The sequence below is a fragment of the Capricornis sumatraensis genome, chromosome 2, assembly GCF_032405125.1.
Source record: "Capricornis sumatraensis isolate serow.1 chromosome 2, serow.2, whole genome shotgun sequence".
Lineage (NCBI taxonomy): Eukaryota > Metazoa > Chordata > Mammalia > Artiodactyla > Bovidae > Capricornis > Capricornis sumatraensis.
In genome coordinates this window covers 121,458,920-121,581,600 of record NC_091070.1, presented here as the reverse complement: position 1 = coordinate 121,581,600, position 122,681 = coordinate 121,458,920, and the positions used below count along the sequence as shown (strand labels likewise).

The 122,681-nt window shown below is 40.8% G+C and overlaps 3 protein-coding genes, 1 non-coding gene and 1 pseudogene across 19 annotated transcripts in view; all 5 read left to right on the top strand.

The window, feature by feature from the left end:
* The first annotated feature begins 8,730 nt into the window (after nucleotides 1–8,730).
* RPRD2 (regulation of nuclear pre-mRNA domain containing 2) lies at nucleotides 8,731–97,253 on the top strand. Of its 10 annotated transcripts, none has more exons than XM_068964512.1 (12): nucleotides 8,731–8,935; nucleotides 48,426–48,555; nucleotides 67,356–67,456; nucleotides 68,307–68,384; nucleotides 69,656–69,708; nucleotides 70,251–70,377; nucleotides 71,831–72,006; nucleotides 86,954–87,236; nucleotides 88,649–88,909; nucleotides 90,917–91,117; nucleotides 94,486–94,905; nucleotides 95,808–95,977. In XM_068964512.1, the coding sequence occupies exons 1-12, from the start codon at nucleotides 8,731–8,733 to the stop codon at nucleotides 95,894–95,896; spliced, it is 2,124 nt and encodes a 707-aa protein (XP_068820613.1). In that variant the 3' UTR covers nucleotides 95,897–95,977. The 10 variants fall into 10 exon arrangements, with proteins under 10 accessions (XP_068820613.1, XP_068820610.1, XP_068820606.1 ...); XM_068964509.1 differs by having other exon boundaries at nucleotides 94,486–95,667; XM_068964505.1 differs by having other exon boundaries at nucleotides 94,486–97,253.
* LOC138073531 (protein-L-histidine N-pros-methyltransferase pseudogene) lies at nucleotides 44,229–46,273 on the top strand (annotated as a pseudogene).
* On the top strand, nucleotides 83,709–83,838 carry LOC138074759 (small Cajal body-specific RNA 24). The gene has a single exon (XR_011144571.1). It is a non-coding gene; the product is annotated as a small Cajal body-specific RNA 24 (non-coding RNA).
* An 8,802-nt stretch (nucleotides 97,254–106,055) lies between the features above and the next one.
* On the top strand, nucleotides 106,056–117,874 carry TARS2 (threonyl-tRNA synthetase 2, mitochondrial). 5 transcript variants are annotated; one of them, XM_068962633.1, is made up of 18 exons: nucleotides 106,056–106,163; nucleotides 106,492–106,688; nucleotides 107,012–107,135; nucleotides 107,782–107,906; nucleotides 108,694–108,811; nucleotides 108,929–108,993; nucleotides 109,238–109,316; nucleotides 110,498–110,644; nucleotides 110,835–110,933; nucleotides 111,452–111,669; nucleotides 112,128–112,290; nucleotides 112,510–112,647; nucleotides 112,827–112,904; nucleotides 115,047–115,147; nucleotides 115,348–115,449; nucleotides 115,628–115,700; nucleotides 116,213–116,327; nucleotides 117,432–117,874. In XM_068962633.1, the coding sequence occupies exons 1-18, from the start codon at nucleotides 106,098–106,100 to the stop codon at nucleotides 117,578–117,580; spliced, it is 2,157 nt and encodes a 718-aa protein (XP_068818734.1). In that variant the 5' UTR covers nucleotides 106,056–106,097; the 3' UTR covers nucleotides 117,581–117,874. The 5 variants fall into 5 exon arrangements, 4 of the variants coding, with proteins under 4 accessions (XP_068818734.1, XP_068818724.1, XP_068818743.1 ...); XM_068962623.1 differs by having other exon boundaries at nucleotides 109,238–109,385; XR_011144187.1 differs by lacking the exons at nucleotides 116,213–116,327; nucleotides 117,432–117,874 and having other exon boundaries at nucleotides 109,238–109,385; nucleotides 115,352–115,449; nucleotides 115,628–115,699.
* A 488-nt stretch (nucleotides 117,875–118,362) lies between these two features.
* ECM1 (extracellular matrix protein 1) overlaps nucleotides 118,363–122,681 on the top strand; it is a 5,345-nt gene continuing 1,026 nt past the window's right edge. Inside the window, exons 1-9 of one of the 3 annotated variants that reach the window (XM_068966598.1) lie at nucleotides 118,364–118,545; nucleotides 119,653–119,715; nucleotides 119,796–119,897; nucleotides 120,003–120,080; nucleotides 120,168–120,248; nucleotides 120,791–120,805; nucleotides 120,957–121,279; nucleotides 121,547–121,921; nucleotides 122,406–122,626. In XM_068966598.1, coding sequence (XP_068822699.1) covers nucleotides 118,476–118,545; nucleotides 119,653–119,715; nucleotides 119,796–119,897; nucleotides 120,003–120,080; nucleotides 120,168–120,248; nucleotides 120,791–120,805; nucleotides 120,957–121,279; nucleotides 121,547–121,921; nucleotides 122,406–122,626 — 1,328 coding nt within the window. In that variant the 5' untranslated portion in view covers nucleotides 118,364–118,475. Of the gene's footprint in view, nucleotides 118,546–119,652; nucleotides 119,716–119,795; nucleotides 119,898–120,002; nucleotides 120,081–120,167; nucleotides 120,249–120,790; nucleotides 120,806–120,956; nucleotides 121,280–121,546; nucleotides 121,922–122,405; nucleotides 122,627–122,681 lie in introns of all 3 variants that reach the window. The other 2 variants (XM_068966596.1, XM_068966597.1) reach the window with 2 other exon arrangements.

Sequence of the window (122,681 nt, the reverse complement as noted above, 5' to 3'; positions counted from 1 at the left end):
TCACATGGGTGAATATATGAGAATGTGTGTTGTGAGTGAAATGGACACAGAGGGAGAGTCCAAGGATGATGTTATAGGTCAGTTTGTAAAATCAAATAGGATTTGAGAATTTAACCTATTTCTTCTCTTTACTAATTAAAAAAAGAAAAATCCTTTTCTAAAAGACAGTGTGTAGTTTCTTTACCCCCCTAAGAATCTGACAAGATGCAGTTCTATTAAGCACTTAATGTTTTGGGGAGTATTTAGGTCAGAATAAGTGTCCAAAGAAATCCAAATTCTTAGCATAAATATCCTTCTATTTCATGTTGCCTGTTGAGGACATACTGAGAATGGATTGTACACAGGAGCCATTAGAGCTCCTTCCTGCTAACTGAAGTTTACTAAGCAATAGTATCAGGGAATGAATGCTTGACCAGAAGTTAAAACAGTCTATGATATCAAATTAACCCTTTTAAAAAGTTATGTGGGGACTGCCCTGGCAGTCCAGTGGTTAAGACTCTGTGTTCCCAATGTAAAGGATGTGGGTTTGATCCTTGGTCAGGGAACTAAGATCCCACATGCCCTACATCACAGCAAAAAATAAGTTTAAAAAGTTACATGTTTTAGGTCCTAGTTGGAGTTTAAGGCAGTATTAGAGAGTACTAGGATAAAAAAGGTGGAAAGAGACAAAGGACTGCAAAAGACCTAAAGGAAAAGCGACAACCTCCCTTTTAGAGATGAACCGTAACGCAGACAGATGAGATCAGTAATTCCTAGAGCAGGAAGAAATCTTATAAAAGAAGCCTATGTCTGTGAGACTTAGCAGCTAGAGAACTGAACTCATTTTTTATATTTCTTGATGCAAGCAAATCCAGGAGAAAACATTAGAAATAAGTGCTTTTGCTTTTATTATAATTATTACAATAATATGTATAAATAATTTATATACAGCTTCAAAAATGTATTGTTTGCCGAAGAACTAAAAGGAGTTTTATGTTCTTTATAAACTACCCATAATGAGACTTAATCCTTGTCTTGAGTAAGTGTTTTTAAACTCCCTGTGTCTCAGGATGTTTGTTTTTTCGGTTTTCCTGATCCTATATTGAGCACTGCTCAGTAAGCATTATCTCTTTTATCAGAACAGATTTATGAGGAAAGTAGATCTTACAGGTGAGAAATCTGAGGCTTAGAGTAAGTAATTTGCTCCAAGGTTATGGCTAGGAAGTGATAGAGTTTAATTTGAACCCAGATTTCACTAGAACCCAAACTTAGTCCCTACATACGCTATGTCATTTGTGAAATAGGTGTTAAGAACAGATGTGATCTTTTCCGATGAATGCTGATCTCAGAATAGTTCCTATCTTGGGATGCTGTCACCACTTAAAATACCTTGTGGACTCTAGTAATTCCTTTCATAATCTGTTTGAATATATATCTTTATAGTTAATGGTAGTTATTTGTCCTCTGTAGACTTCTAGTAAGAATTTTAAAAGTCATTTGGAATTTGTTAAGGAGAATTAAGTGATATGGTCAAGATAGATAATAACTTTCATTGTTTAAAAATGCAAATATAAAGTAATTGATTTTTCCTCCCTGTACGTGGCTTACCTTGGTGAATTTCCAGAAATATCTTGAACAATGGCAGTATCATTGTCATATGCCAATAATTATTTTGGGGTAAGAATTTTGTCATAACTTTACACTGACTCATTGGAAAAGACCCTGATGATGGGAAAGATTGAAGACAGAAGGAGAAAAGGGTGACAGAGGATTAGATAGTTGGATTGCATCACCTATTCAATGGATATGAACTTGGACAAACTCCAAGAAATGGTGAGGGACAGGGAAGCTTGATGTGCATTAGTCCATGGGGGTCATGAAGAGTTGGACACGACTTGGCGACTGACCACCACCACCACTATTTAGCAATTAGGGTGCTTTTGCATGTTACTCAATGCAATATTACTGCAGGAAAGTATAAAATAATTTTATTCAGAGCAGAAAATGCTACTGTTCAAAAGAGAAATTCAGTTGGAATGATCAAGGAAGTTTACATGAAGCAATTCAAGATAGTTCTTGAAAGATAGGTGGAATTTTGGTAATAGAAGAGGCCATTTTAGGCAGAATTTATAAATAGAAAATTACAGATACATTTAAGAAAAAAACAGTTTGGAGCCCAAAGAACCACGGAGGAAAGGTATTTGAGAAAATACTGGGGAGATGGATTGGAACCATTGTGAATGGTCTTCAAAGCTAGAGCATTTATTTAACTTGGTAGATTGTTATCTGCAATATAGAAACAAGTTTTTTGCTTGTGATTGAGTAGAGGAAAACTAGGACATTATATACTGGTAATGTATATAAGTTGAAGAGACTAGGAAGCTGATCATGATGCTGTTGACATAGTTGATTAGAATGGTGATGATAACTAGGTAGGAGGCAAGGGGATGGAAAGAAGGGAATTTATGCAAGAAATTTTTATAAGTCTATAGGATTTGATAACTAGGTGAAAGTGAAAGTTGCTCAGTCTTGTCTTTGCAACCCCATGGACTATATAGTCCATGGAATTCTCCAGGCCAGAATACTGCGGTGGGTAGCCTTTCCCTTCTCTGGGGGATTGTCCCAACCCAGGTCTCCCGCATTGCGGACGGATTCTTTACTGGCTGACCCACAAGAGAAGCCCAAGAACACTGGCGTGGGTAGCCTACCCCTTCTCCAGGGGATCTTCCCAACCCAGGAATCAAACTGGGGTCTCCTGCATTGCAGGCAGACTCTTTACCAACTGAGCTATGAGGGAAGCCCTTGGAACACGTAAAATCAAAGGTAACTAGGATACCAAAGATAACCAGGATAACTTTGTAAGTGAATGCAGGTGATAAATTTAACCTTTGAGAATGAGCAGAAAGATGAGAAGGGCTAAAAATGGAATGTTGGCAATCACAAGTTATAAAAACTAGCAATGGGCAGAAAAAGGAGCCATTTATTTAGTGGGATCTGATTAAAAACTATAATAGAAGTAAAGGGAAAGAATTTTAAGACAGATTTAAATATAATAATAGCTGACATCAACATCATCCTCAAGCCTTACTAAGCCAGGCAGCACTGCTTTGAACACTACATGCATTAGCTTGTTTAATAATTATAGCACCACAGATAGGTAAAGAAATTTACCTTTGGCCACTGGCAAGTAAATTGCCACTGACAGTGGCAGAGTCTGAATTTGAGCAGTCTGGTTCTATGTGTCTTACTCTAAACCATTACAGTATTTAACAGAAAAGTTAAGGATTGAGACTGTAAACGGTGCACTGGAATTGGGAATTAACAGATCTTCACTCTTTTTTAAAAGTGTGCTTCCTCAGCACATATTTCACTGAGAAAAGAAAGCAATTGAGAATTTCTGCACATTCTCAATAAATCTATCAACCTACCAGAATTTCTACCTAGATCCTCTACCTTCCTGTTACAAGAAAGGAACTGTCTATGGACTTAACATTTAATCTATTCTCTCCCACTTACTCAAGGAAATCAATTCAGCAATTGTCCCATCTCTATAGTGTATCAGCCATAGCATCTGAGAATAGGTACATTATTTCCCATCTTAGAAAAAAAGAAATGACCTGTGAGCCCACATTTCCCTCCAGCTTCAGCTCCATTACTCTGCTCCCACTTTATTTCTTGAAAGAGTTGTCTATATATGATAATGCCACTTCTCCCATTCTTTCCAGAGCTCTCTCCAGTCACTTCCTGGAAACAGCCTTTGTCAAGCCTACCAATTACTAGTGTGTTTCCTAGATTCAATGATTATCTCAGTTCTCACGCAACCTATGCAGCAACATCTGACACAATTACTCCCTCCTTAACAGATTTTCATGACATGGCTTTCAGAATACTACTTTCTGGGTTCTCCTTCACTGGTCATTGCTTTTCTATCTCCTTCAGAACTTGCTTCTGATTGGCCAGTCCTTGGACTTTTATTAATACTTATGCTCACTCAATTTCTGGGCAACTTTAAGATCATCTCTATACTGGCAATTCTTAAATTGATGTTTCCTACCAAGACTTCTTTTATGAACTTGAGGGAATGAAAGTTTTAGACACTGCAGTGCTTTGTGACTTTCCAAAGCTGAACTCTACCTGACAAAATCTTACCCTTTATTTTAATTTCTCTCATTTTCCTGGCTATGACACAAGAAGCAATGACTGAGTTCATGGAAGATACAAAAGATGTATGCAAAATCAGTGCTACAAAACTATGAGGAACAGATGGCTGTGACTGGAGAACTTTTTCTCTCTCAAATGACCTATTTTGAAGTCGGTGGCTTACTGACTGTGAAGTAGCAGGCTTCCTAAGAAACAGCGAAGGAAGCACCTACACAGTTACTACTGTCAGGAGTGTTATGTTTGATTCTTTGTGCTTCTGTGCATGATTTGGACTCTGAGAAGCAAATAAAAATTGTTTATATTGTATTATTCAATTCTACAAAAGTTATTTAACTCATCACTAACTATGTCAATTCTGAGAAGAAAAACTGTCAATATTTGAGTCTCTAGCAGTTAGCAATTTTCTCACGTCGAATGAAAGTTCACTAAAATTTTTTAAGAAATTAATTTTTCAATTATTTTACTTTTACTGGAAAATAAGTTTTGAATGATTTTTTAAAAAACTGATTACATTGCTATATGTATTTATATATATTGGTAATTTACATATGTAGTGTAATGAATTAAAACATAAAATAAATAATATTAAAGTTTACTCAGTAAATAATTATAAAATTGTTATACATTACTAGGTTTAAATTTTTTTCATTTAAAACAATTTATTTTTTTTGGCTGCTCTGGGTCTTTGTTGCTGTGCTCAGGCTTTCTCTAGCTGTGTGTGCCTAGGGGGCTACTTTCTAGTTGTGGTCCAAGGGCTTCTCATTGTAGTGGCTTCTCTTGTTGCAGAGCACTGGCTGTAGAGCTCCAGCTTAGTCGTTGTAGTACAGTGGCTTTGTTGCCCCTTGGCATGTGGAATTCTCCCTGATTAGGGATTGAACCCATGTCATTGCATTGGCAGACAGATTATTAACCACTGGACCACCAGCGAAGTCCAAAAAATTTTAATTTGTAACTTAAAGATTTTAGTCATCCTTAATTCTGCATTGAATACAAAGTTCATTCTTATTCTTGTATAAAGAACAGATATATAGACAGTACATAAACAGATATACAGTATATCTATGGCATTAACATTTCATGGGGGCTGGGGGAATAGGAACAAATATCTAAGAAAAATCTTTAGGATCAACAGTTATGGGAAAAAAGCTGAGAAACACCGTTGTAGTTGCTCAGGTCTAAAACCTTGGTGCCATATTTGCCTCTTTTTTTTCTTTTTCTTTTCATATTCCCCTTAAATTCATGAGCAATCCTCTCTGGACTCTACCTTCAAACTATATCTAGGATCTGACATCACTTCTCTCTCTCTCTTTTTTTTTTTATTGCCACCCTAGTAGAAGCCACCATCATTTCCTTGTCTGGATTACTGCAATAGTCTCCTTAACTGGTTACTCTGAAGTCTATTTTCAACATAGCAACCAATGTAATCTTTTAAAAAGAATGCTATGTAACTTTCTTGTTGAAAACTGCTCTGCTTAAAAGTGTTTCAAATCCCAAAGTTAAAAGCAAAAGTTCTTAGAATGGACTTCCAGGCCACATGAATTCTCTCTCTTCACCTCTCAGATCTCATATTTTACTATTTGTCCCCTCTTCTTTAGTCAAACTGGCCTCCTTGTTCTTCCTCTAATATTTCAAGACATTTGTGTTTTAGGTCCTTTGCACTAGCTGTTCCTTCTGCCAGCATGCTTTTTTCTCTTCCCTCCCCCATATTTGCTTGGTTACCTTGCGCTTAACATTCAGATCAAATTATCACTTCCTTCCAAAAGCCGTCCTTGATCGCCAAACCACCATTCCATTAAGGATCACACACACACACACACACACGGTACCCTCTCTCTCTCTCTCTCTCTCACACACACACAGTACCCTCTCTCTCTCACACACACACACAGTACCCTCTCTCTCTCTCACACACACACACACACACACACACGGTACCCTCTCTCACACACACACAGTACCCTCTCTCTCACACACACACACACACACACTACCGTCTGTCTCACACACACACAGTACCCTCTCTCTCTCTCACACACATACACACAGTACCCTCTCTCTCTCACACACACACACTACTGTCTCTCTCTCACACACACACACACAGTACCCTCTCTCTCTCTCTCACACACACACACACACACACACGGTACCCTCTCACACACACACACAGTATCCTCTCACACACACACACACACGGTACCCTCTCTCTCTCTCTCTCTCTCACACACACACAGTACCCTCTCTCTCTCACACACACACACAGTACCCTCTCTCTCTCTCACACACACACACACACACACACACGGTACCCTCTCTCACACACACACAGTACCCTCTCTCTCACACACACACACACACACTACCGTCTGTCTCACACACACACAGTACCCTCTCTCTCTCTCACACACATACACACAGTACCCTCTCTCTCTCACACACACACACTACTGTCTCTCTCTCACACACACACACACAGTACCCTCTCTCTCTCTCTCACACACACACACACACACACACGGTACCCTCTCACACACACACACAGTATCCTCTCACACACACACACACACAGTACCCTCTCTCATGCACACACACACACACACACACTACCGTCTGTCTCTCTCACACACACACACACGGTACCCTCTCTCATGCACACACACACACACACACACTACCGTCTGTCTCTCTCACACACACACACACACGGTACCCTCTCACACACACACACACACACACAAACACACACACAGTACCTTCTCTCTCTTACCCTGTGTAGATAGAACTTATTGGTGGTGATTTAGTCGCTAAGTCGTGTCCGACTCTTGCGACCCCATGGACTGTAGTCCACCAGGCCCCTCTGTCCATGGGATTCTCCAGTCAAGAATACTGGAGTGAGTTGCCATTTCCTTCTCCAGGGATCTTCCTGACCCGGGAATCGATCCAGGAATCGAACCCCGGTCTCCTGCATTGCAGAACTTATTATTCCTTGATATTTGTATGGTCTCCTGCCAAGAAACCCCAGAGGAAAGGGATTTTTGTCTGTTTTGCTCTGTTACCGCCCCACATCTAGAACTGTACTTGGCACAAGACACTCAACAACTTTTTGTTGGATTAACACATATGAAATGTGAGCTTGACAAAACAGGTAAATGTGAGTCTACTGTGGAGAGGTGAAAGAATTAAAATACAGTAATTGTATGTGCTTAGTGTAACACAGAAGCCTCCAAATCTATCCAGAAGTTTTACATAGGCAGATGCTATGGCCTGGTTAATTTAGGTTGCTCTAATCAATTTAATAGATTTCTAAGGGTCTTGTAAACTATAATGTATTATGCAATTGCGAGACTGTATCATAATTGGCGAAGGTGAATCACATCTTGCTTTTTATTGTTTCCTTGTCTCGAAAATTCTACAGGGGAAATTTTCGTTTCACGTCATTTACTTCCTCTTCCTATATTCCAAAAAGTCAAGAAGCTGTGAATGGTATCGTCCAAGGGGAGTGTAAAAAATTGTTTGGTCTGGGAGTCTGCGTAGTGAATGGCTTGCCGGAGCTGGCGCATGCGCACCCTCTGAGGCACTGCAAGATGGCTGCCATCTACTTTGTCGCGCGTCAGTGTCCCGAGGAGTTAGCAGCGGCGCCGGCAGCGGCAGCTGCAAGTGCCAGAAAATAAGTGGCTGCTGAACGGTGGGAGTTTCTCGGTCCTGTGGTGTGAGCTGGACAGCTCCAAGAGAGACACCTCGCTAGGAAGCAAAACGCGGGGTGGAGCGGTGAAGCCCCTCCCCCCAACCTCTCTTTAGTCCGAGCAACTCCCTCGCCCTTCCCTCCCCGTTTTTCCTCCCAACCCGCTACACGCTGGCCTGTCGCGCAGGCGCACAATTCATCGAAGCGCCTCCTTAGCCCTTGGGGCTTGTGGGCTTCTGCGCGCGCTTCTTCGTCTTCTCCCTTGATTGGCCAGATTGCCCCGCCATCACGCCTCCCTCTGCTTTCTAGGTTGAGAAGGAAGCAGAGGGGCGGGTCCAAGCAGCGCGTGCGCGATACTGTTGCTGTCCCTTTGCTGCTATTGCGTTGCAAAAAAATTCCTGACTAGGTAGCCTTGGGCTTTTCTGTGGACCTAAAGGAGAGAGAAAGATTTCTGCAACTGAAGGGGCAGTCGGGTACTATTTACTTTAAGATATTAACGCCCACTCTTAGAGGAGTGTTGGGGAAGGGCCTTAAACGTTGAGAGCCGAAGAGTATAAAACCATTTAATTTCCGGGCCAGACGTTTAGAAAGGCTTTGCAGGAGCTGTTTTGTGCGTAATTCTTCGTGATTGCTGACTGGTTTAAACACAATCCCTTGAACAATTCTGATAAACCTTCGAAACCCGCAGCCCCTCTTTGCAGCGTGTAGGAGCCGCCAGCGTGCCCAGCACCTGGTCCTCCTGTCCTACCTCCAGAAGAGCCTAGCGCGTGCACCGTCCCCACCCCCTGGCCTCCCTCCCCACCTGCGGCTTTCACGCACTCGCAGTGATTGTTTTGCCCGCTCCCGCCGCCGTCGCCGTCGCCGCCGCGGCCGCCAGAGGAGCAGCAGCGCTTGTGCAAACCGGGAAGATGGCGGCCGGCGGCGGCGGAGGCGGCGGTAAGGCCTCCTCCTCGTCGGCCTCTTCGGCAGGGGCTCTGGAGTCCTCGTTGGATCGAAAATTCCAGTCGGTAACTAACACCATGGAATCTATTCAAGGCTTGTCGTCTTGGTGTATAGAGAACAAGAAACACCACACTACTATCGTCTACCATTGGATGAAGTGGCTCCGGAGATGTGAGTGTTGGGGGTGGCCAGGGAAGGGAAGACTGGGGAATGGAAGGAAATACTGCTCGAAACGTTTAGGGTTTCCCTGTGGAGCCGCTGCATTCGGTTGGGGTTGTTCAGATTAGAGCTTCAACCCAAGTGTTGCCAAACGCAGACTTATTTCTAGCCAGGATTGTCTGAACTGTAGGAGGTTCATCATTTCTTGGATTTTATAGCCACTGACTTGGCGTGACCTTGGGCCGTTGGGCCCAATTCTGTAGAGATTTATATGTTATTTCAGAGCCTTGTGAGGTGGTGGTGTATTTACTGAACGTTCACAGAAATTGTCGCGTCCGTTTATTTCTAATAGGCCTTGATGTGTTAATGATTTCTCGTACTGCTATGGTTAAGCAGTAGTAAATGCACCTACTTCGCGGGAATGTGTTGGACAATTCTATTTTCCACTGACCTAAAACTTGTGATGTGTAGAAAGAAGAACCTTACCTAGATGAAGAGGTAACGTGAGCGCCACATAGAGCTCAGGCGACCGACCACCTGAGAGGTTTTCCTCGACCTGTGTTTGCTGCAGTAAAATACAGGCTTCTTGATACTCACCAGAAACAACCGTAGTCCGTATTGCCATTAATACCTTAAAATGGAAAACATATCCGTCTACTTTTCAGTCAGTTCAGATAACGTTTTTAAAGAATAGAAATTGGTTTCTTAGGTAACCAAAACAAGGAATCAGAAGTGTGGTTTTTGAATATATACTACTCCCCCCCTCACCCCTAGTTGCTTTTTTGTCTACTTCGCTGAATTTATTTCCCTTTGCTGCTTTACTGCGGAAAAGAATATTAAATTGTCAGGAAGCGTGGATTGTTGGCAGATTTCAAATCTTTAGGACGAAGGAAGTGTGGAGAAGTCATTGTTGCTTCCTACTCAGAAGAGATGGTTGACTAAATCCCCGTGTATCTCTGAATTTTATGTTTGTTGTTACCTCTTGTCTATGGCTGTCACCAGTGAAGCCCATCCTCCAGTTGTTGTTATTATTCCACTTTTGCTACTCCCTCTGTAGTGTTTTGATATGTGTTTAGTTTTTTAGGGAACGGATGGAAAAAACTTGCAAAATCATAGAACTCAAAACTTCAGACTATTTGTGTATAGTTATTGTTGGGAGAGACGTTTTGTGAGATTACCTGTATTTACCAATAGCAGATCAAAGTTACCTTCTTTCCAAGAGGTAAAATTAGAAAATACAATTTCAAGTACTCACTATCAAAGACTCACATGATAAGTATCTACTATGTGCCCAGGCCTTTTGTCATTTACAGTTTATCTAGTATCTTATTCTACCTTAAACTAACCCTAAGTAGATTTTTTAATCATTGATTTACCGATGGGGAAACTAAGGCTCAGAAATACTAAGGAAGCTGCTAAGCTTATGGTGGAGTTGGGATTTGACTCCACCATATCAGATGACAGTGGTCACATTTAATTTCGTAGAATAATGTTTTCATGCTTTTTCTTTAATGTATTTGGTCTACCAGTGGCAGCAAGCCGTGCTTGAGGACATATTGTTCTTAAACATATTTTTCTTTCTGTTTTAAAACGTTTTCCTACCTTTGGGCTCTGGTGCTTTAACTATTTGCTTACCTGATTTGCAAGGATAAGTTGGTCTCTATCCCTGCCTGTGGGATTGCATATGACAATTACAGTACGTCTTTTCTAGTCAGCGATGTTGAGATACACTGGAGCCAGAATTTTTCTGCCTCTACTTTTTACATTGTGCCTGAGCTTATTTCCCTTGCTGGTATTTTAAGAGTGAAAAAGAATGGTTGCTCTAGGAAGACAATACTTTGTTTGAAGTGCATTATATATAGTTTGGGTCGCTAAATGCTTTTGCTTTCTATAAACCTGATTTTTTTTCCCCTGGTGAAATGGGCTTCACTTTCTAAAATGGTTAAGGGTAATTTGTAGTTGTTTTGTGTTTACATTAGTGAATGTCATCTGTCTTATTGTAAATAAAACCTTTTGAGAGAAATATTTGGGAGAGTAGTGTTATATTTTGGAGTTTGGCTTCTAAATCAACTTTAGGAAAATTTGTGCAATGGATAGATGTCTTTGGATTCACAGCCTTTCTGTCCATTTTCCTGATGCCACTTTCGCTTGTCTTTCTTTTGGGATTTGTTCTTTAGTAATTTATATTTAGACCTCAGCATGAATTTAAGTAACTGTATAACTCTTCGTGAGATATTTTCATTTAATCTTTTATTTCATAATGTATATTAAGAGACTTTAGTTCACTTTAAAGGAAATAATTTTGGGAGTTCTTGGTGGCCTCGTGGTTAGGATTCTGGGCTTTCTCTGCCATGACTCAGGTTCAGTCCTCAGTTGGGGAACTGAGATCCTGAAAGCCACGCGGTATGGCAAAAAAATAAATAGAAATAAAGAAAATAATTTATTAGAAAAGGCAAGTAGTCTTCCTGAAGACACACTCCCTGGTGGGTTTTACCAAGTTTATTCAGGCTTGTTTTAATTTGTTTGACCCTTCCACTGCTATCATTTTCCAAAAGTGATCTTTCTGTATCATGAACCCATGTCATTTCTGTGCTTTAAAACCCTCCAGTGACATTCCACTGCAACAGGCTTAAAAGTTAAACTTCTTTTACTACAGGTAAAAAGGTCTACACATTCTTACACTATCTGCCCTGCCTGCTGCTTCTCAGGCTTCCTCCGTTGCTGTCTTCTCATCATTTTAGATCTAAACTCAGATATTACTTCCTCAGAAAGGTCTTCCATAATGATCTTATTTTAAGTGGTTTCAGTTGAATTCTATCATATCACTTTATTTTTCATTTTATGAAATTATGTTATTGATTTATTGTATGTTTGCTGTCTGTGTTATTTCACCAGAGCTATGTCTTCTTTGCTGCTGTATCCCAAGCAACTAGAACAGTGTTGGGCACACAATAAGTAATCAATAGATATTTACCAATATAATTTTGTGAAATAGTTAATCAAGAACTTGAATGGTTTTAATTTCTGTTTAACAGAAGGCCACATTGATAATTTAGTAAAAGAAATAATAGATATGGTTGTTTACAGTTTCAAAATGTGGCTCTTGGATAGGCTTGATGTACAGTACGACTGTTGTCATTTCTATATTTCATTCATCCCTCCCATTTTTTTTTCATCCCTCCCATTTTTAATGTAAAATGGAAATCAATATGGAAAAGTAGAAAAATACAGACTTTAGATATAGGTTCAAATCGTAATTCCATCAGTTAATAAATAACGTGGGTGATTCTATGCATAGTGCTTAAGTTGTGAGCCCCAATTTCTGATTTGTGAGTAGAGAGAATTCTCTCTCATAGGCTTGTTGTCTAGATTTAAGAAGATAATGCATGTATTTTAGTATACGTCCTAGCATATAGAAATATGTTCAGATTATTTATGATGATGACAGCAATGATGTAGTTAATCTTAAGGTCCTGACTATTTGAAATAATTAGTGTTTTGGGAATGGTGCTGAAAACTGTATACCTAGTTGGGGCAGATAATTTGAGCCAGCCTTTCTGTAGTAAATTAGCAAGTTCTCTAAAGAAGTAGTAGGAAAAAATAGAATATGTTGTGTTCATGATATCTCCACGATGTTTTGCTTCCAACCATTGAATGGGTTGCTCTATTTTAGGTGTGTGAGAATTTAAGTGAGTTTTTGAAGAAAAGGGGGATATAGGAGAATAGAATCATTTGTAGAAAAGAAAATTCTGTTAAGATTTCCTTTTAGCTGTTTTTGATACGAACTTTAAATGTGAACAAAATTAGAAAAGTAATGACATCTCCCCCCCACTGATCACCCCACTTCAATAGTTACCCTTTTCAGGGCCGGTCTTTTTTCTCCTATCCCCTTTACTTCCTCCCCCTCCCATTTGAAACAAATCTCAGTACAATCCGGTATTTTGTCCGCAACAGAAACTGTCATATAAACATGGACTGGGAAAACCTTTTTTCTTCATACAGGATTAATTTGTTGCAGAGAATTTGCAAAGTGCAATTACTAGTTTTGGTGTATGGCAATGGTTTCTCAAATCCTTGGGTGAACCATGAAGATGGTAGTTTTCTAGCTCACTTTTATCAAGTGCTTATTATGTGCCAGGTACTGCTCCAAGCATTTTACATTAATTCATTCAGTCATAATTCTTTGAAGTACGTATTATTATGATTCCCATTTTACAGATGGGAAAACAGAGGCACTGAGAGGTTGAGTAGCTTGCCCAAAGTTAGAGAGCTAATAAGTGATGGATCCAGGATTCAACCCAGGCATTCTTGATTTAGAGCGTACACTCACACTCATAGCCACTGTACTAGTCTTTCTTATATTTTCTACAATGCAGAAAACCTTTGATAACCTATTTATTCACTTTTAGGCCAGATTAAACTGTCTAGATCTTGAAGCTTTGCAGGGTTTGTTTTTATTTTTGCTTTCTGTGGGAAAACTGATTATCTTGTATAGATTTGAAGTTCTGATAATCATTTATAATTTTTAAAAAAGGGGGCAACAAAGCTGAACATGTTAGGTATTAAAGTTGTCTCCTTGACAGAAATCTCTAAATGTTAGGTGCTTTTAGATTAAATAATAGGAGTTTTTGGTGGTAGAAAGTTTAGGGTACCACAGTGGTAGCTCCACTGGTCAGTGGAGAGTGAAGTCTGTAATCTTTTATTTGCTATTCCATAAATCTGAGGATCTGGAACTATTTTCTGTGGCTCTGGTATCTGAAATGTAGCTGTTCCTTTAACTGTTTACTTTCCTTGTAATTCATCGTTTGTAACAGGTATGTTGGTCAGGCATATAGAGTATAACAGTACTGCTTTAGGCATATGATTTTTTAATCACATACCACATGTATACAAATGTAAGTGGACTTGGTACAGATTCTTAAAGTTTCAAGATGAATTCTGCTTATAAATCCTTACATTCAATGCTTTTAACAATGCCTTATTGGATACCTGCTGTAACAGGCACTGGGGATGTAGCAGGTAAACAAAATGGAGAAAAATCTTTGCCCTCTCGGAGCTTGTACTCTCGTAAGGAGAGACAAGCAGCAGACAAACAATGTTAAGTACATTGGAAGGTAAAAAATACTAGGAGTAAAAAAAAAAAAATAACTAGGAGTGCTGTAGAGAAATATAAAGCAGGGAAAGGGAATACAGAGTGTTCAGTGCAGTTTAGTCCCTCAGTTGTGTCCGATTCTTTGCAACCCCATGGACCGAAGAGTCTTCTCCAACACCACAGTTCTAAAGCATCAATTCTTCTGTGCTCAGCTTTCTTCGTAGTCCAACTCTCATATCCATACATGACCACTGGAAAAAATACAGCTTTGACTAGATGGACCTTTGTTGGCAAAGTAATGTCTCTGCTTTTTAATGTGCTGTCTAGGTTGGTCATAGCTTTTCTTCCAAGGAGCAAGTGTCTTTTAATTTCATGGCTGCAGTCAGCATCTGCAGTGATTTTGGAGGCCCCTCCTCTCCTGAAAGAAGTCTGTCACTGTTTCCATTATTTTCCCATCTATTTGCCCTGAAGTGGTGGGACTGGATGCCACAGTTCAGTTTTCTGAAGGTTGAGTTTTAAGCCAGCTTTGTCACTGTCCTCTTTCACTTTCATCAAGAGGCTCTTTAGTTTCTGCCATAAGGGTGATGTCATCTGCATATCTGAGGTTATTGATATTTCTCCCGACAGTCTTGATTCCAGCTTGTGCTTCATCAACCCAGTATTTTGCATGATGTACTCTTTCCTGGGTTGGGAAGATCCCCTGGAGAAGGAAATGGCACCCCACTACAGTACCCTAGCAGGAAAAGTCCCATGGACAGAGAAGCCTGGTAGGCTACAGTCCATGGGGTCGCAAAGAGTCGGACACGACTGAGCGACTTCACTTTTCACTTTCACTCTGCATGTAAGTTAAATAATCAGGGTGACAGTATACAGCCTTGATGTACTCCTTTTCCTATTTGGAACCAATCTGTTGTTCCATGTCCAGTTCTAACTGTTGCTTCCTGACCTGCATACAGATTTCTGAGGAGGCAGATAAGGTAGTCTGGTATTCCCATCTCTTTCAGAATTTTCCACGGTTTGTTGTGATCCACACAGTCAAAGGCTTTGGCATAGTCAATAAAGCAGAAGTAAGTGTTTTTCTGGAACTCTCTTGCTTTTTTGATGATACAACGGATGTTGGCAATTTGATCTCTGGTTCCTCTGCCTTTTCTAAATCCAGCTTGAGCATCTGTAAGTTCACGGCTACTGTTGAAGCCTGGCTTGGAGACTTTTGAGCATCACTTTACTAGTGTATGAGATGAGTGCAGTTGTGCGGTAGTTTGAACATTCCACAGGAATTTAAATTAGGTGTAAGGGAAGGCCTCACTGAGAATGTGACATTTGAGCAGGAAGATGAGGCGCTATAAACAATATGGATATGAGTGTGAGGGGAGAACAAAAACACAAAGGTCTTGAGGTTAGTGTGTGCCTGGTGAGTTTAAGGAAGAGCAGGAAAGCTTTTGTGACTGGAAAGGAGTAGAGAAAGAGAGGATTAGCAGATGAACTCAGATTTCGGTGGGTAATATGACAGGAGGGGCAGATCACAATTTTATAGGCATCCTTAGGCTTTTATTTTTAATGAGATGGGGAACTGTTAGAGCAAAGGAGTGATGTGAACTGATTTCTGTTTTTAAAAGATCATTCTAATTGCTGCAGAAACAGGGATGCCAGTAGGTGGCTGTGGTGGTAGTCCTGGGATAAAATACTGGTGGGTTTTGGACCAGGTTGTGAAAGAAATAAAAAGTAGTTTAATTCTAGATTTGTTTTGAGAATAGATCCAATCAGGGTTCTAAATGAATTAAATGAGTGGTAACAGGAGGAGCCTGTTGGGCTGCAGTCCATGAGGTTACAACTGAGCGACTTCCCTTTCACTTTTCACTTTCATGCATTGGAGAAGGAAATGGCAACCCACTCCAGTGTTCTTGCCTGGAGAATCTCAGGGACGGGGGAGCCTGGTGGGCTGCCGTCTATGCGGTCACAGAGTCGGACACGACTGAAGCGACTTAGCAGCAGCAGCAGCAACAGGATAATAATCAAGACTGAGTGTTGTTTTTTTCCTTGAGTGACTAGAAAGAGTTAACATTTATTGACAAACCACTCATTTAAAGTGTACAATTCATTCACTTATTTCAGTGTATTCACAAAGTTGTGTGACAGTCACCACAGGGTGTCTGTTGAGTCTGTAAATTGTCTTTAGAGACAGCCTGGAAGAGACGTACTAGAAGTAAGTGTAGAGAGAGAAGTCACTGTAGTAAGTTAGGGTAGTGAGTACAGATAGAGAAGAAGTCCAGAGAGAAGGCTCTGGGGCATTCCAGTGTTTTAGATATCTCTTTCTACTTAGTTGGTGTTTTGTGTTATTGGCTTGGGTTCTTTTTGAAGTTCAGGGTAAATGAACTTTCAGCTCCCCAAAGAAGTAATAAATCTATTTTGATCTTTTCATGTTTCTACTCTTGGCTTGGGTTTAACAGCACTTCTGGATCAGTTAGGCATTAGGTCTGTTGTAATTCCCAATTGTAAAGTTATTGCACAGTCCGTCTTCTCCCTGCCCTTTGGATACCTTGGTCACCTTTTCTTCCTTCTCCTGCCCTCCTTTCATAGAGATGTAGCTCATTTCCATGTTTTCAGACAGCGTTTCAAAACATGAACTACCTTAATTATACACCTAATTATTATAATGCTGTGTACTAAATGAGCCTTTTTGTGTGTATTAAGAGGCATTACAAGAAGTCGTTGCAGTCTTCATTTACCTGCTGTCTCTCAAATGCTGAAGGCTAGTATTATATACATGACCCTAGGTAGATTTAAAACAGTATGTAAAACAGAATTTTGTTATGCATCCTATAGTAAGCTAAAATGTTAAAATTATGTAGCAAATAAACATTTCCATAACTCAGAGTGTGAAACACTATTGAAATACTTCGAATGATTTTGTGGTGTGGAAATACCTTGAAATTCCATTGGAAATTTTCATGTCCGGTGGAAAATTACTAATACTAACATTTCCTTAAACAGGCCACCCCCCAAATTACAGTTTGTTGGTAGAGAAGGGGTTGAGTGTATGTGTCTGTGTAATTTTTTAGAGAGTGAAGACTTACTGATTTTATTTTAGTGATTTGGCTTCCTGCCTTTCATAAATTAATAAATAATAGTTGCATCCAAACTTCTTTTTCTCCTAAGCTTTTGTCCTTCAGTTACCATCTTTTCTCTCTCTTTTCCGCCCCACTTTTCCCATGTTTAGTGTTTTATAGCAGTACTTTAAGAAATCCTAAGGGTGTATTTTGAGTTCGTTGCTTTAAATTTTCAGCTATCTGAGAACTGAGAATACATAAGAGTTGTGGGGTTTTTTTGTTTGTTTGTTTAACATGAGGTTTTTTTTTTTTTAATGTGTAGAAGGATTTCAAGAGACCCTAGTAAAAATTACCCCAAAACTTAACACTGTTGCACAAACCTCCTTGACTAAGCTGCTCTTCCGTTTGTCAAGGAAACAGAAAGGAGTTTGTACTTTGTAGTACTTTTGATTCCCCTGCACCCACAGATTTTAATTATAGAACAGTGGAGAAAGGCACATCTTGTGGAGAGAGTAGTAGAATCTAGTTACTGTTTGGAAAAAGGCAACAGTTCCATTTGTGCTTTAGAACATTAAAGTATCTTTCAGACTATGATAAAGACAGTTTTAAAAAATACATCATTGTTTTTGTTCTATAAGAAACATTGAATTAGAGGCTGTTTGTTGAAAGAAAATGTTTAGAATGCTGGTTTTAAATTTTGGTTGCAGCCTTTATCTTTCCCTCATCTCTCTTCTTCACTCACTAGTGATTAGTTTCACTTACTTTCACTCTATTGTTCTTTGGTACTCACTGAGGGGCAGAGGGAGAGAGAAAGAGAGAAAGCAGATTATTTCCGTTAGTGAAAATTTCACTGTTAGAAGGGGAAATTTTTTTTTAATGTTAGGTTTTATAACTTCATTTTTAATTAAAAAGACCCAAATGGGTCCTGTTCTGTTTTTGTGTTCCCTTTATCATGGTGATAGTTTTAAAGTAGCAGGATCATTATTTTAAAATTATGATCTCTGTCCAAGAGGCAGTCAGTATTACTTGAGTTATTAAAATCTCTTTTATTGTGTGTATTTCTATGTCTAAGGATACAGAATTCAGAAAATGAATTTAGAAATACTAGATGTTTACTCTCTATAAAACTTTGTTAGGTTGCGGAAAGAGATGGAATTACAGGGAACTTAATGTTTTGTAACTAAGATAAGAATTAAACAAAAATAGCTGGTTCTGGGAAGTATGGTAATATGAGTTTGTATATGCTGTTCTAGTTTAGAAGAGGTATCATGTGTTGGTTGGAGTGAAGGTATCATTCACTGAGCACCCTTTCTGGATGTCATATGTATATATGTTACCTGTAATCCTAACATCAGCTCTGTAAAGCAGGAGTTATCCCCACTTAAAATTTTTGGAAAATGAGGCTTAGAGATGTCAGTTGATTATTTTGAGGAAATTGTCAGAACATTTTTCTAGCATAGGAAAAGGAAGCTGCTTATTTTCAGGGTGGCTAAGCATAAGCTAGTGTTTTTTTGAAGGCAGAAGGTAACAGCAAGTGGGAGAAAGAAAAGACACACAGTGGATTCAAAGCCCGAGTTGCTTACAAGTACTTTGTTATTATTTAACAGTGTTCCTTATTAAATTTCTAATCATTAGGACAGTTACCTTCACAAACATTGTCACTAATAGATTTAGTAATAAATAGCCAACGTTAACTGAGTTCTTAGCATGTGATCTCATAACAATTCATGAGGTAAGTATTATGTAATTACCTAGTAAGTCTACTAGTGATATATATGTAAAATTAGCTATGCTGATGAGGGGCAAAATAATAAAATATTATAGATGATATAATTGAAGCACTTGAAGGCTCAGTGAGGTAAAATGAATTGTCCAAGGTGCACAGCTAGTGAACAGTAGCGCCAGAATGCAGATCTAAATAGTCTTGACTCCAGAGCCTACACTCTACCTTTGTGTTAGACCGCTTCCCACTTCTTTCAAAGTTTACTGGTACTTTGTAGTATTGTATAGTGTAGTATATAGAATATAAGACAGTAGCCCTTGTGCCTGTCTTTTTCCCAGCTTTTTGATATATTATTGACATATATAACATTGTATAAGTTGTGATGCTTTGATACGTGTATGTATATTGCAAAATGATTACCACAGTAAGGTTGTTGAACACCTTCATCATCTCACATCATTACCCTCCTTTTTTTAGGAGAACATTTACGATGTTGTCTCTTAGCAACTTGTGAGTATATAAGGCCACATTGTTAACTGCAGTCCCCGCTTTACAGTAGATGCCTAGAACTGATATACTTGTAAGTCTGTACCTTTTAGCCATCATCTACCCATTGCCCTACTCTCTGGCTCCTGGCAACCACCATTCTATTCTCTGTTTCTGTGATTTCTGTGCCTGTTGATTTTTTTTTTTTTTTTGCAGGCATAAAATTTGTTATTTCAGACATAGCGTAACAACAAGTGGGAGAGCACATAGAGAAATGGTCTGCTAAGATAGAAGCAAGGCAAAGAAAGGGCATGGGTGTCACCCCCAGTGAGGGGGGACCTGTGCCTGTCTACTATGATTTTGCTGAGCTGCAGGGGTGAAAAAAATCTATTAACTTGTATACAACAATAAATTGAATATAGAACCAGATGTGAGAGCCTACCTGTCTTCTAAGCCAAACATTAGATTTTCAAGAATGTAAAACAGTGCTGCGGTCCTCACTAAACTTTTTGTTTTGGAAATATAGTTGCTTTTAATAGAGTATATCTAATTTATTAACTGAATGGTTTATTATTGTTTTTAATGAGTTGATATTTTGAATTTCTTAGTTTTAATTTATTATACAGTAAATAGATACATCTATTAAATTAAAAGACGCTTACTCCTTGGAAGAAAAGTTATGACCAACCTAGATAGCATATTCAAAAGCAGAAATATTACTTTGCCGACTAAGATCCGTCTAGTCAAGGCTGTGGTTTTTCCAGTGGTCATGTATGGATGTGAGAATTGGGCTGTGAAGAAGGCTGAGCGCCGAAGAATTGATGCTTTTGAACTGTGGTGTTGGAGAAGACTCTTGAGAGTCCCTTGGATTGCAAGGAGATCCAACCAGTCCATTCTGAAGGAGATCAACCCTGGGATTTCTTTGGAAGGAATGATGCTAAAGCTGAAACTCCAGTACTTTGGCCACCTCATGCGAAGAGTTGACTCATTGGAAAAGACTCTGATGCTGGGAGGAACTGGAGGCAGGAGGAGAAGGGGACGACAGAGGATGAGATGGCTGGATGGCATCACTGACTCGATGGACATGAGTCTGAGTGAACTCCGGGAGTTGGTGATGGACAGGGAGGCCTGGCATGCTGCGATTCATGGGGCCACAAAGAGTCGGACGCGACTGAACTGAACTGAACGCACATAAGCTTCCCAGGTGGTGCTAGGGGTAAAGAATCCGCTTGCCAGTGCAGGAGACACAGAGACGTGGGTTTGATCTCTGGTCTGGGAAGATCCCCTAGAGTAGGAAATGGCAGCCCATTCCAGTATTCTCGCCTGGAAAATTCCACGGGCAGAGAAGCCTAGCAACTACAGTCCATGGGGCTGCAAAGACTCGAACACGACTGAGCACACACAACCCACAGAAACAAAAGATGATCAGTAGTTTTTAGGGGTGAAAAGGGATCCTGAAACCAAAAGGTTTGAGAATTCACTGGTTTATATTGTAAAATGACCTTTATCAATTTCTGCAAGGTAAACATCCATTGCTCTCATCTTAACGCCTTGTTTCTGGAAACTCAGAGGTTTCCAGATGTTATTTTATAAACATTATTATTTTTTAATTTGTGAGATCTTAAGTTTGCTGACTTTTATCTTGCCAAATAAAGTTGTAAATACACTATCATTTATATTATCACTACCATTTTATAAATTACAACTATATATGAAAAATTTGCCTTGAAGTCCATGTCTTTCAAGTCTTAACTCAAATGTCATCTCCTTCAAGGCTGTTCCCCATCATCCTAGCCAAAGAGCTAGTGCCTACTGTCCCTTTTGCTCCTGCCTGTCATTCTCTTTAATGTATCACTGTGTTTTATTTTCTTTGTATACCTTTTCTCATTATGAGATTCTGCCTTATTTGTTTATTTCCTGAGATGTCTTCTGTTGGAAGCCCCCGGTGGCTCAGTGGTAAAGAATCCGCCTGCCAATGCAGGAGATAAAAGAGACTGGTTCAGTCCTAGGTTGGGAAGATCCCCTGGAGGAGGGCTTGCCAACCCACTCTAGTATTCTTGCAGGATCTTAGTTCTCCCACCAGGGATTGAATTCATGCTCCCTTTTTTGAGAGGGCAGAGTCTTAACCACTGGGCCACCAGGGAAGTGCCCACTATTGTTTTAAATGCAATTATATTATGTAGTTTTTTTTAAAAAAAACTTTATTTTATATTGGAGTATAGCTGATTAACAGTTTTGTGATAGTTTCAGGTGGACAGCAAAGGGACTTAGTTATACATATTCATCCCCCAAATTCTCCTCTCATCTAGGCTGCCGCGTAACACTGAGCAAAGTTCCATGTGCTATGTAGTAGCTTTGTGGGTTATCCATTTTTTCCCACTTTTTAAATTTTTGGTTTTATATATATTTTCTGTATTTTTAATTGAAGGATAATTGCTTTACCGTGTTCTGTTGGTTTGTGCCATACAACAATGTGAGTCAGTTGTAAGTATACATATATTTCTTCCCTCTTGAGTTTCCTTCCTCCACCCCTCTAGGTCATCACAGCACCAGGCTGAGGTCCCTGTGTTATACAGCAACTTCCCACCAGCTGTCTGTTTTAAATATGGTAATATATATATTTCAGTGCCACTCTATTCTGGATTTCATATATATGTGTTAATATACGATATTTGTTTTTCTTTTTCTGACTTACTTCACTCTGTATAATAGGCTCTAGGTTCATCTGGTTATTCATTTTAAATATAGCAGTGTGTACATGTTGATCCCAAATTCCCCATCCCTTCCCCCCATTCTTCCCTCCTAGCAACCATAAGTTCATTCTCTGAGATGGAGTCTGTTTGTGGTATTTATTTTTATTATACCATATTTCATGCAGGCCTGTCTGCTTAAGCTGTAAATTCTTCCAGTTAATCCTGCATACCCTAGGTGAAATTTTAAGGTTAATAGTCCAAAGAAATGAACATGGAATTTTTGGTCCTTCTTTTGTTAATACTAGAGAATACCTGGAAAATGCACTAATTTGGAAACTGTCTACCTAATTTGAGTATTTGAAGTGCCTATTCATAAAACAGCATCTTGCAGTTCTAGAAGTTCATAGAATTTAAGAATCTTTCATATAACTATTGTGCTAATATGAAAATGCACCTCCAGAGGAAATTTCATAGAGGCAGCAGTATCTTTAGTGTTGCTGGATTTTTTAAAATGACCTGTTAAAAACAAAGGGTTTCTAAAAATTGAAGTTGAAATAATAAAAACCAAATGTAAATCATTTTCATGTGCATTTTTATTTATTTATTTTTTGTTTTTTTTCTTTTTTTTATTTTCATGTGCATTTTTAAATTAAAGATTTTGTAAAAGAAAATTTCATTTCAAAACACATTTTGGAAGGTTAGTGTCACTTTATTTCTAAAGTCTTTAAAAACTTGGTAATAAAAAGTGAAGAGCTTTTGAAATCTGCTTTTAGGGCATCCTTACACATATATACTATGTTTAGTGTAAACTAGGATGAGAATTCATTTCTATCCTCTTACTTATTCTTATCCTCAGGTTGCCATGTACAATTGTATAAGATTACTATGTACCTATGTATAAACTGAGAAGTGTGGATAAGATACTGAGAAAATAAAACGTAGCAGTGAATAACAAATACTATATGAATTTGACTTTGTGCAGCAGCATTTCCCCAGAAAATGGTCATGTTTAGGGTGTCACTGTCAAAGCTTGCTGCTGCTGCTAAGTCACATCGGTTGTGTCCAACTCTGTGCGACCCCATAGACGGCAGCCCACCAGGCTCCCCCGTCCCTTGGGATTCTCTAGGCAAGAACACTGAGAGTGGGTTGCCATTTCCTTCTCCAGTGCATGAAAGTGAAAAGTGAAAGGGAAGTCACTCAGTCGTGTCCAACTCTTAGCGACCCCGTGGACTGCTGCCCACCAGGCTCCTCTGTCCATGGGATTTTCCAGGCAAGAGTACTGGAGTGGGGTGCCATTGCCTTCTCCATGTCAAAGCTTAGGGTACTATTAAATTAAAGAGAAACCTGTTTCATGCTGCTGGACTTGAATAAAATGCTTCATAAATTCCCTGGAGAGGTGGGGGATAGTCTGTTCAATATTTTCTAAACTTATTTGATCATGGCATTCCTTTCTTTTCTAGCCATCTCATGTGATTAGTGTTCCCCAGAACATTACCATTTTCTGGGGAAATGATGCTGCACAAAGTCAAATTCATACAGTATTTGTTATTCATTGCTACTTTTTATTTTCTCAGTATCTTATCCACACTTCTCAGTTTATACATATGTACATAGTAATCTTATACAATTGTACATGGCAACCTGAGGATAAGAATAAGTAAGAGGATAGAAATGAATTCTCATCCTAGTTTACACTAAACATAGTATATATGTGTAAGCAGCAAGCTTTGACACTTTGGGAAGCTTTGTTATGGAAGTTTTTCTAGGAAACCCCCAGTTAAAGAGCAGAGAGAAATTTATATTTGTGTGTAGTAAGAAAGACTTCATGAAGGAAATACTTGTACAAAAATAAAAATAATGAAGCAGGTGAAAGAAGACATTCCAAATACAAGCAAAGGTATAAGAGAATCAGAAGCAGAGTGAACAGCCAGAGGTACACATAGACAAGCGAGGGTGGGAAAGACAGAGAGAAGCAGCAAAAGCCATGATTTTTAAGACATAGTCGGGGGAGGAGGGGGAACCATGTTGAAAACAAAGTAACTATGTCAAGGCACAAGAGCTGCAACAGATAGTGATTGTAATACTGAGCAAATTATTTGCTTGTAATACTGGTATTATTAATAGTATATTTTTAGGATTTATTCAAAGCTTTTAAAATTTAAAAATTGAAGTCAGTGAGCTCAGATTTTTAATGTATTTTGTATTTTAAAAATTATATTTTAAAACCCATTGTAATATAAATCATCAGCTGCTCCTGGACTTTGCTGCTTTCTTTGACTTTGATCTTTTTGTCTGAGGCACCCTTATAATTGCTATATGGTGATACAGCTGATTGGATTGAACTTTAGTATCTTCTTGCCATATTTAACTCCCCTGACCAGTGCTTTCAGAACACCTGTCTTTGTTCAGTAATATGAAATGGCTGAAGTTTTGAATTTTTCTTGGCCAACTTGGAAAACATTTCCTAAATGGAGTTTAAATCCTTTCTTTTCCCTAGGAGAGATTCTTCATTATGGAAGGCTCTTTCCCTCAGGTTAAGACTCACCCTATAAGTGGCCCATGACATGGGTAGAGGTGGGTGAGTCTGGGGAGTTTCCTGAGCCATGTGGTAAATAGGGTAAGGAGTTTGGGTGAAAGGGAGAGAATGGGAATGGGTGAGTAGATAGGAAAGAGATAAAGACAACCAAGAGTGATGAATGAACTGCTTTCGTATTATGCCGCCAAAAATATGTATTTTGGTTTTTAAAATAGCAATACTTGAAGCTGATATTACAGTTTCTAAAAATAAATAGCAACATATTTGGGGGAAATGTCAGAAGCCACTAGAATAATATAACCAAATTACAAAGATTTGAAAGAATATAGGGATAGTGCCGGTTAGAATGACTGCTATCAAAAAGTCTACAAATAATAAATGCTGGAGAGGGTGTGGAGAAAAGGGAACCCTCTTACACTGTTGGTGGGAATGCAAACTAGTACAGCCACTATGAAGAACAGTGTGGAGATTCCTTAAAAAACTGAAAATAGAACTGCCATACGACCCCGCATTCCCACTGCTGGGCATACACACTGAGGAAATCAGAATTGAAAGAGACACGTGTATCCCAGTGTTCATCACAGCACCGTTTATAATAGCCAGGACATGGAAGCAACCTAGATGTCTGTCAGCAGATGAATGGATAAGAAAGCTGTGGTACACATACACAATGGAATATTACTCAGCTTTTAAAAAGAATGGGTTTGAATCAGTTCTAATGAGGTGAATGAAACTGGAGCTTATTATACAGAGTGAAGTAAGTCAGAAAGAAAAACACCAATACAGTATATTAATGCATATATATGGAATTTAGAAAGATGGAAACAACGACCCTATATGCGAGACAGCAAGAGAGACACAGATGTAAAGAACAGACTTCTGGACTCTGTGGGAGAAGGCAAGGGTGGGATGATTTGAGAGGGTAGCATTGAATCATGTATATTATAATATGTAAAACAGATGACCGGTCCATGTTCGAAGCATGAAACAGGGCACTCAAAGCCAGTGCGCTGGGACAAGCCAGAGGGATGGGATGGGGAGGGAGGTGGGAGGGGGTTCAGGATAAGGGACACATGTACACCCGTGGCTGATTCATGTCAGTGAATGGCAGAAACCACCACAATATTATAATTAGCCTCCAATTAAATTAATTAAAAAAATAGAATATAGTGGTAGTGGAGAGGACAGATAAGCTCTAAGAGGTATTTAGAAAGTAGAATTTGACGAAGTTGCTGACCACTTGGATGCTGGGGATGAAGTTAGAAGAAATCTTAGAAAATGGATTCTGTGGATTCTGTCTTGAGTGACAGGAAATTTGGGAGGATAGGTGATGAAAATGGGCTTGAACACAAGGATTCGGAGTATTTGGAGGGCATCTGAGACAAGTTGTTTAATAGATAATTAACCGTTTTCCTAGTGCTTATGATCTTAATATTGGCTAATACTTATTTTCAGTTATATACTTGATGTAATTCTAGGAATTTCATGTATATTATATAAGTTTGAGAAAAATCTTTGAAAAGGTAGATACTATTATAGTCTCATTGCATAGATGAAAAAAGCAGTCTTGAAAGTGTCATGCAGTTGGAAAAAGGGGCTGGCCTTTAAAACTAGTTCTGACTGACTTAAAAAATATATTCATAACTACTCTGTTGTATTTATTGTATTTGAGAGGGAGCTTTGGAACAGAGACGTAGACTGGGGAATTGCAAGCTTATCTGTAGCAGTCAATGAATGAGCACTTAGGGGCACAATATCTTACATGAGAAGAGAATAGGGCTGATGAAAGAACCTTGGAAACACGAGTGTTTCAGAAGAAAAGATATCCTAGGTAGAGAAGAGGATCAGCAAAGTAATTTCTCAGAAATTGTGGGAAGAGAAAGTGTGCCAGTGGGGTTCTGGGAAAGAGCATGATTGTTCTGGGCAGAAGGGTGAATAGGACTGATTTCTGTCTCAGATGATAAAACAGACTAGATATTTTGCAGGGAGACTATATTTTTTGCACTAAAAAATATAGCTAAGTCCTGCAGAAATTGTAACATAACTTAAAAAAAAAACCTTTATTCTAAAATAGCTTTAGGTTTACAGGAAAATTGCAGAGTTAGAATAGAGGATTCTGGTATACCCAACACCCAGTTTCCCGTGTTGTTAACAGCTTACATTGGTATATGGTACATTTGTTACAACTAATGAACCAATTATTGATATGTAATTGCCAACTAGAGTCCATACTTTATTTGTGGGTTTCCTGAGTTTTTGCCTAATGTCTTTTTCTGTCCAGGATCCCATCCAAAATTTCATCTTATATTTAGTCACTTTAGGCTCCTTTAGACTTTAACAGTTTTGAGGATTATTAATCAGGTATTTATAGAATGTCCCTTAGTATGGATTTGTCTGGGGAATTCCCTTCTGGTCCAGTGGTTAGGAATCCACAATTCCACTGCAGGGGGTTTGGGTTCCATCCCTGATCAGGGAACTAAGATCCCACAAGACACTCAGCATGGCAAAAACAAGCAAATAAATATATCAATTTGTCTGATATATATATATATACACACACGTGTATATATATATATTTTTTCATGATTAGCTGGAGTTATAGATTTTTGGAAAGAACACAGGAGAAGTGCCATTTGCATCACATCACTTCAGGAGCATCCTGTCAGCATGACTTAACCACCCATGGTGCTACCCTTGATCACCTGGCTGAGGCAGTATTAGTTAGGTTTCTTCACTATAAAGTCAGTCTCTGCGCCACCACCCACCCCACCGGCATCAAACAGTACTCTTTGGAAAGAAGTCACTGTGCACAGTACACACTTAAGGAGTACAGAGTTCATGTCTCATCTCTTTGAAGGGCAGTATCTTTGTAAATTATTTGGAATTCTTCTGTATGGAAGGTTATAAGCATAATTTCTAATGCATTACTGAGTATGCTAAAAAAGTAAGGCACTCTCTAAGGGGCTATTTTCACAAAAGGGAAGAGGCAGATGAAGCAGGATCAATAAGCTGTGGACAAACAAAAAAGGCAAGGTTGCTGTCTCTCTAAAGGCAAATGGCCATATTAGCTCTAATGGGAAACTAAACCTTTGGCCCACAGCAAAGTGAAATAACCCTCAGAGAAAGATGCGAAATTGGAGCAAGGTCAGCTCTAATTCCCTTTCTGCCAAAGCAATTGTAAATATACTTTGAGAGGAAGCTTTATTCTGATTAGGCTCTTTGAATTGCCACAAATAAAATTGAGCAAGGATAAGTCACTTTGAGTGAGATTGAGTGAATAAGCCCCTAAAAAGTTAAACTATTGGAATGGTATAAAATGGTCATATATAAAATATTTAAATTAATAAAAGATGGAGTTGCAAATGTAGCAAGAAATGAAAGACCCTCAAACATGGTTATGTAGATATATAGAAGAATCAAAGTGAAATGTTAGAGATGAAAAATACAGCTTGAAATTAAAATCTCGGTGGATTAATGAATTGAGGGATAAACCTAAATTACTTATCCAAAATGTAGTGCAAGGGACAAGTTGATTGGAATGATAGAATAATGAATCTAATATCTGTGTGCTTGAAGCCTCAGGAGAGAACTGAGAGCAAGCCATAAAGGGATAATGGCTGAGAAATTTTAAGAATTAATGAAAGACATGAATGTACAGGAGGTAGAATGTATATGGAGAATATTAAATAAGAAGAAATGTATACCTACACACTCTGTAGTTAAACTGAAGAATACATTCAAAGATAAAGAGAAAACCCTTACAAACAACCACAGAGAACAGATAGGTAGCTTTTAAAGGAAGGACCATCAGCCTGGTAGCCACAATGGAAGGCTGAAGACATTGAGATCAAGTATTCAAAGTGCAGAGAAAAAAACAGCTTTCAATCTATAATTGCACACCTAGCAAAGTGATTTCTTAAGGGTAAAATGAAGTCATTTCCAGAAAGATGGAAGCTGGAAACCAACAGATCTTTGCTTTATGACCTTCTAATGGGCTTCCCTGGCGTCTCAGACAGTAGAGAATCTGCCTGCAACGCAAGAGACCCTGGTTTGATCCCTGGCTTGGAAAGATCCCCTGGAGAAGGGAATGGTAGCCCACTCCAGTATTCTTGCCTGGAGAATTCCATGGACAGAGGAGTCTGGTGGGCTACAGTCCATGGGGTTGCAGAGAGTCAGACACAACTAAGTGACTAACACTGCTATACTACTACCAGTGGCTGTGTACTGAAGGATGAAGAAAAATAACCCTAGGAGGAGGGATTGAGAGAGAAAATGCCTTGTTGACCAAATAGATTGAAATAGCATGAGAGTAAATCTAAACATTATCCGTATAAAATAATGTTTAATTTGCGAAGTTTAAGAAAAGTCAGCAAATAGTAGACAACATATTTTAGATCAAGAAGTTTATTTTAAATGAAAGTGTTCTAAAATCCTTGCATTTTTTCAGGACAGGAGATGTTTAAAATATTAACTCGCGACCTTGTTTATGTAAACACACACATATATGTCCCCCAAGAGGGGATGCTAAATGACTGGAATAGAATATGTGATTTCCAGCCCTAGAAGGGGAGGAGATGGAATTTAAATATAAACTTCCCAGAGGCATGAATAGAGAAACATGATATAAAGGAAAAGCAGGGTAGATAAAAAACAAGTCCAGATATATCAGTCACAATTAAATGTAAATATAATAATTCTATCACTTAAAAGAGGATCAGTTTGGATTTTTTTTTAACAGTCTATCTCTACGTACACATTTGTTTTTCTTGGGGATGGTCTTGATTCCTGTCTCCTGTACAATGTCACGAACCTCCGTCCATAGTTCATCAGGCACTCCATCAGATCTAGTCCCTTAAATCTATTTCTCACTTCCACTGTATAGTCATAAGGGATTTGATTTAGGTCATACCTGAATGGTCTAGTGGTTTTCCCTACTTCCTTCAATTTAAGTCTGAATTTGGCAATAAGGAGTTCACGATCTGAGCCACAGTCAGCTCCCGGTCTTGTTTTTGCTGACTGTATAGAGCTTCTCCACCTTTGGCTGCAAAGAATATAATCAGTATGATTTCAGTGTCGACCGTCTGGGGATGTCCATGTGTAGAGTCTTCTTCTGTGTTGTTGGAAGAGGGTGTTTGCTATGACCAGTGCACTCTCTTGGCAGAACTCTTTATTAGCCTCTTCGCTGCTTCATTCTGTACTCCAAGGCCAAATTTGCCCGTTACTCCAGGTGTTTCTTGACTTCTACTGTTGCATTCCAGTCCCCTATAACAAAAAGGACATCTTTTTTGGGTGTTAGTTCTAGAAGGTCTTGTAGGTCTTCATAGAACTGTTCAGCTTCAGCTTCTTCAGCGTTACTGGTTGGGGCATAGACTTGGATTACTGTGATATTGAATGGTTTGCCTCGGAAACGAACACAGATCATTCTGTCGTTTCTGAGATTGTATCCAAGTACTGCATTTTGGACTCTTTTGTTGACTATGATGGCTACTCCATTTCTTCTAAGGGATTCCTGTCCACAGTAGTAGATATAATGGTCTTCTGAGTTAAATTCACCCATTCCAGTCCATTTTAGTTAGCTGATTCCTGGAATGTCGACGTTCACTCTTGCCATCTCCTGTTTGACCACTTCCAAGTTGCCTTCATTCATGGACCTAACATTCCAGGTTCCTATGCAATATTGTTCTTTACAGCGTTGGACCTTGCTTCTATCACCAGTCCCACCCACAACTGGGTGTTGTTTTTGCTTTGGCTCCATCCCTTCATTCTTTCTGGAGTTATTTCTCCACTGATCTTCAATATCATATTGGGCACCTACCGACCTGGGGAGTTCATCTTTCAGTATCCTATCTTTTTGCCTTTTCATACTGTTCATGGGGTTCTCAAGGCAAGAATACTGAAGTGGTTTGCTCTTCCCTTCTCTAGTGGATCACATTCTGTCAGACCTCTCCACCATGACCCATCCGTCTTGGGTGACCCCACACGGCATGGATTAGTTTCATTGAATTAGACCAGGCTGTGGTCCATGTGATCAGATTGGCCTGTGGTCTGTGATTATGGTTTCAGTCTGTCTGCCCTCTGATGCCCTCTCTCAATGCCTACTGTCTTACTGGGGTTTTTCTTACCTTGGACGTGGGGTAGCTCCTCTTGGCCGCCGCCCCCGGCCTTCCAAGAAAAAGAAATGCAAAAAAGCAAAATGGCTGTCTGGGGAGGCCTTACAAATAGCTGTAAAAAGAAGGCAAGTGAAAAGGAAAGGAGAAAAGTAAAGATATACCCATTTGAATGCAGAGTTCCAAAGAATAGCAAGGAGAGATATGAAAGCCTTCCTCAGCGATCAGTGCAAAGAAATAGAGGGAAATAATAGAAAGGGAAAGACTAGATATCTCTTCAAGAAAATTAGAGATACCAAGGGAACATTTCATGCAAAGATGGACTCAGTAAAGAACAGAAATGGGATGGACCTAACAGAAGCAGAAGATATTAAGAAGAGGTGGCAAGAATACACGGAAGAACTGTACAAAAAAGATCCCAGATAATCACGATGGTGTGATCACTCACCTAGAGCCAGACATCCTGGAATGCGAAGTCAAGTGAGCCTTAGGAAGCATCACTACAAACAGAACTAGTGGAGGAGATGGAATTCCAGTTGAGCTATTTCAAATCCTGAAAGATGATGCTGTGAAAGTGCTGCACTCAATATGCCAGCAAACTTGGAAAACTCAGCAGTGGCCACAGAACTGGAAAAGGTCAGTTTTCATTCCAATCCCAAAGAAAGGCAATGCCAAAGAATGCTCAGACTACTGCACAGTTGCACTCATCTCACACGCTAGCAAAGTAATGCTCAAAATTCTCCAAGCCAGGCTTCAGCAATACATGAACTGTGAACTTCCAGATGTTCAAGCTGGTTTTAGAAAAGGCAGAGGAACCAGAGATCAAATTGCCAACATCCGCTGGATCATGGAAAAAGCCAGAGAGTTCCAGAAAAACATCTATTTCTGCTTTATTGACTATGCTAAAGCCTTTGACTGTGTGGATCACAATAAACTGTAGAAAATTCTTCAAGAGATGGGAATACCAGACCACCTGACCTGCCTCTTGAGAAATCTGTATGTAGGTCAGGAAGCAACAGTTAGAACTGGACATGGAACAACAGAGTGGTTCCAAATAGGAAAAGGAGTACGTCAAGGCTGTATATTGTCACCCTGCTTATTTAACTTCTATGCAGAGTACATCATGAGAAACACTGGGCTGGAGGAAGCACAAGCTGGAATCAAGATTGCCAGGAGAAATATCAATAACCTCAGATACTCAGATGACACCACCCTTATGGCAGAAAGTGAAGAACAAAAGAGCCTCTTGATGAAAGTGAAAGAGGAGAGTGAAAAAGTTGGCTTAAAACTCAACATTCAGAAAACTAAGATCATGGCATCCGGTCCCATCACTTCATGGCAAATAGTTGGGGAAACAGTGGAGACAGTGGCTGACTTTATTTTTGGGGACTCCAAAATCGCTGCAAATGGTGATTGCAGCCATGAAATTAAAAGACACTTACTCCTTGGAAGGAAAGTTACGACCACCCTGAGTGAGTGAGTGAAGTCGCTCAGTTTTGTCCAACTCTTTGCGATCCCATGGACTGTAGCCTACCAGGCTCCTCCCTCCATGGGATTCTCCAGGCAAGAGTACTGGAGTGGGTTGCCATTTCCTTTTCCAGGGGATCTGAAAACCCAGGGATCGAACCCGGGTCTCCCGCATTGGAGGCAGACGCTTTAACCTCTGAGCCACCAGGGAAGCCCATGACCAACCTAGATAGCATATTCAAAAGCAGAGACATTACTTTGCCAACAAAGGTCCATCTAGTCAAGGCTGTGGTTTTTCTAGTGGTCACATATGGATGTGAGAGTTGCACTATAAAAAAGAGCTGAGCCCCGAAAAATTGATGCTTTTGAACTGTGGTGTTGGAGAAGACTCTTGAGAGTCCCTTGGACTGCAAGGAAATCCAAGCAGTCTACTGTAAAGGAGATCTGTCCTGGGTGTTCATTGGAAGAACTGATGTTAAAGCTGAAACTCCAGTACTTTGGCCACCTCATGTGAAGAGCTAACTCATTGGAAAAGACCCTGATGCTGGGAAAGATTGAGGGCAGGAGGAGAAGGCTACGACAGAGGATGAGATGGTTGAATGGCATCACTGACTCAGTGGACATGGGTTTGGGTGGACTCCGGGAGTTGGTGATGGACAGGGAGGCCTGGCGTGCTGTGGTTCATGGAGTTGCAAAGAGTTGGACACGACTGAACGACTGAACTGAACTGATACATACACAAAGAGACATGCAAAATGGAAAATTAAAGGTAAAATGTAATTATAAACCCAAAACAAAAGCATACCACTATGGTAGCTGACTGAATAACAAATCGATGAGACTTTAAGGCAAAAAAAATTTATTAAAAATAGAACCCCTAAAATGACAAAAAAAAATCTAGTTTACCTGAAAGAGTCAACAGTTTTAAATTTATATGCATCCAATAAAGGGATATCAGTATATACAACAAACATTGGTGTATAGGCATACCTTGTTTTATTGCATTCTGCAGATAATAATGTGTTTTTTCTTACAAACTGAAGGTTTGTGGCAGTCCTGCATCAACCAAGTCTATTGATGCCCTTTTTTTCAACAGCTTTTTAAAATTATGGTGTGTACATTTTTTTTAGTCATAATGTTATTGCACACTAATAGACTATAGTGCAAACAGGACTTTTAAATGCACTGGGAAACCAGAATATTCATGTGACACACTTTATCTCTATATTTGGAACTTGACTTAGGATAAACTGGGACTGAACTCACAGTATCTCCAAAGTATGCCTGTTCTGAAAGGAAAATTTACCAGCTTTGTTATCTGAGTGAGAGAGTTAAAACATAGCTCTTAACTGTTGGTAGCTTAAACAGATACAAAATTTGTGAAAATACAGAGAATTTAATACTATACCAAATCTGATTTAGTTGACTCACATGTAGAGTACCCTGTGCTCTAAAATTAGAAAGTATGCTTTTTTTTTTTTTAACAGATAAGGACTATTTAAGCCAATTAGTGATGCATACTGACCCCTCAGAAAAGATTAATATAATTTCAGATGCTCTATATCATGTAGATTCATGTACTTTAGCCATGTAGTAGTATTAATTCAGATGTTAATAACCAAAAGAAAAATTTCCTCTTTGCTTGGAAATTAAAATGTGTATTTCTGAATAACTCATGAATCAAAGAATAAATCATGGTGAAAATTTAAAAATATACGGCGCTGAATAGTAATAAGAATACTGTGTATGTGCTCAGTCGCCTCAGCTGTGGCACCTCTTTACAACCCCATGGACTGTAGCCAAGCTCCTCTGCCCAGGGGATTTTCCAGGAAGAATATTGGAGTGGGCTGCCACTTCCTTCTCCAGGGGATCTTCCTGATGCAGGGATCAAACCCACGTCTCCTGTATCTCCCGCGCCGCTGGCGGATTGTTTATCGACTGAACCACTACATCAAAACTAGTGCCTCATTTTTTGAGTGCTTACTGTGTGTTTATTTGGGATCCACCAGTGACTGCATTAGGGCTTCCTGGTGGCTCAGAGGGTGAAGCGCCTGCCCGCAACGCGAGAAACCCAGGTTCAGTCCCTGGGTCGAGGAGTTCCCCTGGAGAAGGAAATGCACCCCACTCCAGTATTCTTGCCTGGAGAATCCCATGGATGGAAGAGCCTGGTGGGCTGCAGTCCATGGGGTCGCAAAGAGTCAGACACGACTGAGTGAGCTCACTTCACTCCACTTCAGTGACTGCATTAAGATTCCTTGTGGAGCAATAAATACCGTGAAAAAGTAAATTAGTATGGTAGAAAATGATGAAGTCTTACGGAAAAAAAGTAGAGAGCAGGGTAAAGGGCATTGGAATGAATGGTTGAGGTTGTGGGGCAGCTTGCGGTATTAAAGGAAGCACTTAAATTAGGCTTCATTGAGAGAGTGAGAGCTGAGTCAAGACCTGAAGACACTGAGTTAGCCCAGTGGATATCTGGAGGAAGAGGATTCTAGTTAAAGCGAATAGTTAGAATTAAGACTGCAAGTTTGAGGAATCTGGTGTGTTCAAAAAATAGTGTTCCAGAACACCATGGCTGGAATTGCATGAAAGTGGACAAGGTCAAAGAGATAAGGGAGATGGCAGATCACAGCGGGCAGGTTTTGGCTTGTATGCAGTGGAAGTAGTAATCATTGAACAGTTTCGAGCAGAGAAGCAACGTGCTCTGACTTATCTTTTAAAAGAATTGTCCGCTGCCATGGTAAGAATAGACTATAAGGAGGAATAGACAAAAGCAGAGAGACCTATTTCAAGAGTAACGTAACCGTCCGGGTGAGAGATGATGATGGCTTAGATTGCAGTGACAGAGATGAAAGTGGTAAGAAATAAATGATTTCTGGATGCATTTTGAAGATAGAACAAATTGCTGACAGTATGAGAAAAAGAACAATTAAAAATAACTCCAGGGTTTGTGTCCTGAGTGATAGAAGGATGGAGTTGTCGTTAATTAAGTGATGAAGGCTTTGAGTGAACAAGATATGGTGGTAATCAAGAATTTAGTTTTTAATATGTTGAGCTTGAGATATCTTTTAGATACATCATTGGAGATGTCATGTTAGGTGGGTATATGGATCTCGAGTTAGGAGGAGAATTCTGGGCTGGGATGCAGTAAAAACTGTAATTAAGGGAAATGTATAACTTAAACTGCAAGAGACTGGAAATTAATAAGCTAAGCCATCTTTTGTTTAAAAAAAAAATAGGCAAAGAACAGCAGAGTAGGCCCAAGAAAAGTAGAAGAAAAGAAATTAAAAATAAAAACAAAGAATAAATACAGAAGAAAGAAAAGGTCATCAAAGACCAAAACTTGCTTCTTCAAAAAGCACAGTAAGATAAACCTTTGTCTGATTGACCAAGGAAGAAAAAAAAGAGAAAGCCTAAATAAAAAATAGTAGGATTGGAAAGGGGAGTATGACTACAGATAAAGAAGAAGTTTAAAAATCATATTAGCAATATTAGCCAGTAAATGAAAACTCAGATGAAATGGCCAAATTCCTTTAAAAATAATGATCCAGAAGAGTTAGGAAGTTTGAACAGTTCTGTAAGTACTAACCAGATTGAATCAGTAGTTTGTAAAATCTTCTTATGAAGAAAACATCAGGCTCATGGAATGAACATCTTTGGCCAGAGGGCAAGAATGTCTCAGAAGAGCTCAAAGATGAATGAGATCGTTATCAAAAGGATGTAAGAGCTGGCTCGAAAAGGATTTTGCTGACTAACTGTGGGACAGTTTGCACATGAAAAAAAATGACAGTAACGGAATATGAAAAAGTCCCTGTGTCTATAGTCATATTCATGAAAAGAGAAAGAGAACAAGGTGGGGCAAAAAAGAAAAACTTTACAGAAGAATGTCACCTAATAAATTGTGTACTTTTTTGTATGTTTAATATTAAATGACATATATATATTTTTAAAGTAAATAGTGAGTCCTTGGTGACATGGAGAGACATCTGGCCATTGTAGTAGATATATGAATGAGGAAGACAAGAAGTGAGAAGGTAGCTATGATGGATTATGTAGTTAAGGGAGGGTTATTTTCAAATGAGTCACTTCAGTATACATTATTTGGGAGCCATTCACTAGTCTGATTTTTAAACTATATTATAAAAGTACATGGTAAATTCAAACTGTATGTGTTAAAAAATGAAAAGCAAGTTACCCTTCACCTTTCTCTGTATGCCCAGTTCCGTTATTAACAGTTTCTTATTTATTACTTATGTACATTAACGTTGTTGAACAACCATCATCACTGTCCCTCTTGAGAATTTTTTTCGTTTTTCTAAACTGAAACTCTGTACTCATTAAACAATAACTCCCCATTCCTACCATCCCCCAGCCCCTAGTAACCAATTTCTGTTTCTGTGAATTTGACTACCCTCTGTACCTCATTAAGTGGAATCAGACAGTATTTGTCCTTTTGTGACTGACTTATTTTACTTGGCATAATGTCTTGGCAAGATTAATCCATATTATGATGTGTTGAAGTTTCTGTCCTTTTTAAGACTGGATAATATTCCGTATGTGTATGAGATTTATATATATGTATATCATTTTATTTTTTACCCAGAGTGTTCTTCAAAGAGGACTAATGTAGATGCAGAGATTTTTTTAAGAATTGTAAACAATACATGTTCAACTTTACATTAATAAGTTTTAAGGCCTAAAGGAAATGGAAAAAATGTCCATAAAAATATTAACCCTTATTGGCTCAAGAAGTAGAAAACCTAAAAAAGGCCTCAGACTCAGCTGGTTTAGCAGCCACATATATGATTATATATGTGTGTTTGCTTTTATTAACGTGTGTTTTGTGGCTGAGTATTAGTTTGAAATAATTTTTTATCTTCAAAATTTTAAACAAGGTTGTAGTTTTCTATCCAAGTAGATGTCTTTGCCAGGCTGCATCAGATCTCATCAAATTAAAAAATAATCTATTAGTTACATTCAAAAAATCATAACTACTCAGGATTCAGTCTATATTATAGTTACTTTTCTGTGATGAGTAGTGCTGTTATAGATACTTTTGGATCTATACCTGGGGCACATGTGCAAGAGAATTGCCAGATTGAAAGGATTTGACTTAGCAAATGTATATTGTCAGTTTGTTTCCCATTTAAAATGCCATTAAAAGTACTTTGAGATGATTGATGAAATTGATAAATCTTTAGCCAGATTAAGGGAAAAAAGAAAAGATGCAAATTCCTATACCTGAAATGAAAAAGGAGCAACAGTACAGATCCTGCAGACGTTGAATTTACAGAAGTTTTATAGTTAGGTTTTACATTTCGGTCTGTAATGCATTTTGAGTTAATTTTTGCAAATGGTATGAGGTATGGGGCAAGTTTGTTTTTTTTTTTTTTTAATGGATGTCAAACTATGCCAGTACTATTTGTTGAAAAGACTGTCCTTTCTTCATTAAATTGCCTGTGTACCTATGTCAAAAATCAATTAACCAGATGAGTCTATTTCTGAACTCTGTTTTGTCCCATTGATCTGTGTGTCTGTCCTTTTGCTAAAGCTTACTGCTTTGATTATTATATGTTATTTTGAAATCAGGTAATGTGAATCCTCCAGCAAAATTGTCAAAGTTATTTTAGCTATTCTAGGTCTTTTTTCTTTCCATTTAAATGTTAGAATCAGTTTGTTTTTTTCCAAAGATCATGCTGAGATTTTGATTATGATTATGTTGAATCTATACATTAAATGGGAGGAGAATTGACATCTTAACAATATTGAGTTTTCTGATCCATAAATACAGTGTCTCTCTCAACTTATTTAGGTCTTATTTGATTTCTTTCATCAATGTATTGTCTTTTTTTTTTTTTCTGCATAGAGATCTTATTTTGCTAGATTCTGTCTTTCATGTTCTTGTAAATGGTACTACTAAAAAAAAATTTTTCCCTACCTATTGCATATCCTACAACTCTACGAAAACTCACTCACTAGTTCTAGTACCTATTTTGTGAACAAATCTTGTTTGCAACAAGAGACAGTTTAATTTCTTCCTTTCCGGTTTATATGCCTTTTATTCCTTTCTCTTGTCTTATTGCTCTGGCTAGAACATCTAGTTGTAGAGGAAGGGTGAAAGTAAACATCCTGCAGTTTGCAGTCTTTTTCACCTTTATGTATGAAAGTCTTGGTGACCTTGGGGTAGGCGGAGATTTCTTAGATAGGACACAAACAACACAGGCCATTAAAAATTTTTTTTGTAAGCTAGACTTCATCAAAATTATTAAATTTTGCTATTTAAAAGATACTATTAAGAGATATTTGTAGTGACTTTATCTGTAATTACTGAAAGTGAAAAAGTTGGCTTAAAACTCAACATTCTGAAAACTGAGGTCATAGTATCTGGTCCCATCACTTCATGGGAAATAGATGGAGAAACAAGGGAAAACAGAGGCAGACTTTATTTTCTTGGGCTCCAAAATCACTGCAGATGGTGACCGCAGCCGTGAAATTAAAAGATGCTTGCTCCTTGGAAGAAAAGTTATGACCAACCTAGATAGCATATTCAAAAGCAGAGAGATTACTTTGCCAACAAAGGTCCGTCTAGTCAAAGCTATGGTTTCTCCAGAAGTCATGTATGGATGTGAGACTTGGACTGTAAAGAAAGCTGAGCGCCGAAGAATTGATGCTTTTGAACTGTGGTGTTGCAGAAGACTCTTGAAAGTCCCTTGGACTGCAAGGAGATCCAGCCAGTCCGTCCTAAAGGAAATCAGTCCTGAATATTCATTGGAAGGACTGATGTTAAAGCTGAAACTCCAATACTTCGGCCACCTGATGCAAAGAACTAACTCATTGGAAAAGACCCTGATGCTGGGAAAGATTGATGGCAGGAGGAGAAGGGGACAGTAGAGGAAGAGACAGTTTCCTGCACTGGCAGGCAGGTTCTTTACCACTAGTGCCACCTGGGAAGCAATGTCCATAAAAACAGCTATTCTCCATATATAGTTGTATTAATAAGTTTGGGATGCTATAACAAATTACCACAAACAGTGTGGCTTAAACAGCAGAAGATTTTCTCAGAGTTCTGGAGGATGGGAAGGCTAGGTCAAGGTCTGACCAGGTTCAGTCTCTGGGAAAAGTTCTCTTCCTGGCTTGTAGACGGGCTACCTTCTTACTGTGTCCTCATGTGGTGGAGGAAGGAGAGTTCTCCGATGTCTATTATAAGAACACTCATGTCTTTTTATCAAGGCTGCTTTTGTCCTCATTTAACCTTAGTTACCTCTGTATAGACCTTATCTCCAGACACAGTCACACTGGGGGTTCAGTTCAGTCACAGCTGACTCTTTGCGACGCCATGGACTGCAGCACGCCAGGCCTCCCTGTCCATGACCAACTCCGAGAGTTTACTCAACCTCATGTCCATTGACTTGGTGATGCCATCCAACCATCTCATCCTCTGTCGTCCCCTTCTTCTCCTGTCTTCGATCTTTCCCAGCATTAGAATCTTTTCAAATGAGTCAGTTCTTTGCATCAGGTGGCCAAAGTATTGGAATTTCAGCTTCAACATCAGTCCTTCCAATGAATATTCAGGACTGATTTCCTTTAGGATGGACTGGCTGGATCTCCTTGCAGTCCAAGGGACTCTCAAGAGTCTTCTCCAAAACCACAGTTCAAAAAAATCAGTTCTTCAGCACTCCGCTTTCTTTATACTGCAACTCGCACATCCATACGTGACCACTGGAAAAACCATAGCTGTGACTAGATGGACCTTTCTTGACAAAGTTATGTCTCTACCTTTTAATGTGCTGTCTAGGTTGGTCATAACTTTTCTTCCAAGGAGTAAGCGTCTTTTAATTTCATGGCTGCAGTCACCATCTGCAGTGATTTTGGAGCCCAAAAAATTAAAATCTGTCACTGTTTTCCACTGTTTCCGCATATATTTGCCATAAAGTGATGGGCCCAGATGCCATGATCTTAGTTTTCTGAACGTTGAGCTTTAAGCCAACCTTTTCACTCTCTTCTTTCACTTTCGCCAAGAGGCTCTTTAGTTCTTCTTTGCTTTCTGCCATAAGGGTGGTGTCATCTGCATATCTCAGGTTATTGATATTTCTCCTGGCAATCTTAATTCCAGCTTGTACTTCATCCAGCCCAGCATTTCACATGATGTACTCTGCATATAAGTTAAATAAGCAGGGTGACAATATACGGCCTTGACATACTCCTTTCCCTGTTTGGAACCAGTCTGTTGTTCCATGTCCAGTTCTAACTGTTGCTTCCTGACTTGCATACAGATTTCTCAAGAGGTAGGTCAGGTGGTTTGGTATTCCCATCTCTTTCAGAATTTTCCACAGTTTATTGTGATCCACACAGTCAAAAGCTTTGGCATAGTCAATAAAGCAGAAGTAGATGATTTTCTGGAACCCACTTGCTATTTCGATAGTCCAGCAGATGTTGACAATTTGATCTCTGGTTCCTCTGCCTTTTCTAAATCCAGCTTGAACATGTAGAAGTTCACAGTTCACATACTGTTGAACATTGAGGGTTAGGGACTTCAACATATGAATTTGGGAAGACATGTAAATTTTGGGAAGACACAGTTCACTACATTGCAACAGTTGTGTAACATCTGTACAGCCACCAAAATCAGGAAATGAACATTGACACAGTACTATTGTCGAATCCACAGACCCTAGCTGAATTTTGCCGGTTATGTCAGCAATGGTCTTTAAAGGTCCAGGGCCATTTGTTAGAATTAATTGTCATGTCTCTTTAATTTTCTTCAGTCTGAAACAGTTCTTTGGTCTTTCCTTATCTTTCATGTCCCTTTAATTTTTTAAGACTGTAGATCAATAATTTGGAAAATAACCATAAATTTGTATTTGTCTGATTATTTTAAAAATTCGATTCAGGTTATTCAATTTTGGGTAGAAATACCGCAGAAGTGATGCTGTGTTCTTAAAGCATTATGCCTATTTGGAGGAACATAATATTAATCACTCCAGATGGTGACTGCAGCCATGAAGTTAAAAGACGCTTACTGCTTGGAAGAAAAGTTATGACCAACCTAGATAGCATATTCAAAAGCAGAGACATTTCTTTGCCAACAAAGGTCCATTTAGTCAAGGCTATGGTTTTTCCAGTGGTCATGTATGGATGTGAGAGTTGGACTGTGGAGAAAGCTGAGCACTGAAGAATTGATGCTTTTGAACTGTGGTGTTGGAGAAGACTCTTGAGAGTCCCTTGGACTGCAAGGAGATCCAACCAGTCCATTCTAAAGAAGATAAACCCTGGGATTTCTTTGGAAGGAATGATGCTAAAGCTGAAACTCCAGTACTTTGGCCACCTCATGGGAAGAGTTGACTCATTGGAAAAGACTCTGATGCTGGGAGGGATTGGGGGCAGGAGGAGAAGGGGACGACAGAGGATGAGATGGCTGGATGGCATCACCGACTCAATGGACATGAGTCTAAGTGAACTCCAGGAGTTGGTGATGGACAGGGAGGCCTAGCGTGCTGTGATTCATGGGGTCGCAAAGAGTCGGACACGACTGAGCGACTGAACTGAACTGAACTGAACTGAACTAAATGTTAATCTGTCAGTTTTGTGGGCAAGAAGTTTGAGACTTTACAAATAATCCTATTCTGCATTAAACTGTCTCTCACCAGGTTTAGCATCCATTCATGATTGTTGCTTGAGTCAGTTTTTGGTGTGATATTTGCCACATGTTGGTTTTTAATTCCTTCATTCCTTACACATATATAGGTTGGCATTTGATTATAAGGCAGGCTTTTCCTCTTCCAGTGTATTTCTTTAATTACTTTCATCAGTATGTGTTCATGGATTGCTACTTTATTCAGTTGGTCGTAGTCTTTTACTAGTATTGATTTTGACACAGTTTATCCATTCAGTAGGTTTGCCCAGTGGGAGCCTCTTGCAGGTCGAGCCTGTTTTCTTGGGACGTCACTCTTCGTGCACTTTACTAGAATAAGATGTTCTCAGCTCTTGTATTGATACTTTCTTTCCTGGCCTGGAATCAGCCATTTCTCCTGGTTCCTCTAAGAAACAAAGATCTCGGTATTAGGTGCCTGGAATATTATTACTTATAGGCCTTTTCAGTGGAGAGATTTAAGAAATAGTTGTATGTAGACACATACGTTTATTCACTGTATGTTTTCTATATATAACTATGAATTCATACCAGACTTCCAATTACGATCCAGGACCACAGAGTTTATTTCTAACCTTCTTCCTTCCCACGTTTGTAACTTCCTAAATCTGTATATATTTCAAAAAGTAGCATTAATGAGATGTGTATTTTGATTGGATATGTAATGTGAAAGAGAGGAGTCAAAGATGACTTGATTTTTGGCTGAGAAAAGCCACCGCAGAAAAAATGCCATTTACAGAGATGGAGAAGACTGTAGGAGAGGAGAGAATTAAGAAATCAAAACATCGCATGTTGAGTCTGAGCTGTGTATTAAACATCCAAGAGAGCCATTGGTTAGGCATTTGGGTATCTGAGTCTGAAGTTCAAAGAACAGATCCAGGCTGAGATACAAATTAGTTTCAAGACAATCAGTTAAACTTTTTGGACAGAAATTATTATATTTCCTTAATCAGTTATGAAAAGATGAAAAATGTATCATATTAATAGAAAATTAGAATACAAGTAGGTAAAAGGGAAAAAACTAGAGATCTGTCCTCTTGAAACTTTATTCCGTATTCTTTCTGATCTCTTTCATTGATTTTTTTCTAACACGAGATCATTCTGTAATTACTGTTTTTTTCCTCCCAGTTGATTATTTCTTTATTTCCATTTCCGTAAATTTTCGTTTTCTCTAGCCCCAGAAATTCAAATTTCTTCAGTTGATCCAGAAATGTGGTTTACAGCTGACGTCCAAACCTGTATCCATTTCAGGAACACAGATTAGTTATATTAGATTGCTCTAAACCTTGAGTCTCTTAATCTCTCCAGTAGTAGTTGAGGGTGGGAATTCCCTGGTTAGAACTTTGTATTTTCATTGCAAAGGGCCTCAATTCAGTCCCTGGTAGGGGGAAACTAAGATCCCACAAGCCATGGGCATGCTCAAAAAGAAAAGAAAAAGAAAACAAAACTTTGGGATGATTCATTCTGGGGAAAAGTAGAGATGAGGTGGAGAGGGGTCAGAATCTGACATGAGTTAAATTTAAAATTTGGGGCTTTTTTCTATGGGTGAGTAGAAAACACTGAAGATTATGTTGGATAGGTTATCATAGAAAAGGAAAATTCTTTGTGAGGTGTTTCTGGGGACTGTGAGTAATTCATTAAAGGTAGAACTTTGAAGGGGAAGAGATGAGACTGGAAGAGAAGGTAAAAATCCAGAAAATGAGTGAAAACTAAGGTGTTTGACCTAGAGAGCATATTAAAAAGCAGAGACATTACTTTGCCAACAAAGGTCCATCTAGTCAGAGCTATGGTTTTTCCAGTAGTCATGTAATGATGTGAGAGCTGGACTATAAAGAAAGCTGAGCACCGAAGAATTGATGCTAAAAGAACTGTGGTGTTGGAGAAGACTCTTGAGAGTCCCTTGGACTGCAAGGAGATCCAACCTAAAGGTTCCTTTAGTCCATCCTCAATTAAATCAGTCCTGAATATTCACTGGAAGAACTGATGCCAAAGTTTGGCTACCTGATGTGAAGAACTGACTCATTGGAAAAGACCCTGATACTGGGAAAGATTGAGGGCAGGAGGAGAAGGGGACGACAGAGGATGAGATGGTTGGATGGCATCACCGCCTCAATGGACATGAGTTTGAGTAAACTCCAAGAGTTGGTGATGGACAGGGAGGCCTGGCGTGCTGCACTCCATGGGGTTGCAAAGAGTTGGACACAACTGAGCGACTGAACTGAAGGTGTTTGGACATTTTCTAATAAGTGGTTGGAAATCATTGACAGATTTCATATGAGAAATAATTGGATAATGTTTACATATTAGAAGATGAATTTGGCCAACAATGTATAGAATAAATTTGAGAAGATTAGGTCCAAGGCAAGATAAACAGTTAAGATGTTATTGCAGTAGTTGTCTAGGTCAAAAGTGATAACCCAGCAAAGAGCAGTGGTAGGAAGAAAAGGAAAGGAAATAAATTTGGCATGTATTAGAGACAAAATTGGTTGGACTTGCAGATTTATCAAAATGGGGCAAGGATTAGGTAGAGAGAAAGAAGAGCCAAAAAAGACTGCTGAAATTCTGGCTAAATATAAGAACAGTAACAGATGGACGAGGAGGAAGATTATTAATAAAATATTGAGAAATCAAGTTCAGGGTGCCTCTGAGATGTTGAAGTAGGTGTGTGCGTTGACTGGTAAGGGAAATCCAGACATGAAATCTGTGGATGTTGGAGTCATTGATACACAGGTGGTAGTAGTTAAATGTGGATAGTTCTGCTGATAGCGTTCCATTTTCTGTTGACTGAGTGCTATTCTAAATGGTTTACAGACATGATTTTATTATTCAGTTCTTTTAACAACCCATGAAGTTGTCATTTCTCAAAGGAAAAAGGTAACATACAGAAGAGTTAGGTAATGTATAAGCCATGGCACCCCACTCCAGTGCTCTTGCCTGGAAAATACCATGGACAGAGGAGCCTGGTGGGCTGCAGTCCATGGGGTCGTGACAGGACTGAGCAACTTCACTTTCACTTTTCACTTTCATGCATTGGAGAAGGAAATGGTAGCCCACTCCAGTGCTCTTGCCTGGAGAATCCCAGGGACAGGGGAGCCTGGTGGGCTGCCATCTATGGAGTCGCACAGAGTCGGACATGACTGAAGAGACTTAGCAGCAGCAGTAGCAGCTAAAGCTAGTAGGCGACAAAGCCAGGAATGGAACAGCCTGATTTCTAACCTGAAATCTTAAAACACTATGCTACTGACAAATCAAGAAGAGTGCTCAGGAGAGAACCTTGGGAAGCATCAGCATTTAAAGGAGGAGGATCACAGGCAGAGCTGCCTATAACTGTACATGCCCCCTGTGTATATATATGGAGGAGTAGCTAGAGACGTCAGAGGAGAACTAAGAGAGCGATTAAGACAGAAACCCAAAGAGGATCTATTAGATTATTCTGTGTACCAAAAGCCTGGTGGAAATGATACTTCTCGTTAGAAATAGCATTTAGAAAAATCTCACCTTGACCCCCTGCCTCAGCCCTGAACGGGCTGGATGGGCGAGTTGGGTGCGATGGCTTGAGCCTGGGCGGCTGCGGCAACATTAGCTGGAGGCGGCGGCCGGCCCCAGCCGCGGGTGGAGCTGCTCGTGGGCTGACTGTGCCTAAGCCTGGCGTCCGTGTAGCTGGTGCGGAGGATGTCGATCCTGTGGAACCCGCTCACCCGTTCCCTGTAAGTGAACATGATGAGTGGCCAGGGCCCTTGGCTGCGGCCGCGGGCGGCAGGAACAAGAACCACCGTGGTGTGTGTGCAACAGAGAGAAATTATGTAAGTCACTCCAGGCTGTCTCTGTTCAGAGTTACCTTGATCAAGGAACACAGATCTTCTTAAACAACAGCAGTGAGAAATCGGACTGGCTGTTTATCCAATTATATCACTGGTTCAACTGTTTTTAACCTATTTATGTCTAGAACATCTATCAGTGGGTTGCTAGGAAGAGGCTCAATGTTTGTGTTTTCACCAGATCCATTTCAGAGACTGCTTAAAATTAACCCAGACTGGAAAACCCATAGACTTCTTGATTTAGGTGCTGGAGATGGAGAGGTCACAAAATTCATGAGCCCTCACTTTGAAGAAATTTATGCCACTGAGCTGTCTGAAACTATGACATGGCAGCTATAGAAGAAATACAGAGTGCTTGGTATAAATGAATGGCAGAAGATGGGGTTTTAGTATGATGTCATCAGCTTTTGCTGGACCGTTGTGATCACTCTCTGACTTTGTTAAAAAGATATCAGAAATGTCTTGGAGCCAACCAGAGGCAGGGTCATCCTTTCTTTGGTCTTACCTTTTCATCCCTATGTGGAGAACGTAGGTGGCAAATGGGATAAACCATTGGAAATTTTGGAAATCAAGGAACAGAATTGGGAAAAACAAGTGAATAGTCTGCCTGACATTTTCAGAAAAGCTGGTTTTGTTATTGAAGCTTTCACCAGACTGCCATACCCGTGTGAGGGTGACATGTATAATGACTACTACGTTCTGGATGATGCTGTCTTTGTTCTCAAACCCATGTAAACATGTGGAGGTTGAGGTCTTCTGAGTCCACCCCGATAATGTACACTCCGGAAGAGGGTCTGCATGTTCAGTTATATGAAAGGAGGACCTTTGGGGACTGCCATTCTAAATATCATGTAGGATTTTTAAAAGCCAAAATACTAATTATTACCTTGTAGTGTGTAAAAGGAATGTTTTTTAAAAAACAAAAAACCCAACTCTTGGATGATGTTTAACTCTTTACTCAATTATGTAGGTCACAGTCCAATTATGGAAGATATTTTTTATACTTAATTGCAGTAGGAACTCATTCCCAAAGCAATAGTCATGATTTCACAGGGAACTAGTAAATGTGGGTTGTTTGTAATAAAATGAAGACTGGGCAATAAATCTGTCTTTGCAGTTGCAAATACTGGTTATAAAGTATAGCCACTGATCCTCTTTCATGTTTAGAAATTCTGTCATTATTCAAGAAAATGTTTTTAATCGTGCTAATAAGCTTTTTTTGAATGTGAGGAAAAAAAAACTCGCCTTTGGGTTTAGTAAGTTGGAGTTTATTGGTAACCTTAGTAACTGCCGTGTGAGTGGAGTGATGGCAGCTTAAATGAGATAGCATGTTTTATATAAAACTCCTCATATAGTGGATTACATATTTTTTAAGTACAGAAAAAAGGTGGCTCCTATAATTATGGAGTTACTAGAAATCAAAGTGGAGACAGTGACTATATAATACTCTTTCAGATCTCTAAATCTGAAAGATCTTAACCAACTCAGGTAAATTGATTTGGACTGGTTTAAATATGGTTTCCTTTTTTTTTTTTTTTGTCGGAGCCCTATGGCATATGGACTTTTAGTTCCCCAACCAAGGATCAAACCTGTGCCCCCTACATTGAAAACATAGACTCCCGACCACTGGACCACCAGGGAAATCCCCATGGATACATTTTTTGAGAGAACAGAAGTTCCATCTAATGATTTCTGCTTCTCTGTGAAATAGCATATTAAGCTTATCTCCTAAGAGTGAGAAAGAATGTGGTATAAGTAAGGGTGCATCACAAGAGTGGTAAAGGTTCGAAATAGGTCCAACAGCAAATTAGAGAAGATGCTAATTAAAGACACGTGGAAGGAGGGCCCAGTGAGGAGGAGACTGAATTGTTTCAATACTCTTGGTGTGATTTTTCTTCAGCAGAACCCAGGGACAGAAATACAGGTGCAATAAAGACATTCAGTTGGATTGATCCAGATTTAGGATTTTGTTGAATACATGTGATAGGCTATAAACTGTAGGGAGAATGAAAAGTATATGCAGGCTTAATATGAGTGGTTTAGATAATGGATCAAAAAGACTCTGGGACTGGTAAAGAACTGAGTACTAGAAGAGACTCTAAGAGACTATACATGAAAATAAAGAAAATAAAGAGACCTTGATGAAATTGAAGGACAGACAGAACAGAGTGGGTGGTTGTGGTCAGAAAGGGTGATTTGAAAGTGTAGAAAGAAGTGGTTCTTGGAGGTCACTGAATTTGAGGTTGAAACTAGAAAATGTGATGAATCATCCATATGGACATTAAGATTGTTCAGGATAATAATGAAACTTGGGTTTGCTTGGCTCAAGGTTCCAGATAGTAAACAGATTAGGCCTTGCCTTGGACCTTTAAAAAAGATTGACTGAGGTATGTTTTGGGGCTCAAATTACTTATTTCCCAGTACATTCACCTGGTGATGAAAGTGGCAGCGGAGCCTCTCTTCCAGTAGATGGGAAGGTGAAGAGTCTGTCTACAATAATAATGGAAAGGAGGTTAAGCAGTTGGTCTAAGGTCACATTCTGATTGGATCCTAAAGCCCACACTCCTTCCACTAACCCTGGTGTTTTTGCAACAAATTCAACTACTTCAGCTCAGTTTTTAATCTTCCCAGATGTTTGGGAGAACAGTTTTGTTTTAGCTTCTCCAAAGTTAATGTATTTTTTAGCGCCAAACATATACAAAGTAAAGTGGAAATCTGCTCAAAGGAACACTTTGAACAGGAACTTAACCCAAAGCAGTCAAGGTTTTTAGGCATTAGGTGCAGTAAATTGATCCATTGGTTTGTCTGTCTGTCTGTATTTGGAGTAAGTTACACTAAGTATAACTTGACTCATTTGGTTTTCTTTATTGTCTTTTCTCATCTCCAGCTGCGTATCCCCACCGTTTGAATCTTTTTTACCTTGCCAATGATGTCATACAGAACTGTAAAAGGAAAAACGCAATCATATTCCGTGAATCATTTGCTGATGTACTTCCTGAAGCAGCTGCTCTAGTGAAGTAAGTAAATTCTCGCTCTTCTCTGAGATCTAAGCTTAGAAAATTTAGAATTTTGATTTCCCATCCTACCCATTAGTAAGAATTATAAAAGTTGCACATGCTTGAAGATCCAAGGGTATTTTGTCTGTATTGTTCATTATAATTGTTTTTGTAATACACATATTTTTCTTTTAAAGAGTTTTTCTTCCCTTCTTGAAAACTTGTCTGTTACCTATGCTCTGCCTGTTTTCTCCTTATTTGACCAGGAGAATGTATCTCCTGTTCATACTCTCTGATTGTACTTCTTTCTGTTTCTTCTGTTTTGTGATTTTTATGTATTTCCATTTTTCTTACAGTCTTTCTGAAATCTTGCCCCCTTCATGAAATCTATAATTAGGGAAAATGAAAATATTTACTCCTAACTCCGTATTAATTTACTCCATTCTTGGCAAAATTGTATCCAGCATTTTCCAAAGTGCTGGAACACTCATATTTGATCTTATTTGCCCCGTATTAATAGTGTTTTCCTTGTGTTGTGTGCATATTTGTAAGTTGTTTGCTTGGTGCAAGAAGCATACACATATATACACAACTGAAGGATAAACAGTTATGTGGAAAAATAAAAATAGCCAAATATTTCCTCAAATTATATACTTGTTGTGATTGTGTGAATATATGAATATTCTATTTTATTGACCCATTTCTTAGTATTAACCCAGTCACAATGGAATGATCCTTGTCCCTTCCATTGGATTGTAAACTTGAGATGGTCTGCTTTGGTATCACAAAAGATTAAGATGTGGTCTTACTTTCAGGTACTAAGTAATAAAGATTTATACACACATCAGAAGAACATAAAGTAATAACAGTAATAGCACCTACGTTTATTGAAAATTCATAATTGACCAGATACGTATACAAAGTGCTCTGTGTACTTCAGGTTGTTTAGTCCTGAGAACAACATTTAAAGTGGCTGCTACTATTGTCCCCATTTTAAGGAGAAGAAAACTGACTTAGAAAGATTACATAGCTTGCCTAAGCTCTCGCAGCTGGGGGGGGTGGGCGCGGGTAGGGGGTAATGGTATTTGGCGGAGTTCCTACCCAAGCCTGTCTAGACCCATAGCTTATGTTCTGTGCTGCCTCTTTACATATGTAAATTCAGTATAATTTTGAGTAAGAAAAGCAGTGTGCTAAATGAACTCCACTTATGGTTTCTGCTGTAAATATCATCGTAGTCTGGAAAACTTAACCTAATGTTTCTTAGACTTAGGTTTCATGACCTAGTTAATGGATTAATACAGGGTTGCCAGCTTTTGTTTTACCATGTAAAGATTTTTTTATGAACAACTACTTTGTGTTACTATTTCACAGAAAAATATAGGAATGGAATAATCTCAAAATAAAGTACTGTCCTTTAAAATAAAATTCTAAGCCCCAAAAATGTTTTCAACTCAATGGAGGTTATCTTCAGAAACCTGTAATAAAATCACTTAATGGTGAAATAGTAAAAGCATTTCAGGACAGCGATGCCCTTTATCATCATTACTGTTCACCATTAGGTTGAGATTCCCTTTATTTCTAAATAAGTAAGAAGAATGCATTTAGAAGAGATAGAATTGTCATTATTGGCAGATAATATGATTACCTATATCAGGGGTGGGCAACCTTTTTCTATAAAAGACCAGATAGTATTTTAATCTTTGCAGGTCATAGGATCTCTATTGCCACTACTGAACTCTACTGTTCTATCATGAAATCTGCCATAGACGATACATAAGCAAATGGTTATAGCTGTGTTCCAATAAAACTTTATTTACAAAACAGGCAGCAGACCAGATTTGGCCTGAGGTTTGTAGTTTGCAAACCCTTGGCCTACATAGAATCAATGAATAAGAAAGTTCAGTTAAATAGCCAGATTCAAGTTCAACATAGAAAAGCACTAGACTTCCTATGTATGTTAATAGTAACCAATTAACAATATAATTAGAGGATTTATGAAAGGCTTGCTTCTGCCATGAAGCATAAAGGCCAACTTCTCCCTGTAAGTTTGTTGATGGGCCCAGTGCACCTTTGTGGGCCTCTGCCAGTGTTGAGTAGTCATGGACTAGCAACCAGTTGTTCGTTTGTTTGTTGGAACTATTTTTGTATTGTAAAAACTAAACGCTCCAAGGACAAGACACTTAACATCCTGATAGAGAAACGAGCAAAGAATGGAGACAGGCAGAAGACATAAATTAAAGAAAAGAATTTTCAACTCAACTATACAAAGAAATAGAAGTTTAAATGCAACTTTTCACACTAATCAAAAGAATGGAGTTCTTTTTACTAATGGAAGCCAGACGTCTCTGTACTGCTGGTGAGAGTATAAATTAGACCCTTTCTTGAAAGCCATTTGGCAGAATTTGTTGAAAGGCTTAAAATGATCTGTCCTCCAGAAATTCTCGAGGAGTTGAGAGCCTATAAACTCTCCATCCTCTTTGACCCAGGAATGTGACTCAGAAATCTATCTTGAAGAAAAAAATCAGAAATGCAAAATTTTCTTCAAAGGATGTACATTGCAGAATTTATTGAAGTTGGAAACAAATGGTTAAATTGTGATTATTTTCTTTTAAATGTAATTAGGGGAAAAAAGATTCTTTTTGCAACACAAAGTAATGCCTCCTGTCCCCCAAGTAAGGAAACCTTACCCCCAAATAACATAAGTATGTAAAGCTTTTACAGAGAAGAATTTTTGAACTTGATAGTGTATTCAAAAGCAGAGACATTACTTTGCCGACTAAGGTCCGTCTAGTCAAGGCTGTGGTTTTTCCTGTGGTCATATATGGATGTGAGAGTTGGACTGTGAAGAAGGCTGAGCGCCAAAGAACTGATGCTTTTGAACTGTGGTGTTGGAGAAGACTCTTGAGAGTCCCTTGGACTGCAAGGAGATCCAACCAGTCCATTCTGAAGATCAACCCTGGGATTTCTTTGGAAGGAATGATGCTAAAGCTGAAACTCCAGTACTTTGGCCACCTCATGGGAAGAGTTGACTCATTGGAAAAGACTCTGATGCTGGGAGGGATTGGGGGCAGGAGGAGAAGGGGACGACAGAGGATGAGATGGCTGGATGGCATCACTGACTCGATGGACGTGAGTCTGAGTGAACTCCAGGAGTTGGTGATGGACAGGGAGGCCTGGTGTGCTGCGATTCATGGGGTCGCAGAGTCAGACATGACTGAGCGACTGAACTGAACTGAACTGAAAGGATATTAAAGAAAATATGTGTAAATGAAGTGATAGATATATAATTTTGAAGGGAACGATCTGGTATTGTTATTCTTTCCCAAAATGTAGACTATAAATTCATTGTAATCTCAGTCAGAATCTTAATAATATTTAATGTAGAAGGATAAAATATCCAAGATGATTGTCTATAAGAACATTGAAGTCAGAGCTCCCCTGTCATTTATTTGTATATATTTTAAAATAGTAATAGAATCAGGAGTAGAAGACTGTTACGAGTGAAACAGAATATATTTTCACTTATAAAGAAATTGATTGTAATATGGTATTAGTCGCACAGTCGTGTCCGACTCTTTGCACGCCTATGGACTGTGGCCTGCCAGGCTCCTCTGTCCATGGAATTTTCCAGACACGAATATTGGAGTTGGTAGCCATTCCCTTCTCCAGGGAATCTTCCAGATCCAGGGGTCAAACCCAAGTCTCCTTCATTGCAGGCAGATTCTTTACCATTTGAGGTAAAGTATATGATAAATGAGAGGATATTAGGATATAAGCTTTAGTATTCCATAAACAGCCGCATCCTAACCACCATTACGCCCTTTTAAATTTCTGTTCACAGTTAGACTTTTGCAAATTCATTTCTCTTAATTTAAGGCTATCATTTTAATCACTTTAATTTAGGAGGGGCAAATGTTGAGAAATTCCAGGCAGGTAACCTAGGTGAGTGAAGTGGGTTGATTATAAGGAAAAATCCATCTGAAAGGGACAGCAGCTATGCAGCTCTAGCCTATGATCGTAAAGAAACATGACTTTAGTGTCAACATATGTTGTCAGACTTTCCAAAAAACTTTGTCATTTTTAAGCTAGGTCAAACTCTAGATTCCTATATGAAGTTTCCCAGATTTTAAATGTGTGAAACTAAGTCATATTCTAAAAAATTTATTGCTAGCCAAACAAAATATATCTGAGAACTAAATTTTAGGGTTACAAATAAATTTTAGCACATGGGTGAATTTGCAAATACAAAATCTACAACTAAAGAGAATCAGCTATATTTAGAAATCTTAACAAAAGATGTATAAGATCACATTGAAAAAATTATAAAACATAATTGAGAAACAGTATGGAAAACTGAAACAAATAATTTGTGGATAGGGAAGACTCAATATTTAATGATATCATTTCTTCCCAAACTGATTTATAAGTCCAGTGCAATCTTAATTAAGATCTTAATAGTTTCCCCCATTTTACAAATTTGTTTTTGTACAATTTATTAATTCCTGGAACATATGTTGTGTATTTACTAAGCGCTTTGCACTGTTAATGATCTGAGATTTAGACAACAAATAACACATGGTGTAGCCTGGACACAGCATGGATAGGTGTGGACCAGTAATGTGATGACTCCTGCAGTGGAGTTATCTCAGCTTGCAGTGGGGGCAACTAAAGTACGAATTGATTTTGAATTTTGTATGGAAGTGCAGAGAGCTCCCTCCTCTTCTTCCCCCACGAAGAAAAAGCCGAGAAACTCTTAAAGAGTAACAAGGTGGGAAGACAGGCTCTACCAGGTTTCAAGACTGGATATAAAGCTATGATAAATAAAGCAGAATGATATTTGCCCAGAGATAACCAAAGAAACATGTAGAACATAATACAATGTCAAAAACAGACCAGTGTATATGGATGCTTGGTCTCTGTGTGAAAAAGAACTTTTTCATAATATTGCTGGGGCAGATTTGCTATTGTAGGAAAGATTAGATCCTGTGCACATCATACACAAAAATCAATTGCATATTAAATACAAATATGAAAGAGCTACAGATCTTCTGGAGACAAGATAGGAGAATATCTCATGACCTTACCTCATAAGATTGATAAAGTCAGTTACATTAAAATGAAGACCTACCATTTAATCAAATAACACTATAAAGAAGGAAAAGACAAGCCACAGAGTGGGAAAAAATATTCTGCAGTCAACAAGAGATTTATATACAGAATATATAAAAAATCACAAATAATAAAAGATAATATATTGAAGATTTTAGTTTTACCTGGCACTTATATTAGAAATCAAGCCAGAAATTGTTTAAATATTTATTAATGACTTTAAAAACAATAAATGTTAATAACCAAAACTTATAGTTTTAATAGTGTTTTGTGTTCTTGCAGATCCCTTTAATATCTGGCTTAATAGCAGACAGCTATATTTTCTTACCTCCTTTTGCATTCAGTCTGTTTTGATAGCACATGTCATGTAGCCCTGGAATTGCTAAAATATTACTTATCATATACGTTAAGTCCTGATCAGGAGAGAGAAATCACATACCAGTAATTTAAACAGGGAAAATTTAATATAATGGATCGTTAAGGGGCTTTTCTGGCAGTCCAGTGGTTAAGACTCCACACTTCCAATGCATGGGGCACAGGTTCGATCTGTGGTCAGGAACTAAGATCCCACATGCCACAGGGGTAGCCAAAATAAATCTTAAGAAGCTTAACTTTGGGGGGGTGGTTAGGAAAGGACCGTTAAGTAGGTAAAAGGTAGCTAACTACTAGAAAGAATAAAATAACTCTTAAGGTGATACGGAATAGTATGTGCCGAAAGCAGCTACTACTTCTGAACCTGCGGGAAAAGTAAATAACTACCCCCACCCTAACTTACCCCAGGCTGAGATTTAGACCTCAGAAAAGAGTAGATGGCTGTAAGAACCTGCTACCTGTCACTAGTGGTTCAGAAACAGGTCAGAGAGCACTGACCACTGAACTACAAGAGCTGTGCTGAAATGCTGCCAGGGTGGCTCTGTGCTGATCCACTTGAAAATATAACCCTGAAAGAGGAATCCCTACTGCTTCTTCCAGCCTCTCAGTGTCACTCCAGGGCTCTCTGTTGGCAGAGTCCAACTCTGAACCAATGGGAAATAGAGTTTTCAGTGTCTGGCCCCAGTACAAGGAAGGGCGTGTTGGAGCTTAGAGGCAGTAAAGCAATAACTAGCACAGATATGTACCAGATGAGGATAAATCTTTAAGTCCACCAGTACAAATATTAGCAAAATTGTGGCACAGTGGAAGCTCTCTCATACTGTTGGTTTGAGGGTTGATTGGTATAAAACAACCTCATTTTTTTTTAAGTTTGTTATATATACCCTGTGATCTTATAGTTCCAACCCTAAGCTTTTATAAACCCTGAGAAACTTACATATTTGCAGCAAGATCAGTGGAAGGGAATTTTTATACCAACTTTGTCTATGGTAATAAAAATTTGGGGGAATTCCTTGGCAGTTCAGTGGTGAGGACTCCATGCTTCCACTGCAGGGGGCCCCAGGTTCAGTCCCTGGTTGGAGAACTAAGACTGCAAACCACACAGTCCAGCAGAAGAAGAATAAAGTGAAAACCTTAATTTAAAAAAAAATTGAAAACACTTTTTATAGTAAGGTGAATGAATTGTGGCATACTGGAATATCAAACAGCAAAGAAAATTAATGGATTTCAGTTATATGCAATGATATAGATAAGTCTCACAAAATACTGGTTGGAAGTACAAAGGAATATTTCTGTATACATAGTATGAATCCATTTATATAAAGTTCAAGTTTGGCAGAAAAATAAACTATTGTTTATACTTCAGCCAGTCAGTTCAGTCGCTCAGTCATGTCTGAGTCGTTGTGACCCCATGGACCTCAACACATCAGGCTTCCCTGTCCGTCACCAACTCCCAGAGCTTACTCAGACTCGTGTCTGTTGAGTCGGTGATGCCATCCAACCATCCCCTTCTCCTCCTGCCTTCGATCTTTCCCAGCATCATGGTCTTTTCCAGTGAGTCAGTTCTTTGTATCAGGTGGCCAGAGTATTGGAGTTTCAGCTTCAGCATCAGTCCTTCCAGTGAATATTCAGGACTGATTTCCTTTAGGATGGACTAAAGGAACCTTTAGGTTGGATCTCCTTGCAGTCCAGGGGACTCACAAGAGTCTTCTCCAACACCACAGTTCAAAAGCATCAATTCTTCTGTGCTCAGCTTTCTTTATAGTCCAGCTCTCACATCCATACATGACTTCTGGAAAAACCATAGCTTTGACTAGATGGACTTTTGTTGGAAAGTAATGTCTCTGCTTTTTAATATGCTGTCTAGGTTGGTCATAACTTTTCTTCCAAGGAGCAAATGTCTTTTAATTTCATGGCTGCAGCCACCATCTGCAGTGATTTTGGAGCCCCAAAAATAAAGTCTGACACTGTTTTCCCTTGTTTCCCCATCTATTTGCCATGAAGTGATGGGACCGGATGCATGATCTTAGTTTTCTGAATGTTGAGTTTTAAGCCAACTTTACACTCTTCTTTCACTTTCATCAAGAGGCTCTTTAGTCCTTCTTTGCTTTCTGCCATAAGGGTCGTGTCATCTGCATATCTGAGGTTATTGATATTTCTCCCTGCAGTCTTGATTCCAGCTTGTGCTTCATCCAGTCCAGCATTTCGCATTATGTACTCTGTATAAGTTAAATAAGCAGGGTGACAGTATACAGCCTTGTTTATACTTAACCTATTTTAAAAACAAAATTAAGGAAACAGGTATAAAAGTCTACCATCCCAGGTAAATGGAAGGGATTGTGATCTTGAAAGGAGCTACTCAGGTCCTCTAGGTAGCCAGTAGTGTATTATTTTTTGACCTGGGTTGTGATTACATGGATATTACTTTTTAAGTATCTGTTAATGTATATCATATGTAATTATATGCAGCTTTTCTGTAATATAAGATTTATTTGGACTAAACAGTTTTCAAATTACAATTTTAAGTAAATGAATTTAAGAAGTTGGTTCCTTTTGAAAATTGAATTGGCAGCCTGGTAGAACAAATTGTGTAGTCAGTCATAGAGCAGTACAGTATTCCCAGTTAGGTATCAGTTCTGTAAGATTTTATTTACTCTATCCCTTCACCTTTCTTATAGATCTAGTATCCTCAAGAAGTTTTCTTTTCCTAACTTGTTTTTCAAATTTTACTTAATCTTTTTTTGAATTTAAATGTATTTACTTTTGATAGGAGGATAATTGCTCCACAATATTGTGTTGGCCTCTGCCATATATCAACATGAATCAGCCATAGGTACATGTATGTCCCTTCCCTGTTGAGCCTCACTCCCATCTCCTACCCCACCCTTCCTGACTTTTCTTCCCCAGTCTGGATTAAGCAGTTCTTTGCTATCATTATACCTACCGCTTCTTTTGTCATAGCCCCTAACACACCACTTTATAATTGATAAGCTTTGTTTTTGTCACCAGTTTCTATCTCCCAGACTTCGAGCTTCTGCTCCCAGCACAATGCTTGTCAATTCATAGGTGGTTGGTTAGCTTGATGCATGGATGGAAATACCATGGAGTGCTATAAAGCTGTGTTTCTTAGGTATAGGCCTAGTTATTCATTGGTGGGTCCATGGATATAGTTTAAAGCGTCATTGGATTGTCTAAGCATATTGAATATCATCCGTATGATTACTTTATTAGCAGTTCTGTGAGTCATTTTCAGTGGCTCTACTGTGTGTGTGTATTTTGGTATAAGGCAGTATTACTTTATCAGGGGCTAATAAGGAAAGGTTAAAGGTGACTTTAATATAAATAATTGTTATCAGTTGAAGGCACTAATAATTTTAGCATACGCTAAAGAAATTTGTAGTAGTTCAAATGGATAAAAATAGTGAAATAACGGAATGATAATAGTATTATGGTCTTAAAAAGTTTCAAACTGTATACAGTATCATATTTGCATTGCAATTTGGTTTCAACAAAATATCATTTATAACTTTAAATCAGTGTTTATATGAATGGTGTTTACTATATTTTTGTTTAATTTGAAAATTTTGACTTGTAGTTGTTGAAGAACTATAAAATGTTTTCCAGAGAATCATATAGGGTAAAAAGATATAGAGACTTTGTGATCATCTTCATAAGCAATCCAAGAGAATTTACAGAGTTATGAGGGTTCGGTGAGGTTGCTGAATACAAATCAACATATAGGAATCAGTAGCATTTTAGTCGGAGAAGGGAATGGCAACCCACTCCAGTACTCTTGCCTGGAGAATCCCAGGGATAGGGGAGCCTGGTGGGCTGCCGTCTGTGGGGTCTCACAGAGTTGGACATGACTGAAGCGACTTAGCAGCAGCAGCATTTCAGTATATCAGAAATAATCAGTTATAATAAAATGATATTATTAACAGTAACAAAAAAGCTCTAAATACCTAGAATAAAAGTGTGTTGAGACCTTTATGGAGAAAACTATAACCTTTCAAAAAGATAAAAATCAGCATATAAATATAGTACACTTTAATCAAGTTCCCAATAGGATATTTTAAGAAATTTGTTATACTGATTGTAAAATTCATGTAGAAGAGTCGGTGTCTTAGAAGTAGCCAAAACTGTTGATAAAAAGCAAGTAAGGGACTTCCCTGGTGGTACAGTGGATAAGAATCCACCTGCCAGTGCAGGGAACACAGGTCCAACCCCTGGTCCAGGAAGATTCCACGTCCCTCAGAGCATCTAAATCCTTTGTGCCATAACTCCTGAGCCAGTGCTCTAAGCCCATGAGCCACAGTTGCTGAAGCCTGTGTGCCTAGAGCCTGTGCTCCACAGCTAGAGCAGAGAGCACACTGAGAACCCCGAGCACCTCAGAGTAGCCCCTGCTCACTGCAGCGAGACAGAGCCCGCAAGCAGCAGTGAAGACCCAGGCCAACCAAAAATAAATAAGTTTAACAAAACAACCAAGTAGGTCCTAACCTATGAAACATCAAGAGTTATCATTTAGTTTAGTTTCTAATACATGTTTTTAGTGATATTGTGTGTGGAGGGATGATGGGATGGCTGAAATAGCTCTGCCTATAATGATTTCATGACCTGTATTTTTGACAAAGTGATGAATAAAAAAATGAAATTATTCTCAATAAAAGCCTGATATAGGGAAAAAATAATTATTATTTGGTACAGTAATTAAAAGAGGATGATATTAATACAAGGATAGACAAATAGATTTAAGGAACAAAACAGAGATCCCACAGCTGGACCCATACCTATATGGGACCTCTGTAAATGGTAAAAGTCGCATTACAGTTCGTTGGGGGAAAAATGCAGTCTTCAATAAGTGATTCTGGGACATGGGCTTTCTGTGTGGAAGAAATAAAATTAAATGTTAAATGTTTCCCAATACTGTACACAAAAGCATATTCCCAGTGAATTACTCTAATATATAAAACAAAACTTTAAAATGTTAAAAGACAAAGAATATTTTCCTGACTGTAAGGGTTAGTTTAGAAAGCTCTTAAGACCCAAAGAACAGATAATAAAGAAAAGTATAAATTTAATTACATCAAAATGAAACTACATTATAGAAGACACCCTGAAATTAAAGACAAGTGACACACTAGGGAAAACATGTTATAGGCAAATAGAAGATTCATTTTTATAAGTGGGGGTTATTTAGCCTATACAGAGCAGTGCGTTTTTTTATTTTTCTTTGGCTGCTCTGGTGTTTGTCACAGCGTGTGCAGGCTTCCCGTTGCAGAGCGAGGGCTCCGTAGTTGGGGCTCGTGGGCTTCTTCTGTTGCCGGGTGTGGGCTTAGTAGCCCTGCAGTATGAGGGATCTTAGTTCCCTGACCAGGCATCGCACCCGAGTTCCCTGGATTGGAAGGTGGATTCTGATTAAGTGTTGACTACCTGCTGTTTGAGTTGACCCCATTATTTGGTCTTCTGTTTGGTCAGTTGGCAAATATTTATTAAGAAGCTTCAAGATACAGCACATTACTGTGATGATGTACCAGAAATAAGATACTGATAAAGAAAAGCTATTCCCCTGAGTGAGGCACAAGATTATGCTGTTTGGTTCTGGTTAGTTGTTTGGTTTTATGCTGTTCATGTCTGTTGTTGGGTTTTGGCCGCAAGGCTTGTGAGATCCCGGTTCCCCAACCAGGGCTTGAACCTGGGCCCTTGGAGTCCTAACCACTGAACAGCCAGGAAATTTCCTAATTCTGTTTAGTTTAACTCTGATAGCTGGGCACCTCTTCTTACACTCTTCATCAGCTTTGTGCTTTGAAATAATTTATTTTTTTGTTTTAAAAGTGGTCTAAGGCAAGGGTTGTTAGTATACAAAGCATCTATTCAGCATCCTAGCAATTGTGCAAATCAGTCAATTTTTTTGTTACTTACAAGTCAAACAGCAAAGTTTATATTTAATTATTTTATGATGTGTATGTGGTAGTAGTTGTATGTTCTGTAGAAATTGAGGTTGTGATCAGTAATGGCTGAAATAGAGGTCTAGAATCACAAAATAAGTAAAACTGCTATTCTGGATTTTGTTTTAGTTGAATTTGTAAATTCAAGAGATGGTTATATTGTGGGAATTTGAGAGTTCTATGTTCGTATAAATGAAAAACAAATCTAGCCAAGAATTTTAAACCTAACAAATTATCTAGTAAAAATAATTCTACAAATGAAGAAACCTAGTTCCCCAAAGACTTCTTAGTAAAACCAGAAATAAAATGTCTAGTTTCCCCATCTCGTGCTTTGTTTACTATATTTTACCCTAGTCTTATTTATATGATTTTCTAGCAATTGCTATTTCTCCAGCATATTTTACTTGAGGATTTTGTTGAATAGCTGTTGGGACTTCATAATGGTTGGGTTTGAAAATGACAAAGTCTAGTTGTCTTTCATTCATTTACTATTTAGTGAACACTTTGTAGGTGCTGAAGAAGCAACAATAAATGTTACAACCTCTGCAAACAGACATTTACAAATAATTAGGACGACTTCTGGCTGCATGGCCAGCCATCTATTCTGAAGGGTCCTTTTTTATAAAGCAGTCACATTCTTGACAAAATATAAGCCGAACCAGCAACAGTGGACATATTAGAATGGCAGAGCTGACATTAATTAGTATGCCTAGCTTGCTAATACCATGTGACCTGGGCTGTGGAGAGGGAATAAAGAGGTCTTGAGTCATAAATACCCCTGGCTTCCAGTATAGGTTTGTTCTTAACACATTTCCTACTTAGTTCACCAAGAATCTCATAGATCAAACAAAAAAATATGTGCTGACAGTCAAAGGTTGCCAAGTACATTGGGAAGCAAAGCACCGCAAGGAAAATCAGCAGATTTAGATTCCTTCACAGAGCTTCAGAACAGGGCATTTAAGACAGTCATAAAAGATGTTAAAAGAAGATTAAATGGAATAAAATGAACAATGGATAAAATACTTGGACAAAAGAACCAGTAGGAATTCTAGAAAAGAAAAAGATTAAGCTAAAAAATAGTTCTGAAGAAATTAGAATGCAGCAGTAGAGAGAAGGAAGTGGCAAAATGGAGATTAGAATGAGAGGCCTAATGAAAATCAAATGAGAATCCAGAAGGAGAGCACTTCTGAGTTCTTTGAGAGAGGTAGTGGCTGAGAATGCTCTGAAAGTGATTTGAAAAAAAAACAAAACCAGAAACAACAAAGTAAAACATGAATCTTCAAACGATGGGAAACACAACATATGCTAAGCAGGATAAATTAAAAAAAAGTTACACCTAGTCATCCATTCTAATGAAATTACCAAAAAAGATTTTAAAAGCAGCCAAAGAGTTCACACCAACTAGAATGACTGTAATTTAAAAACAAAACTAGAGAATAACAAATGTTAGGATGGGAAAAACTTCTACACTTTTGTAGGAAAGTATAAATGGTGCAGCTGCTATGGAAAAACAGTTTGATGGTTCTTCAAAAAGTTAAACATAGAATTAATATATGATCCAGCAAATCTATTCCTGATTATATACAAAAAAAGAAATGAAAGCAGGAAATTGAATGGATATTTGTACATCCATGTTCATAATAGCACTATTTACAATAACCAGAAGAAGGAACCAGCAAGATTTTCAGATTAGCAGATAAAATATGATATATATATAAAACAGAGTATCATTTAACCTTAAAAAGGAAACAATTCTGACATACGTTACAACATAGATGACTCTTACAAGACATTATGCTGAATGAAACCAATCATAAAAGCACAACTATTGTATGACTGTGTTTATATGAAATAACTGCAGTGGCCAAATTCATAGAAACAGAAGGTACAGTTGTGGTTTGTAGTGAAAATAGGGAGATCTTATTTAATGGATATAGAATTTCAGTTTTTTAGTCTGAACAGTTCTAGAGGTTGATTGCATGGCAGTGTAAATGCACATAATATTACTGAGCTGTACTCTTAAAGTGGTTAAGATGGTAAATTTTATGTTTGTTTTACCACGATTTTTTAAAAAATGATTGATACATAGTATCATATATGATACATAGTATGCATGAATGAACCTTGAAAACATGCTGACATAAGCTAGGCACAAAAGAACAAATTGTATGGTTCCATTTTTATAAAATGTCTTGATTAGGTAAATCCATAGAGACAGAGAGTAGATTAGAAGTTGTCAGGAGTTGAAGGGAAGGAGTAATAGGGAGTTAATTGTTTAATGGGTACAGAGTTTGCTTAGGGCAATGAAAATTTTTGGAAATAGGTTTGGTGATTTTACAACTTTGTGGATATAACGAATGCCACTGCGTTATACATTTAAAAAATGATTAATGGGCTTTCCTGGTGGTCCAGTGGTTAAGAATCCGTCTGCTGATGTAGGTGACACGGGTTTGATCTCCGGTCCAAGAAGATCGCACATGCCACAGGACGATTAGGCCCATGTACCACAACTATTAACCCTGCCCAGCCCCCCCCCAAAAAGACATTAAAATGACTTAAAGAGGAAGACTTGACACCATAAAACTTTAAGAAAACATAGACAGAACATTCTCTGACATAAATGTTTTCTTTAGTCAATATCCCAAGGCAAAAGAAAATAAAAGCAAAACTAAACAAATGGGGTGTAATTAAGCTCAGAAGCTTTTGCACAGCAAAGGAAACCATTAACAGAAAGAAAAGACAACTTATGGACTGGGAGAAAGTATTTGCAAGTAATGTGACTGACAAGGGTTTATTTTCCAGAATATAGCTCATTCAGCTCAATTAAAAAAAAAAAAAACTATCGAAAAATGGACAGAACACTTAAAATTGTGTTTTCTCCAAGGACAACATCCAGATGGCTAACAGGCACCTGAAAAGATACTCAACATCACTGTATTAGAGAAATGCAAGTCAAAACAATAGTGAAGAATCACCTCACACAGAACTGGTCATCATCAAAAAGTCTACAAATAATAAATGCTGGAGAAAGTGTGGAGAAAAAGGAACTCTCCTATAGTGTTAGTGGAACTGTAAATTGGTGCAGCTACTATGGAGAACAGTATAGAAGTTCCTTAAAAATTAAGATACATATTCTCCAGTGTTCATAGCAGCACTGTTTACCACAGCCAAGACATGGAAGCCACCTAAGTGTCCATCAGCAGATGAATGGATAAAGAAGATAGAAGTTATAAATGATACAGTGAATTTATTTACAAAATAAAAACAGATTCACAGGTATAGAAAACAAATTTATGGTTACCAAAGGTGGAAAAGGAATGGATAAATAAGAAGGTTGGGATTAACAGACTCTGCTATATATAAAATGGATAAACAACAAGGTCCTACTGTATAGCACAGGGAACTATATTCGATACCTTGTAATAACCTATAATGGAAAAGAATAGGAAAAAGAATATATATGTGTGTGTATAACCAAAGTACACTGCTTTACACCAGAAATTAAAGCCACATTACAAATCAATTCTTCAATTTTGCCTAAAGAAAAATATATTAGGAAGCCAAATCAAAAGGATCATACGCCATGATTCAGTGTGAGATATATTCCAGGGATGCAAGAGTGGTTCATCTGTAAATCAACATGATAATCACATTAACAAAAAGGAGAATTAAAAAACATGAACATCTTAATAGAGGCAGAAAAAGCACGCGACAAAATTCAACACCCAGTTATAAAAACTCTCAATAAAGTGGGTACAGAAAGAACATCTTTCAGCATAATATTATAGGCAGTATATGACAAATCCACAACTAAAATAATACTCAGTGGTGACGAAATGAGAGTTGTATTTCTAAGAATAGGAACAAAGCAACGATGTATACTCTTGCCATTCTTATTCAGCATAGTATTGGAAATTCTAACCAGAGCAATTAGGCAGGAAAAAGATATAAAAAAGGTATTGGAACAGAAGAAGTATAACTGTCACTATTTGTGGGTGACATGATTTTATATAGTTGTTGTTTAGTCACTTAATCAAATGTCCAGTTTTAGTGATCTCGTGGACTGTAGCCCACTAGGTTCCTCTGTCCTTGGAATTTCCCAGGGATTGACTCTGTGTCTCCTCCATTGCAGGCAGATTCTTTACCGTTGAGCCACCAGGGAAGCCATAATTTTATATAGAGAAAATTCTAAAAACTCCACCAAAAGCCTATTCAAAACAATAAACAAATACAGTTAAGTTTTAGTGTACAGAATCAATACACAAAAATCAGTTTCATTTCTGTGTTAACAGTGAGATAGCAGAAAAGCAAATTAGGAGAAAGAACAATCCCATTTAGAATCACAACAAAAAAGAATGAAATACCTAGGATAAACTTAATCAAGGAGGTGAAAGACCTGTGCACTGAAAACTATAAGACATTATTGAAAATAACTGATGATACAAATAAATGGAAAGATATTTCAAGCTCATGGATTGAAAGAATTAACATTGTCAAGTGTTCATATTACCTAAAGCAATCTATCGGTTCAGTGCAATCCCTATCAAAATCCAAAGGGTATTTTCCACCAAAATAGAAAAGAAATTCTAAAATTTATATGAAACCACAAAAGAACCTGAATAGCCAAAGCAATACTGAGAAAAAAGAACACAAAACTATAGGCATCACACACCCTGATATCTAATGATACTACAAAGCCACAATAACAAAAACCAGCATGGTATTGATAGAAAAACAGATACATTGATCAATGAAACAGAATTGAAAGTCCAGAAATCTATGCATTTATGTACAACTAATTTACAGCAGAGATGCAAAGAATATACAATGGGGAAAGCTGGTCTCTTCAGTAAATGGTGGGGTAAGAAACAAGAGCAACATAAAAAAGCTAAACTAGGCCACTGGACTCATACTGTACACAAAAATTAACTCAAAATGAATTAAAGACTTATTGTAAGATCTGAAACCATGAAACTCCTAGAAGAAACCATAGGCTGTACATGCTGACATTGGTCTTAACATTATTTTTCTGGATATGTCTGCTCAGGCAAGCAGTATAAAAGGAAAAATAAACAAATGGGACTACATCAAACTAAAAAGTTTCTGTACAACAAGGAAAACCATCAATAAAACACAAACAATAGCCTACTGAATGGGAGAAGAGATCTGCAAGTCAAATATCTGAGAAGGGGTTAATACCCAAAATATAAACAACCTGTACAACTCAACAACAGAAAAACCAATAACTTGCCTTAAAAAATGAGCAGAGGAGCTGAATGGATATTTTTTCCAGAGAAGATATACAAATGGCCAATAGGCAGATGATGTTGAACATTACGAATTGTTAGGGAAATGAAAAAAACCACAGTGAGATAGATAGTCATTAGAATGACTGTTTTCAAAAAGGCATGAAATAACAAGTGTTTGAGAGGATTTGAAAAAAATGGAATCCTCATACACTGCTGGTGGGAGTCTAAATCCATGCAGCCACTGTGGAAAACAGTATGGAGATTCCTCAAAAAATTAAGAATAAAACTACCGTATGGTCTGAGTATTTATACCAAGAATACAAAAGTACTGATTGGAAAAGATTTATGCACCCCTGTGTCCATCACAGCATTATTTACAATAGCTAAGATATGAAAACATCGTAAGTGTCCATGGATGGTTGAATGGATAAAGAAAAATGTGATACACACACACACACACACACACACACACACAATGAAGTACCACTCAACCGTTTAAAAAAAAAGATGATCTCTTTCCCTTCGGCGTGCCACTGAAGATCCTGGTATTGCCATGGGCCACCTCCCTGCCCCGTGTTACCAGTATTGTAAGAACAAGCCTAACCAAAGTCCTGCTTCTGCCGAGGTATCCCTAATGCTAAGATCCGCATCTTTGGCTTGGGGCGTAAGAAGGCCAAAGTGGATGAGTTCCCACTCTGTGGCACATGGTGTCAGATGATTATGATCAGCTCTCCTCTGAAGCCCTGGAGGCTGCCCGTGTTTATGCCAACAAGTACATAGTGAAAAGCTGTGGCAGAGATGGTTTTCACATCCGGAGTGCGGCTCCACCCCTTTCATGTCATCCACATCAACAAGATGTTGTCTTGTGCTGGAGCTGATAGACTCCAGTTAGGTATGCTGTCCCCTCCTTAATCACGCTCGCCAATAAATGCCAGATGGCTGTGGGGTCAATCCATCCCTAATCGTGGTCCCCTGGATAGATGGTGGGCCCTGCACACGAGCATCAGCGCTGTCCCCTCCTTAATCATGCTCACCAATAAATGCTATTTCCTGTCAAAAATAAAATTTAAAAAATGAAATCTTGCCATTTGTGATAACACAAATGGACCTTGAGGATACTATGCTAAGTGAAATAAGTCAGGTAAAGAAAGAGGTACTTTACGTTTTCACTCACATATAGAATGTGTTTTAAAAATTAAAAATAAAAATAAATAACCAAACACACACACACACATAGATACAGAGGACCAACTAGTGGTTACCAGAGTGGGAAGGTGGTAAAGTATGAAATGGATAAAGGGAGTCAGCTGTATGGTGATGGATGGAAAATTAAACTTTGATTATGAGTATGCTCATGAATGTATACAGACATAGAAATATAAGGTACTCATGAAACTTATAAACCAGTATTAAAGTTCAATATGTCATCCATAACCTCATTTATGTTACCAATTAAAAGTGTTGAACAAGACTTTTTTTAAAATTTTAGCCCTAGACATCGGAAAAAAGTGTTTTAAAATAAACATGAAAAGACATTTGGAAAATAATTTTTAAATTAATTTTTATTTATTTTTGGCTGTGCTGGGTGTTTGTTGTGGTGCACAGGGTCTTCATTGCTGTGCACTCTTTCTCTAGTTGCAGTGGGTGAGAGCTACTCTAGAAGTGGTACGCGGCCTGCTCCTTGCAGTGACTTCTCTTGTTGCAGAACAGGGCTCTAGGGCATGTGGGCTTAGATGCCCCACAGCATGTGGGATCTTAGTTCCCAGACCAGGGATGGAACCCTGTTTCCCTGCATTGGGCTTCCCTGGTGGCTCAGCTGGTAAAGAATCTGCCTGCAGTGTGGGATACCTGGGTTCGATCCCTGGGTTGGGAAGATTCCCCTGGAGAAGGGAAAGGCTACCAACTCCAGTATTCTGGCCTGGAGAATTCAATGGACTGTAGAGGCCACGGGGTCAGAAAGAGTTGGATACAACTGAGTGACTTTCACTTTCAGTTTCCCTTTCCCCTGCATTAGCAGGTGGATTCTTAACCACTGGACCATGAGGTAAGTCCCTGGAAAATAATTTTGTTGACAACTTTATTTTCAGATTTCTAGTTTGAGACGCAAATTTAACATTTTTATATCTCACTTTTTCTTTCTTCTCAGGGATCCATCTGTCTCTAAATCTGTAGAACGAATCTTTAAAATCTGGGAAGATAGAAATGTATACCCAGAAGAAATGATTATGGCATTAAGAGAAGCTTTGAGTAAGTATCCTTTTTCTCCGAAAAGAAAGATTGAGTCATTATTCAGTCTTTAAAATTATATATATTTTACAGATCTAGTCTTTTTGCTTATTAATGAAAGACAAAGTTTGGGATATGGCCCTATTTGTTTAAAATTAAATAACTGTGCAAATCTGTTTGCATTAATTTAAGTAGAATGGTTTGGAGAGGGTTGAATTTTGTTTTTTTTTTTACTAAGAAAAGGCAAGCATATTAAGTGATGATCATTAATTAATTTTCTGCATTTGTTTTACTTTGAGTGCTTTAAACTACTCATCTTTTGTGTTCAATAATTACTGCCCTGTCCTCTTACTTTTGGGAGAATTTTTAGACAAGGTTTCAGTTTTCACTGAATTATTTGATACATTAATCATATGTTGGTATTCTTCAGTCTCTTGATTTAGATTTGCAATAGGTTTTGTACAGGGGTGTTTTAAATTATTTAGTTTCTATGTATTAGATTCATGTGATAAAATCAGTGAGTAGAAGTTGATGATATCTGATACCAGGACTGTTATTTGACTAGAAATTTGCTTTAAAAATAGCATCTTCTAAGAAGCTGTTAAATTCTTCATTTGAATGAGTTACCTAGTGTTTTTAAACTTCCTACCCTATTCTTCTCCAAATTAGTTATTTCTGTGATACGGAAATCATATTTATTTGACAGCTTCTTAGATCTGGTGGGTATTTTTATCTTTTTATAAAAATAAAAGAAAAGCAAAGAAAGAAACAACACACAGTCTCGGATTGCCTTTTTTCAACTTTGACACTGAAGTGGACAGACAGAACAGCTTCCCATAACGCCAGATTGCAAAACTGAAATGTTTTCCAGGTACCACTTTCAAATCTCAGAAGCAGCTGAAAGAAAATCTGAACAAACAACCGAATAAGCAGTGGAAGAAATCACAAAGTAAGGAACAAAATCTCAACTAATATAAATTACCTCCTCTTTTTGGAGCAGAAGAAAATGTAGACCATTTGACATCGTACCTGGCATAAACCATGGGCAAGCCTGTGTTTTCCAGGCCTGGGAGGCTCCCAGTGACTTACACTAACCAAGCCATCATGGAGTTACTTCTTTAAAAAAATAAAAATAAAACTACCTTTAAACAAAGGAAATGCAGAAAAAGGGTTTAAATGTGTGAAGATTCAAGAGTAGTTGGGGGATTGGAAGAAGAAAAAAATACATGATAGTGCCCAGGGTAACTTTAAGGTTCAAAGCTATATGAAGTTAGAGGCAGCTGGCATTAAACAACAGAGCTGAAGAGGAGACTAGGCGTTAAGAAGCATTTCTGTGGGAGCCATGAAATCCTTCAGATTTGGGGAGATACTCTACCAGATTAGACATGGGCCTCAAATCCTGGCCAGAAGCCATTCTCTTAACAGGAGCTCCTGTTGTGTTTATCATGTTTATCCAGCATGAGATCACGGGAGTGGAATACTGCATGTGATAGGCTGCTGTGGGCCAAACTGAGGAATATTGAGAAAGATTTGAAGGTGTGGAGGGAACAAGGTAAAAGACAGAATTGGGAGGTGAAACAAGACACTTGGGATGGTTTTGCTCCAGCAAGCATGTGATATTCATCATGATTAAGGGAGTCCTTTCACATCCTTTTGGTCATAAGTTGCATGCTTAGGAACAGCAAGAGTCATCATTTCAGCCAAAGTTCAACCACAGTAGTATTGTACCTAGAACTTTTCCTGCCTGTTTTTGCTTTGAATTGAGTCAGCAGAAAAAGCAAATCTAAAACTAAATATATAGGAATAGAGTTGATGCTTGGAAGTAAATTTTCTTCAGCCAGTGATCAGAATTAATTGGATGTCCTGCTCCTAGACACTCTTAATTTGAGGTGTTAAGATCCTGTTCCACTCAGTCAGAATAGGCAGAAAGATACTTCATGTATCTCCAAGTCAGTAATTCTAGGACTTCAGACTTACAGGGTATGTTGGAGGTAAGTAGGTTAAACCTGTCTAAATAGTACATATTTTTATACTGACCATGCTTGGGAGTTTTCAATTTACATATCCACTATATGTTCTCAGAGTTATACTGTGATTTAAATGTGCATGTTTGACATATATTCAAAGAATATATACCCTCAACTATAAAGCTGAAAATTTTCTTAAATAGTCAACATTTTTTGTCTATATTCTTAAATAACCTTTTGTTTCATTCAACAGCATCCACGAATCCAAAAGCCGCTCTCAAGTCTAAGATAGTTGCTGAATTTCGAGTAAGTTACAGAATATGTCCCATGTGCCAAAGTGTTATCCAACCCTTTTGTGTTATAGTTTTATGTATAGTTCACCCTGTAAGATTTCTTTTTATTGAATTATGCATCCATTATATTTTAAACATATTGAAACTCTCAAAAACTCAAAAGTTTCATCTGTATGCCAGCTGAAGTCTGTATTAAACCTCAAAGAAGGTGTTCTTCTTCCTATGAAACTACTAAATTAAAATTTGCTTAAAGTTAACATCATAAGACTATCTAATTCAAATTGAAAGAAGAGATAAATGGATCTTTGCCTGTTTCAATCTTAACTTTATATCCATAAATTAACTTTGAATAACATGAAAAAGATCTTTTAAAGTATATAACTGAAAATATGGTTTTGATACAAGAATTGATGTTGATATCCCTGATTATGAGGAAATATGAAGGCTTTTGCTTCTCATGGTTTTGTTAGGTTTTAGTCATGTTTTACTTTGATGTAGAAAGATAGAGTAAGAGGATGATTTCATAAATGAAGTATGACCCTGGTCCTTGTTCAGTCTCAGGCCCTCATTGAAGAGCTGTTGCTGTATAAGCGCTCAGAAGATCAGATAGAACTGAAAGAAAAACAGCTGTCAACCATGAGGGTGGATGTGTGCAGCACAGAAACTCTCAAGTGCTTAAAAGGTAATCTTACATCCTTCTAAATAGAATAAGTCAGGTTCTCTTTCCAGATGTGTCATTTCAAGTAATCAGACTGCCTGCTTCCATAAAGAGAACCTCAGGCTGTAGAGAACTGTTGGGGCACCTGTTTACCAGGTGGTGATTTCATGCATGTCAGTTTCATAAATAAATTCCTAGCCTGCAGATTGTACACCTTGAACAGTGTTACATGCCACTTACATCTCCATTAAGTTGGAGAAAAATTAAAAAAAAATTTTTAAATAAGCATATTCTATCCTTTTCCCCACTTCTAGTCCTTTCTTGATGTATCAGGCTATGATGGAGGTGTATTTCATGTGTATGATCATGTGGTTTGTGTTCACTCTTCAGTAAGGCCACTGTAGGGAACTCCCTGGCAGTTTCAGTGGTTAGAACGTGGTGCTTTCACTGATGTGGGCCTGGGTTCGACCACTGGTCAGGTAACCAAGATCCTGCAAGCCAAACAGCACAGCCCAAATAAATAAATAAGGTCACTATAATACCTCATAAAGTCTAGTCACTTTCTTTCCCTTACATTGTAGATTATAAATAATAATCATATTGATTTATTAGAATGTGAATCACATGAAAGTAGAAATTATCCTTATTTGTTCTTCGAGTATCCTAGTTCCTAGAGCAATACCTGGTATGTAATAAATACTTGATAAATATTTTTGAAATAGTAAATAAATAGCTACCAAACTATTTGTTGTGGTACCTATTTTGTTCTTGTACCATGCTTTAAATTGAACATATATTATCTACTTTAATCCTCAGAACAACCCAGAAGCATGTTAAAAACCTCCACTTTGTACATAAGAAATCTGAGACTTCATAAGGAGATAAGAAACTTGCCCAAGTTCCACAGCTAATAAAATGCAGAGCCTAAATTTATATCTATACTTAAGGCCATAGTCCAGCATCACTGGGCAAAAAGTACTTAGGAGAATAAGTAAAAGTTGGTAATGTCACTGTTGTTGAAAAACAATTCATGGTACTTTTCTGATTGCAAGTTACCAAGGATCTTCTTCAGATAGGAAAGAATTTCTAAGCGTGATACACATAGAGGTCACTTTACTTTTTTGAGCCTCTGTTTCTTCCAAAAAGGGATACATCTTATTATAATAGTGTAAAAGTCAATGGTATATATAAAAAAAAACTTAATGGTGTGTAAGTGTATAGAATTGAGCCTCATTCCATTATTCCTAAGTAGCAGTGTGACATCAGATTTGTGAATTAAAGCAATCAGCAAACTTCATTTAGTTGAACTTTATCTTAATTACAGGTGCCTTCATGATGCACTCTTACTTCAATCTAGCAGGATCACATGAAACGTTTAAATAATCTGTTTGATTTTTTTGTGTGGTTTAGGGAAGCTTCTTTGAGGTGTAACTATGAGACTGAGAATATTATAGAATACTTCCTCTTGTTATTTTAGATAAGACAGGTGGGAAGAAATTCTCCAAAGAATTTGAAGAGGCAAGTGCCAAGCTGGAGGAATTTGTGAATGGACTGGATAAGCAGGTGAAAAATGGGCCCTCGTTAACAGAAGCACTGGAAAATGCTGGAATTTTCTATGAAGCACAGTACAAAGAAGTAAAAGTGGTGGCCAATGTAAGTAACGATTAGTACTGTCTTACATCAGTTGCTGTCTGTATATCTGTGACTGTTTATAGGTATTATGTAACTCTATAGGGATAAGCATTATTATCTCTAGTTCACAGATGAAGAAGTTACTTAGTAACCTTGTACAAGGTTGTAATATAGCTAGCAAGTGAAGGCATCTGAATTAAGACCGAGGTCTTTCTGAGGGCTTCCTTGGTGGTACAGTGGTTGAGACTCTGTGCTCCCCATGCAGGGGGCCTGGGTTCGATCCCTGGTCAGGGGACTGGATCCCACATGCTACAAATAAGAATTCCATATCGCAACTGGAGATTCCCACATGGTGCAACTAAAGACCTGATGCAACCAAATAAATAAATCTTAAAAAACGAAATACCTAGGTCTTTCTGATGCTAAAGACCATTAAGCTTTGCTAAAGCCTTATGTCTCAGTTTTTCAGTGGCTATGTGCCAAGTTACTATTACAGGATATAAAATTGGGCAGAAGTATGTATACTTTTTTTTTTTAACCCAGAAAGCTACATGGAAATGTTGTTACTGAATTTCATCAACTCAGTTAAGGACCCTCTTTTTCCCCACCTCAGCTGGAAGAGGAATTGACATTTGGACATTCGTCTGTAATGGCTCCTGAAAGAAAGAAACTGTTTTGTACTTTTTTTTTTCAGTTTTAATCACTATACACGGTTATAGAGGGGCTTTCCAGGTGGCACTAGTGGTAAAGAATTTACCTGCCAATGCAGGAGACATGGGTTCAATCCCTGGGTCAAGAAGATCCCCTGGAGGAGGAAATGACAACCAACTCTAGTGTTCTTTCCTGGAAAATAGACAGTGGAGCCTGTGGGCTACATACAGTCCATGGGGTCATGGAGTCAGACACAACTGAGCATGCATGCACACATGGTTATTAAAGTATATAATTCTTTAATTAGTATTATTTTTTTGGCCACACTGTGGAGCTTTTGGAATCTTAGTTCCCCATCCAGGTATTGAACCCATGCCCTTGGGAGTGAAAACTCTTGAGTCCTAACCACCGGACCCGCAGGGAATTCCCAGTATATAATTCTTCATATCCAATGAATCCCACTTCTTAGATGCCGTTTCTTTTAACTCATTTAGCTGTTTTTTCTGGTATTTACCTCTATATTTCTGAATAATGTACTCATATTATTCTTTCTTGATTTATACTGTATAAGAAATATTCACTGGGACTTTAGCAGTCCAGTGGTTAAGATGCCATTCTTCCATTGCAGCGGACATGGGTTTGATCCCTGGTTTGGGGAACTAAGATCCCACCTGCTATGGGGTGTGACCAAAAATAAAAGAAAAAAGGCAATATCTGTTAACTTCTTCGTCTGACAAATGAAGATTTAGCTTATAGTCACCTCCCTACCCTCTTCTCCCAGTATCATTATAACTTTAAAATCTGTGGATTATCCTGTAATTTGAAATACTAAATTTTCTATTTTTTTGAGTACTTACTCTAGGTTTCCCACTTTGTAAAATGAAAATAATAATATTCCTATTCTTTCCCATTATTTTCTTTTGTCCCTTCAGTTTCTCAGCATCACTAAACTATACTTTTACATTTTCTGGGTTGATAATACTTACATTCCACCCTATAATTATAATTAACTCTTCTTTGCTTTAAAGGCTGAAAATTACTAAGCAAAACATTCACCATAACTGTGTGAACATTGTTCACTACAAGGTCTTATAGTAACTCTGGTTATAGTAGAGAGTTTTTATATTTTTCCTATAATTTCTGTTTTTCTTGCATTGTTTGCCTTTAGCTTTTTTTTTTTTCTTGTCTCTAGATTCTGTATCCCATCAAATATTCCAAATCCATGTTTTCCCCCAGAGACCTTCCTGTCAGACCTTGTATTCTGTTCTGTGTTAGGTCTCTAGATCTCATCCTAGGACTGTTCTTTTCTGCTTTTCTGAGCTGAGGCCTCTATTTGCCAATTTCCATGTCTTCTTTTCTTGGTTTTCTCTCCTGTTTTGCTGGAGTATATCCTCTATTAATTTCCCCAAAGAAGAGTTTGTGAAGGATGACTTTTCTGGGTCTCTCTATTTTAAAATATCTTTATTCTGTTTTTACATTTGCTCTGATAGGTTGGCTGGTTGAAAATCACTTTCCCTCACAGCTTAAAAAGCATTAGTCCATTGTCATTAATGTTGTAGATATGAAATCTTTGCAAGGTCTTTGTAGGTGAATCTTTTTTCTCTGTGGAAGCATTTAGGGATAGTTTTTGTGATGTTCTGACATTTTGCAATGATACATTTACAGGTGAGGTTTTGTTTTGCATTCATTATGGGTTAGTTGGAGGGCTTTTTCAGCCTGAAGACTGTTATTCTTTAATTCTGAGATAATTTCTGTATCTCCTTTTTCTTGAAAATTGATTAATCAAATGTTAGACCTCCTAGATTGCTCCTCTAGGTGTTCTACGTTTTTCATGTTTCATCAACCTTAATCTTTTTGTTCTGCTTTCTGGAAGATCTAGAGTCTTTTTCCTTCCTCTAGTTAACTTGATTTTTCTCTTTTATGATTCTGACTTTCTTAAAAATCAGATAATATCTTTTTTGTCTATTCATATTTAAGAATGAGGTATGAAAAAATTGATTGGGAAAGCTCTCTGTACATAGATAGGAATTATCTGAATTTATCCCAAGTATAGTAAAGTCTGTAGATAAGGAGCTGGCTGTTAGGGTGGGAGGAGTCCTAAATGTCAGAAGGCTGGAATCTTTTTGCCAGGATACTGTAACTCTTTAGAGAAGAACTCATTTTTTTTTGCCTGGGGCATAGTGCCTTACCTGCCACATCAGGATTGCAGAGGAGTTGGTATTGAATGTTTGGTATTCACACTTTTAATTTCTAATTTCAACCCCTGTATTCATTCCACTTTTTTATACTCATCATTTCTTGGATCAAAACTTCTCAGGGATTCTGCAAGACAGATTCTTCCCCAGGTGTAACTTCCTTTCTGCATATTCCTAACCTCATTTTTCTCTGCCCTCACTTCTTACGCCTCATCACTTCTTACTCTTACAACTCGTTCTGTTTTCTAAAAACTTATAGAAACCTTTTTCTCAGGTGTGCTGGTGGTTTATACTTCTGTGTTGCGTTACTAGTCGTTTATAGGTGTTCCAGGAGGAAGAGACACTAAATGGGAGTGGTCAGTTTACCATTTTTACTCAGAAGGCCATTTTATGATTTTTGAGTAGTGAACCATCATCACTTATTTATGAAATTGTATAAAATGATTTAGTGTGCTTTGGAGGATCCACAGCAAATGGCTGGGAGAAGTTTATTCAGCTAACAGTCATTCCAACTCTTTGCTAAATCATGTCCAACTTTTTGCAACCCCATGGACTGCAGCCTGCCTGGCTCTTCTGCCCATGGGATTTCCCAGGCAAGAATACCGGAGTGGATTGCCATTTCCTTCTCCAAGGGATCTTCCCGACCCAGTGGCTCCTGCATTGCAGACAGATTCTTTACCACTGAGCCAGCAAAGAAGCCCTTCATTGAGCACACGCAATTGCAATTCTGTATAATAAAAACTGTAGTAAAGGTAACTCTAGGGTGGTAGGAGAACAGATTGAATAGGTACTTGAGCTAATTTGGGAGTGGGGATCGGGAATATGGAGAAAATTTTTCCCAAAAGGAGCTAAACTCTGAAGTTGCAGTAATTAGCTAAATGAAAGCTCTTATTCTCATTCTCAAGCATGGGAATAAAAGTGAGCATGGCAAAATTGGTGGGCCTGAAAGTCGTTTCTTATAGGTGAGCATTTATGAGGAAGTGATAAATAAAACTGGAGAGGGAGTCAAGAACATGGTCCTGAAAGGTGTATGTTTATTCTGAGGTCTTTGAATTTTACCCTGAAAGCAGTGGCAAACAGTTGTAGCATTTTAATTTTGCTAGTGATGTGATCAGGTTTGCATTTTAGAATCAAGATAGCAGAATGGAGAATAGGAGACTATTAGAGCCAGGGAGGGAGAAGGCAGTGGCACCCCACTCCAGTACTCTTGCCTGGAAAATCCCATGAACGGAGGAGCCTGGTAGGCTGCAGTCCATGGGATCACTAAGAGTCGAACACACTGAGTGACTTTACTGTTAACTTTTATGCATTGGAGAAGGAAATGGCAACCCACTCCAGTGTTCTTGCCTGGAGAATCGGATGGGCAGAGGAGCCTGGTAAGCTGCAGTCCGTGGGGTCGTGAAGAGTTGGAAACGACTGAGCAACTTCACTTTCACTTTTCACTTTCATGCATTGGAGAAGGAAATGGCAACCCACTCCAGTGTTCTTGCATGGAGAATCCCAGGGACAGGGGAGCCTAGTGGGCTGCCATCTGTGGCGTCACACAGGGTCGGACACGACTGAAGCGACTTAGCAGCAGCAGCAGCAGAGCCAGGGAGACAAGTGAGTAGGTTATTTAAATAATCTGGGTTGACTTATATGGAAACACTTAAACCTTTAAACGATATTTTCAAAAAGATTTTGACCACAGAAAGAAAGATTTTACATGGAAACTGAGAGCTACGGCATGTGTATGCACACATACAGTTAAAATTTCACAAAATAAAACTTGCTCTTGTTATATGCAATACACTGGGAGAGTTTCTTTTATATTATTTCATTTCCTGTACTTATTCTTATTTTTAAGATGAATATTTATTTATTTAGACTTTTTTTTTTTTTTTACCGTGCTTGGTCTTTGTTGCTGCACGTGGGCTTTCTCTAGTTTCGGTGAAACAGGGCTGCTCTTTGTTGCAGTGTGCAGGCTTCCCATTGCAGTGGCTTCTCGTTGCAGAGCATGGGCTCTAGAGCCACGGTCTCAGTAGTTGTGATACACAGGCTTAGTTGCCCCATGGCATGTGGAAGCTTCCTGCATCAGGGGTCGAACCCATGTTCCCTGCAGGACTAGCAGGAAACAATAGTAAAATTTCCTTCCCGGAAATCTTTATGCCATTGTTAACTGTTTTTACTTACGTATATTTTGTATAATTTTTATTATTTTTCTTAAGCAGTCAGTAGACTTTTAAAGAAATTAAGGGGAAAAGAGTCCTCTGTATTTACCATTTCTGTTATTTTTCATTCCTTTTTGCGAATCCATATTTCCATCTAAGATCATTTTCCTTCAGCCTAAAGTCTAACATTTCTTGTAATGCACAACTGTTGGTGATGAACTTCTCAGTTTTTAATTTTAAAAATGTCTCTATTTTACATTTTTGAGAAAAAAATTGGCATTTTTTTTTCTTTCATTACCAAAAAATGTTCCTTTACCTGTCTTCCCTTGTTGTAATGAGAAGACAGCTGTGCCTAGATTTCTTCTTTCTAGTTATCCTGCTGCAGAGGGATAAAGAGGGTTCATTGAGCATTTTGGATCTGTGGTTTGATACTGTTAATCAATTTTAGAGCCTGTTCAACTATTATCTTCTAAAATATTTCTTCTTTTTCATTCCTCTTCCTTCTGGGACTCCAGTTATATATCCCATGTGTTCTTAGGTTTCTGCTCTTTCATTCCTTTTTCTCACTGGACTAGTTTTTGGGTACTTAATATTTGTTCTTGTTTAGTTGCCAAGTTGTGGCCAACTCTTTGAGATCCCATGGACTGTGGCCTGCTAGGCTCCTCTGTCCGTGGGATTTCCCCGGCAAGATTACTAGAGTGGGTTACCATTTCCTTCTCCAGGGGATCTTCCCAACCCAGGAGCTGAACCCACGTCTGCTGCATTGGCAAGTGGATTCTTTACCACTGAGCCACCAGGGAAGCACTTGTCTTCAGATATTCTTTATTCCACTGAGTGAAGTCTGCTGTATCTTTCAGTTCTAGAATTTTCATTTGGTTCTTTCTTAGAGTTGCTTTTCTTTGTTGAGATTTCTAATCTAGTCATCTGTTCTTCATCTTTTCCTAAAAGTTTTTCAATGTATTTGTAATTACTGTCTTAAAAACCTTATATATTATAGTATCTGGGTCATCTCTAGGTATACTATTGACTGTTGTTTTATGATCTGTGTGTGCGTGTATACTTTAATCTATATATTGTCTCTTTGCATGTCTAAGAATTTATTTTATAGGAGACATTTTGAGTGATACTTGTGGAAACTCTGAATTGTGTCATTTTCCTTTAACAAATTTTTTTTCCCTGGCAATGAGTTAAATTATCTGTGGCTTACTATGATGTAAAGGCTTTGGTTTTAGGCTTTATTAGGGTGGGTTTGTTTGGACATGGTCCTTAGTCTTTGAACATGGTCCTTACTCCTAATCCATGGCCTTTGGGGCATTTTAATAAGAAGTGAAGGTGTTTAGTAAGCCTCTCTAACTTATTGCATAAACTCTTAACTCTGCCTGGCACTGGGCACTGCTGAAATCTCTGCTCAGGTGTTTAACTTCATAGTTTCCTTGGAGATACCATCAAAGGAGCTATATCCACCATCCAGATTTATGTTTTTATTGTTATATTTTAATTATACACACAGATTTTACATTGTTTCATGTCATCAACATTTATTTAGTGTTTATTAAACTTTTTTATTGTGATGCATTTAGTTGCTGTTAATATTTTCTCTTTATCTTTGGTTTTCGGTAGTTAAACAGTGATCTGCCTAGGTGTGGTCGTCATTCATCTGGTTTAGGGTTTGCAGAACTTTGAATCAGTGGTGTATTACTAGGACTGCTGTAACAAAGTATCTCAGAGTAGATAGCTCAAACCTACATTAATTTATTTTCTTATACTTCTGGAGACTGTAAGCCCCAAATCAAGGTTTTATTAACAGTGTTAATTCTTTCTGAGGGCTGTGAGGGAAGGTTCTGTTCCTGGCTTCTCTGTTTAACTTGTAGATGGTTGTTTCCTCCTTATGTCTCTCCACGTGGCCTTCTGTTTCTAAATTTTCACTTTTAATTAAGACTACCTATCGTACTGCTCTAAGGCCCATCCTGATGACTTCCTTTTAACTTGATTACCTTTAAAAACTCTTAGCTCCAAATAAGGTCCCAGTCTGAGGTATAGGGTTAGGACTTCAGTATATGATTATGAGGGGATATAATTCAACCCTTAACAAGTGCCTTAATGTTTTTCATAAATTTGGGGATGTTTTCTTGTTAAATACAGTTTCTATTACATTATATCGTCTCTCTTCCTGGGACTCTGTTAATTTGTATATCAGATCTCATCAGTGTTCCAAATGTCTTTATGTTCCTTTTTGTATTTTCCATTCTTTCCCTTCAGTGCTTCTCTTCTAGATATTTTCTACTGACCAGTCTTCTAATGCATTAATTCTTTCTTCCGCTGAATTTTACCTGTTATTTAACCCATTGATTTATTTAGTTGGCTTATTTTTCAGTTTTAGAATTGCCTTTTTTTTTTCTAGAAAGGATTCTGTTTTTATGGTGAAATTCTGTTAATCTATTTTAATTTTTTTCTCTCATTTTTTTTCAGTCTATATTTTTTAAAACTCTCAAACTTAAATCTTAAGTACATTATGAAGACCTTTTCGGGGGGAATCATTTGAAAATAAGTTGCAGATACCCCATTACCCCCAAATATTTTCATATGTGTTTTCCTCCAAGGTAATTTTCTCTTTCATAACCATAAGAAATTTAATACATGGATGTACTATTATGAAGATTACAAATCAAATAGTTTGTCCAGTGTCTCCTAATTTGGATTTATATGATATTTCTTTGCGATCAAATAGAGGTTATCTGTCTTTAGTAAGAATATCATAGAAGTGATTGTGTTCTTCTCATTTCATCCTTTCAGTTAGCACACAAGTTTGGTTTGTTTTACTACCTGTAACATTCCCTTTGATATCTTATTAAAGTGGCATCTTCTCAGCTTGTCCACTGAAAAGTTTTCACTTGTTGATTGCTGTGGATTGAATTCTGTACCCCCACAAAGATAATGATGAAGCCCTAACCCTTAGTACACATGAAAATGACCTCGCTTGGAAATAGGGACTTTATGGATGTGATCAAGTTAAGGGGAGGTCATTAGAATAAGCCTCAATCCAGTGTCACTGGAGTCCTTATAAGAAGAGGGAAATTTAGATGCACAGGAAGAATGTCGTGTGACAACCAAGATGTTGTAGTGATGCATCTGACAAACCAAGGAATGCTAAGGGTTGATGGCTACCACCAGAAGCTAGGAAAAGGCAAGGAAGAATTCTGCCCAGTCTGAGGGATCATAGCCCTACTTGTACCTTGATTTTGGACTTCTAGCCTCCAGAATGTAGAAGTGAAAGTGTTAGTCACTCATTCATGTCCAACTCTTTTCAACCCCATGAATTATAGCCTGCCAGGCTCCTCTGTCCATGGAATTCTCCAGGCAAGAGTACAGAAGCGAATTGCCGTTTCCTTCTGCCGGGGTCCAGCCCCGGTGGATCCAGGGAATTCGAAGGGTGGACGGCGTTGGCGTGGAAAGACTTGTTTATTTATTAATATAAGATTAGATTAAGAAACTGTAGTGCAGTAGGAAGATTAAGTGGAGAAAGAGGGCTGAATAGCTTGGTTTACGCGGAAGACCAATAAAATTCCAGACAAGGAATTTGCACCATCTACGTTGGGCCACCGGTGCCCGCTTGAATATCTAAGGGTGCCTCGCCTTAAGCTCCCTTTCTCGCGGATCTTAATAACCAGGGCAAATAAGTAGACCTGGCGAGCCTCCGCGCCCCAGATGGAAATTCAGCCTGAAATTAAAGTAAAGAGCAGAGGGAAGCAAAGGGAGAGAAAAAGAGAGAGAGAGAGACACGGGGGGAGCCAGATTCCCAAGAAACCAGGCCGAGACTAGTCCGAGAAACTGGTCTGAGAATCTGGTCCATCCTTTATTGTTCAGAAGGCCTTTTATACTTTTGGTAAAACATGGAGATCAATGGGTAACACAGAGTTATGCAGCGTTAGCAGTCCAGACTCTTATCAAAACCAGGCTTTTTTCTCTGCATACCTAATTGTATACACAAGTCTTAGGTAATTTACATCATCTTCCAGCCAAAAGGGCCAATTTAACATTTTACAGCCTTTTTTCTGATAAGGGTTTGTCAACCACAAGACTTATTTGTGTTGATTTTCCCAAGGTCTGGTGCCACTCTCAGAAAGCACTAAATAAAGTTACATTCTTACACAGCAAGGATACAGCAACTTATAACAAGTAGAGGGAGTACAGTGATTTACAGCAAAAGAGAAGCAATTAACTCAAAAGTCTAGTGTTGCTAACATCAAAACTACTATGTATCTTTTTCTACATCCTGCTTACATTAACATCCTTCCAGGTGCCTAAAAGATAAAGAATAAGGAGGTCTGGCAGCAATCCTTGAATCAACAGTGAAAACCCTCTACCAATATAATTTTTAACTCTTTAGAAAAGGCTCTCTATCTTTAAGATGTCTCTTGCGGTTGGGGGGCTGTAAGCAATTCACAAGCTGTAAGAGGTCTGGGGAACCTGTTAGGCAGGCTAGAGAGCTATCAGAGGGGTTTAACTAAAACATCCCTTTCAAATGCAGAAGACTAAAACCCTGAATTGACTTTTTTCCAGAGAATATCAGAAAAGCGGAAAAGCAGAGCACAAAAGCCGGCAGATTTTTGCTGGGGTACATGCTTAGGAATATCCAGAGGGGTCCCTGAAGTCTGAGCACGCCTTGCGTATGTCAGCTTCCTTCCTCATGACCTTGTCACGGGCGGGATTCCTCACACTGGCTTCCGGCACCCTTCTCTGGGGGATCTTTCTGACCGAGGGATCAAATCCAGGTTTTCTGCATTGCTGGCAGATTGTTTAGGATCTGAGCCACCAGGGAAGCTACTAACTACATTCATTGCTAACTACTAATTCATTACAAAATAATTATTTTGATGCTCAAATTATTCCACGTGGCCAGCGGGAGCTCCTTTCAAGCTTCTTTCTGTGTTCTTTTAACATGTCCCCATTGTTTTCTGTGTTGCCTTACTTTTGGAGCAAGGTATTCCAAGTTCATATTGCACTTTTCTGTCCAGCCTTGGAATCAGTCATTTCTCCAAGGAGTCTTGGTTCCTTTTAGTAAAAAACCATATTTTGAAACAGATCTGAATACTAGGTGTATTTATTCCTATTGGGATATCACTGCTGCCAGACCATATCAGTGTACAGAGCTAGGAAGTACATGCATACATATTTAACCTATATACACACATTCACATCTGTTTATATTTCTGTATCTGTCGATGCATGTTAGAAACCATGTGTTCACACTGTTGTCTCCAGTCCCTATCCAATGCTACAAGGTTCATTCTAGTTTTCTTCCTTTCCACATTAGTAATTGCTTTTTCTAAAAATGCAAAATCTTGCTCCCCTTATCTTCAACATAATTGCTTAATTGATCATTGCCCATGTGTATAACCAATTTTCCAGCACTTCCATCCCTCCCATCACCTCTGTAGGCTTTCTTTAAAAAAAAAAGTTTGTTTATTTTAGGCTGTGCTGGACATTTGTTGCTGTGCGGGCTTTTCTCCAGTTGCAACAAGCAGGGCTCCTCTCGGTTGCTGTGCACAACTGCTCGTGGCTGTGGCTTCGGCAGAGCATGGGCACTGGGGCGTGTGGGCTTCAGTAGTTGTGACGCGTGGGCTGAATAGTTGCAGCTCGTGCGCTCAGGGCTTAGTTGCTCTGCGGCATAGATCCTGAACCTGTGTATCCTGCGACTGAACCACCAGGGAAGCCCTGTAGGCTCTCTTTTTATCTTGGTTAGGCTTCAGCTTCCCATGCGGTGCCTTCCTCCCATGCAGTCATTTTCCTTACTCCATTTGGCTCTGTTACCTAACTTAGGCACCCTTAAGCTCTTGCTCTGATGAATTTTGGACTGAATTGTACAAGATGATATTTTTCTGTATCTTCTTGAACATATAAATGATAGCTATTTGGATTTTGTCAGATGATTCCAATATTGAATATACTTGTTTCAAATATGTTCATAGTGTCTGTTTTTTCTTTTAGGTCATTTGGTCCTATCTCTTGGCATGCTTGCTGATTTTTTATTGAATACTGAGCATTATATATAAATATATTTCTATGGAGTGTCGGTGATTTGTTTTCCTTCAGAAAGGATTCATCCTTTCTTTTGCTAGGCAATATTGTGAGAGGTAATCATATTAATCAAGTATGATTAATTACTTGGCTGAATAATCACGCTTCAGGCTGAATTGCAGTTTGGGGAAGCCTTTGATTTTCTCTTGTTCATCCAACTTCTGGATCACAGATTTTTCCCACCAAGAGCCTGGGCCGATCACTAGGCCCCTTCCTTCATTGTGTGATTTGAACTCTAATCCTTGTCTCTTCTGTACCACGAGACTGTGTTTAACTCCACTTTACTTTTCAGAAATTTTCTGCTTAATTCAGCAAATAATGTGTTTTTTTAAAAATTCAAGTATAGTTGATGTACAATGTTTTGTTAGTTTCAGGTGTATAGCATAGTGATTCAGTTACATATATACATGTATTTGTTCTCTTTCAGATTCTTTTCCCATATAGGTTATTACAGAATATTAAGTAGAGTTCCCGTGTACTATACAGTAGCTCCTTGCTGGTTATCTATCAGCAAATACCTTGAAGGAAAAACAGTAGCATATTGTTAAGCCAGTTCTGTCCTTTCTCTTTCATCAGAATTTTGGCCTTTCTAACTTTTTTTAATGTTTCTGTAGGCCAGCAAGACTGTTAAAAGTTCTGCATTTTTCTATGGACATTTACTTCTATTCAGTTTCTTCTGAAGGTGAAGATAACTCTTTGTAAATGTCCTAGAGAAAAACAGTAGCTTTCTGTTCACCCTTTGCTAGTAAAAAGGGTGGATCGTTCCACTACTGACATTAAAAAAAAAAAAAGTTCTGCATTTTTCTTTATATTATTTAGTAGTAACCCTCTGCCTTTTCCTTTTGCCTGAATTCTCAGATTTTTGCTTCGGTTCAGTTCATTTCAGTTGCTCAGTCGTGTCCAACTCTTTGCAACCCCATGAATCGCAGCATGCCAGGCCTCCCTGTCCATCACCAACTCCCAGAGTTCATTCAGACACTCACGTCCATTGAGTCAGTGATGCCATCCAGCCATCTCATCCTCTGTCATCCCCTTCTCCTCCTGCCCCCAATCCCTCCCAGCATCAAAGTCTTTTCCAGTGAGTCAACTCTTTGCATGAGGTGGCCAAAGTACTGGAGTTTCAGCTTTAGCATCATTCCTTCCAAAGAAATCCCAGGGTTGATCTCCTTCAGAATGGACTGGTTGGATCTCCTTGCAGTCCAAGGGACTCTCAAGAGTCTTCTCCAACACCACAGTTCAAAAGCATCAGTTCTTTGGCGCTCAGCCTTCTTCACAGTCCAACTCTCACATCCATACATGACCACAGGAAAAACCATAGCCTTGACTAGACGGACCTTTGTTGGCAAAGTAATGTCTCTGCTTTTCAATATGCTATCTAGGTTGGTCATAACTTTTCTTCCAAGGAGTAAGTGTCTTTTAATTTCACGGCTGCAGTCACCATCTGCAGTGATTTTGGAGCCCCAAAGAATAAAGTCTGACACTGTTTCCACTGTTTCCCCATCTATTTCCCATGAAGTGATGGGACCAGATGCCATGATCTTCGTTTTCTGAATGTTGAGCTTTAAGCCAACTTTTTCACTCTCCTCTCACTTTCATCAAGAGGCTTTTTAGTTCCTCTTCACTTTATGCCATAAGGGTGGTGTCATCTGCGTATCTGAGGTTATTGATATTTCTCCTGGCAATCTTGATTCCAGCTTGTGCTTCTTCCAGTCCAGCATTTCTCATGATGTACTCTGCATAGAAGTTAAATAAGCAGGGTGACAACATAGAGCCTTGACGTACTCCTTTTCCTATTTGGAACCAGTCTGTTGTTCCATGTCCAGTTCTAACTCTTGCTTCCTGACCTGCATACAGATTTCTCAAGAGGCAGGTCAGGTGGTCTGGTATTCCCATCTCTTGAAGAATTTTCCACAGTTTATTATGATCCACACAGTCAAAGGCTTTGGTATAGTCAATAAAGCAGAAATAGATGTTTTTCTGGAACTCTCTTGCTTTTTCGATGATCCAGCGGATGTTGGCAATTTGATCTCTGGTTCCTCTGCCTTTTCTAAAACCAGCTTGAATATCAGTAAGTTCATGGTTCACGCATTGCTGAAGCCTGGCCTGGAGAATTTTGAGCATTACTTTACTAGCGTGTGAGATGAGTGCAATTGTGCAGTAGTTTGAGCATTCTTTGGCATTGCCTTTCTTTGGGATTGGAATGAAAACTGACCTTTTCCATTCCTGCGGCCACTGCTGAGTTTTCCACGTTTGCTGGCCTGTTGAGTGCAGCACTTTCACAGCATCATCTTTCAGGATTTGAAATAGCTCAACTGGAATTCCATCACCTTTTTTCGGAGTGATGCTTTCTAAGGTTAGCTCCCCCATATCAGCAGGACTCTAAGAGAAAGACAGCTGCAGAATGTCAGCTTGACTTTACTCATGGTTTCCCCCTGCTAGAGAATTGCCACCTGGGTTTTGGTTGCCTTGGCTCTCTACAGTACATTCAAATGCGTGTATTTGTGTGCTTGTGAAAGTGCATAGATAAGTATATGTATATATCTGGCTTTTCTAGTTGTTCTTGATGGGAGTGTTGCTTTGCTACAAACTACTCAATTATATCCAGAAGCAAAAGCTCAATTATAGTGTAGTATTTTATTTTCTACCCCCTAACACCCGTTTGTTTGTTTGTTTGTTTGTTTGTTTTGCCCCACCACATGGCACGTGGGAATCTTACTTCCCCAATCAGGGATTGAACTTGTGCCCCCTGCATTGGAAGCATGAATTCTTAACCACTGTACTGCCAGGGTAGTCCCCCATCCCATTTTAAAAATAATGCTCCTTGCTCAACCAACTGAAATAATCCATGATCTGATAGTCCAAGACCCTTAACCAAAAGAAAAAGACACAGAGCTTCAAGACATTGGCAGTTGAGATAATCAGATGACTAGTAGGATTTAAGCCAGGTGATCAAGGTTAACAGCAGCAATACCATATTGATGGCATGTACCTTTGAAGTGATGTGATGACAGTTACACTTTACCTCTATGGTCTTTCTGCCCGCAACCCATAATCCCAGTCGAATCATGAGAAGAACATTAGACAAAGCTCAGTTAAGAGACCATCTACAGAATACCTGACCAGTATTCTTCAAAACTGTCAGGTTCATCAAAAACATGGAAAGGAATGTTTAGCAAACTATCACAAACAAGAGAAACCTGGGAGATACGACTGCTAAAGTACAGGGTCCTGGAATAGAAAAAGAACATTAGGTAAAAACTGAAGAAATAGTCGTCAAGTATGAACTTTAGTTAATAATGATCAAAATTCATTTATTAATTGTAACAAATGTATGATACTAAGGTGTCAATAATAGGGAAAATTGGGAACTTGCCTGGTGGTCCAGTTGTTTGGAATCTGTGTTTCCACTCAGAGCGTGTGGGTTCAATCCTTGGTCAGAGAACTAGGATCCCACATGCTGTGCATATGGCCAAAAAAAGGGGGGAAATTGGGTGTAAGATATATGGGAACTTTCTAGTCAATAGTGTTTAACCTCTCAAACTGCTTTATTTATGGATATAATTTTTGTCTTCTTGGTCATTGTTGTATCTCCGGTACCTAGAAGGTTGGCCAGCACATTTAGGCTCTTGATAAATATTGGTTGCCTGGAGGGATAGAAGAGAGCAAGGTGAATTACAGATAACTTGTAAGTTTCTGCCTTGGTTAACTGTGGATGGTAATAATGACTTAGGAAATAGAAGAAGCAGAGATTGGAAACTGTTCCATGCTTGACAGATGATACGTTCTTGTTTTATACAAGTGATACAGTTAATAATAATGAAGAAATCTGGTCAAGTCAGAATGGTAGCTTCTTGGTTACTTCTCAGAGGAGTAAACTCTTTTTTTCTCTTTTAGGCATATAAAACCTTTGCTAATCGAGTGAACAATTTAAAGAAAAAGCTGGATCAATTGAAGTCAACCCTTCCTGATCCTGAGGAATCACCAGTCCCTTCCCCAAGTGTGGATGCTCCCTCCCCAACTGGCTCTGAGTCCCCTTTCCAAGGAATGGGAGGTGAGGAATCCCAGTCACCAAACGCAGAGAGTGAGAAATCTGCCACACCTGAGCCTGCGACAGATAATCGTGACGTGGAAGACATGGACCTCTCAGATGTGGAAGACGATGGGTCAAAAATCATTGGTATGTCCTGTGTGATTAGTAGACCACTTGCTCCTTATCTGTTTTGCTTTCCCCACCAATAAATCTGTCACCAGCAGGTATTAGAAAGGTAGTTCAGTCCTTACAAAATTAGAGCACCAAGGTAGTAGTATTGTCTCTAGAGCAGTGGTTCAGGATTTGGTATGCCATGTAGATGAAGAATCTGTGCCGTTCAGAGAATTCTCCGGTGGTACGGTGATTAGGAATCTGCCCTTCTGCTACCGGGGGCCCAAGGTCCAAAAAGCCACATAGTGTGGCAGAAACAAAATACACACTGGACTCTAGAAACTTAGTGCCATAAAAAAGAGTGAAAATATCTAATTAATAATTGTTTATATTTATAACTTATTAAACTGAAAATACTTGGAGTGTATTGGGGTAAATAAAATATATTGTTAAAATTAATTTTACCTGTGTTTATTATTATTTTTGCTATGGTTACTAGAAAATTTATACTTATATATGTGTCTTGAATTGTATTTCTGTTGAACAAGCACTGCTCTAGAGGGAGGGCCACTTATGCTGAAATTCCTTATTCTCTGTCACTCTTGATCTTCAAGATTCCAAAGCCTCATTTTGTTAACCACGCTTTCACAATTAATAACAGTTAACCTGCCTGGGTGAATTGTTTCTCTGGCATCCCCAGCTTTTATAATTATTTTTATTCGGCAGTTTGACTTAGGTTGAATTTGATGCACTAGCCATGTAGTACATTGCTTTTAAAGTATTAAGGGAATCTTATTGCAGGAAGTATAACATTGCGTTAGTGTCTGATTTTACCCCCAGTAGACCAATTTCGGGAGGCCAAAGGAAAGCACACTAACGTATGTACAGAGTTTCTGTCTCTTAAGAAGCTCCCAGGTTAATGGCAGAAAAAAGACAGGACAGTTTATGACATAAACATTACTGAAAAAACACAAATGTGCAACAAATGATAACATGCTTCCAGAAATGTACAAATTCAGTACACAGATACTAACATGGAAGAAATCATTAAAAAGTAAAATAAAAGATACTATAGAGGGACTTCGCTAGTGGTCCAGTAGTTAAGAATTTGCCTTGCCATTCAGGGGATGTATGTTCGCTTCCTGGTCAGGGAAGTAAGATCCCACATGTCTCAGGACATAAGTCCACATGTCACAACTAAAACCCAACACAGCCAAATAAATAAATAAATAAAAACATGCATTTGGAAAATTCAGTTTAAGCAGATACTAACGGTGAGCAGTTTCATGAATTGTTAAGAGTATGACTTTAAAAAAAAAATCATGAATGAGTTTTCTCTAATAAATCATAGTACATTTTAGGAAATATTAGGACATGTGATTCTGCAATGGAAGCAGAGTCTGGAAAGCAGTTGGATGCAATATCATCTCTTTTCTTTTTTTAAACAGTAGAGGACAGGAAGGAAAAACCTGTGGAGAAGTCAACTGTATCCACTGCTGTACCCACAAAGCCAACAGAAAGTATCTCAAAAGCCTCTTCGTGTACTCCAGCACCTGTGACCATGGCAGCAACCCCACCTCTTCCAAAGCCTGTGAATACTTCTCTTCTCTCCCCTACTCCAGCATTGGCTTTGCCAAACCTAGCTAATGTGGACCTGGCAAAGATCAGTTCCATCCTTAGCAGCCTGACATCAGTCATGAAAAATACTGGTAAGTAGGCCTAGTAAAGAAAATAAAAAGCCTATTTCTATCTTTCTAATTGAACCATCAATCTGAGTTTTGTTTTTGTTTTCTAATTAAAAGTAATTTTTTAATTATAAAATAAAAATACCAAAAAAAAATACAATACATGGTCACTATAGAAAAATTAGAAAATAAATTAAAAGAATAAATCTTCATAGCCTGCCACCCCAAAGGAACTCACTGCTGTTTATTAACCTTTCAAGTATGTATGTGTGGGAAAGTGAAATATTTGCGTTAATTTTTCTGTCAATAATTGAAGCATTGGGAGGGGAAATAGTTGAAAGGTATCGCATATACAGTTGGTTCTCCATATTCATGAGTTCTGCAGCTCAGGTTCCACATCCATGGATTCAACCAACCATGGATTGAAAATATTTGGGGGGAATTTTTTTTTCAGAAAGTTGCAAAAAAACAAAACATGAACTTACCTTGCCCTGGCAATTACTTATATAGCATTTACATTGTAATGTGTATTATAACTAAATCTAGAGATGATGTAAGGTATATGGAAGAATGAGGAGTTCTCTGGCAGTCCAGTGCTTAGGGCTAGGCACCTTCACCTTCATGGCCCAGGTTCAGTCCCTAATCAGGGAACTGAGATCCAGCAAGCCATGTGGCATGTAAGTAAGTATATACACACATAGGTACTGTATATAGAAGGATGCGCATAGGTTACATGCAAATACTATTTGCCATTTTATAAGGGACTTGAGCATCCACAGATTCTGGTATATTCAGGGGTCCTGAAACCAGCCGCCCATTGATACTGAGGGACAACTGTACTGTTTTGAAATCAGCTACTAAAAATTTAACTCCGTATCATGAACATTTTTGTAAGTCATTAAATATTCATCTACATCATCTGGTAGCTATATGGCATTCAGTAGTTTATATTACTTATTATTAGACCATCTAGTATGTTTGCAGTTTTTCACTATTGTAAAGAATACTTAATGAACAACCTTGATGCTAAAAATGTGTGCACAACCCTTCTTAAAAGGAACTTTAAATAGGGCTTTTTTTTAATGGAAATCTTAATGAAAATTTACAAAGTAGAGCCCTTGTATATGCTTATCACTCATCTTCAACAGTATAAACACATGGCCAATCTTGTTTCTGCTGTGTCCTCTCCAGTCCTGATTATTTTTTGAAGAAAAGCCCAATTATTTCATTTCTTCATAAATAATTAAATATTTATTTCTAAAAGATAAAGACAAAAAAATCAGCATGTAAGTTTTTTAATTATTTATGACTAAAACTCCAAAATATGTACTATTTTGTGTACCAACTATATGAAAGTTCCCATTGTTTCTCAGTCTTTCCAACACAATTTAGTTTTGTTTTATACTTTGTCAAATTCTTAGAAAAAATTGTTTGTTGGAATCTGCATTCCTTTCATTAAAGATGTAAAATTTTCTTTCATTTGTTTATCGGTAATTTTTTCTTTATTAAATACCTGTTTATATTAAATAAAAATGACTTTTTCTTTATATACCTTTTTTCCTGTGAAAAATTAACCCAGTGTTTCAAAATCTAAAAATGTAAAGATTGCTTGTATTAAAAGTCCATGTAAAAGGAAATAACTTACTTATCTCATAGAATTATTCAATGACCAAGTCTGATCATAATTAACCATCAATATTTATTGAGCACTTACAGAAGTCTGATGTGTAGGTGTCATTTGGTAGAGAAAAAAGAAATAGGTTCTCTAATCTCTTTCTTCTGGGGCTCTGAAAGCTAGTAAATACATATGAAAAAAAACTTGATGTTTGTCTAATTTAATGGTATTCCAAGTAGACAGGAGCAAGTCTTAATTTTCAGATTTTTTCTTTGTATATGCAATGGACAACTAGTGGATCATGCACAGAAGAATTCCTATGAGACATCTCAGACTCAATTCAGTGACTGGAAAGTGTCGTGCATTTAAAGGTCATTTTGAATTGCGTATTCTTGAGTTGATCTTTCTGCCACCAGGGGTCAGTCCTGCATCAAGACCTTCTCCAGGAACTCCTACAAGCCCGAGCAACCTCACCAGTGGCCTGAAAACACCTGCACCTGCCACAGCAGCCTCTCACAACCCTCTGGCAAACATCCTCTCGAAGGTGGAGATCACCCCAGAGAGCATTTTGTCTGCTCTTTCCAAAACCCAGACACAGTCAGCCCCTGCACTGCAAGGTAAACTGACATGTGCCAGAGGGGTTTGAACTGTGAATGTTTGTCTCTGGCTTAATCCTGGATACCATTTCTGAGAAATATAAAGCCATGAAATATATAACACAGTTAGTTCGTTTATAGAATTTTGAAATGTCAAGAAAGAGACTTTATTAAATATGCTCTAGTCTAATCCCCTCCTTGGATGAGGAAATTTAAGCTCACTGAGGTGATGTGACCAGGTTAAGGTCAGACATCAGTCTTTTTAGAGGAGCTGAGACTAAAAGCCAGATTTCTTGACTGGAGTCCAGTATTCTTTCACTTATTTATCCCATACTGTTAGTATAGGTGAGTATGTGTTGAATTTTACATATTTTAATGTTAACTGAAACTAAAAACAATAAAAAAGATCAGTCTGCTTTCAGAAATCTTAGAAGACATGATTATCTCCTTTTTAATGTCCAAATGGCCTCTATAGATATCATACCTTTTTCTGTTTTCTGACTACCTATTGAAAGTGTTAGTTGCTCAGTCATGTCCAGCTCTTTGCAACCCCATGAGACTGTAGCCCACTAGGTTCTTCCTTCCATGGGATTTCCCAGGCAAGAATGAATACTGGAATGGGTTGTCATTCCATTCTCCCAGGGATCTTTCCAAACCAGGGATCAAACTCAAGTCTCCTGCATTGCAGGCAGATTCCCACCAGGAAAACCTACCTATTATCTCTTGTTTGAATCTCTCTATTCAGCTTTGCTAATTATGTTTTATGCCTAAAACTGTCTGCTGCTTTTTTTTTTTTTTGCTTCTAACATTTTTTCATAAAGCTTACCTTGATCTTTGTTCTCAGATCCTTCAAATACCAACTGAGTATAATTATGCAGTGAATTACAGCTTCAATATAGTGATTTACTCTGCATCAGTAGTTCTTAACCAGAAGTCTCCAGGGGACATTTGGCTGTGTCTGAAGACATTTTTGTTTGTCACAGCTGGGGTTGAGGTGGGGAGCTACTCCATTTGAGGGGTAGAAGCCAGGGATGCTGCTTAATCCTACAGTGCATAGGAGAACCCCAACAACAAAGTATACAACCCACAATGTCAGTGGTGCTGAGATCCCACTTTATATGAATAGAGACCAGCAGTACAAGTATCTGTTCATTTTCTTATTTCCTATACTTCTATAAGTGGATCCGCCGAGCACTGTATTATAGTGAACTTTGTCTTACAATATAAGAGAATTTTGTTACACATGACTAAATGCTACTAAATAATAGTCCACACCTCTACATACTGGCACCAGCAAAAGAATTAATGATAATGCTACAGTGCAACTCGCACTGCTAATTTCAGGGATAAGTAGTTTGAGAGATTGGCATTGATGATTTCTCCTTTCAAGTTTCTCTCCTATTATCATTCTGTAATTACAGTAAAAACCTTAAACTCACTTGCATTTTAACTTCCTACATAGATATAATACATAGATCTTAAGAAGCTTTTTCTTTGAGCAGATTGTTAAAACAATATCATGTAGACCTTCTAATCAGGCAAAATTTGAACAGAACTAGGTGTGTTGTGACAATAAAAAGTGGGACTCTCAGAAAAAAAACTTTGTGGAGTAACAGGGCAGTTCACCACCTTTGAGTTCCTCATGGAAAGTAGAATTTTCCTTACCTTTTAAAAGGACTATGTCTGACAACTTAAATAGATACCTTTCTTCAATGACCATAAAGGAAATCTCTTAGAACTTTGCTCTCAATGTCTCACCTACAGCCCTTAGTGATATTTTCAGCACAAAAGAATGACTTCAGTGGGCAGACACCATAGTGTATGGTTTAAGATTAAAGTAAAGTAATATTTAGTGGTAAGAGTATAATATTTTCCCTATTACCAGAAGTCTGAGTAGTATCTATGTTAAGAAGATGATCTCTTGAAGAATTCCTTTCACAGCATCTAAAAGATAGCTGGAATATCATTGTAAAATCATATGATATTATCACTTTCCAGTGCTTCAAGACTTCTGATTTTGGTAAAAGCAGTTGCTGTTAAGAATTACACTATTAAGAAGAGGAAAATTGTATAGCCAGGGAGATTTTTTTTAATTAAATACGGATATTTTTTTCAGGAGGATAGCAATGAAAATAAACGGTGCTTTAATTTGGATTTTTCAAATATTGGATAATAATAAAAGCCATGCATCGTTGTTTAGAAGTTGGTGGCATTTGAAAACGCTGCAAAGATGGAACAGCCTTAAAATTCTTAAGACCTTAAATCTCTTAGCAAATAAGGATAAAAATTGAAATTTTAAAGAAACAATAATTGAAATATCAAATGAAATATTATTTTCTTTCATATATCATTATGAAGGAACAGTTTTAGTTTACCACTGAAAGCTATTAATTCAGGTGAAGTGTATGTAAAATTTTCATTTGTGATCAGAAATTGAGTAAATTTTTCAAAATATGATTGGATTATAAATAAAGAACCTTCTGTTATTTCTTTGTCAAATATTTTTTCAAGACATTTTCTACAGGAGCAGTTTGCTTTGGTGGACTTCAGCCTGCCTTTGCCCCCAGAGAATCCTTTCTTGGTGCTCTGAGAATGTTTTGTCTGTCAGCAACTAGAGTTGGATCTCCTCAGTGTCAACATGTATAGACCAATAATCCTTGGATTTTCCAAGCTATAAGAAGGGGATTGGTGTGTCTTCTTGTCAAAGGATCAGTGTCCCCAAAGGTCTAATTCTATAAGCTTTGTGGTGTATATATGTATATTTATTATTGCTACATTTTACAACTAAAAATTTTACAACCGAAGCCTTGTTTCCCCAAATATTACACCAATCCAGCAAGATATGCTTCTTAAAAAAAACATGACAGGTCACATAAGTCCCTGCAATTTGCATGTCGTTCTCTCTGTCCTAAGAATAACTGTACATTAACTTATTAGAGACGGTTGCGGAAGTTGGAAAGGAAGGGTAGGGCAGAATATCTGTTTGCGTTTAGAGAAACAATTCCGCAGACCAAACATTAAGAAATACTGGCTTAAAGTGTTATTTTACAGATAATTATGCCCCCTTTCTTTTCCTGCTTTGTCTTGTTTAAACTCTGAGTGATTCTGACACTAAAATCTCCCTCTTCCTGTTGCCTTTTATTTTTGCCATGTTGGCCTTGTTTCATGACTACTAGAAATATTTCAGTAATTTGCTCTCCTTATATTGATAAATCAGACCAGTGTTTTCTGTGACATTTAGCCATTACTTGTTTGTTCTGAATCCCTTTGATCTCATATTTTAATGTCTGTCTAGTTCCCACTGAAATGAATATCTGATCAGCCTACATTGTTTTCATTGGAAAGTAGGGAGTTGTTGTTCTTAATTTCTCTAATCTTTGTTTCTACAGGCCTGTCATCTTTACTTCAGAGTGTTACTGGGAACCCAGTTCCATCCAGCGAAACTACACCCCAGAGCACTTCAGCTTCCCCTGCTAACACCACAGTCTCTAGCATAAAAGGAAGAAACCTGCCCTCCAATACCCAGTCCTTTATTCCCAAAAGCTTCAACTACTCTCCTAATTCCTCAACTTCTGAAGTCTCATCAACATCAGCCAGCAAGACCTCAATTGGGCAAAGCCCAGGGCTCCCAAGCACTACTTTCAAGCTCCCCTCCAACACTCTGGGGTTCACAGGTAACCACAACACTAGCCCTGCTGCGCCGCCTACTGAAGTTGCCATGTGCCAGTCCTCAGAGGCCTCCAAGCCAAAGCTGGAGTCAGAGTCCACCTCCCCAAGCCTGGAAATGAAGATCCACAACTTCTTAAAAGGTAATCCTGGTTTCAGTGGCTTAAACTTAAACATCCCAATCCTGAGCAGTTTGGGATCCAGTGCTCCAGCAGAAAGCCATCCATCAGACTTCCAGCGTGGCCCTACTAGCACGTCAGTCGACAACATTGATGGAACCCCAGTACGGGATGAACGGAGTGGGACGCCCACTCAGGATGAGATGATGGACAAGCCCACGTCCAGCAGTGTGGATACCATGTCCCTGCTTTCCAAGATCATTAGCCCTGGTTCCTCAACACCCAGCAGTACAAGATCACCACCCCCTGGGAGAGAGGAAAGCTTCCCCCGAGAGCTCTCCAGTTCTGTGTCTACGTTTCGGCCCTTTGGCTTGGGCAGTGACTCCCCCTATAAGCAGCCTTCCGATGGAATGGAGAGACCGTCTTCTCTGATGGACTCTTCACAGGAGAAGTTCTATCCAGATACTTCTTTCCAGGAAGATGAAGATTACCGAGATTTCGAGTATTCAGGGCCTCCACCATCTGCCATGATGAACCTAGAGAAGAAACCAGCCAAGTCTATCCTGAAATCAAGCAAGCTTTCTGATACCACTGAGTACCAGCCAATCCTGTCCAGTTATAGCCACAGGGGTCAAGAATTTGGGGTAAAGTCTGCCTTTCCTGCATCTGTGCGGGCCCTCCTGGACTCTAGTGAGAACTGTGGCCGGCTTTCGTCTCCCCCTGGGCTGTTTAGTGCCTTCGGCGTCAGAGGGAATGAAGCGGGGTCTGACCGGTCACCATCGCCGAGTAAGAATGATTCATTTTTCACCCCTGACTCCAACCACAATAGCTTGTCTCAGTCTGCCACGGGGCATCTCACTTTGCCACAGAAGCAGTACCCAGACTCTCCTCACCCAGTCCCACATCGGTCCCTTTTCTCTCCACAGAATACCCTTGCCGCCCCCGCGGGCCACCCACCCACGTCAGGTGTGGAGAAAGTCGTGGCCTCTACCATTTCCACCACGTCGACGATTGAGTTTAAGAATATGCTTAAGAATGCCTCACGAAAGCCCTCAGATGATAAACATTTTGGCCAGGCCCCCAACAAGGGCACTTCAAATGATGGTGTCAGCCTGTCAAACCTTGCCCAGCTCAGCTTGACGGCCGCCGATCAGCAGCAACAAGAAGAGCACTATCGCATAGAGACTCGAGTCTCCTCCTCCTGCTTAGACTTGCCTGATAGTACCGAAGAGAAGGGGGCCCCTATAGAAACCTTGGGTTATCATAACGCATCCAATAGGAGGATGTCAGGCGAGCCAATACAGACTGTAGAGTCCATCCGAGTCCCTGGGAAGGGAAATAGAGGACATGGGCGTGAGGCTTCCAGGGTGGGTTGGTTTGATCTGAGCACCTCAGGAGGCTCCTTTGACAATGGCCCCTCAAGTGCCTCTGAGTTGGCATCCCTTGGGGGTGGGGGCAGCGGAGGCCTCACTGGCTTTAAAACAGCACCATACAAAGAACGAGCACCCCAATTTCAGGAAAGTGTCGGCAGCTTCCGTTCCAACAGTTTCAACTCAACATTTGAGCATCATCTCCCCCCATCCCCCTTGGATCATGGGACACCCTTCCAGAGAGAGCCAGTGGGGCCATCATCTGCCCCACCCGCCCCTCCTAAGGATCATGGTGGTATCTTCTCTCGAGATGCACCTACTCATCTACCCTCTGTGGATCTTTCGAACCCTTTCGCAAAGGAGGCAGCCCTGGCCCACGCTGCCCCACCTCCTGGGGAGCACGGCGGAGTTCCTTTCCCCACCCCACCCCCTCCTCCGCCCCCCGGGGAGCATAGCGGCAGTGGCGGGAGTGGCGTCCCTTTTTCTGCTCCTCCTCCTCCTCCACCTCCTGGTGACCACTCTGGGGTTGTACCCTTCCCAACCCCACCACTGGCAGAGCACGGAGTGGCGGGGGCCGTGGCAGTATTTCCCAAGGACCATAGTTCCCTCCTTCAGGGGACCCTGGCTGATCATTTTGGGGTGCTCCCAGGCCCCAGGGACCATGGGGCCCCCACCCAGCGGGACCTCAACGGCCCCGGCCTTAGCCGTGTGCGCGAGAGCCTGAGCCTGCCCTCCCATTCTTTGGAGCACTTGGGCCCAGCCCATGGAGGAGGAGGTGGGGGAGGCGGCAACAGCAGCAGTGGCCCCCCCTTGGGTCCCTCGCACAGAGACGCCATCAACCGGAGTGGTATGATCTTGCGGAGTCCCCGGCCAGACTTCCGGCCTAGGGAGCCTTTTCTCAGCAGAGACCCTTTCCACAGTTTAAAGAGACCCAGGCCACCTTTCGCTAGGGGCCCTCCGTTCTTTGCACCAAAACGCCCATTCTTCCCTCCCAGGTACTGATGGAAACTAAGGGAAAGGCATTTGAACAGTAGAGAGCGTTGGAAGTAGGAGTTTGGTTTATTATCATTGTTTTTATTTGTTCTCCCTCCTTTGACCTATTTTTTCTTTCTTTTTTTATTATGACAAAGGACCTCCCTTCCAAATTAAAAAGTTATATATGCTTACATTTCACTATTCCATCCAGTCCTCCCACCCACTGCACTTATACCTACCTTTTCCAAGATGTTTGTATTTTAAGGGGGTGGGGGCCAAAGAAACACAACTAAAGCCACTTCATTTGGCTGGGGGTTTGAAGGGTGGGGAGGAGAACAAATCTTACTTTACCCCATCTATTGAAGAGTATTACTACATTCGAAATAAAACTTCCATCAGTACAGATAATACCATGTGCAATGTTGGGATGTCATTTGGGGCTTGGCTTCTCACGTGGTCAGTGGAGGGACTCTTGTCCTCTTCTCTCTCCAGCTCAGTTACCTGCTGTTAGCCGTGTGGCTGTCTTCCCTGTGTGCTCTGTGGCCTGCGGACAGCCAAGAGATGTTGCAGGGGAGGAGATGTGGGAGACCTCGGACCTGTCAAGTTATTTGGGGGTTTTCTTTTGTTTTGTTTTAAAAGGCATGTGGAAGTTGAGTTCTTGACCTTTCTCCCAAAGTCTAAGCCTTTGTTTTTTAATTCAGCCTCTTCTGAGGTTCTATCAGGCAACAACTTTGAGGAAATACGGACCTCATTTTATCCTAGTAAAGAATTTTCCTCCTCTGATTAAAAGAAAGAGGGCCAGGTATATTAAAATTAAAAGAATAAGTAACTGCAATACAGAGAGAGAGAGAGAGAGGAGCCATTGATGGTGTGATCTGACTTGGCCATCTGTCATAAACATATTTCTGAGGTGGTTTCACATATCTGGCATCAAGCTCTTGCTTCCTTTTTTTTTTTTTCATTGACTTTTTCTCCCTCAGTTTTCTCGTCTGCATTTCGAGAGTCTAGCCAGAAAGTCACTGTACTTGACAGCAGATACAGAGCTGCAACTGAAACATTCTCAGATATTATCCCAGTTGTTTTTTTTTTTTAAGTAGACATTTTTACCATGGTGCCTCCCTAATATTGTGACATTTGTTGGTAGTTATCACCAAAAGTTAACTATGGGGAAAGGGAAGTATTTGTCTTTATCTTTCTTTTACCCTTGACCTAGTCCTGTATTCACCCCTCTTCTTGGTATTCTGAAGGAGGAAGTTTAGTAGCATCTTTCTTAATACCTCTTTAGTTCTGTCTTAGTGACAAGTGGATGTTACACATATCCTTGCAGACACACAGGAGGACCTGATTAAGTTTATCCCACTCTATGGATAATGACCTGTCACATTTCAAGGCTCAAACCTTTTCCTCACCTCCCACTCTCAATAGAAAATGTTTATGCCCTTAGTCATTTTACATGGAAAAAAAAAAAAAAAAGTGCTTTATTTCTCCCTGAACTGAAAAGCTCCTTATTTGTATTTCTACAGCTAGTACTGGGAAAAGACAATCACTGCGCTTTGAGTGTTTAGGGACACTGAAAAGCAAATGTTGCTTTACTACATTTTTTAATTTAGTGTCTTACCCTAAAGTACACACTGGTAATCTCCAGCCAGAAGAGTAAAATACTATAAAAGGAAATCCTAGCAAGTTTCATATTTTCTTCCAAGTTAGTGTAGAAGTAACTGTAGGAAGTGTAGGGATTGCTTTGGATTCACCCGGTGAAGTTTTACAGATGGGAGAGCGTGGGCAGTGTAGTGACAGAAGATGATTCTTTGTCTCAGAATAAGCTTGCTTTGCAGGTAAAAGAGCAGCTCATACCAGGTGTGCATCGTAGTTTGGGAGTTTTTGTGTAATTTATTCCATGCTACTTGTTTGGGCTCTCCATGTTTTCTCGAAAACATGGAGTCCTCCATCTTCCTAATGCATTTCTGGTCTTAAGCCAGCTGTTCTTTCTTTGACCTTCTCAAGCCTCTGCGCTGTAGCTCTCCCTGCAGAAAAATGCATGATACCACAACGTTGTAAGTGGGATGAGGTGTATAGTGTAGCAAAGCAAAGAAACAATACAGTTATACTGAGTCCTAAGACATTTGTTTAGAGAAAAGTATAAGAGAGTGTGAGGGTGGGGTGGGGGGAGGTAAAGGGAGGAAGGTTTAACTCAAAACTGAAATAGATTTTTTTTCTTTTGCAGAAAATTAAGTGGGATGTTTTTCATTCTAGAATAAAAGAATGTGAATTCTTTCTGCTGCTCTCGAGTAATCTAAAAGTAGTGTTTACTTGAAAAGGCTCTCTGACCATTTGATTTTTATCAGAAAACGGGGGGTTGGTCAGCAAAGTGGTTTCCTGAATGTTGGGGCAGGTTAATTGTCCTCAGAAGCATGATAGCTAGTACATGAAAGGGAAGACCTTGTACAGTTTTAAAAGATGGACTTTAAGGGTTGGTTTTCTGTGGAGTGTGTTGTTTTTTTAAGCCACAAAATCCATTTGTTTCAGGATGGAAATGAGGATTTGTATGTAACTGTCAGTTATTTGTTACCTTTAAGGACATCTGCCTACAGCAGTCAGTGAAGACAACGATGTGTATATATATGTGATATAGTGAAACAAGACAATTCTGGTATTCATAACATGAAACAAAGGGGTTTTTTTCTTTCTGTGTCTGTGATTTATAACTCCGTGCCCATGCTCTGACTTTTGTATTTCAACCTCAGAACAAGATTTTTTTTAAAGCATAGTATAGTGCGTCTTGGCAAGGACATGATTCAGTATGCAAACAGATATTGCGAAGTTGTTACTAAGGTTCTTGGTGCTCACTGTAAAATCACAGACAGAGAATCGGTGGGTGCGGCATGAGTACACTGGTACCACTTAAAATTCAGTGATACAACATCAGAAATTGAGTCCTTAAATATTCTGTAAAAGTTTACTCTTCAGTCAGCTTAGATTCAACCTCTATCCTTGCTCCCATTTGCCCTCCCAAATTTTGTTGAGAATAAACAATTTGGTTTGTTTCCAGGGAGGGTAAAATGATAAGAGAATAGGCCTTTCATCCTTTCCAGTCCCAGGAATACAATGTTTGTGATGTATATGGTACAGCAAACCTATCTAGATAATGTGAATATGCTAAAACTCCTAATTGCAGAATATTCACTATCAGTCCTGAAGTTACTGGTTCATGCAGAAGTAAGCTTCAGCTGTTACTGTTTTGAAGCCGCTGTAAATTACTGCTTTTTCTCCTTTTTGCCTCCCCTCTTCCCCCCCTTTTTTTGAATGGGCTGGGGTGCCTGTTAAGATTTAAATTAGATATGTTGGATTGATATTCTCACGTGTTCAGTGTGGAAAACAAAACAAGTACATGCTTTAGAGGCAACAACAATGAAATCCTTTTGAAATGTGTATTAATATCATTTAATAAAATAACTAGTTCTAAAGGTTTGACATTTTTCTTTGAGATTTGGGTCTTTGACCAAGGGCCCCTGGCTTCTCTGGTGAATGCAAATAGGAGGGAACTTCTCCAGAAGCTGAAACTGCTGCTTTGAGGAACAGGCCTGTTGTTGGAAAGACCTAAGTTTTCTCCAGCAAAGACCCTACATGACTGTCCAGGGCTGAAGGTGAAACCAGCTACAGGAATGCAGGAAGAAAAGCCTGAATATATCTCTGAAGATAACAGTTGTATTTGCTTTTGGTCTAAACGTGCAAGGAGGGTAGAGGGGCTGGTGTGTGTGCACCTGCACAGGTCTGAGGCAAACACACGCCAAAGACCCCCCATCTCAAGCCTGCCTTGCGACTGCTTGTGCTTTCCTCTCTTCCAGCCATTCCTTTTTATTTTTAATCTCTTTGCCCCCAATATTATGTTTTTGTTTTCCTGTTTAATAAAGTATGGTTTCCTTTGTTGTGTGGTTGACTTTTCCCCTCTCTGATCTTGTCCAGCTGTCCGCTTTGACTTCCGCAGTCAGTGTCACTGAAGGCATTCTGAGCTTCTTAAGATCTTTATGGCCTTGTGGGTTTTGTTTAGTCCTTTATGGCAGTTCAATTTTGGACAATGGGTGGGGCAAGATCAAGATGTTCAGGGAGTGGCTGGTAATGAAGTGGGTATACCGTATGGATGATAATTTTGTACATCTTCCCAAAAAATTGTATGATTGTGAGCAAAAAAAGTATTTTTAAAGCATAAAATTGGGGCAGTGGCAGTCAGGATCGTTCTGGACAATTCTTTGCCCACATCTACCCTTCTCACATATTGCCAGTAACGAGCCACACTCAACCCCTCTCTCACCCCCTCCCTTTTCATGACCCAATGAGGCTTAATAAATGTTGGCTAAAGGGGTAAAGAGAGTCATTGCATCTAGGCCAGGCCTGGATCCCTGGCAGGGTAGAAGGCCCTAAATAGTAGCCTTGAATATGTGGAACTGCACGCATGTCACCAGACACTTCAGAAATAGCACAGTCTAGGAACACACCCAGCAGGCAGGGGTGTACACTGTACTGGCCGCTTCTGGAATCTGGCTCACCCTAACTTCCTGGTCCCCGCTTGGTGCCTTGACTTGCCACCTGATTCCTGTCCCCATCCCAAGGAAGTAACAGCTTTTAGAACTCCTCACTAGCCTTTCAAGGCATGTTGAAAATACACCACTTCTATAAAATTGTTTTATTTGGGCCAATATAGAAGGAATGAGTTGCCCCCTCATGTATGTAGACAGAGTATGTTTTAGGGTATGGAGGTGTTTCTTACACTTGATGATGAGTAAACTGTATAGGCAAGTCCGGTCAGCTGCTGTTCACAGTTGCTGAGTAATAACTCATTCAGGTTGCAAGAGGGACACCCATGAGATGGCTCTTAAGTAAACATCCTGCTCTACCCCCATGTAGAAGTAGAAAGAAGCACATGTGCTTTAAAGGAAAGAAGCAAGTGCCATGTAAAATTATTTCTGACAAGCTAGGGGGTGGGGGAGGACAGAAGAAACAATACTTAGTTACAAGTTTGAGGGGAACCGGATAAGAAGGCTGAGATCTATTTAGAAACTGATAATTGCAGTTACCCTATCCTTTTCCTTTATCACTGTGGCAGGAGTCAAAAGTTGAGAACACAGATGTGGGTGGAGGGGCTAGTGAGCAGTGCCAACAGAGGAAACAAATACAGGCTGCAGTTTCTTTGTGTTTGACTCAAAACGGTGTTGACTAACCCAGCACACCCTGGATCTGCTGGGGTTCTTAGCAAATTAGATATTCCAACATTCCTTCCTTTCCCTTCCCCACTGGATCCCTTTCTTGAGAATTAAGTCCTTTGTCACCTAATTTGTGGGAAGGAGGAGATAAGACTTGAAACGTCCTACATTTTTCTTGGGGTGTTTCAGTTGGAATGTGTAGGAAGGAGATGGGTTTCCTCCTCCCCTGGCTAGAAATCCTTTGCACCTACATAAGGCAGTACTCAAGGTCTCATGTTTTCTAGGTGGCCAATCGTTGCCAAGGGCAGTAGCGATTAGTAAAGTATTAAGTTGGAATCTTGGATTTTGGGTAGTGGGCCATATAGTTGTACAGGTAATATCTAGGACGTTCCTTCAAGGTACTTAAGTCTTTGTTTTTGTTACTTTATTTCAGCATCGAACTTAAGTTGACACTGGCTCCTGTGTTCAGGAGATTTCATGTTTTCTTGAACTGACCAACCAGGGTCATTTAAAAGGCGTGGTGGCTGTATTTCTCTCGTACCGACTCAAGAAATGTCTTAGGAAAGGACAATCTTATTAGAGACTTTTTAGGGGAGCCCAAGGTTTTGTTTTCAATTTATCCCCATGCTCTGGCTAGAATGTCTCCCCCTCAATTTACTCAGCGAAGTTGGCTGGACTATAGTATATTTAAAGCAAAGTTAAAGTTTGGCCCCATCCTAGATCTTTATTACTAAGGGGGGAAAGAAATTTTTTTAACCTAACCTCCCCACAGCACCTACTGTAGCTTTAGCCACTCTGCTAGTTCTTTGGGCCTCAAAACCATTTGGTGGCAATGATACAAAGCTTTCTTGTATTTTACCTTCTTATATTTCTCCTTTTTCCCTCAATATCTCTTCTACCGCTTTGGTGTAGGGAAATTTTGCTTCTAAGAATGAAAATTTGGAGGTATGTGTTGCTCCTGATAACAAGAGGGAACTGTACTGTACTTTTCCATGGAGAGAATTCTTACAAACAGTTAAAGATGATAAAAACAATACCTGCTCAACCAAACCTGTAACTAACAGGATGTCTATTCTAAGAGTGGAGTAAAGCTGAGAGTTTCTCAAAATTGATTCAGGGTCTAGTGTACCCTTTTCTGAGGAGTTCTGTTCCCTAGACTTCTGTGAAACCTTCTGGCATTATTTCCTAAACTCTTCTTTTTCCTTAACCTTAGACTAGTAGAGGTTATTTGGTAAGACGCCTCTTTGCCTGTTTTCTTGGCTTTTTATTAATTTTCTCTCCACCCTATTAAAGGCCTCTTAGGGCCCAAAGGCTCCTAGTTCTGTTCCCTGGAGAGAAAAAAAGAGATGAGCTACCAAACGTGATGCATGGTGATGATTCTGGTCCCTGTGAGACAGCATAACGTGTTATAACACTGGTCCTGCATTCAGATGGAGTGGGGCTTGACTTCTTTGAGAGTCATTTTCAACATTTTGAAGGGACTGTAAGAACTACTACTTGGGGTTCTCTGAATTCAGTGAGATAGTGAAGCATGGCACTTGGCACATAGTGGTTGTTGAGTAATATTCTGGTGGAAGGGAGGAGCAGTTTTAGCAACAGATATTTCCCCAGCAGGCTAATTGGCTAAAATTCTGAGGCTGAGACGTGCTAGTCACAGATCAGAAGTTGTGAAGACCCGGTGGTTAATGTGTTGGCCTTCGCTAGCTTACTCTTGCCTGCTTGCTTGCTGGCTTGCTTGTGACACAGGCAGGAATGGAATAACAACATTCCTTCCTTCACTGCAAACCAGATCACGTAAGTGATGAAGTAGCAGTTGATTGGCATCCCGTAGCACCCAGCTCAGTGCATCGCACATAGCAAGTAGTCAGTACATGTTTGAGGGATGAGTGCAGGCAGCTATTGTCTGTGACTGTAATTAATCTACTTATCCCACTATCCCTCTACTATCCTCCCAAAGCAGAATGGTTAAAGAAGGTGTGTGTCAGTATACAAGTCCTATGGGGTTTCAAGTCGGTACAGTGGTTAGTATATTCTTAATTATTTATGATTATTTATGGAGCAGCCGCCATTTTGTTGCATGCAGTGTGACACTTCCCTGTCCCTTTTGGCGCAGAGCCATAGGAAGAGTTCTGCCTGCTGTCACACTTCCTGATTGCCATTTAAAAAGTCTCCCAACCTTCTCCCAAACTCACACACATACAAGTAATCTTCCTCTTCCACACTCTTGTCTATTTCTTTTTGTATTTCAGGGTGTCTAACGTGCCAGAAGATGGAGCCAAGATCCGGAGTGGTGCCTGTGACTCAGATCAACTGCTGCCTCTCCAGACAGAACCTCTGGAAACTTAGATTAAACACCTTTCTATGACAGCTCTTCCTCCACAATGCTTGATAACATCACCATTGGAAACTTGAGAACCTACACCAAGCATCCCCATCCCCAGGTGAGGGGACTAATGGGAATTACTAAGAACCTCACATCTGTCCCTAAATCCATTTCCCTCATACTTTACAAATCTGGTTGTGTTTCAATTTTACTATAGAAAACAAATCAAATACACCTAGTCCTGTGTTCTGGATATAGCAGGGAGAGGGCTAAAGGAGAGCTAGGATGGGAATTAGAGGCAGTCTTGGTTGGAAGCAGAGAGCTAAGGTTCTAGGGTTAGGCACTTCTTTCTGAGCTGTTGGAGGAATTGTATTGGGAGTAAACTCTTATTACCAGAGAAAGTCTGTTGTGGTAGAAGAATACGAAACTTGGATTCAGAATCCAGCATCAGTTTGCATTAAACCACTTACCTTCTCTGACCTTAAATTCCTCATCTGTAAGATTAAGGGGTCTCTAAAGGGCTCTCTTTAAGCACCATGAGTATGAAGGGATGCCAAAGAATGCCTTCTGCAGATTCTTTGCTCTAGCCCCAAAGTGGTTATGTTCATTTATTCTCATAGCTTGTCACTAGTGTTGCCCATTACTATGTACTGTGCAATATATTAGACAATATAAAATTAACCTTAATTCAGAATTAGAACTATTATTATTCCCATTTTATAGATAAGAAAATTGAAGTTCAGAAGTTTATTTTGTTTGGGAGTGTCTGGTTTTGTCGCATTGCCTGGCTTGTGGGCTCTTAGTTCCCTGACCAGTTCCCTGTGGCTTCTGCAGTGGAAGAGCAGAGTCTTAACCACTGGACCGCTAGGGAATTCTAGAAGTTAATTTACCCAAAATGACACAATCCCCAGGATTTACACTAGATCTGTCTTATCTCAAAGTATAAGCTTTTATCTGTTTCCTACCTGCCAGTGAAGACTGTAAAAGTATGGTTAAAAGGAAATGACTACCCTTTCCGATCTGTTTCTCTTCCGCTTGTATTCTGGGAAATTTTCCTGCCCCTGTCCTCGAAGCCGCAGGATATCTTACTGCTCTTTTGATCTGAAACTGCAGGTCTCTGGAATTGCCCACGTGTGTAACAGTTTAGGTCTTCCGGTCAGACGGAACCACCCACACCGCTGCTAGTGCTGCGTGGGGTGTTTCTCCTCGGAGTTCCTGGAGGTGGTCCCAGATTGGAGTGGCAGCTGTAGTAACCAATAGGCATGGATATTGTTGGGCCAAACGTCAATGAGGAATCTGGCGAAGGAGAAGCGGCGATCTTTTGAGTATGTAGTACCGGACTGAGGGAAAATGGGGTTGTATCAGAGGTGTCGGCGGCTTCGGTTCCCAGGGTTACATGCCTGCGGGCTCCACACGGTGCGTGAGGTACCCAAAAGTTCCGAGCCATATTGGACCCAGCCCAGCGGAACCCCCAAAGTGTAGGCTCTTAACCCTGCTTGACACCGCCTGCTCCCGCCCAGCGGCCCCCAACCGGACTACCCTAGCCCTTAGATGCGCCATTTTTTCCCTCGTGTTGGCAGCCTGGGGAGCCTAGAGCTCCTAGCCTCTAGGGCCCTGTATCACCCAGTGTTTTTAAAGGCCCAGGATTCGGACCACGGCCACTTAAATGTTCTGATTTCGCGCGGTCCCAATCCCAGGAAGGAGTGATGGAACCTGTGTTACTTGTTAACATCTTTCCCTCCAGGCAGCTGTGCCGACTCCTCCACACTGGTTGGTAGAGCGGCTTGGCTATTTTGAGGAGCTATGGACTGCTCAGGTAAAGAGGTTAGCAAGCATGGCACAGGAGGAACAGCGGACTATTAAGATATCACTTCCTGGAGGTCAGAAAGTTGATGCTGTAGCATGGAAGACAACTCCTTACCAACTAGCCCAGCAGATCAGGTACTAGGCTCATTCTGGACCTACCAGGATAATGCTTCTATCTCTGCTTTCTCTTTCTCAGTTTGAGTAGGGAAAAGACTTTGTATGTTTATCCCATCCTCCTCAAGATAGCATTTCCTGCCAATTCCTTTTCAATCTGCATTAGTTTCATAGTCTCTGACCTTCCTCCATTTGGCATGGAGGGTGGAGGGGAATGATAAATTATATTGCTCCCGTAACCCGTTTCCTCTTGCAGGTTTGGAGTTACTGAGAGATTAGTTCCTGTCTTCGCCTTTGGATTGTAACCTTGTCTTTTTCTTTACCTGTGTTCCTCACTGCTGAAGTTCAAACCTGGCAGATACTGCAGTGGCTGCTCAAGTGAATGGAGAACCTTATGATCTGGAGCGGCCCTTGGAGACAGATGCTGACCTCAGGTTTCTGACATTCAATTCTGCACAGGGGAAAGCGGTAAGCTTCTTCCTTATCGGGGATACAGTGGCTACTAAACTAAGAGATGTTTAAGTAGGCATTTCTAGCGTTTATTTCCCTTGCATCAGTTTCTCCAAGTGCAGTTGGGAGGCTTACGGCATATTGCTTGCCTTGACTGGTCCTGGCTAAGCTGGAAACTTAGGATGAAAGTTTTTACTTAGCCTGGGTCTATTAAGCAGTGACCATTTGTGCTAGTGAAACGGAGAGAATTAAGTTGAAAATAGATAATATGCCCAGTTAGCCCCCCAACTCTTGAGACCTATAAGTCATCAGTAGCACGTTTTTAATTCTAGTGTGGCTTGCACAACTGGGCACATGACCTGGCTTCCCTCCACTTTTTCATGTCAGCTTGGATGGTATGAAAACTGACTAACCTACTATGCTCTGGAACTGGAAAGCAATGAGGAGTGGGGCTTACTCTTTTCTGTGCATTGCTTCTAGGGGCCTTCTTTCTTTTATATTCAGTTTTGTTGTTATTTGTCTTTTACTATTCAGCAGTCAACCCCAAGCTCAGGGGCCACATTTTGTGATAGTTACTCATAACTGGTCAGCTTTTCTGAGGAGGTCAGGGAGGTAGGGGCTAAAGAAGGTTATGAACTCATGAACTCCTTTCTTGTGAACCCAGGTATTCTGGCACTCCAGTACCCATGTTCTGGGGGCAGCAGCTGAACAGCTTCTAGGTGCTGTCCTCTGCCAAGGCCCAAGCACAGAATGTGGCTTTTACCATGATTTCTTCTTAGGAAAGGAACGGTGAGTAATGCAAGGAAGGAGGAGAATAATTCTGGGGTGCTTTTTTTTCAGAGATATCACCATATTTTCTTTTTCTTTTTTTGAGGTCTAATTGACGAATACAGTTGTAATTTATTTAAAGTATAGTTATGGTGATTTGATATATGTCTACATTGTAGAAGGATTCTCATAATCAAATTATCACATGCTTTTTTGTATGTATGAGAATCCTTAAGACCTACTTTTAGAGAATTTCAGTTATACAATACAGAATTTATCAACTATAGCCACAGTGCTGTATGTTAGTTCCGCAGGCCTTATTCCTCTTATAACTGAAAGTTTGTACCTCTTTACTGGGATGGTTTCTGAGGCCTTTTCTGGAGCCTCATGCATGTTCAATTTGGAGGAGAAAGAAAACTGGGGGCAGGGTCCCTCCATGCCTCAGCTGTGACATTGGTATCACCGTCTCTATTAGTCCATGTCCTTCCTTCTCTAAGTCACCTTGAAGCTTACCTTCTCTAGCTTTTATGTATTCAACTTTTACTTCATCCCTCATTACTGTTGCTCTAGTTTTGTTTATCCAGATTGCCTGCATGCAACATTTAATTTCATACCTAGAGCTGTTTTCGTCCAGCTGTAAACTTTGAACCTGATTTCCTATTTGTGTTCCCCTAGTCTCTTTGTCTTTGCCAGTAACTTTAGATGTTTCCGGAGGGCAGGATTCACCCCCTAGCCAGTACCCAGGTGTGTCACCCAGGTGTTGCTCCCTAGTAGACAGAGGCCAGCCAACCATCCTTCATCTCTCCAGGACAGTCAAGGGCTCAGAGCTGCCTGTTTTGGAACGGATTTGCCAGGACCTTGCAGCTGCTGCTCAGCCCTTCCGGAGACTGGAGGCTTCCCAGGCTCAGCTTCGCCAGCTCTTCAAGGTAGGGTGGAGACACACAGGTTTAGGAGAATGATCGAGAGGTGTGAGGGAAGGAGTGGCTCTCTGCAGGATGTCTCTGTGAAAATAAAGGCTTGTCCTCACTTTCCCCTTCTTCCAGGATAACCCCTTTAAGCTTCGCTTGATTGAGGAGAAGGTGACAGGCCCAACGGCAACAGTGTATGGGTGAGAGCTGCTGATGCTGAGAGGAACAGGGAGAGGCGGGGCTGCGCTAAGGGAGGCCAGGGCTGGTGTGGGGGAAGAAGAGAGGCCGTGGTGCTCCAAAGGAATGGCACTGACATTTATCTCTCACTGCTCTCTCTTTGGAGCGGTTCTTTGCATCTCTTTCTGTCAGCTAAATACCCTGAGAGGGAGAAACTTAGAACCTCAAGAATTTGGAAACCACTCACTGGCCCCTTCCTTCTCCCAGGTGTGGCATGCTGGTTGACCTGTGCAGAGGCCCCCACCTTCGGCATACTGGACAGATCGGAGGCCTGAAGTTGCTGTCGGTCAGTCACGAGGACTGGGTTAGCTTGAGATGCCTGTGTTTTCACTGGAGTGAGTTGAGGAAGGGGAAGGTGATTCTCAGCCCCTTCTCTACTCTGATAGCTAAGGGAGGAATCTGGAAGGAGAAAGAAACTTTGTCCCTGCCTTCTAGAAACTTCCCATCTAGTGACAGATACTTGACACCCTGCCAGGGCCCAGAAGCCAATTCAAATTCCATAGTCAGACATTACCACCAATAGAGATGGCAAAGGAGAGCATAAACAGACTGGACAGGGTCATTAGGGAAGACTCCTGAGGGGAGAGCAGGTGTGGAACACCATTTGACAGGCACAGAGAGAATATTCTTTTAAGTCAGAGGCCTGCCCTTTATAAAAATACCGCTCCTGGGCAAGGTGAAGTAGGAGTAGGTCAGTTGGAGTAGGATCAGGAAGCAGGGAGAGAGGGGAGAGGCAGATAGGTAGAGCAAACCCTGGACTGAAAACCTAAGCATCTGCTCTGAGTTCTGTCTCTGCCACTGATAAGTATATGGCCTTGAGTAAATCTCCTTGCCCATGGTCCCCAGCTGTAAAATGAGGCTGTTAATTCCTGTCCTGCCAGTGGGACCATATCACAGACACAAAACCAACTAACACAAGAGAAAGTGAGGACAAGTTAAAAGTACTATAAAATGCAGGCCGTTTCTCATTAGTACTATCGTTCAAGGAACGAGAAGCAGAGGCATTTGAATTTCATGGATCCAGGAACAGCGTGGGAGATTGGGTTTTCTCATGACTCTGTGGGAGCTTGATAAGGGGATGGGTGGACTTAATATTTGACCGGTGCTTAGGGTTACTTCCGTGTGCCATTGTTGATTAGAAGGGGAAGGAAGGAAGTACAGGGGTGCTGGTAAGATAGTGCTGGTGAGAATGCAGAGGTGACCAGATGCAGTTAGAGTTGAGCAGTACATGTGTAGAAACCAAGGCCCAGGTACCGCCAGGGTGGTAAACATGTCAGGGGTTGTCTGGAGGATTGGGTGGGCATCCTGCTGCTGGGGATGGTGGGAAAAGTGAGAGAGACGAGATGGGATTGTTGTCAAGTGGGTGCCTGCGATGCTTGCGCCCAGAGTATCATCTGAGGATTGAAGGAGGTTGGGTGGGTGCCTTCAGTCCTCATCTTCCCTTTGACTCCCTCTGTCCTCCCACAGAACTCTTCATCAGTGTGGAGATTTCCAGGCGCCCCAGAGATGCTGCAGAGAGTGTCCGGCATTTCCTTCCCCACTGCAGAGGAGCTGAGGGCCTGGGAAGAATGGAGGGAGGACGCAGAGTTACGGGACCACCGACGCATTGGGAAGGTGTAGAGACTGGGGGGATGGGGGCGGAGGAGGTGTGATGATAAGGGTTGCAGAGCCAGGAGGGAACCTGATCTGTGAAGTTGGGAGCAAATTGAGAATCCCACAAACGGAGCAACTCTGTCAAGTAATCTCTTCTGGGTTTTCAAGCCCTGCTTTCACCTTGAAGTGATACTGCTAATTCCAACTCCAGGAACAGGAGCTCTTCTTTTTCCATGAACTGAGCCCTGGGAGCTGCTTCTTCCTGCCTCGAGGGACAAGGGTATATAATGCACTGGTGGCTTTTATCAGGGTAAGGAGGACCCATGTTCAGGGGGAGGATGACTGGAGAGGGACTGAGGGCCTAGAAGAATCCAACTGTTAAAAAGAGAGGAGTTAGAAGTTTGAACATTCATACCGTCGAGTGCACATGTGCTAAGTCACTTCAGTTGTGTCTGACTCTGCAGCCGCAGGTACTGTGGCACACCAGGCTCCTTTGTCCATGGAATTTCCCAGACAAGAATACTGGAGTGGGTTGCTGTTTCCTTCTCCAGGGGATCTTCCCAACCCAGGGACTGAACCCACATCTCTTATGTCTCCTGCATCAGCAGTGGGTTCTTTACCACTAGCGCCACCTGGAATGATAGAGTGCAAGTGACCTTAATCAAGAGCAGTGCGTCTGCTATGGGGAATGTAGAGAGGGGATGTGGTAATTACTAGGTGTAGCTGTGATCAGCACGACTTGAGGGCCCAGGAGAGCCACACAGCTGCCACGCTGCCTCCTCTGCTCCCCAGTCACTCTGGTCTCCCATGTCTACATCTCCTCTGCAGGCTGAGTACACCCGCCGTGGTTTCTCAGAAGTGAAAACCCCTACGTTATTTTCTACGAAGCTCTGGGAGCTGTCAGGGCACTGGAAGCATTATCGGGAAGACATGTTTGCCCTGCAGCCACCAGGCCTGGACAGGCCCTCCAGCTCTCAGAGCGACCACTCTGCCAGCCCCGCCACAGACACACTCGCCCTCAAGCCCATGAACTGCCCTGCACATTGGTGAGCTGGGAGCCAGGAGACCTGGTTTCTTCTGGGGCTTAGGGCTAGGCAGCCGGTTTGCTAAATATTAATAGAAGGCACCTTGGAATAGTGTTGGAACCCTGGATTCGAGTCTTGAATCTGCCTTCTATCTCCCCATGTGAATTTGCGGAAATCATCGTACCTCCCTAAGCCCCAGTCTCATCATGGGTAATAGCAAGGGTTTGGAGCTGCTGTCTCAGGTTCCTCTTTCAGTTCAATGCCTGTCACAGAACAGGGGCACAGGAAGTGGTGTCTGTTATTGTTACTGAGAAATTCACTTGAGAACCAGGCAGGATTAACAGGACTCAGTAGGAGGCAGGGTGAGGCCTGAGAGGGCATCAGCTGATAGTGCAAAGAAGGGAAGTGGACTGGGCGGGGAGCAGGCCTCCGGGGTTAGTTTTCCCTGTGGCCCTGACTCTTCCCCACCCCAACCTCAGCCTAATGTTCGCCCATCGGCCCAGATCCTGGCGAGAGCTGCCCCTGCGACTGGCCGACTTTGGGGCCCTGCACCGGGCTGAGGCCTCTGGCAGCCTGGGGGGCCTGACCCGGCTTCGGTGCTTCCAGCAGGATGACGCCCACATCTTCTGTGCACCAGATCAGGTGGCCCTTCCCCAGCTCCACTGAAGCAGTCTAAACCACCTTTCATTCTCCTTGTGAACCACCAACATTCCTGACCCTCTGCTGCCCTGTTTATATACTATAAGTCAGCTGCATTCTATCTCCAACTTTCCTTTATGTTTTTGCTTTCTTTCCCTCAAACTACCACCCTGACCCCAGAGCTCTAGCTGGCATGCAGCTCACCTACCCTTATTCCTCCAGCTGCAGGCAGAGATCCGAGGCTGTCTTGATTTCCTCTACTCTGTCTACACCATCCTTGGCTTTTCCTTCCACATGGCACTGTCTACCCGGCCATCTGGCTTCCTGGGAGAGCCTTGCCTTTGGGACCAGGCCGAGCAGGTGAGTGAGTGGTAGGGAAGCAGGGGCAGATAAAGCAGTCTAATGGAAGGGGAGAGGAGGTGGGACTAAGGGTCCCTGGTAGAGGCAGGTGCTGAGAGGGTCATTGCGGGGCCAGTGGGATACGTTGCTTGTAAAGTCTAAGGCGACATATTCCTTCTCTTGTCTGCTTCTCTCTAAAGGTCCTGCAGCAGGCCCTAGAAGAATTTGGAGCACCGTGGGATCTCAACCCTGGAGATGGTGCGTTCTATGGGCCTAAGGTAAGCTAGGAACCCAGATTAGAGTCTTACTTACTCATCTTCTGGTTTTGTTTCATTAAATGTTTAATAGACACGAAGGAATGTGTTTAAACTTGTGTAGGATGTAAAGAAAAGCAATACATTTCCTGCCCTCATGGAACTTAGGTCTGGTGAAGCTTCTGGGAGGTAAAGAAGGCATTTTCAGCACCATGGGATCAGTACTGTGTAGGTACTAAGGGAGCATGTTACTCTGGAGGGTCAGAAAAGGTTTCCTGTAGGGACGCTCTTTCTAATCTGAAAAGTAATTATTGGTTAAGTAAAAAGATGACTCAGGAGGGAACATTGTAGGCAGAGGCTGGGTCGAGGAGTGACATGGCAGGTTGAAAGAGGTGAAAGAAATCAGTGAAAAAAAGGCCTGAAAAGTGCCTGCTGGATATAGTGAAAGAGCTGTTAGGTTGGTTTGTTTGATTAATTTTGGCTGCACTGGGTCTTGGTCACTGCGTGAGCCTTTTCTTTAGTTGTGGCAATCAGAGGCTCTTCTTCACTGCAGTGTTTCAGTGTGCAGGCTTCTCACTGCACTGGGTTCTCATTGCCGAGCACAAGCTCTAGGCACATGGGCTTTAGTAGTTGAGGTGTGCAGGCTCAGTAACTATGGTGCACAGGTTTAGTTGCTCCAAGGCATGTGGGATCTTCCAGAATCAGGGATCAAAACTGTGTCCCCACTCTGGCAGGTAGAATCTCAACCCACTGGACTACCAGGGAATCCCCAAGGCTGTTAGGTTTTGAGGGGCCATTTTCCAGTAAAATGGGGACGGGGGTTAGAATGAGAAGTGAATAAATGAATATAACTCTTTCAAAAACATTGGCTCTAAGGAATTTCCTGATGGTCCGGTGGTTAGGACTGAGAGCTTTCACTGCTGAGGGCCCAAGTTCAATCCCTGGTTGGGGAACTAAGATCCCACAAGCCACACGTGGTGTGGCCAAAGCAAACCTTAAAGAACATTGGCTTTTATAAAGGTAAAGGAGAGTAGCTGACAGATCCAAAGAGATGTTGCCTGAGGATGTTTAAATGCTGTGATGTGAGGGAGCCTGTTTGGGTCGGGAGAAGTTGAAGTTGTAGAAGGAGTTTCAGTAGAGGAACATTTGTGGGACATCGTAAGGGATGGGATCCAGAGCCCTCCATAGACAGGCCCCTTGTGCCTTTGTTTAGGAGATAGGAGGAAAGGCTGGGGTAGGTGCAAGGAAGTGTATAGGTGTGGTGACAGAAGCTGAGACATTTTTCCTTTCTCATGCTGTCAGTTATTGGAATTCTCCACGAGGTAGGAGGCAGGAACATTTGCTGAGATGGGAGTGGGGAAGAGGAGAGTTGTCATGAGGAAGCTAAAAAAGGGAATTGAGGAGAAAGCTTGAGCATCCTTGAGGAGAACAGGGCACAGAGTTGGTTAGGACCGCCCCTGGCTCGCTGGCAACAGCACGGCTTCTGCTGAGGTTCACAGTGGCCCCTTGCGTCAGTCACTGTTTCTGCATCTGTAGTGTGTGGTATGCTGGGCAACGCGGGGCAGCTCTGTTGCAGGGCCAGGCAGGTGGGCAGCGAGGATGCTGCCAAGGTGGAGTTTCGTCATGTGGATGTGACAGAAGAACAACGATACCAGGGAACCTGAAGAGTGGTTATAGCTTCATGGAGAGAAACGGAGGCGGGAAAAGCCAAGAGGCCTATGAGTGTGAAGAAAAGTGAGTTAAGGAGCTGAGAAATTGAAGAGTCATTAATAGGAATAATTGTCAGAGCTGGAAGGACAGGATACAGGAATCGGAACAGGTGTCTGATGGATTGTTTCAGAAGCGCAGCCATCCTGGGAGATGATGGGATGAAGGTCATGGCCACAGTGTGGGCTCGGGTGAAGGTCTCTGAGATGAGAAACTCGTGGAATTGAGAGGCCAGGGCAAGGCTGGGCCATTCATGTGAGTGTTGACGTCCCCTAATGTTACATCACTATTAAATGGAAAGAGCCACCGCCAGATTCTCCAGTGAGTGACGTGGAGCAGGATGCCGTGGGTGACATGTCTCTCCACACAGCCCGGGATGTGAGTAGATAGAGGGGGCGGACGTGCAGTGGAGGGCACTGGCTCTGGTTTCTCACGTGTCCTCCCTTCTGTCTTCGCCAGATTGATGTGCACGTCCGCGATGCCCTGGGTCGACCCCATCAGTGTGGGACGATCCAGCTTGATTTCCAGCTGCCCCTGAGATTTGATCTCCAGTATAAGGGGTATGGTACCTTGTCCTCTCCCCTTTTCCCTCGGCTCATGGACTAGGTGGAGGCCCACTTCCCTTTCTACCCTTAAAACTTAGCCACATCCTCCACACCCTCCCTTGCCGGGGTTGAAGATTTCTTGGAAACTGGAAGGTAATCTCAGGTGCTCATTTTGTGATGCTTCTGCATTCTGTCCACCCCCATCTCCCTCCAAGGCAGTCGGGGGCCCTAGAGCGTCCAGTCCTCATTCATCGTGCTGTGCTTGGCTCCGTGGAAAGGATGTTGGGAGTGCTGGCGGAGAGCTGTGGGGGAAAATGGTGAGACCTTTGACCCAGATTCCTGTCTGTTCTGGCCCTCAAACCAGGCAGTGTGTGCTCCAGATCCTGCCCCCCTTCAGACTCCAGCTTCTGTTTCCTTCTAGAATCTGCTCTCTGCAGCTACACTTGTGGTCCGAGCCAGGATAAATAGTTTGCCTTCCTCTCTTCTCTCAATCAGGCCACTGTGGCTGTCCCCGTTCCAGGTGGTGGTCATCCCCGTGGGGACAGAGCAGGAGGAATATGCCAGAGAGGTGAGGATGGGGGCTGAGGCAGGGCTGATAGGCCCGGGACGAGCAATGGGAATTGCTACATGCTGGGAATTCCACATCTGAAAACTGAGCTAATCCCTCCTTGCCTGGAGATTTGTGAAAATTAAACAAGTCGGTAAATGTTAAATAGACAATAAGGTCCATGGCACAGAAGGGGCCTTGGATGAATGTTATTCTCATTTTTCGTTTCTAGAAAGAAGTAAGGATAATGGACAGTACTAGAGCCGAGCAGCTGGTTGGTGGTGTAGAGTGGTGTCTAGAAACAGGCAGGGTCCAGCGAGGCTTGGCTGCAGGATGAGGCAGACAAGGAACCTGTGGGGGCTGCAGAGTGGTCTCAGTGTAGAGAATGAAGAGGGTTCGTGAAGAGACCTGGAGAGCCTGGAGGCAGAGGAAGGAAGAGCAGGTGGGGGAGCTTGAGGAAAACTGGTGTTGGGGTATTCCACCTCCTCAGTCTTCCGTTAAATCAAGTGCCTATCAATGACCCTCTGCCCCAGGCACAGCAGAGCCTGCAAGCTGCGGGACTGGTCGGTGACCTGGACGCTGACTCGGGACTGACCCTCAGCCGGAGAATCCGCCGGGCTCAGCTCGCACACTACAACTTTCAGTTTGGTAAGATCTGGTCAGCACAGCCCCACGGCCCTACACTCTTCTACCCGGCCTGTATGTTCTTTCCTGTCTGTCAGGCCTGGTCATTTGCACATTTGGGTAATTTGCGGCTTGTTCCCCGAGCTGGGCAGGAGCCAGGATTCAGCGCAACTGAGCCGTTGGGGCCTAGGCTCTTGCACCCCCTGGCCTGTGCCTCTGACCCTCAGGACAGTTTTCTGCTGGTCCCCACCCTAACTGTTGGTGTCTGTCAGGTTAATTAGTCAAGGGAGCATCAGACAGAAAGGGACAGGAAGGGCTAATAAGACGTTAATTAGTTAGTTTTGTTTATTCTAGACCTAGGTGGAGTCAGCCCTGAGGGATGAGAAAAAGGGCCATAAGGGGAAAAGCCTAAGCCAACCATGTACCTTTTTTCGTTTTTCCAAGATTCAGAGCTCTGTCTTGAAGGCAAGAAGTAGAGATTTCTCAACCAGATTACCTGATTCTCTAGTTTTACACACCCACTTCCCTGGTGGCTCAAACAGTAAAGCACCTGCCTATAATGCAGGAGACCCGGGTTCAGTCCCTGGGTAGGGAAGATCTCCTGGAGAAGGCAGTGGCAACCCACTCCAGTATTCTTGCCTGGAAAATCCCATGGACGGAGGAGTCTGGTAGGCTACAGTCCATGGGGTCACAAAGAGTTGGACACAACTGAGCAACTTCACACACCCACTCATCCTGCAAGTCTTGGCAAAAGCTATGCCATGACCCCATGGACTTCTATAACATGTCTCCCTCCCTGCCACCGTCCCCTTTCTCTAATGTACATTCACACACACACAGACACTTTTCTCTCTGGATCTGCTTCTTGATATGTTTGTCTTTCTTTGGCTGACCGTACTGTCTCTCACCCCTGGGCTCCTGAGTGGAAGTGATAAGGCATGTAAGAAAATGTCTGGAATCTTTCAGGAAGACCAGGGAACTGGAGAGCAAGAGATAGCTAAATATATCCTTTCCCGGAACCATGTCTGAGCTCTGCTTTTCCTAAAGATTTCTGCACAGCAAAAGGAGGATATCCTCTCCTTTTGGATACACTTTTCCTAAGATTCCCAGACCTCCCTCTTCCTGCAGTGGTTGGCCAGAGAGAGCAGAGTAAGAGAACAGTGAACATTCGGACTCGAGATAATCGTCGACTTGGAGAATGGGACTTGGCCGAGGCTGTACAACGGCTACTGGAGCTGCAGGACACCAGGATCCCAAATGCTGAAGAAATTTTCTGAGCATTTGTATATAGATGTGGCAAAGACCTGCAGGAGCCACCAGCCATGCCTTAACTGACAGGTCTGGAGTCCCTCAGACTCCTCAGAACTCGTGTGAAGGCATGAACTACTTTGATGAAGAGATTTGGTCTGGGAGAAGCTGTAGCTGTTGGATGTGAGGAGGGTGAAACTAAATAAACTTGGGGAACTTCCTTGGTGGTCCAGTGGTGAAGACTTTGTGCTTTCAGTGCAGGGGCTTGGGTTCAATCCCTGGTCAGGGAACTAAGATCTCACATGCTGTATGGTACAGCCAAAAAGTTAAATAAAAACAGTAAACTTGAAGCTAGTAGTGTATGTCCTCATCTCTGATTCCTGACAGGGACATAAAAAGGAATTTGACTCTGTCTCCCTCTCTTCTGTCCTAGGGGCTTGAGGGTTTGAGAAGGGTCATTCCAGAGCTCTCCCTGGTTGGGGAGCTCCAGTTTGGAGGGTGTTCCTGTCTCAACTCCTCAGGGCCCTGTTTGCACACCTGAGTTCAGCAGGTTGTCAGATGCATTCTCCACAGAAGGCAGCACGCAAACGGAGAAGTTGGGGCACAGAATAAGGCCTTGGACCTCTCTTGCTCTGGCATTCTCAAAATCAGTTTCTCTGGAGTTGGGTGCACCTCCGTTCTCAGTCCTCTCAGGAGGCCTCAGGGTGAGTGCGAGAGGAGGAGCTGCTGGGACTGAGTCACGGCAGGAAGCTGAGGAGGGCGGGAGCTCTCTCTCACAGCCTATAAAGAGGAGAAGGAACCGGCCCTGAAGTTCACAATAGCAGCAACAGCAACTGGACAGGCAGGCTCCCATCTGCCTGGCCTTTCAATCAGATCTGCCTGAGAGGACCTACTGGGTGGCCGCCCAGCTGTACCTGCCCCAGGATGGGGACCATGTCCAGAGCAGCCTTGGTCTTGGCCTGTTTCACTGTTGCTTCTGTGGCCTCTGATGGAGGTGAGTTGGGCTTGGAGCCAGCACTTGGTTGAGGGCCTGGGTCCAGCCATCCTGGATGGCTCATCACCAGCAGAAAGGTACCCCGCTTGGCTGGCTGTTCTGAGCAGGCCTGTGGTGGGGCTGGGTGCTGGAGCCTTTAACAGGAGGGGGAGCAGGCGTACAGAAGGGGAGGGGTTTGTTAAGATTGCTGCCGAGAAATACAACTGGAGTCAAACGGACCGCAGAGAGGGCAGGTAAATTCACAGAGTGAGGAACCTGCAGTGTCTGTGGGACCTATTACCCAGAAGAGAAGACCAGGAGCCCCTGGCTGCTCAAAACCAGTGCACTGACCCAGGGAACCTTGAGTGACTCCTTACCTGATGAGGAGGGGAGGGGAGGGGTTGTTACCTGTCCACAGGGGACCAGGCACAGCCCGTCCAGCTCACACACACATTTTCTGCTTGGATGCCCAACAGAATGTTACTGTGGAAACTTGAGAGAGCATCGTAGATCTAATCTGTCCCTGGGAGGCTCAATCTTGTCCCTCCCAGCCCTAGCCTTTCATGACTGCAAATCAGCTACAAGCAAGTCCTTTCGCCGTGGCTGTGGGGGTGTTTTGCTTCAAGAGTCCTGAACCATGCAGTTCCTCAGGTCCTAAAGAGACCTAAACTAGTGAGGAGCTGAGGCTATTGCAGCGGGGCACCTCAGCTCCTGTGCGGGCTCCTCACTGGAGGCCCAAAGGTGTTTCAAGGGCCCAGGGTAGATGGGGGCAGAGCAGACGGGCAGGCGAGGCTCGGGCCTGCTCAAGGCCTGAACTGTGGGGAGAGCCCAGAAGCTCTGAAGGGAAAGACACTGAAGCAAGATTAAGGCCTCTTCCCCAGCCCCATATGTCACAGTCCCTTTAGGCCAGGACTTGGAAGACCCAAGACTTTGAGCCTGGGGGAAGTGAGGCTGTCAGATTATCACACCGAATCAGTCTTGACCAGGCGGGTTTGGGGCAGGAGCAATAGACTTCTGGTGTCTTGGTCGTCATCTCTAAGCTCCTGACCTCCAGTGTCTCCCCTTCCCATACTCAGGGCCAGGAAAGAGCCCCTCAAAACCACCCCTGATTCACCCTCCTTCTTCCAGGTTTCAAGGCTTCAGGGCAGAGAGAGCTGGGGCCACAGCCCCTGACCCACCCCCTTCAAGAAGGTAAGCGTTTAGGGGCGTGTCATGGTACCGGGGCTCCAGGAGGAAATGCAGGCTCTGACCATCTGCCTTCTTGCCTCCAGTGGGCTATGCTGCACCCCCTTCCCCACCTCTGAGCAGAGCCCTCCCCCAGGGTCACCCTCGCACCTCCCAGCATAGCCTGCACTTTGAGGGACAGAGTGAAGGTAAGTCTCAGTTGCACCTCTAGGTTTCTAGTCTGGCCTACACCCTGATATTCAGAATGGGAGGGGAGGAAGGGGTAGGCTACTCACACACACCCCTTTCTGTAGTGCAGCCCTCTCCCTCACAGGACGCCATCCCCCTCCAAGAGGAGCTGCCCCCTCCCCAGCTCCCCATGGAAAAGAAAGGTGAGTGCTTCCCTGTCCGCCCCCTCCCACCACATCTTGCCGACATCAGCCTGACCCTTGCTCCTTTGTGTCCTCGGTGACTTTCAGGCGGTCCCCCTCTCCCTCAAGAAGCCATCCCCCTCCAAGAGGAGCTGCCCCCTCCCCAGGTTCCTATTGAACAGAAGGAAGGTAAGCGAGTGCCTCCCTTCTGCCCTCCTGCCTCCCGTGACTGACATCATGGGCTCTGGGGTCTCTGCCACTTACTAGCTGTGTAATAACCTTGGGTGAGTTACCTCTCCAAGCCTTAGTTATTACTTCATTTGTGAAGTTGGGGAAATAATACCTATTTTATAAAACTATAAGATTAAATGACACAAAAGTAGTACTTATTTTCCCTTGCTTCTCCACTGAGTTCCTTTTTATCAATGAGAACTGGCCAGGCCCCTCCTCTTCTAGAGGTGCCCATCCCAACATGATTTCTGATTACCTGTCTCCTTCTACCCCAGTAGACCCACCTTTGCAAGGGGAGTTGACTTTCCAATCTAAGCAGAGAGAGAGTGACTGACAGCTTTTGTCTGTCTCTCCCCCACTTTAGGGCTCAGACCCTGGTGGGGGTGGGGTGAGGAGCAGGGATTCTGAGCCCAGGGAAGCAACACAGTGGGCAGGCGTGATTTGGGGTTGGGAGCTGTAAGGGTGACACCTTGCATGACTCAAGTCTCTTTTCCTTTTAGTCAGTCATTCTGAAGGTAAGAGCCACAAATTCATTTCTTGTCTTTTTCTCCTGTATCCTCCCAGCCCTTTCTCCTCAACTGCAAGTTCTCTCAGTCCTCCCAACTTAATCCAGCCTTTCATTGTCCCTCCACATATTCCCCCTTCCCACTGTTTTCCCTGTTCTAGAAAAGCCAGCTCCCTCCATGGACCACGGCCCCCCAGAGCCCGAGTCCTGGAATCCAGCCCAGCACTGCCAACAGGGCCGACCCCGAGGCGGCTGGGGCCACCGACTGGATGGCTTCCCCCCTGGGCGGCCTTCTCTGGACAATCTGGACCAGATCTGCCTTCCTAGTCGTCAGCATGTGGTGTATGGCCCTTGGAACCTGCCACAGACTGGCTTTTCCCACCTTAGCCGTCAGGGTGAGACCCTCAATTTGCTGGAGACTGGATATTCCCGCTGCTGCCGCTGTCACAACCCCACAAACCGCTTGGAGTGTGCAGAACTCGTGGTAAGGGTTGCGCTCTTGATCCTGGGGGTGTCCTTTAACCCCCAGACTGTATGTGTGTGTTTCAAGGACTACAGGCCCAGGCCTGTGTGTGCAGGAACCTCAGGTCCCTCTCATTGGCCCTCCCTTGGGCCTCCTCGTGTGCAGAAGCGTGGAGGACAGCCTCCACTTCTTTCTTATCTGCCTGCCCAGGGGCCTTTTCTGGAGCCTGGGAGGAAGACAGGAGTGTGGACAGTGGGCTGCTGGACTGACCCACTCCTCTCACTCTAGTGGGAAGACGCAGTGACCCGGTTCTGTGAGGCCGAGTTTTCGGTCAAGACCCAACCCCACGGGTGCTGCAAAAAGCAGGGGGAGGCTCGATTATCCTGCTTCCAGGAGGAAGCTCCCCGGCCACACTACCAGCTCCGGGCCTGCCCCAGCCACCAGCCTGGTATTTCCTTGGGCCCCAAGCTGCCCTTTCCCCCTGGGCTACCCACAGTGGACAATATCAAGAACATCTGCCACCTAAAACGCTTCCGCTCGGTGCCACGCAACCTCCCAGCCACGGACTCCATCCAAAGGCAGCTGCAGGCCCTGACCCGGCTGGAGGCGGAGTTCCAGCGCTGCTGCCGGCCGGGGAACAACCACACCTGTGCCTGGAAGGCCGTAAGTGGGCGTCTCGGCATCCCAAGAGCCTGTCTGCCTGCCCACCCGTCTCAGACCTCTGATCCCGCCGGCCTGTTCATCCACGTACCTAGCTACCCGCTGTGAGCACGTCTGCCCATCTGCCTGCTTGTGAATGTCCGTCCGTCCACTGTGTGCCTCGTCCAAGTCTCTTCATCGTGCGCCTCCATCCTGGCCGCGTCCACCCAGTGCCCCCATGTGCACCTCTCTGCCGTCCACCCGTCTGGCCTCACCCGATCCTCTCCGTCCGCTGCTCCAGCACGCCTCCCATGGCCGGCTCCGAACCTCGGCTGTGCTTCTACCCCTTCTACCTTCCCAGCCCCACACATCCACAGCTGCCTCTTCGCCCTTCCCTTTCAGCACCGGGGACAGGGAGTGCGCGTCTCGTCGTGTGAGGCAGTGAGGGACGCAGAGGGACAGGAGGGCCAGTGTCCAGTCGTCTGACTTGCCTTTCTCTGGTCCACAGTGGGAGGATACCCTCGATGGGTACTGTGACCGGGAGCAGGCTATAAAGACCCACCACCACTCGTGTTGCCACTACCCCCCTAGCCCCCTCCGTGACGAGTGCTTCGCCCGTCGGGCTCCCTATCCCAACTATGACCGGGATATCTTGACCCTTGACCTCAGCCGAATCACCCCCAACCTCATGAATCACCTCTGTGGAAACCGAAGAGTTCTCAGCAAGCAGTGAGTCTTACCTAGTTCTTCCCCAGTGCTCTTCCCTTCCCCCAAAACTCCCTTC

Coding starts and splice junctions, on each gene's coding strand:
- TARS2 (XM_068962623.1), top strand. CDS start 106,098: ATGGGGTTGTATCAGAGGTGTCGGCGGCTTCGGTTCCCAGGGTTACAT. Junction 111,670..112,127: donor ATGAACTGCCCTGCACATTG/GTGAGCTGGGAG, acceptor CCCCAACCTCAG/CCTAATGTTCGCCCATCGGC. Junction 116,328..117,431: donor ACACTACAACTTTCAGTTTG/GTAAGATCTGGT, acceptor CTCTTCCTGCAG/TGGTTGGCCAGAGAGAGCAG.
- RPRD2 (XM_068964505.1), top strand. CDS start 8,731: ATGGCGGCCGGCGGCGGCGGAGGCGGCGGTAAGGCCTCCTCCTCGTCG. Junction 48,556..67,355: donor GAAGCAGCTGCTCTAGTGAA/GTAAGTAAATTC, acceptor CTTTCTTCTCAG/GGATCCATCTGTCTCTAAAT. Junction 69,709..70,250: donor AGATAGTTGCTGAATTTCGA/GTAAGTTACAGA, acceptor GTCCTTGTTCAG/TCTCAGGCCCTCATTGAAGA.